The following is a 144,179-nucleotide window of genomic DNA, read 5'->3' as shown; positions in this document are numbered from 1 at the left end:
ATCTGACAAATAATTAACAGGTTAAAGTGCGTTTTGGCGTGCTTGTGTCACATTTTTAGGATATATTGTCGGCCACGGTCAAGTTACACCTATAGTAGTTAAGGTCAAGGCTATCTTTGAATTCCAAGTGCCTGTTTGGTGGTAAAAATATGGAAAAAAAGGAAGAAAAAAACAACAACTGATGCGATTTTCGGATATGACTGGATATTACTAATATTTTTCATCAAATTTCTTCATAACGGCCTCCATAACGGCATCTCTGACAAATGTGTTGCGGAAGAAGACCACATTTCATTGGTTTGACAAATGTTGTAATCTTTTGACAAAAGTAGGCCATACGTACCAGTTCTTCAGCTCCATATTTGAGTCAGTTATTTAAATGTCTGTTGATGCAAGTGATATATTGGTTGTGGAGTATTGATCAAAAAGACAAAAATGGTGTGGAAAATCCAGTGTGCTATTTTCTTTAAAAAATACAGAAGCACCAGATAAATTATTCCACAATCGAGAATGAATGCTTTCTCCGATATTTGCTTTGCAATACTTTGCAGTATATATTAATTCGGCACCTTCTCCGATAATATTATTCAATGATCACAACCCCCTTACTTTAATTAATAAAATGAAAAACAAAAATCAGAAATTGTTAACATGGAGTTTGATGTTGCAGGCATACAACATCGACATTAGGCGTAACATAAAAAATATAATTTAATTACAGATGTTTTTTCACGAGTATATATGTGCAACTTTGCTTTATTTTATGTAATTAAGTTGAGTGTTATTCATAAGTCATCTTCCTATGCAATTTTAATTCTTATTGCATCATGAATATATATTTGACTAATATGTCAAAGAAAGCTTTGTTCTAAAAATCTTTCTTTTCTTTTGACGGGAGGTTTTATGTGTATCAATATCTGTGAATAATATTTGTCCGTGATTGAGGGTTGTGCCTACCTGACTTTTATCATGATTCTATGAAGTAAACAAGATGTTTACTTGAATTTGAGTTCAAGTCATGACCTCTTTTACGGTTAGTGATTTTTTTTCCATAGGAAATCTATTACGTCACAAGTAAAGTGATATTTGTATATAAAGAGGATTTGGTAAACAATTAGTAATTCCTGTTTTATATAGTCTCTGGGAATCTATGATTAGGGTTTGTAGTTTTGTTCCGACATAATTTGAGAGAAATTATTTACTTCAGTTATTCATTGGAATTACAAAGTTTTCATTGACTTGTTGGACTAAAGCATTGCTTTAGGATTGTTGAGAATTCTTTCAAAGACATTCTGCATCATTATGGTACATCAGGGCATTAAGGACCGTTGGAATTCTTTACTTTTGTATTTGTAATAGAATTTAAGATTATTTTGAAATTTGTTTCACAATGCTGTGTCTTTTTAATTTTCACTTTGTATTCTAGGTTTAAAAAAATATTTGCTGAATTTTACCTATATGGTTGGTTTCACTTCTTTTATGTTACATATATTAAGACCATCGAGTCGTAACACTTTGTTATGTGAATGATTCATGTATGCCTTTCCCATTGAGCACACTCTTTAGTTGTTTCTCCTTTGACTTCGCAAGAAGAAAGAATGGAATACTTTTCGTTTGTTTTCCACGCAGTCTGTTGTCATCATGGAGGTAGGCCTTTGCACTGTGAAAATGTATATACGGACTTGATACTTCATCTTTGTGTTGCATGCCCTTCTATATCGAGTGTCTGAAATTCTTTAGAAGATTTTCTAACTGATAAGTTTCCACTAAGCCTGCATTTTACGTTTAATGAATGCACTAAATGAGCTGCATCTTGAATATGTTCTCAGTTTACGAGAAGGTCTAATTCTCCAAGTTATTGGTGCAGTATGCAGCATACTTGGTCACGTAATGTGCACGTATGCGCTACACTATAAATGGAGATTTTGAAACTTAAACTTCAGCAGATCATGCAAAATTTAATGACGCATATAATGTAAGCATTCTGAAGTCTTATATTCCATTTTATAGCATATGTGTACTGTGTCTGTGTCCTTATAGTCCTAGTCTATTTTTCATCTACACTGATGTATGCCCAAAATTATTATATCGCTTTTGCCACCTAGTATTGGCTTTCTCACAAGACGCTAGGCGATATAGTTTGTATATATCTTACACTATTTCTATATACCATTTTTATTTTGTTAAAACCTACGAAACTTTTATCATTGTCATCAAGTGATTTATTTTACCAAATTGTTGCATTGTAACACGCAGGGTGTCTCACAATCAAGCGAATCAAACATCGCCTCTATTTCCAATGACCTCAAGACAATAGTCTTTGTCAAACGAAGGGTTCTTAAACGCAGAAATACAATTGTTCTCTAATCAAATAATAACCATACACTCACGAAACCCTCATTTCGCACCTGAATGTTTTTTCTTTCTTCACATTTGTATGACATATCAGAAAGTCTTTCCAAGCCGTAGATCAGTATTTCAATCATGGACCGATAACTTAATACAAAGAATTATTCATATCTCAAATTACTAAACACTTATAGGTTAGATTATCTAAATAATTCCTTCTGTTAAGAAAATAGGTTCCAATTTAGGATACTAATCAGTGTACCGTAAATAAATATCTTGAAAAACGTACATTATTACACCTGTTCTAGTAATTAACAAATTGCTCCTTTCAGAAATATCTTGACTTTGCATAATCAAACCAATAATCACTAACGGATGCGCTCTACAGATATTATGTACTTCTGAGAGATTGACACGTGTAAGGTGAATGTATTTTCATTTGCAACATGCACAATGGAGAGATTGTCGTCATACATCTAAGTGGCTGAAACTTCTTTGAATATTGTGCATGTGAAAATTGTTCATGATCTAAGCACACAGCTAACCAATATGGTTGCTCCCATGTGCTCGCAATTATTAAAATATGGAAAAGGACTTTTGCTACACAAGACAATATAGCTTCTGAACTTGTGATGAATCGATTACAAAATATATAGTAAGGTACAAAATTATCAGCTCTCTGTTTTTACAATTTACCTCTGAAGTCCAGAAAGTGTCAATGAACATGCGGAGCTAGCATTTTTTGTACAGGTACACATCTGAAGTAAGGCTTTATAATCTATAGCTCAAATTACACCAATCAATCATACACCAAACTAAAGGGAATACAAATTTCTCTTAACAATGTCTAAGATATACAATGTCTTTTTTAAATAGCCAGTTTAACGAGTGAGGAATATATGGAAAATTCATTTTCTTTAAAAATCGAACCTTATGTAAAATACAACACTGTACAGTGCCACCTAAACTCAAACAAGGCTATCGACGGAGACGGAAAAATACAAATAGCACGTTCCTAGTTTTTGTTTTACAGTATCAAGCAATCTTCTGATGATAAGGTCAAATCGGAACTGAGAATGTCTCACCAAAATTTACCTAATGTTGCCTAACATAATGGTAAGCTATTTCATTGATGAGAGACACATTGAAATAAAATTTGTACGAGTAAAACACAGTCCATGTTGTTATACATGGATGTAAATACAAATTAATTGAAAAAAAGTACCGAGTATGGCACATTATACTCCCGAACCTTATTTAATACTCACCAAAATAGATAGGTTTATTCCTTGCACCAAATGCAATCTATTCACATAGTTTGGTCGAGAAATATAATGTAGAACTAATGTTTTTATGTGGAAAAATTCTCTTCTTTCAAAGTGTCCTTGATCTCGCACTCGACAGAGTACTTCCTTACTCCAAGTGAAAGTTATTCACAAAATTTGGTAAATGCAAATAGTTGAGAACTCAATTTCTTGTCTGGAAACAAACTTAGAAGCACGTGGACAGACGGACATAATGTGGACAGACGGAGATAATGACATAATACTCTCTGTTTTATGGTAGCCATATAAAAAGGAGAAAAGTCTATATTCCGGTCGTGTTGTCTGTGGTTCCTCTGAACATTTTCGTATCTTGCAGAGGGTTAAATTTTCAAAGAAAAGCCACCCCAACAGCCCTACGCCACTACCATTACATGTTATGACGGTCGCTTCAGGTAGGAAAACTGAACATCTTGACCATAGCGAGAGTCTAGCTTTAAACTTGTATACGTGTCCTAATAGGGTTTTCGTGTTCATTTCGACATATCTTTAAGGATGTTAAAGGTCAAGGTCTTTGGGGGCAACATGACATAATGGTAGGACCTATTTTGTACTAAAGCATATTTAACAAATCACTATACTGATTCACAAATACACCAGAAGAATCTGTTTATACTAAGTTGTTCACATATTTAACTACCTTTTTACATGGAAATGAACAATTACATGGATAGCATGTCAAGCACTAACATTACTCTAGGGAGGCATGGACATTGTAGAAAATTTCTCAACGAAACATTTCCCAAATAAAGCTAAATCATAAAAATGTACTGTGTAAATATTATGTCTTGGACGAAGAATAACTACCATCAAAACGTGGAAAATTGTATACCTTTTATTACATAAAGAAACAAGAATGTACAGAGTAAGGTGGGAAAAGGCCAATAATTAAAACTAAAACTACGCCAAAAGTGCCCTCAAAGTTCAACTCCATCATTTCCTATTTTGCACACAGTTATATGGAAAAGCTAATTATGACCTTTGAACTATGGTACAATATGTTATTTACGGAAGAATCGGGGAATGCTAATATACTGGTGCACATCAGTTTCATGTAAGCAATCAATACGTTCCAGATGCTTCAGGTATTTAGGTGTGTCAAATATTTTAGAAGAAGATGAGTTCATCCGAGAAAATTTCTTCAAAATTCGTCCAGATAAATTCAAATTCAGGAACTTAAATCTCCATATGAATTCAGGTATATAAAAATTCGTTTGCCAAAACAGGGACTATGAAAATACACAGAATTTCTAATTTTTGCTTGAAACATTTGCATAAATGTCACAACTTGATTTTAAACAAGTACAGAATAAGTTTGGCTTAAAAACATGATAAAATCACCAGCACAATGACAGAGAATTATATTTCTTATCATGAAAAATGTCCCAATTTATGGCTATTTTAACCGCAGAAAGATTGTCAATCAAGCAAAACGACATACGTGTTAGAAAGTGAAATTTTGACAAAACTGGGGGGTGTTTAAACATATGAAATGTTTTATTTCACTGAAGACCCCACACTGGGTACGTTAGTACAAATGAATGTATAATAATATGAACAATTAACTCTGTACAATGAATGGGCTAGTAGAGGCAATGGACTAGTAGAGGCAACATCAATCTTTTACAAACATTTGCCCATCAGATTAGTAAACAAGTATCCGTGTGCTCGTGAAGCGTTCAAAGTTAATAGTGTTTGGTTTACTGAGCAGATACATGTGAATCTCTCTCTCTCTCTCTCTCAAAAAGTACAATTAAACATATAGTGAAACCTATCACCCAGTTCTTGTCTGTCAGAGAGAAGGCAAAGCCTACATCTGACACATCAATACCGTAAAATTTACGAACTTCTATGATTACTAAAACAAAAACGACAAAATTATACTACCAGGTCTGATCGGAGTATAGTCATACACATTTAAAAAACAAATTCATTTTTTATACATTCTGTAATTGATGCATAATTTAAATTTCATCTTTCCAAGAATATGCAAACTATCCTGAAAAGTTTGGGTGACATTCTTTTGACGTATTTTAATTTCTATCTATATATCTGTTAATCCGATAATTCCATTAGGTTACAATCATTTAGAATTTACATAGCAAATAAAAATACCTCTACAACACAACTTGTACAGGATATCATACAGAATGCATGATGTTGTCGTTTTTGTTGTTGTTGTTGCCAAAGCCAATCATTCTAGTTTTAATATAGATGCTGACTGAAACTCTTCCTTATACACCATAGGCAAGGTTATTAGGTTGAAATGGTCTTACACTGAAAATAACTGTACAAACGACATGGGAAATGCCGCAATGGTATCACGTCTTTTAAAAGTTTCAGAAATCTGTTCCATCAAGGAAGTATCGCAAACGCACAGCATCAGAAAAATATAACTGTAGCTGTGTTGGTACGATGAGTTTTATCGTCTGTCTTAGAACAAAGTACTTAGCTTTCCTGGCTTGCTGAATAAGACTGGTTCTCACTTTATTATGTGTACCTTTACTTTAGAAAGCAAAATCCAGATGTTAAACATCAGGTACGAGTTCAAACATTTCACCATTGTAGGTCAAATGTAAAACGTTGTTCCTTCTTGGCGTGGAATTTACTAGCATTTACATTAAGTTTCCAGGTTTGACAATACAAATACATATAATTTAAAGAGTGGATTTGGCATATATTACTGTATTATCAATGATATACGTGTATTACTGTACTATCAGTTATATGCATATATTATTGTATTATCAATGATCTGCGTGTATTACTGTACTATCAGTTATATGCATATATTACTGTATTATCAATGATCTGCGTGCATTACTGTACTATCAGTTATATGCATATATTACTGTATTATCAATGATCTGCGTGTATTACTGTACTATCAGTTATATGCATATATTACTGTATTATCAATGATCTGCGTGTATTACTGTACTATCAGTTATATGCATATATTACTGTATCGTCTATAATATGCATTTGTGTCTCGTTAATTATATGCATGTATTACTGTCTCATCAATAATTTTACTCATATTACTGTAATAATACGCCTATATATGAATATCATCAATAATGTGCATACATTACTGTATCATCAACAATATGCATGTATCATTGTCTCATCAATAATATGCATGTATTACTGTCTCATCAATAATATGCATGTACTACTGTCTCATCAATAATATGCATATATTACTGTATCATCAATGGTACGTATTACTGTATCGTCAATAATGTGCATTTATTAATATATCATCAATTATGTGCATACATTACTGTATCATCAAAAATATGCATCTATTACTGTACCATCGATAATATGCATGTTACTGTATCATCAAAAATATGCATCTATTACTGTACCATCGATAATATGCATGTTACTTTATCATCAAAAATATGCATATATTACCATATCATCAATAATATGTACATATTACTGTATCATCAATACTATACATGTTACTGTATCATCAAAAATATGCATATATTACCATATCATCAATGATATGCACATATTACTGTATCATCAATACTATACATGTTACTGTATCATCAATCCTATACATGTGTTACTGTATCATAAACACTATACATGTGTTACTGTCTCATCAATAATATGCATGTACTACTGTCTCATCAATAATATGCATGTATCACTGTCTCATCAATAATATGCATGTATTACTGTCTCATCAATAATATGCATGTACTACTGTCTCATCAATAATATGCATGTATTACTGTCTCATCAATAATATGCATGTATTACTGTCTCATCAATAATATGCATGTACTACTGTCTCATCAATAATATGCATGTACTACTGTCTCATCAATAATATGCATGTATCACTGTCTCATCAATAATATGCATGTACTACTGTCTCATCAATAATATGCATGTATCACTGTCTCATCAATAATATGCATGCATTACTGTCTCATCAATAATATGCATGTATCACTGTCTCATCAATAATATGCATGTATCACTGTCTCATCAATAATATGCATGTATTACTGTCTCATCAATAATATGCATGTACTACTGTCTCATCAATAATATGCATGTACTACTGTCTCATCAATAATATGCATGTACTACTGTCTCATCAATAATATGCATGTATCATTGTCTCATCAATAATATGCATGTACCTTTGTCTCATCAATAATATGCATGTATCACTGTCTCATCAATAATATGCATATACTACTGTCTCATCAATAATATGCATATATTACAATATCATCAATGGTACGTATTACTGTATCGTCAATAATGTGCATTTATTAATATATCATCAATTATGTGCATACATTACTGTATCATAAAAAATATGCATCTATTACTGTACCATCGATAATATGCATGTTACTGTAGCATCAAAAATATGCATCTATTACTGCACCATCGATAATATGCATGTTACTTTATCATCAAAAATATGCATATATTACCATATCATCAATAATATGCACATATTACTGTATCATCAATACTATACATGTTACTGTATCATCAAAAATATGCATATATTACCATATCATCAATGATATGCACATATTACTGTATCATCAATACTATACATGTTACTGTATCATCAATCCTATACATGTGTTACTGTATCATAAACACTATACATGTGTTACTGTCTCATCAATAATATGCATGTACTACTGTCTCATCAATAATATGCATGTATCACTGTCTCATCAATAATATGCATGTATTACTGTCTCATCAATAATATGCATGTACTACTGTCTCATCAATAATATGCATGTATTACTGTCTCATCAATAATATGCATGTATTACTGTCTCATCAATAATATGCATGTACTACTGTCTCATCAATAATATGCATGTACTACTGTCTCATCAATAATATGCATGTATCATTGTCTCATCAATAATATGCATGTACCTTTGTCTCATCAATAATATGCATGTATCACTGTCTCATCAATAATATGCATATACTACTGTCTCATCAATAATATGCATATATTACAATATCATCAATGGTACGTATTACTGTATCGTCAATAATGTGCATTTATTAATATATCATCAATTATGTGCATACATTACTGTATCATAAAAAATATGCATCTATTACTGTACCATCGATAATATGCATGTTACTGTAGCATCAAAAATATGCATCTATTACTGCACCATCGATAATATGCATGTTACTGTATCATCAAAAATATGCATATATTACCATATCATCAATAATATGCACATATTACTGTATCATCAATACTATACATGTTACTGTATCATCAATCCTATACATGTGTTACTGTATCATAAACACTATACATGTGTTACTGTATCATCAATAATATGCACATACTGTATCATCAATACTATACATGTGTTACTGTATCATCAATAATATGCACATACTGTATCATCAATACTATACACGTGTTACTGTATCATCAATAATATGCACATACTGTATCATCAATACTATACACGTGTTACTGTATCATCAATAATATGCACATACTGTATCATCAATACTATACATGTGTTTTTGTATCATCAATAATATGTTAGTGTTACTGTATCATAAATAATATACATGTATTAGTGTAGCAGCAATAATTTGTATGTATACAAATATCATGAGCATACAGCAAGAAGTACACTTTGTTATAGACTTCAAGGTCTGAATTATCTAATAAAATGTGAGCTAAATCATAAACATTAGTCAAACCTTCATATTAGATAAATGGCTTCCTATGCTAATTATGTTACCTGTTCAACACTAACTTGTTCTTGATTTCATACAGGCATGTCAAGTCTACATGCAAAAAGATCAAAGGGAAAATTAACTATAAATTCTTAAACCAATGAAAATCCGTCTTCAAAATCTTATACTTTTTGCCAGGGACAATAATTAGATATTCTTGCAGTGTATTCCTATTTTAAGGCCACTGGTACCAATACTTATACAAAATGGATCAGCCCCTGGTTATACCATTCCTAAAATATTACAATGTCCTCCAAACTCTCCACAGGAAACAACATAGTAGTCATAATTAATTTTAAAATTCCTCTCAAATTATAACTGAATGCAACTAAAATCTTTGATTATACATTCCGAAAGACTGGTATGAAGATAGGAATGAATAATAGTGGTTATCAGAACCTTATATAAAAACTTAAGACACAATAAGACAACCAGGATGTGGGTCATCGATTCGCTTCCAAAACTTTCTAAGGTCAAATTGCCATGTCAACATGTTTACAAATAATGTCTTAAAGTACAATCCACAACCATGGACAAAAGTTAGCTATCTAAACATAAAATGACCATTAGCTTAAACTGCAACATACAGTCATGAATAAAAGTTAAGCACAGTATATATATATATATATATATATATATATATATATATATATATATATATACACGACAAAATGGATCTGATCAAACAAAAGAGTATTTTGAAAGTAAAAACTAATGAAGTACAATGTAACGAAACACAAAAAAAAAAAAATGAAATTTCTATCAGTTCCAGTAAGCAACGAATATATATCCTGATTCCTATACAGACGAAAAGCATGGTCTATCCTACACTGAAGCAATCAGTCTTCAAACTGTATGGTCCGCAATATCGGGGCTATTCAGGGTAAATAGTCACATCAGTGCATGTAATCTCGTCCTCATAAGTAGTTAGAGCGAAGCTGACTAAAAGTTCCCTTCATTCGACCTCAACTACGCCACCCCCATTCTCATGCCACTGAAAATTCTCTTTTTTATTCAAAGAGCTACGTGCAACCGTTTAAACATAACGTTTTCACGCTTACTGATCAACTTTTGTGTCAACTGAATAGTTCTCTGTGCAGTAATATCTCAATCCGACCAAATATTCACACATACATTAGAATTAGAAGAAGTGTGCGTAATTTCATACATTTGTAGGTCTATACCCACAACAATTTATGCTTAATGATTTAGACTGATTATTACTGTATGGAAACAATACTATTTAATAGTTCACCCGGTACAAGTAAGAATTATAAACTCTCACTCTTTTTCAAAACTATCTTCGATGTTACCATCTTTTGCAAAACTAAAGTTAAATAGCAATTTTGCTGAATCAAAGTAAGAAATATTTAATATTTTTTTAAAGTTTATCGGGTATTTATTTTGCATTTTTATATAGCCACTGAAAGCAATTGTTTTGAACATTTTTAAATGTTAACCTCTCTCCACTCACTTCTTTCTACTTCACACAACTTCGCCTTGTTCTGGCGAGAGAGTTCACTTTGCCGTGATATTGGAGACCAGCGTGGAGCATAAATTTACTGCCATACAAGTTACAGGAAATTAATTTGGACATTGTGATGCATGAAGGATTAAAAGCGATAATGGCAGGATTATTCAAAGACCTTTCAAACATATGTATAAGATAAATGGAAACCGACTGAAAAAACTAATTCAACAAATGTGCATTTACAAATGAAATACAAATATAAGACACATCAAAATCAGTTACAATCATTAGCTACACAAGCTGTATAATAGAAAAGATGAAGAAACAAAATGTTCACCAAAATAAAATACACGAAAGTTACATGTATGAGAAATGTATTTTAAGTGAACAGAATGTTAATGTGCATGGAGATAATGTTTCATACTGAATCAACGTTACTGCAATACTCAGAATACAATACTCAGAATACAATAAGAAACACGAATGTCATACAAGTACAAAAGACGTCCCGGCGCCCAAAAAGAATCGTGTCAAAGCTAGAAGGTCGTGCCTTGTCTCTTCCAGTTTACAATGCGACTTAACGTGATTACGTCCCTTACATCTGTTGCACGCGTGCGTGTTGCGAGGTGTAACTCTCTGATTTTCTATTGTTCCAGTTCTGATACTCTTTTATTTTTCATCAAAATATTTTGGAATGCTTTGTCAGGTACAACTGCGCCATCTTGGGACAAGCGAACCAGAGCGTTTCCGAGAATGTTTTCTATACAGTTAGATGGTTAAAATTACGTCCTGGTTATACTTTGCAGGAGCGTCATAGGGCTTCTCCTGCATCTGCAATGGCGGTTATTGTAGTATTTCTCGTGTGCTTTTCCGATTATTTGTGTAAAGGTCCAGTCGATTAAATTGACTATGGTGATAGAAGCCAATGAGAGAGATATCGCACACAAGAGTAACCCGTAAGTGACTCTGTCTATTATAAGCATAACAGCCTTTAGAGAAGAACACTTAACTTAGCCTAGCATAAATAACATTTTTCTTTCGCCAATCAAGTAATATAAAGGCACTGGTCCCTTTATATTAATTTGTTTATTATTAACATATTTAGAATTCTTCATATCATATGGTAGGTCGCACGTAAGTTTAATTATCGACGGTAAAAAGGACTTGATTGTATATTGTAGAGACAGGCACTTCAAAATTAGAGCTATTTATATCGCCATTCATAAGTCTGCTGGGTAAATATTTACATAAATTTTACGCATACATCAAACGACTTGTTACCAAAACAGTAGTTATCGAGAAGAAAAAAAAAATCATACCATTGGACAACATGAAAAGAAGCGTTTTGTCAAAAACAATTCAAAAGGAAGTACATGAATATCTTCTCTATAATGAAATATATAAAAAGGCTCAAACAGCCTTCGTTTCTTCGCCCATGCAGCCTCTTATGCAGAGGAACTGAGAAAATAAATTCCAAAAAATGTCCAAGAGGAAGATAATGATTGATTATCCTTCAAAATTAAGAGTTACATAATAAAGCACCTTCACACGACTGAGCACTTTCATGACATCCATGTATTGTCTTTTTTATTCGCACATGTCGATGTTTATGATGAGTATGCTGTATATTGTATGGATGTACATAAATGCTTGCATGTATATATATATATATATATATATATATATATATATATATATATATATATATATATATATATATATATATATGGATGTTGAAGGTGTTTTCTACGAGGTGCGATAGCGAGAACTGCGCAAATTTCTAAAACATCACGCCGTAAATACAGTATGTATGTAGGTATGTAATTATCCTGTACAAGGACAAAACAAAAAAATATAGCCACAATATCCAGAAAAGGGCTACAATAACCATATGACAATAACACTATATGATAGGAGAAGAAAATAAACATGTCAGCGGCGAAGAGGGCGGGGCTACAATTTCTGAATTTAAACGTTGAAAAAGCAATTTAATTAATCATTTTTAAAAAGTATATACATCTTCAAAAAATATTCTAACTGATTATTTAATGAGCGTTATCCCTCTGTAAGTGATGCGTGCCTTGAACAGCAGAATCTAAATGTATGCAATCAGGAGTATATTTCTAAAATGAAAAGATGCTTTAAAATGTAAGATTGTGTTAAAAGATTTTTTTTGATCGTGACATTTTCTAAACAAAACTTGTCCGATGTAAATACCGTGTGTTTAAAGGCCAAAAGTTTATATTAATTCAAGGTTGATAGAATTCGGAAGCACAAGAAATTCTAAAAATGAATTGTTACATTCATTTTACTTATTATTATTATTATTATTATCGACATCGTCTGACAAATTTAGAAAATTAGTAGGTTGCGGCTACCCGGGAAAAAACATTAGTTCGAACTAAAGTTACTAGTCCTAGGAACAGTGCCGGATTATCCTAGTAGCAAAAGTAGCATATGCTACGGGCCCCGCACTTTCAAGGGCCCTATGCTAAATGTTTTCAAGCTATCAATTACCTACATGTGAATAATACTATTACTGAAATGTCAGACATATTTGTCGTATTATCTGGCTGTATAGCAAATGAAAAAATACAGTTACTTTACAACGCAATTTAAACATTTATGCGTTTTAATATTTATGTGGTATTTTTTTAATTTTTGGCCCCTTTATAAAATATATCGACCCCGCACTAGCTTAATCCGGTACTGACTGGGATGGCTTTTAACATTAAACTTGTAGTTTTAAGACTGGCTGCATTTTCTTTGTTATGAATCATGCACAGTTCTTATTTGTGAACTATTTGTTATTTATATTTAAGAAAAAATAGTACATGTCATGATATCATGGAGCAGACCTCTGAACTAGAGTAGAATCTATTTGTATAAATTGATTTCTTTCAATGGAATGTTTAAATAGAAATTGAATCTTGTTAAATGTACTTTTCATCGAAATAAGATTTGTAATAACTAGTTATGTAATTATATTAATATATATGTATAAATGCACATACACGTATGTATGTAGGTATGATTTTTCAAGTTAACTGTCATTTTATTGTTTATAGTCAGTAAAACAGATCCAATGAGCTAATGATTCGCATGATGTAAATCTAATCAAACTCTAAGACACACACACACACACAAAAGAGACTCCCGTATTGAAACAATGATTTTACAGAACGCTGATATATATATATATATATATATATATATATATATATATATATATATATATATATATATATATATATATATATATATATATATATATATCAGCGTTCTGTAAAACCATTGTTTCAATACGGGAGTCTCTTTTTCAAAGCATGTGATGAACTCCGTTTCTTGTAATGTACACGTCTCATTTACGGTAAATATATCCGTTGAGAAAGAAGCACAGAAAATTAGAACAAAGCCAACTTGCTAACACGGTTTTCTCACTCAAAACGGTAAAGCACCATCAAGTTGCCATTTTCCGAAAGAAGAAAAAATCTAAATCTGTTCGGTATGAAACTGCTCTTCACTGGACCACAAATAGCGGCACCTATGTTCGCTGATTGGGGAATATTGATTTCCCGATGCTCCTTGCCGGAAGACGAAATCTGGTGAACAATTAGTGACTTTGCATCAAACAAAAAAACACTGCAGTTCCGTCCTGCTAGAATGCCGGCCGGTGAACCTAACTTTGCATTACTGTATTTGTAAACGTACCTGCCATTCGTATCAACAGCAACTAAGCTATATCCAGTTTCGCAAGAAACAAAAAGTGTATTTGAATAATAGTCGGCATGAATATACAAGCAGGACGTGAAAGGGTGATTGATCACTAACCCAAATGTTGCCAGTTCCCTTATTTCTCGCCCATTAATATCAAGAAGCAAAACTGAATTACCATGTTTGAAAGTAGTCATTGCTATGATATTGTCAACCACCGTCACACCCCAACATTCCAATCGAGTGTGTATGTTGAACCGAGAACGTATCAAATCATCTTCATTTACCTCAAAAAACATTAAGAGCCTTTCCTTTGGCAATGTTACCACAACCTCTGTCGGAGACGTTGCATCTAAATCCCAAGGCTTTCCTTTGAGTTCCTTCGAGACTTTGATTTCTTCGCCTTGGACAAGTTTGAGCTTCCTGTTTTGATTATCCGCCAGGATTAATATATCATCTGGTAACCCGACTACAGCAGATATATGGCAGGGTTCTTTGTCATTCTTGTCCCTCGGATCGAATGTGCCATCCTGCACTGCTTGGGTAATATCAGCGGGCATTTCTTTGTCAGCCGTCAACAACCTAGCAAGATAGTCCCAAATACTTTGGTCCTTGGTAGTGAGAAGTGGGTCTGGCAGAGTGGGACATTTTGGAAACTTTGGTATTGACTTTGAGAATGTTAAAGTTCCCAACTTCTTTAAATTTGTCTTTATATCCCGTAAAACGATATCAGACGAATAGCGAACTGCAACATCTTGTAATTCATTTCTAGCTTCATTTACTGATTGGTGATAATTACGCATGCCTTGCTCAACTTTTCTTAGCATCATCAATATCTGAAAATCCGACTGTTGTGTGGAGGTTTCAATGCTTGCTATGTCTTGGTCAATCATAAGAGAACAATTTGTAAGATTGTCTTGGCGCCGCTGAATCTCTTTGATTTCATTGTTAGTTTGATCCTCTAATTCATCCAGAATTTCCTTTTCTAACTGGTTCCATAACGCCGTGAAGTTCAATCTTTGGTTAAATATTTCTTCCTTTATTTTGTCTTTCTGTTGCACAAGGTCATAGTTAGTTTTCCTCATGTATTCGTTCTGAGATGTTATATGATCTCGAAGTTCTTCAAGATCGACTTTAATTCTGCGGGAATGTTTTGGTAAGTTTAAATATTTTAGGTAGTCTGAGGAGCTGGTCACGTGGCATCGTTGGTGTTTCTGTAGATAACATTTTCCGCAGCAGAATATGCGATGTGATTTGCAGTAAAAAGTCAATGATTCTTCGTGTTTATCGCACTTCTCAGACACCGCATCGTCTTTCTCCTGCATTTGAGCGCACTTCTTAGTAAAGCCATCACATGGCCTCGACTTCTTTGTTTCTTCAATGTCAAGAATTGACTGTATTACCACACTGACTGGGAATGCTGACCCTTTGCCTTGAAACATCTGACGACAAACAGGGCACATGTACTTGTTCTGGGATACTTGGGAAGTACCGATATGTGACTCCAAGCACTTGCCGCAAAACGTGTGAGAGCATGGTAGGGACTTCGGCTTTACAAATCTTTGATAACACAGCGGACAATCCAAGGGATTCGCTGACGCCATTTTAAGCTGCAATACAATATCAATCCATTGTTTACTCTGGTATCAAAAGCTGTTACACGTTAAGTATGTTTGTGGGTAGCCTGATGCTTACTTTCTATTTACTTTGTAAAAAAAAAAGATTAATACAAATTTAATATTAAAACAAAAAAATAGTCATGATCTCGGCCCATAACGTGAGGAGTAATTTGTAACATGCCTTGAGTAAAGCTGACCATTCGTGTATGGGATATTGTTCTGCAAAAATCGCAATACATGTATTTGTAAGAGTAGAGGCAGGAATGAATTAAACTAAATTGATTCAATTTGCTTGCACAATGACACCGTTCATAAAATCATTGTTTGCGTCACATTTGCGTTCAAATCTCAATCGAGGTGGCATGATTCACAAGGTAGTGAATAATTACATCTCCCGAAACAGCTTTCAAGCAAAGAAAGAATCTCTCATGGAGGTCAATTAGAGTGGCTATTTTTCGGAGGCTGAGTGGATATCATCTTGTAATTATATGTCATTATCACTCCGTTATGCTCCTCTTAATGATAAAATGGAAATATTCGAACTCAAAATAAAATTAAATAGTCACATTTTTACAAAATCGCCACGCTTTATTAGACACGAAAAATGCATCGTGAGCTGGCAACTCTCTGACACAGAAGAAAGACCCACCAAAACCAGCAGATGCCAAACACCGGTGGGTGGTGGTGGTCATATTTCGGCATATTGATAAATCCATGTGGCTAATCATTAGATGTAAGTGACTTCTATATACAAACTAGTCTGTTACAGAAATCTCGCTGATTATACACAAAGTTGCGTGTGCTATCCTGCTTTGCAATATCAGCACACACACACACTTATTTTAATATAATATGCCGCTCTTACACCATCTTGTTCCCTGTGTTATCTAGACTGGCTTGTATCATGCATTGAAATACCTGATAACTGGAATAGTTTATTAATTGGCGCGTATGATAACTCATTCCCATGAATATTCAATAAAATGCCTAGGGGTGAATTTAATGTAAACGAATAAAGGAACTGTTTATACCATTAATATAATTATTTGTTACCAGACTGCATCTTTTTAACGCAGTGTTAATTTCTGTTATGTTTGTTGTTGTGCTCCCTTGACTTTATCCTTCTATATTATTTTTAATCAAACCCTAATATGTTTTGAAATACATAATTAGTAAATTCAATGTCGTAATTATCTATTATATTATTTTATATCTTTAAAATTTGGTTCATCAGTTACTGCTTCCTTTTTGACTTTACTCCTTTTTACTGTCTTTTTATATAGCTATTTGCATTAATAATAGTACATGCCCCTGGTGCTACCATTATATCGAGCCATTTTGTACCACCATAGTACCGGAAATAATTATTTGTTGATGTTATATTAAAAAACTAATACCATATTTCCGAACTTATCAGCGCTCTTTTATAAGTCGCATTATTATCAAACAGTACGGTGCGCTAAACTCTATATTAAAAACTGTGACTTGCGTCATTAGCTGAATTATCTGAATATAAAAATCGTTCCATTTCAAAATACTGTTGTCATATGTTATAATTAAACAATATCAATAGTTGTGAAAAATATATTTATAATCAGTCCTGCTTATAATGTGATCATTATACAGTTTATTTACGATTTCAACAATCTCACTATCAATGGATTTGCTTTTATTTCCCACGTTTGCTGCAAGATAATATTCGTACACTCTTTGCTAAACGTTTGGGTCTTCATAATATCGTATATTGCCTCCATTTTTGAAACCTTTGATCTATTTATTTACATATCGGAATGTTTTATTTCTAGTAGCCATTTCACGTAAGATACGCAACTGTTTGATATTGTTTAAAGATCTGTCGCTATATTTTTGTTATATATATATATATATATATATATATATATATATATATATATATATATATATATATATATATATATATATATGTATATATATATATATATATATATATATATATATAACTTTTCCTATTCGCCTTACACAAGATCGCATTAAATATTCATGTAATTTTCTAATGTTACTTGTCGTACTGTTATGTATATTTAATCTGTATTGTGTGCTTGACTTTTGTCCGTAACTGAGGGTAGACGTTTGGGTAACCTGATTTTTCTCATGTCGTTATGTTTGTAAGTTATAAATAAGTTGTTACTGATAGTTGAGTTCAAGGCCTAGCCTTATTTACAAACTTAGAATACTCTGGAAGTAAACTTGTGATCCACATCCTTGGCTTTCTATTGTCTTAAGTTTTCATATAAGATTGTAGAGAACAAAATTATTCATTACCATTTAATCTCAATATATGCAATCATTTTTAGTTTGTTCGATTATAAAATGAGAGGAAACATTTACATGTGTCATTGGAAATACAAAGTGCTCACTGCCGTTTGAACTCAAACACTATTTTGGGTTATTGTGAATTTATTCGAAGACATTCTAGATTATATTACTGTGTTACAACAAGACTGTTCGTACATCAACCTATTCAAAAAGTACTGTTGCATCAGCGCATTAAAGATTGGAATTTATTGGGAACATTATACATTTGTTCTTGTGATATGACTTTTACGAACACTTGAAGTTTAATTCCCATTATTGTAAGTACATTTAAATTTTCGATTTCTATTCGATGGAAATAAAAAAAGAAATTAATTTTACGAAACATAGATTCATAACAGTACTGATTAATATTTATATTATTAAGTCAGGTTAAAACCAAATATTGATATAAAATCATCAAAATCAAATTTTTAACATCAGTCTCAATTCTAATAATCACTCTTTGTTCAAAACTGTCCATATATTATTCATTAAAGAGGATTCAAACAGCGATTTGCATAAATTTGTATCATATAATTGGCAAATCCTGAAGTCAATATCAACACAAGCAGTGTTGACATTTGCATGTGAACACCATCGTTGTTTGTTGTTTTTTTTTTTGCGCACTATAACCAAGATATTGTTGTTACTTCTTGTTTACATATTTTGTGAGGGGTTTAGGAGGAGATATTTTTATTTTCCATCTACAATGTATTTTACAATCGACATATTATTTTATCTACCAAGTCAGCATCATCAATAGCTTCGTAGCTTGTTGTAGTTTTATTCTTACCGATATCCAGTTTACCTGTCACAGGATCGGCTGAATTAATGTACACCATATTTTTGGTTTCAATAATGGTCATATAGGATTTTGTATATGCATTTTTATCGGCATTTAGATGATTCAGATTTGTTTCATTTTGAGTTCTGTTTTCTTACCCATATCTACATCGAAGAAAAACGTGTTGCCGTACTATCTAAGCTTTCAATATAAACCATCTGGTCACCATTTGTTCTTATTAGCAACCCATTAGATGACAGAATAGTAACAGGTCGTTGTTCATCTTCACAGTTTGCATGCTGATAGTTTGGATGCCAATATTGAAAATTTCACTGACAAATGCAATGCAGCTTTTCGTATCAGAACAAAATTGGATTAAACTGAGAATGTCTTAGAAAAAAAAATGCAAATATTAATTTGTAGCTAATAATTAATAATCATCTTAAAAATTAATATTATAATTTAGCTTTATTGATTCACTGTAATTAGAATTATCATAACAAAGCAATTTAAAGCATAACTATTTAATCAAGGAGATACTTTTCCAACCCACGCTGATTGTTCGTTTATATAATTATTTAATACATATGAAAGAAATATTGCATACAGCTAAATGGTCTGTAAAAGAAGAAAGAAATTGTAATAAGTTATATCAAAATATTAATATAAAGAAATTGTAATAAATTATATAAAAATTAGTATAAATAAATTGTCGTAAATTATATCAAAAATTAGTATAAAGAAATTGTCATAAATTATATCAAAAATAGTATAAAGAAATTGTCATAAATTATATCAAACATTAGTATAAAGAAATTGTCATAAATTATATCAAAAATTAGTATAAAGAAATTGTCATTAATTATATCAAAAATAGTATAAAGAAATTGTCATAAATTATATGAAACATTAGTATAAAGAAATTGTCATAAATTATATCAAAAATTAGTATAAAAAATTGTCATAAATTATATCAAAACGTATTATAAATTGTCATAAATTATCTCAACATTTGTATGAAGAAATTATCATCAATTATATCAAAAAATAGTATAAAGAAATTGTCATAAATAATATAAAAAAATTAGTAACAAGAAATTATCATAAATTATATAAAAATTAGTATTATCAAAAATTAGTATAAAGAAATTGTTATAAATTATATAAAAAGAATTAGTATAACGAGTCCACTATGGACCATACAATACCATTATTTTCTAAACGAGTAAAAACAAAAATATATTTTTATTAACCCCAGAAGAGAATAAATCTGAAATTTGTTAATGAAATTAAGATTGAATATAATAATTACTGATTTTGCACACACGTGCGCGATTATGTACTGATTATAAAAGGAAGAACTTTCTTAAAACATTTGAATGAAAGATCTTTAGTTGGCTTTTATTGTTATACCACTAGGTACAGTGGCCTACCAAGGGTAAGTGGCACTCGGGCTTACGATGATGGTCCAAAGGCGTTTTCACACCCCACGACCTCTATATTACTATTAATAACCTCAAGCTAATTTTAAAGAACATATTCAAAAATTTTGTTCTTATTACACGGCAAATGATTCTGAAGTAAAAACAACTGCATTATTAACAGCTTTCGCTATGTTGTTTCTTGTTTCTTAGTTTAAAACAATGTAATTTTAAATTTCATTGCCATCTAATAAACGTTTTTTATGATATTTCTTATTTTATAATCTGATGTATAAATTCTACAACTGTCTACAAAATAATCTATTCACTGAAAATGTTTATGTCCATGGTGAATACCACAACTAAAACAAGCAATATCCACCATCAATAACTAATATAATATTGTTATAACAATGGGAACCAGTATCTTTGTTATCAAACGATTCCACATCCTTTGTGTTATTGTCAGTTTAAATTGTCTTTCAATCAACACGTTCATTGAGCGTTTATGATACTACTTCATATTTTAAACGGCCATATTCTACGAAAATTATATATGAGCCGAAAAGGTGATAAACAAAAAGGCCGCCTAGGCTGTTAAACAGTCGGTTAAATTGGCTAAATTTATGTAAAAAGCCACTAAAAGGGCTTCAAGACTTGTATTTAAGCAAGCAGCTAAGGAAGCTGACCATCTAAACGACAGCAAAAGAGGCTGTGATAACAACCAAAGGGCCTGCGAAGATGTCTAGATGGGCTGCTATGGTAGATAAAGCAAAACAAGTCTTCTGAGGTACATACCTGGTATCTGAGGTACCTAAATTTGAGTTAAAACAAAGAATACATGTTACTCTATTAGTTGGTTATATTGCTTATGCACCTAATTACTGATCAAGAAGTGAAAAAATAATTCTGTATCAAAAATATGATTTGAAGCAGAAAAAGTTTTGGAACAGATGGGAATTGAGGAATATTTTTTTTAAGGCGGCCGTCCTACTTGGAATAAATTAAACTGATGGTAGTTTCCCTTCGGTGGTTTCGTCGTTAGAAGATGGAGTTGAATATTTTATAATCCAAGGATTTAATAAGTTATTGGTAGAATTATGAATATTGATATATGTTTATCAAAATAGGATCCAGTTATAGGGATTGGCTATATTCCACTACCCAAAGAATTGAAATTCAAATTGGATGTATCAATACTAACTATGAAGATGCCAGTGAAAGAAAATAAAATTAAACTTATTTCCTTATACGAAAAACGCATTGGTAAATTAAATGTCGCTGATATTAAATTTCCTGTTCCACTAAACATATTTATAAATTTAAAAACGTAAATAATGAAATGTTTATTAATGTTTTTGGTTGGAAAATGGATTGCGTCCATTAAAAATTTCTAATCAGAAAATGGAAAAGATCTTTATGTGTTGTTTACAAATATTCCAAGGTAACACAGAAATAACAACAAACTAAACATAGATGTTGTACATTTTTAGTAGTAAAGAACATGTTTTATAATATCTTACTAATTGCGAAGGAAGTGGATGAAAATTACTACGTACTATTATATTACATAACAAAGGAAAAATATTTGGTTCAAAATTATAAAAGTAGATGAAAATACCATTTTGCAAAATACGTTGATTTTGAAAGATGAATAAAAAAAATTAAAATTAAAAAAGGTGATGATGTTCTCCTGAACAACCCTCATAGTTTTTTGTGTAGCTTGTTCTTGAATGTTATTGTACATTAATGAACAGAGTTTTATTTCGTGCAGATACTGATGTTCAAAATTCCTTAGTAGATTAAAAGATGAAATGAAAACAATTAGGTCTGTTTTCACAAATCCGACAGCTTGAAAATTACAGATGATTATAAATATAATTTTTACAAATCAACTGTTCTGTTAGATTTTGTGATAGAACATTAGGTGATGATGATAAGATCGTTTTCTTGCTACTGGTAAATATGGTGGAGGTGCCTATGTAGCATGTAATCGAAAACTTATATCCACATATAAGACAACTGCATTTCTTGATTTAAAAGGGGCATTTAACGGTGTCTGGTATTAGAGCTAACCCTGAACAACTAAGACACATTCAACACGGCTGTTATTAGCACAGCCAGCGATATCATCGGCAAATATCATCAAACAAGGAAACACTGGGTCATAATATATGTTCTTGAACTATGTAACAAAAGAAGAGAACTGAACAAGGAAAAGGAGATTACAAAGGAGCTAGAGAATACAAAGGAAAAGCATGAAAAAGACATAGGAGTCCGTGATAGCAAGACAATACTGTTAAATCGAAGATCAGAAACGACAGCAAAATGGCATATCAGCTGAATTCTCAAACAACAGAAAGCCACCACCATCCAAGGAATATCAGGAAAATACCCCATAGAAGATCAAGAGATTCTCAAGCGATGGACAGAATACTGCTAAGAATTGTACAGTTATAAGACCAAAGGATTGTACAGTTATAAGACCAAAGGAGATCCAGCAGTATTAAATTGCCCCATACAGAAGAAATTTATGGCAACGACGTTCTTCGTGAGGAAGTAGAAACTGTAGCTAGGTCACTAAAGAAAGTAAAGTTAGCTGGCATTGAAAACATACTCGCAGAGCTCATTCAAGCAGGAGGAGAAGAGATTGTCACATTCCTGATATGAATTTGCAACAAGATATGGCAGACAGGAGACTGGCCCACAACATGGACCCACTCTTTGGTTATTGTTCTCCCCAAGAAATCAAACCTAGAGCTAAGCCAAAATCCTAAGCCATCAGTTTCATCAGCCGCCCAAGCAAAGTCATGCTGAAGATAATTCTCAACAGACTAAAGTCTCCAGTAGAGAAAACTATTGTTGAAGAGCAGACAGGTTTCCGAGCAGGAATGAACACCGCAGAACAAATTTTTAATCTCAGACTCCTTTGCGAGAAATACCTTCAGCATCAGCAAAATCTATACCATTTCTTTATAGATTTCAAGAAGGCCTTGATAGGGTATGGCATGCAGAATTATGGGCAAATATGAAGAAGTACAACATCAGCTAGGACCTGGTGAGGGTTGTTGAACATCTCTATGACAAAACCATCAGTTGTGTCCACATCAATGACTGCAGAGGCGATTGGTTCCGAACAAAAGCTGAAATCAGACAGGGATACATACTGTCACATACACTCTTCAACATTTTCCTGGAAAGGATCATGGAGGATGCCTTGCAAGACCACGTGGGAACTGTCAGCATCGGAGGAAGAACGAAGATGATATTGAAAAAGATGAAAAGGAACTGGCTGACTTGGTTGAGCTCACTGACACAACCTCCACAGCATACTGTATTGAGGTTATCGCCGAAAAAACAAACTGATGACAAACAATACCAAAGGCATCAGTGCAGAAATATAAGTCAGTGGACAGAAGATGGAAACAGTCACAAGTTTCGCAAGATCTTGGGCATCTCTACACTGACCATGTAACCAACAAAGAGGTCCGCAAACAGGGTCTAAAGATCACCTGGAATGGCAAAAACAATTTTGCAAGGTACAGTGCGAGGGTGCAGAATAAGAGGCAGACGGAAAAATAGCTGGGAAGACAACATTAAAGAGTGGACAGGTATGGGTTTGGAGAGTCCCAAAGGGCAACAGAGAACAGGGAAATACGAAAAGGATTAACTGTGAAGTCATCTGTTGTTTCCCAACGACCTCTTGGGTTGCGGGATTGATGATGATGATGACGATGATGATGATTAGAGCATCAAATGGAAAAATTAATATGCATACAGAGTACCATGGAAAAATATATGACATTAAAACTGGTCAGCTAATATTTATTTTTTCTTTACAATTACTTCATAGTCGTTGGAATAAATTAGCCCCCAGTCTTACCAAGAACACTTTAAAAATAATGCTAATTATACTGATAATGATAAACTTAAAATGTTAATTAGAAAGAGCTTTTGTACATATGATTATGTGGATATTTTTGAAAAATCTTCAGAAACTAAATTTTAAAAAATTACTCGTTTCTATTAACTAGAAAGAAGTTCTCTCCATATATATATGTTGAGAGGTTTTAAAACATGTAACGAAGATAAACCACCAGAAAAACGATTCGTTTAATTCATTATTAAGTAAATCGGGAATATCAGACGAAGATTATGAACATGCACATACAGTTTTGGAAGCATGAAAACTAAAGAACTTCGGTGAATATCGTGATCTATATCTAAAACATGATTTGTTACTCACTGATTTCTTTAAAAATTTAAAAAATATGACGATCAAATATTACGGGTCAGATTCAGCTACATATTACAGTAATACTAATACATCACGGGATGCATCACACCAAAAAAAAAAAAAAAAAAACATCGGCTAAATTAGAACTATGAACAGATATTGATATGCATTGGTTTAGAAAGAAATGATTAAGAGGCAACATTTGAATGGTATAAAAAAAAACGCATGCTAAAGCTAATAATCCTATGACCAGTGACTGTGATACAAATCAATCAAATAGTTGGATGGTATATATGAATCCTACCAATCCGCATGACTGGGCAATGATACAAGCTTTTTGAATGTAAGCGAATTTCAATGATATAGTTACGGACTCGTATTTCATACGACTCTAAAAAGGTTTATATCTTGGAAATTGATTTAGATTACACTGAAAATAAAGAGGAACATAAATGTGATCCATTTTGCACCCGAATCTTTAGAAGTTAAAAAAAAATGGTTAAGTAACTATCAGGTCAAATCATCTCTAGATTTTGATAGTACATTTACTGATTGTGATAAATTAGTAATTAGTAAGAGTAAAGGTAAATTCATACCAGTTACTATATACCAGTCTTGGTATGAAAGTAAAAAAGGTGCATAGGGTACTAGAGCTGAATCAACACAAATGGATGACTAATCTGAGGTCATAATCTAAAAATGATTTTCAAAAATTTGTTTAAGGTTCATAAATATTTCTGTGTTCGAAAACCATATGGACAGTTTACGTAAACACTCTAATATTCAGCTAGTCAGGCCTACTGAAATTGATAGAATAAAAAAACCTTGTGACAGACCCTTAAAATATCTATCCACAAAATCTATATAATTACAAATATACAAAATATATAACAGTAATAAGATATACAAAATATGTTCTAATTTGTTATCGAATCTATTATAAATATGTTAATATATTTATAAAGTAGATAAACTACTTTAATGTTTATTTATTATATATACTAAATTTTTTTTTTTGGATAAATTCCCTAAAATATAAAACATGATAATTTTAAAATCTTACATATCTTAATTGAAAAAAATCCCCAGATTCATAAATTTAAATATTAGAAAAATATCTTAAATCACCAAAATTCAAAATAATTTTTTTATATATGTAAAAAGTAAAGTAACAATAACTTTTCTTTGTAATCTTCAAAATTAAAACAAAAATTTAAAAATTGAAAACAAAATTACAATTTTAATTTTTATTTTTCAAAATTACAATTAAAATATATTAACAAAAGCAAAACCAAAATTAAAAATATAAATAACGTTCATTTTAAAATCACCAAAATTCACATGTTAAATTTTCAAAACCAAAAGTTCAAATTATTTTTTCCAAAAATTCAGACTATTTATATACAAATGCAGTAATTCTAAAATCTCCAGAATTCCAATATAACAAAACTGGCAAGATTAGAAACAATACCCCTAAAATGCTACAATATACCATTTATTACGCACTAAAATGCAAAAATATATCACTCTTACACCTCTAAAGCGCTAACATAATATTTTTCTATTCTCTCCGAAACGCGAAAACATTATTCTTTACCCTCTAATACACGAAAATATATAATTCTTTACCGTATTCAAGTCGAAAATATGTATTTCTTGAGCCCATAGAACGCAAAAATATTGCGTTAAATTTTAAATAGCCAGAAAGCCGCTTTTATCACTACTTCTACATACACATGTATATTTGCAGTTACAGCAATCTATATGTATTCTAATCTCGGTCTATTCATCCAAAGTCCTATTTTTTCTCATCTATGCACCTATCTACATGTACGTTTTCGATAAATTTAATTACTGACTTACGTCTTTCATGTGCAAGACAAAGAGAGATATAAAAAAGGAATTTCTGTTTATTTATAAAATAAATGTAGCACAATTTCAAAATCACATTCCTTATTTTTACTTCACCTTATATTCTAATATTTGTTGTGGTCTTATCTTGTCATGGGGTCTCAGTGCTCCCACATGCACAAGTTCAATTTTCAGTCAGCTTTCCTCAGGCAAGCTGACCTTCATGAAATTTATCCAGCTTTATAAGTATTCGCACACCCTCCCGTTTGTTTGTAAACTCCATCCCCAACGATATTAAAAACGAAAAGCATCAAGGATATAAAAATATGCACAAAACTTAGTCATTTCATCTACTGATTTATCATTTCTCAGAAGACTGTTGACATGGGGTCCCTAACTCTGTCAAATTATTAGCGTTTCAAAGCGAACGCAAGCTTCGACGTAAACAAGCAGACAGACAGCTTGCTGTCCCTTTTCTGACTTCTAGAATATTCCATGTCAGAAACACTGTGTCGTCTGCGTGTAATATTTTCAATATCAAGTTATAATATTTCTAAAACAAGCTGAACAAATAAATAGAATGAATTCTTGTATACGTAAGTTCCAAGCGACGTAACTCCAAAATTTACGGAATTATTGAGATTGTCAAAGACGATGAACTACATCATATAAAATGGCCCTTGAAAATATGGCCACCGTGTTCGTAAGGAAACTCCCGTTTGGTTCGAAACGCCAACAAGCTGACATTGTTTGGAACCCCCTAGCGTCAGTCAGGTTAGAACTTTTAAATCAATGAAGGAAATAAGTTCTGTGCAGTTTTTTTATATCATTCATACATTCTGTTTTTCAAATCGGTAAGGGGGTAGGGGCAGTAACAAACAAACGGGATGGTGTGAAAATAATATAGCACATGTGTATTGTCCACCCGTTTCAGTACAAGCAGACATGTACAAACTCTAACTTGAATGTGAAAGTATTAGAAAAATATAATTCAAGGAACTTTTAGGCTGCCTTCAGCACCTTTGTGCCCCCTCCCCCTGGTCTTTAAAACCTTCCATTCATTAATTTATTAGGAGTCCCTCTATCTCTCGCGCGCGCACGAGCGCGCGTAGCCTGCGGGAGGTGTCATAAATGTAACAGTTTAGGAATTGTCTGAATAGGTTGTCAAATATTTGCAATAATACATACATACATACATACATACATACATTTGTGTGATTTAGATTTTTAACGTAGCCTTAACAACTTTAGTCATATCGCTACGATGTTTGCAGTGTGGCAGTTTAAAGTGATGTCCAGCATTGGGGCATCAGGCTGCAGAGATGTAGTTTATGTCCAACCCGGTCACATCATCCTGACACCAGGTCGACCAGTCCTAACACTAACCTTTTAATGCTGAGCGCCAAGTGAAGGAGCTGGTAGTACCATTTTTATGTATTTGGTATGACTCAGCGGGACTTAGAACTCGCGACCTCCCGCATCCAAGGCTGACGTTCCACACACACACACACATATACACACACACCAATCTGATTAAAGTCAGTTCTCCGATGTCCTACGTCAAGATCTGACGAAGACCGCTGAATGGTCATGTTCTGGTGACCTTTGGATTAGCCAATGGAAATGCAGCTTTCAAAAATCCGAAAGTAAATGAAATCGTTCGGTACACATTCATGCTCTACATCTACAGTGCTCTGTCTCCAGGGAGCCCCGCGCTTCAGGTCTGAGGTCGTACTTATGAGTTTGTCAAGCTATATTCTCCAGTAAATTGGAAACGCTGATACAGGCCGCATGTAATGCACGCAAAGTTGCGAAGTCAAAGGCATTCTCTTCATGTTTATATGTCATTAAAAAAAAAAAAACGTTGTCCACAAACAGGAATTTTTTTTATGAATAATGAAAAAACTAAATTCGTGCGCCAGAGCTCGACAGTTGATCTAGTCTAGACATAATCAGTGTTTGCAGTAGCATACCAATCGAGATACCGATACTCTGGCCCCGCGCAGTCATGGTCGGCCCTAGGCCCCGCGTACTCCTAACACCTACTCTGGCGGCAGGTGTCAGATCATCATGTATAACAGAGGCGATCTGATTTTAATCAGATTGACAAACATACATACATACATACATACATACATACATACAACCTATTGTCATTAATTTATGCAGTGAACCCGTAATCAAACGGTTCCAGTTCAATATCCACCCAGGCCAACCCGGGTCGGCTGCCTAGATGTGTCCTTGGAAAAAGCATTTAATTTCCATTTCCACAGCATGACATAGCTTATAATGTATTAAGGATCGTCTCGCCAATATAAACCGGAAAAGCACAACTGTTTAACAGAGAATGCAGCACCTTTATAACCTTTCCTTCCTCTGCGTTGGTTTCATAGCCTATAATGTATTAAAGATTGTCTCGCCAATATAAACCGCAAAAGCACAACTGTTTAACAGGGAATACCTTACCTGAGAATGCAGCAGCTTTATAACCTTTCCTTCCTCTGCGTTGGTTTTTCTTGTCAAGAAACTAAATCAACAACTCCTGTATTTGTATTCTCCTCAGATTATTGTTTTAATATGTCGTAGTCGAGTACATATGTTGCAAGAAAAAAACAAAACAATATTGTCATTATCGCGACTGTATCTCTTTCCGCCGCCCTTATGTACCAGTGAAACATAGTGAAAGTAGTTGTGAATACAGTTCTCAATGGCGGCGAATAACATCCGAGACTTCATTATCGACTTGACTCAAAAGGCCGAGGATGTAATTGCAAATCTATATATAGCATTACATAAAACATTCAATGACCGAGCCAGTGTACTACGGATTTTTCTACAGTGGCAGGATAGTCCTAGGATTTTTATTTTACATACATACATACACGAAAGGTTAGATGTATGGGTTGATAAATGAAAGTTTGATACCCTGCAGTAATATTTGGAATCGTTTGAATTTAAATTATGTGTACCACCAGATCAATTTTATGTCAACATTTTGGTATATTATATTCAGTGGACTTAAACGAGACTCGAATAAATATAATACTAAATAAGGCTTCACCTTTCTTGATCTTTAACCACTCCGGTGGCCTAGTGGTTAGAGCGTCCGCCTCGGATGCGGGAGGTCGTGGGTTCGATCCCCGGCCGAGTCATACCAAAGACTTACAAAAATGGTACTCACAGTTGCCTCGCTTGGCGCTCAGCATTAAGAGGTTAGTGTTAGGACTGGTCGGCCTGGTGTCAGGATAATGTGACTGGGTGGGACATCATGCTACATGTTTGCGGCATGATGCCCCAGTGCTAGACATCACTATAAACTGCCACAATGCAGACATCGTAGCGATATAACTGAAAAATTGTTAAAGCTACGTTAAAAATCCAAATCACATCACAACACTTCTTGATCTGTATTGATTTACTTTGAGATTTTGTTTGAAATGAAATTAGATGTAATAATAAACAACTGCAAAAGAACATAGTTCTTTATTTACCCCCACCCCAGTGTGTTTATATCCGTATTAGGCGGATATGTTGTCATAGGTTTTAACCGTCACTGCTTCCCTTATAACACCATTTCCATGTACATCAACTGAGTGAGTGAGAGTGATCATGTTTTACATGATGTTTGAGAATGATGGACAATAATAAGGAAGGATTTAGATTCCAGATACACTACCCGGGAGGCGGGGTTAGAGGCAACCTTTGTATAGGCAATATGGACTCGTCCTTATAACCTGAACTCCACCTATACTGGTTGATTGAGGGTGATCAGATATAGTATACTGTTTCAGGAAGATTAGAAGATGATAAAATAAAAAAGGTCAAGGCTCCCAAATACAGTTGTTGCGGTTGGTGTTTGGAGTCGCTGTGGAGGTGTTACATATACAGTTGTGGATATATGTGATGACATCCGTCTCTTGTTTTGCACGCATATAAGCAAGTAGGTCATGTGTGGTGCAACAACATGAATTGGAATGAAGTATTACTGGAGAAACGGACACACTTGACGTGTTTCGTATTACCTTTTGTGTTCGGTTAGGGTACACAATATCACTCGTGTCACGTGCCGACAGGGGCGCGCGCAAACTTTTTTTTGTTGGGGGATTATATGAAAAGTTTCAATGACGTGAACCCTTCCTTAGCGCATTTTCATCTTAATCCCTCTTTGATATTTTCTAGTTTGGGACCTCCAATAGAAAGAAACGTTAGCAGGAAATTCGTTGAGCCGTTTTCTAGAAATTGGTATATAAATATGCGAGAGCTATAAGAAAGCTCGCAAGGAGATAACCTCTATAGTTTACACATGGCACAACCCCTCCTAGAAGTAATTTGACATGGACCCACCCTTCAAATTGTATCTCAATCGATATTTATGACCACAAAAAAAGTCTTGACGATATTAGTAGAAATGAATCAGAGAAATGGGAGTGCGCTTACAGGTACCGGCTATGTATATGAGGTGGATAGTGGACCGATTTCGTCGAAAATATGCATCAATTGAACCTCTACTTACTATTTTGATTTCAACCTTTATTTGACAGTTTCTAATTGGGAACGGCTCCAACAGTAGGAAATGTTTACCGTAAATTTGTTGAGCCGATTGCGAGAAATAGGGGCTCAATATATGAAAACCATAACAAAGCCCGTAATGCGATAACCGCTTCTTATAAAATTTTATTTTAACCCGTTTGACACGCCCTAGATAGAGACATGTCCCAATAATAGCAAAAGTTTTGAGGGAAAAAATGTGGATGGCCGATTTTGAGAAAAAAGCGGCTAAATATGTGGGTTCAGGTCACAATTATTTTTCGTATATGGTCTGTTAATTTACTTCTCAGTACTTAACCTTCCACTGTGTCCAATCATAATAAATCATGTGTTGACCTAAACTACCTTAAAATATGATTTCAAAGTGAAGTTCTTTTCATAGTTTATCCGTCATTTCATTTGAGAGGGTGAACTGTAAACAATGTACCGTGCAATGGGTCAGATATTTCAGTTCCGGATCCACATCAACGCCTCGTTTACTCACTGTGTACTGTCGCCAAACTACATGGAGACAAATACTCCATAATGCTAATATTTTTAAGAATAAACAATTAAATTTAAATCGATACCGAATCTAATTCTTGTTTCACCATCAAAATGAGAGGAAAAAAATACTCAGCAAACGGAATTAATAACTGTGGCCTGATTCAAGGGGATTAGTAAAGGGTATGACACGGGACGTTAGGGGAATAACTTTTACATACATATTCAAAGAGAGAATTTAAAAAACCAGGGGTATGTGTTATTTGTATTTACGTCTCGATTTATTACATTGTAAGATGTTAATGTGGTTTCGCTGCTTATAGAGGGGACTCCGTGTTGAGAACCAATTTCTCAAACCGAGTAATTGACCGCAAATAGACGTCGTAACATACATTATTCGCGAGAGTTTATGGGTCCGTTTCGTAAAATGGACCCTCTTTAATCTCTTAACATAAGAAATTCTCTGGATATTTTATGTACACGTGTTTAGTTATTTGAGATAGGATTAATTCTTCGTGTTAGGTGTTTGGCTGGTGTTTTTTGGTGCATGATTTGAAGTACTAACACTTTGCTTTGAAAAACTTACTAATAAGTCAAGCAAATGTGAAACAACAACAACAGAGAAAAAAAACATACAAGTGTGAAATTAGAGTTTTCTGATATGATGAGAATTAGGTGAAGTAGATCTATTTACATACTTTAAGAAGTCTTCAGTTGTTAACGTCTGTTGCCTTCAAATCCTTGAAATAGGGGAAACGATCTTACGTGTAGCTGATATGAAAACCACTAAAATGTGGATAAGTTTTATCATGATTTTGTACTTACCGAACCCTTAGTTAAAGGATTTTGATTTCAACAACTCTTTGAAAGTTTCTAGTTAGGGATCTGTTCCAACGATAGGAAATGTTACAAGAAAGTTCGTAGAATAGATTTCCAGAAATAGGGAGCTCAGAATATGATAGGTATAACAAAGCCAACAAGGAGATAATCTCTAAAGTCCCTGTGTGAACCCGACAGTTCATCCCTAAAACGATGTTGACATGAATCGTTCTTTGAGTCTTTGCACTTTAGGATTTAGGGGACTGTTAAATATGGGTCGGACGTATAAACAATCATGCTTGCTATTCTTGTTCTCAATTATTTTGTATTTATTTCCGCATTTAACAGCAAAGACTCATGCTTTGATCATGTAATATGCATTCATTTGTTGATTCGTTGTTTCATGTATCAAATGTTTAGAGATACACAATGCACTGCAAGTACTAATGTTTTCTTCATTGTATCGCTCATTCAATACATTCTTCCTTTTTAAAAGCAAGTACAGTTATTGTAAAAACATTAATTAGTTTCGAAAACGTAATCTATTGTGGTGTTATTAATAAGTCATTCATAAATTCTTTTTGCAAATTGCATTGGAGACGAAAGCTTCTTTTTTTGTTGAAAGAAGTAAGATACATTTTTTTTTTTTTTTTTTTTGTCCTTTATCTTGGGATTCGACAGCAGAGCCTGAATCATACGCATAGAACAGAACACCAGAGTAAGCTCCATACGGGCACTCAAACGATTCTTAATGCGGAGGAAAGCACTGAAATCATGCAGGGAAAATTATTCAATGCAAAACTGACTAAATGAAAACAAAGATAACAGACAAAAAAATAATCCTCTCTAATAAAACAAATTTCTAAGCAAACATAGCTATACCGGATGGTTCGTGCTCGTAGTGGTTGGTAGCAGCAAAGAGGGTGAACAGACCACTTTTAGGGGAAGTCCAGTTGTGAAAATAACCCCTCCTACGAAAATGACACAAGCGTCAATAACACTAAACCGAGGCCTGTAATCGAGTTAGCGCATTTTTGTTATTTTTTTCTCTTGACGCTTGTGTGTCCAATTTTTATGCGTCATCGTTTTTCGACCCGAGACACTCACTGTTGGTCGTCACCCTCTCTGCTGCTGTGTGTGTAAAAAAAAGAAGCGGTCATGTGGCGTAATTAAATCATTATTATATAAATAACAATGAGCGATTCTACGCTAACCATGGAATCTCGCACAGCTAAACTAGCTCGACAGCGACTATATGCAATTAAGAAATATATTCCAGTCCATGATTATCAAGAAACAACTAAAAGCGCATCATGAGTCTCAGGTGGAATTTACAAAAGGTACATAACAGTTATTTAAACCAATTGTCGAACCAACCAAGAAAATTGTTACAGCAACTGAGGTTGCACAAAAAGCTCTTGAGACATTGCCTGTTAATATTGTTGGCCGTCTTCGAGCAACTCAACGTCTACCCGGGCAACCCTCTCAACCACAACCTGAAGATGAGCCATCGCCGCTGCCAAAAGTTAGAACTAACATTATAAATAAATTTACGCCGTAAGGTATTGCCGCTATCAAGAGACCAGACCAATTACTTGCTATTGCCGCGTATGGATATCGTGGTATAGATTCGTATGTAAAACCCGAATATGTTAGAACTCTGAGATCTGCCAATTTGGGTTAGTGATGTATATCGCATCGCTGCATATATTTCGCAGATCAAAGCTGAGGAAGATTTTAATCAGTTTACCATTTTATACCAGTAAGTAGGTGAGTATATGTTCAATCGTTCAGAACAAGGCAAGAAAGGGAACGAAAACACGAAGAAATGAAGCATGAACTTGAAAAGGCAGAAGAAAAAAGGAAATAATTCTTAAGAGCATAGACGAAAAAAAGCAGGCAAAGCCTCAAGAGAGGAGGAATAAGGAGCATCTGGAAGTGGTATAGCTACTCGAGGAAGTGGCCTTATTACCTCATACCCAAAAAATGTCATTGCTGATGTTGATCGACACAAATTCTGATTGGCGGAAGACGAGCCGGCAATAATTCCTCAGAAATCATTAATGATGCAGCCGCTATTCGTCAGAGATTATTCACAGACGATATCATGCAGATTAATGTTTATCGGTCCGTCATTGATGAAATTGTTGATGATTACCGCAGTGATTGATGCAGTTAGATACAATGACTAGAATTATATGATCATACATAATGCTCAACGTGGACTTGTAATGGTCAGGGTAATACATTCAGGATTAAAATATATAAAGCGATCTACGGAGATGGACTCGGCGATGTTGTTTAGGGTCTATTCAGAAGGATAGACCCCTAACAATACAGATTTAATGGCAACTAGGAATGAAAGCTATTGACGTTGTTCGTGATAAAGTGATGCCAGCAAACGTCAGTAAAATGATAAATCAAACTGCAAATGAACGGTTGAAAGAATTAGCTGATGAAAAAGCTCGGAATATAATAGAAAGTCTAGTAGCGGGAAGTGGTCTTCATGTTAGACGAAAGCAAATATAATAAGATTTTCAAGTGTGTATCTGATCAAGCATTTGACGTGGACGCACTAGTCCTTAAGGATGACTAGGTACGTGATTATCAATATTATTCATATGATGCGCGTGTACCCGACTCACGTGAAAGAATAGAATTACATGTTAAGGTTACAAGTAGATATTTCCTGCCCGATGAGGCATTCATTTAGATCGAAGGAACACTTTTGAAAACAGATAATACAGCATACGGAATTGGTGATCGAGTTGGTTTTGCTAATAATGGCGTCATGGCGTTATTTAATAGTGCCACATACATGATTAACGGAAAGAATATTGAATTATGTCTCGAAAATGTTGACGTTGCTATGACGATAATTGGCCTTGCAAGATACAGCGATGATTGCTCGAGGCTAGCTGGTCCATCAATGATGTTCGCAAGGATACCAGTGATCAGCCCAAGAGCAAAAACGTGAGACTGAATGCAGCTGAAACTGAGGTTTGTCGATGAATGAAAATTTCAATATAGGATTTGCATCACGTCGATTAATGTTAAACGGTGATGAAGAAATTTCGTGTGTAATTTCACAATCACATATCTTTGGATTCTGCAGACATGTTAGAAAAGTTATATTTTGCACTAAACACGCCGTGGTACTTGTGAGAAAAGACATCGACAATAATGCAATATGGCGTGCTGTTGCGGTTGGTGTAGGTAAAGTAATACGAACAAAACTTTCTTTTTGGATGCTAATAATGACACCATCGCTGAATGAAGAAGAACGGTTGCTCTATTTCATGGACTCAGGTGGTAAATCAACGTTGTCATGGTTGACGATGACCACAGACAGTATTCAAAGTAATGTTGCTGGTTATTCACATGGCAGATAGAATCACAGCAAGGGGTGTCAGGACCACGACATATATTCATCGCGTTTCACGAAAATGCCAGAGTAGATTCGTAGGAGCGAAATCCAATGGCGTTTGACACGCTTGGGGTGAGTGAAGTTTCTCTGAAAATAAACATACACCAAGAACCGTCTGAAGAAGTGTTGCTGAATTTTGATAATAATTATGTTGCATGTGCTTATCATCGGTTGATGACATTAATGGGGCATGATCAGAATGTTGATTCTGGATTGCAGATGTATTTCACAACGTTATATCCGATCTATTATTTCTCACTGGAACACTTGAATTTGTTCAGACAATCAGCCGTTGATATACACTTCCGAGCTCGTGCAGCGCGACTGTCCGCTGGTGGTTATAAAGCAATTACTATTATACTCTCAGACAGAACAATGCTGCTTGAAGGTGTTGGTGGGCGAATGAGAGTCATTGATGCCCCAGTGGAAAACATGTAAATGGATCACGAATGATCCATTGCAAAGTAACCGGATACGATCAGTAATTACATTGCTCATAATATTATAATGTTATATCATCATGGTAATGTTAATCTGACTTCTGGTCAGATTAAAAAGCTACAGTCAGCATAAAAAAGAATTCTAAAAAAAAATTATTGCTGAAATCAGCAGCGTTGCAATGCCCAAATAAACTATCACTGACAGAACGTCAACTCAAGCACGTCAATGACGCCAAAGCGATCGTTGACCGGTATTAGCTTTGATCTTTTTGCGGATGCCATTAAAGCCATAGCCAAGACGGGTGGTATGTTTCCACTTCTTGAAGCTATAACAGCGTTGATAGCCGCTGCAGCCCCAGCTGTTGCAAAAGTGGCTGCACTTGGTACTGTTTGAACTACCGCTGCGATGGCATTAAAGAAAGTTACAGGGCACGGAATAAAGACTTCCTAACAAAGGACGCGGTCTAAGACTGCTCGTTACACTATACGCAAACCGTTTCGAGCTTCCCATGTCCAATTTTGATTTACCTGATGTTGCTAAGAAGTTAAACATAAAAACCTTTGTAGGTGTTTTTATGCGTGATCAATTACCAAAATAACCAGACCGTGTTGAAACTGTTATCCTTAATCTCGATGGAAGTTCTGGTCTTACCGCTCATGGTAGAGATGCTCACTGGGTTACGTATACGGCTGATACACGTGGAGTTGATTATTGTGATTCGTACGATAGAAGTTTTACAATATAGTGGCCAACCTGGTATTCAATATTACTAACAATTACAAGTGGTCGTTTTAAACAGTTTAATGGTTTATAATGGTTGCAAGCCAATAACTCAGTGGTATTTGCGTATAAAAATAAGTCTGTTGGAAGACCAGACTGGAATGTTGTGAGCATTCCTACGGGTAATTATACAATCGAACAGATCATCAATGAGTTTCAGCGCAAAACCAAATCTATCAAAGGAAAAGAATCGAAGAGCACTATCAAGGTTCATGAGTCAACGTTATCAGCCGCGTTAAAAATATCAATGCCTGATTACAGCGTCGATATATATCAGTCGTCGATCTGAACTGTGTTAGGATGACCAGAGATAGCACCAGTTCATCAACAAGGACCACCGCGCCGTCAACGATCTGATTATGTCTTAGACAATAGAGCGCATTGGGGAAAAACTCCAGATTACTAAAAGAGATCTTAGCTGTTGAGACACACACACACACACACACACACACACACACACACACACACACCATTATTGATGGTAAATTCACTGTTTCAGGAGTTAATATCACTCCGGACGGCAAAGCTCTCCCCGTTGAAATAAGATGGGAACGTATTATCACCGGGATGCCACATACCGAATATGATATCAGAGTATTATTCGGTGAAATTAAACGCAAGCACAAACGAATGAGCGACGAACTACGCCAGTTATTCACCCAATATGTAAACGAGTATCCCCTCCCCGTATTTCACACGTGATCGATTTTTGAGGGAAGAAATCATTAAGCAAATATACTGCCTGAACCACGTTGCATCGGGACTTCGAGACTGCTATACAAATTATTATGAAGGTGGTGATTGGAGGCAGCGGTAAATCTACTGCGCATGATGGCGCTAGACACTCACATAAACAATTTTTCCTCAACAAATATTCGATCATAGAAGCAGATCCAATAACGTTTAAACTTCCCGGATTTAACGTCGACGAGCTGAGGAAAAACGTCAGCAACATAATCGATGAATTCTATCCCCAAATCGTTGATACATGGAAAGTAATATCGCCTCCTCTAATTATTTTTAAACATAACAATGATCCAGACGGGGTGGTCGTCATGCATCACCAGGTGTTGTCAACATCGCATCAGCGATCACAGTCAATATGGTGTGTGCTATTGATGTCAGCTATCAGGTAGATCTTAAAGGATCTAAACATGCACAGCCTGGAATTGCATCCCAATGATATATTCTATACACATTTACTCCCTCAGTTCCAACTGGATATTTAATTGTGTTAGTACACGTTAATCCGGTTTGTCTGCGATGTCATAATCCGCTGTTGTCACATATACGTTTTAGACTTACTGACTAGCGCGGACACCTTCTTGATTTAAGAGAGTAATCTTTGATGTTAAGTTTGCATGTGAGATTGTGAGTCCATCATATACCTCCCCTTGTCTCTAATTTTATCAGTGTTTCACATTGATGTTTTGCACAGTAAATATATATATATATATATATATATATATATATATATATATATATATATATATATATATATATATATATATATATATATATATATATATATATATATATATAGTGCTATCCCCCTTGACAGAGTCAATAATAAATGAAACACGCGCTATTATTAGATGGTCATATCCCCCTTTGTTTCAGCAGAGTATCGGTGTTACAACTTTCACTTTCACAATCCGATTGTTTACACTCATACATATTTTTTCCAATTGTCTTTCATGCGCACCCACAAACTATTTTGTTTTATATTCTTGAGACAGCTCTGATCTAATGTTATCTATAGCCTGTGCGAGTGAAACGAATTGCTTAATTTGTGTATCATAAAATACACAAGCTAGCGATTGTGTCACTGCTTGTTGGAATAATTTAATAAACCTACAGTCGCATGCTAGTGTGTATCTTCCTTCAAATTTTCGTCCTTGTAATGTTTCAAAATCATTAGTGATTTTGTTTCAGGATCAAGTTGATCAAAATGTTGTATACCCCTACATCCGGCGGAGGTAAACTCATGTACTTTTTGGATCACAGAATAAATCGCATTACTATTTTCGGAATTCATTATATAATAAAAATTTGTTTAAAATAAGTGATTAATGTGGTAGCACAAAAATGGCAGTATTTCCTGAGAGTATATACTTTATTTATATGCTGACATCTGATGGTACTCGTATATTATTTTATGTCCAACAGGCATCTGTAATGATCGGTACTATTTCTTCGATCTTATAGAGGATATGTGAATGGTACACATGTAGACATATGAAAATCAGGCGTTTACAAATACATCATAGTAAAATAACTCACGTTTTGATTTCCTTTCCCGGGAATATATACGAAGGCCATCACACACCGATATTCAGATAATCAAAACGATATATTCACGCTTCCATACATTTGACCGACTGAGCGATTTTTAATCTATGCTATACGAGAAGCGTGGCCCTGGTGTAAAACACCAGGAGTATCCGAAGCTGGCTTCGGAAGCCAGTTCTTAGTAGTACTGTTTAGCCCTGCATATTTATCTCCCTTGACTGCTTGAAGTCTAATACACGAAATATCACGTTTAGCTAAAATGTTAGTAATTGTGTTGTGAAATATAGAAACTTTATTTAATGTTTATTCATCTTTGAAAATGCTGAGTTGGTTACATTATTTGCACATGGCTTACCGAACGCCGTCAAACATCAAAATAGCTTCCAGCCTCATTCATTGATGAAAATATTATTTCTTCGCCTTTCTGTGTATTTACAGATTTAAATGGTCTTGGATGTTCATTATTTTTCCAGAATTTCCCATTGCAGAAATCAGACTCTGTGTAATAGCCTGAAGATTATTCAAAGAATTATCAAAATTTTAACCTTAATGTGATCAGTCACAAAACCATATTCGATCAGGCCATTGTAACGTTCATACACAAATCTAAGAATGTGATAATATTTATTTCCCAGCACAGAACATAAGATAACCAGCATTAGTAACATAACCGATTAGTCTTTTGAGTCGGCAGTTTCTAATCACACCAGCACGCGATGCCTCACAATTCTTGATGATAGGATGCGTTACAAATTCATCGCCGCTATTTTCATGCGCCATTTATAGTATATATCATTTGTGTAAATTATAATTTTATTACTACAAAAATATGGGATTGCTATCTCCTGACTACTCAGCTAGCATACATAGATCCCGAAAATCTATTGAGATAGTCTCCAGCATCTTTTATTGAAGATTCATGGCCGTCATTGTTTTATCACATTACAGTTTTAAAGCTATATATTATCTACCTCCACACGTTGTGCACAATTGCGTTTCCCTCTGACTCTCCTGTTGCACTTCAAACACGGCTTTGGTCCTAGACTCGCTCGTCGCACACTATGAAGGCGGTATCCACAGAAATCCGTTACACAAGCCTTATTACAAAGAGTTGTATATCTAATCATCAACCATTTACAACTATTCTTTGCTCGAATCATTGTATATTCTAACTAAAGTTTAATATAAATATATATTTGCCTTAATTATATGATAGAGGAGTTTACAAGATTATCTGCAATCAAGCCCTCTCAAGCTAGATTCGATCTTGACAGAATAACCCCTGATTTGTCGAGGTGAGCTCTGCTTGATGTTGATCCTGATTCGAGGAATCAGAATCTAATCAATTGTATCCGTGAAGCCAAGAGAGAGTTTCGCAGCGATGGCGAGGCTTATGTGTAGTTAACATTCAGAATTATGCAAGACGATAACCCCCATATTGATGCTACAATGAATGACCAGCGAGCAAGGACAATCATTAATTATCTAGACGAACAAAGATACATTTTTAGAATAAAATTTATCGCTGTTCTACCACTAGCGGCAGACCCGATGATGTTGATGACGTAGCCTGGGTTATCCATGGCACACGTGATCCTGATCAAGAATTACGCTGCACTGGGGGTCTTGTCATATTAAGTCCGAACCAGGAATTCTGACGGGTTACGACAAATCATATTATGAGCGAGCATACCCTGTGACGGCAGTTGTTTATGCGATATATCCGCTGGATGATAAGCCTAGCATTGATGATTTTCGTCAGATAAGAATTTCGATCGCAAGCAATCATCTGAATTGTGTTGCTGAAAGAATCACAGAACATTTTACAAAAGCGTTACTGGGGAATGGTCGAACAGATCTGAGACGCAAAAATAAATAATGAATGTGATGAGCGCGTTAGAGAAAATGGAGCCACGATATCACTGACGTTGCTGAATTGGAAGAAAGAAAAAAAACCTTTCAAATAAGGGCGAAGACACTAACCGGCGAGAATTTGTACGAACCAAAATATAAATCAAAGGGAGCTTCGATAGAGATCTTTGATCATAACTCACGCATGGACGTCAGAACTAACATTATTTCCATGAACTCGAACTTTTAAAATTCATGACGATGATATGTTCAATTTTATCAGAGATTCCGAGTATAGATATTATAATCAGTTTATACGGCGCAATGGCCTAATAGCGATCTTTATCGCACTGAATCTCTTCATTCAGAGATGACAGAGATAACAGAGACTGTGTTGAAGTATACGAACTATACTGATGTTATTAAACGATTACTCAGTAATTGTTTCACCGTTCTGTCAGTTGCTGCTCACTTTGTACATGAGGAAAATTCATAGAGGCCAACACAGTTGGAATTTCTTGAAAATATACAACGCAGTTGTGTCGAATACGGACAGGGCGGATTGTGGAATACTAAATACGATTGTGGAGATGTTATCTCAGTTGATATGGCTGCATGTTACCCCGGAAGCTTTCTAGGAATGGACGCATGTGCTAAGTATTTTAAAAGATTTGGACATACAACACACGAGATGACTCGGATTTCGATAAATGGACCCTTGCCAGATTTCGACTTAACTGGATACGCATTCATTGAGCCATTTGAGTTTGCATCCTCACCGATAGCATCGGAGTGCCTCCATCGGGTTGTCGCTGTTTGGTTTGTTCGTCATATCAATAAATCCGGAGCAGATGAATGTGCAAAACGTGGTTGGGCTCCAATAGTGTTATTGCGATACATGCTTGATGCAAAGATAATGATATCGTTGACCGTGAGTGAAGCAATAATATCGTATCACCCACAAAAATAAGTCTGGCTACCAAAACCTCCTAATGCTAGTAATAAGGTTTCAGTACCTGGAAGCGAGAGCTTGGCCTTATACAGTGTCAGGGATGACCATAAAGAAGTTGCACTTGCAAAACAGCTGAGCAAAAAAATAATTTGGAAATTTACACAATCTTAATCATTTAAAATCGTCAATGTTAGCTTATGTAGAATTATTATCGATGATAAACAGATTTCCTAAGGAACCTGTTAGAGTCGCCACAGCTTCATTTTCTATCCGTAAATACATTGCAAGATTGCTAAAAGAATTACAAATCGGCCTTGATGCACCATGCGGCGAGTGGAGAGTGAAAAAAGAAAAGATACTTGTTCTGAATCTATTTTATTATAAACCTGTTGAGATATACTATAGTCAAATGTCACAAACATCATCAGCATCATCGGTATATGATACTGCGGCCAGACATAAACCCGTTAATCTCAACGGTTCGGTTAAAACAACACGTGCGATTGAATTATTTCGGAATCTTGACATGATTGAACTAACTCCGACTCACCGACTCTCCAGAGAGATGAAATAAACAGGGGCTAAGTCTCATACTTACCATAGTTTCTTTCCATGGAAGGGATATGCGTGGACACCTGAATGAATGGGTGAGGAAATATGTTCCTACAACCATTATCTTGGATAATATTTGCACGGTATCCGTGGACGTGTTAAAATATTTCTTGATTGGTTATTGTCTCGGAATACTGCTGTTGTCATGTGCGGCGATCATGGCCAACCACCACTTTTTGCGGTTTATCGCCACATAGCTGGCTGAAAGAATTTGTAGATTATTATGAGGAGATATTTGATGATCACCGGGCACTTGATTCGATGCTGAGAGTGTTTAAGAAGTTAATCAGACTGCAGCGAGATAAGATTTAATGTGAGATATTGCGTAAGGTAATTACTGAAACAACAAACGACGATTTTTGGAATTTGTGGATGCCTGCTGATTTGATAGTTACGAGTCGGAAGATAGTTCGTGATTCACTTCAGCAACGATTATTTCTGTTATGTAAAGAAAAGTTTTCAGATCTACTTGTGCCATTGTATTATCACCGCGCAGATAAACGTAAATAAAATATTGAGGTTGAGATTCCTGTGGCCAGTGAGAATAAAATACTTGTATTACATGATATTTTGTTTGGTTCCGATTGATGTTCTTGAGAACAACAACATCGTTCTGGACTCTAGGATATGCAATAAAAATTCATTCATCGAGGGACTGACAATCAATGATACCAGTATTTCAATTGTCGATGATCGTATCGAATGGTCGAACCTAGATTATCTGGCACTATATCGAGTGATGTGAATGTCCCAGCTACAGAGGGTTATCATAGACTGTCCAATGAAATATAATCAAACTCAGGAAATCAATGCATCGCTGTTAAACGTTATAATAAGGAAAAAAATTAGCTGGTTATCAGAGATCTGACATACAAAAAATAAACGCGACCTTGATCTTGATATTTAATTTATCATGACACTAAACCAACAACAAAACAATGACCGTGTTTGCTGTAATACAGTAATGTTGTGGCCGTATTCGAATAATAATCCAAGACAATATACCGTGGATAGAAACAGTCTCGGCCACACACGTGAAAGTATGATGTTGACCTGTCTTGGGTGTAATCGACGTCGAGGAGCCAGTGTCTTATTGCTAACGAATCACCCTTCAAAAGATTGAAGGCGGTGGTAATTGTGTATCTTCAGGAATTATTTGTAATTGCTAACGCACAAATCCACGTTGAGGAGCAGTTCAATCTAGTTTGTAGATTGCAGGTATACCCGTGGATCTTACCATGCTGAAAATGTTATGTGTGGTTACACTCCAGACTGGGTCAGTTGCTCTTTTTTTACCCCCTCCCTCAAGCTCCCCCGGCTGATATAAATATCTGACAGACACGTTACCTAGTACTGGTTGTTTTGAGAAAGAGTCATGTTATTGTACTGGAAATGTGTTTCTTCGAGATTGCATTGATGGAGTTCATATAAATTCCACGAATAATTACATTATTTAACGCAGCTATCACGAGATCTCTTATCCGCCTAAATTTTGTTCAGGGACATTTCTTGAGCGCATTGATATCCAAACAATCGCTCAGCAAGTGTTCGATTAAATCAGCGATTGCCTGATTGCGATGAATTTGTGCGTGCTTTCGTCTGATTTTGACGTTATGTTGTTGCATTAGAGATATTACTGCACCATGAAATTCTTTGTCAGGATCAGCCTGTAGCAACTGTGGCCATCGCAGGCCGCCACGTTGATAAATTCGTCGATACCAGATGAAACTTCAGTTGCTGTCTTTGTTGATAGTTGTTTCTTTAAATCTACTTGAAACGTCAACGACAGTCAACGCGTATTTGTATGTGCGCGATTGACGTCTTAATAGTATATGTGGTGAAAACAAAATATCTCCTTGATGAAGTTCATTAGGAGTGCCGACATCAAAGTGTGCGTACTAAATTTGTTTAGGTAGTGGTAGGTAAATTTGCCATATTGCCTGTCGTGCTAAGCAATCTGCAGCAACAGAACGTGCGACACCTCTGCAAGTTTACTAATCGCTGCTCTACCCTTCCAATATCCTCTTGGGCTATAATAAATTGAGTCCATATATTAGTTATCTATGATTAATTATCGGCACCAGCACTGGTTTACCTTTCATCGCAGATCTTATCCAAAAATTACAAGCGATTCTCTCAGAGATTTTTTTTTTTTTTACAGAATTTAGAGTGTCAATCAACTTCACGTCTGTAATATGTCGTTGTTGTAGATCTGGATTTGTATACCCAACGTCATGAACATGGCACACTTGATCAATCGCATTTATTTTGGATACTCTCCAGGTCTTGTTTGATCTTTATCGTGAAGTCGGAGAATCCGTATATAAAACAAAATCTGTTACAATATATTTTATTTCCCCTGATTATGAATCAGGATTGAAATTCAGTCACTAACATGAAGATCTGTGATCTTACATACAGATTCAAATTCAAAACTACATTTCGTAAATCAAGCAAATGTCCGGATTGATCAGTAAATTTGAAATGTATTCTTGATAATAGTGGATTATGACATCGCAAATAGACCCGATTAATACGTTCTTCTACAATCAAATATCCAGAAGGTACTTGGGGTGTAAATGTGTATAAAATATATCCCTGCTGAGCCTGACTAGTTTTTTCAAGATCTATTTGATAGCTGCCATCAATTGCTTCACACAAGATTAACTGCAATAGTTGATGATATATTAACAATTCATGGAGAAATATGACGACCGCCACCGTGCGGATCATTGTTATGCTTGAGAATTGTTACTAGTGGGGCTATTTGTCTCCATGACTCGACAACTTTCGGAAAGTTTTCATCGATGCTATCGTTAACTGATTTTTTTAGTTCATCAGTATTAAATCCTGGAAATATAAGGCTTAACATATCTTCTTCAGCTATTTTATAATGAGTATCAAACAGTTTTCTAATGGTGGTTTCTTTTCATTTTCTACCTGTATCATAAATACTAGCGTTTATTATCTCAACAGTACTTCGATTAAAGTATTCAAGGTCTGTTACAATTTGATTTAAGTGTTGTATTGTTTCAATGATTTGCTTATTTATATCGTTATTAGGATACTCCTGAATAAAATTGTTAAATAATTGTATTAATGTCGTGGACATAGTTTTATGCTCATTTTAAAATTTATTGGAGAAAAGTATAAGATCTCTTTCATAAACAACGTCTTCATTATTATCACGACTAACATCAATTCTTGAGAACGGTGTGATAGGAACTCTTCTGTCATCAGAACAACAAGACCATTTCCAGTTGTTTCTTCTGCTTCTTTCTTAATTTGAGAAGAACTTAATTCCCTCCTTCGCCTAATTAATTCGAATTCAAAATCCTCTTCTTTTTGTTTCCTTTCTCATCCTCCTTAAGTTTCGACTTCATTTCTTTTTCCCTTTGTTTCATTTATGCTTTTGCTTTTTCAAGATGCTGCTTCATTTCTTCTTTTTGTATCGTTTCATAACTGATCGTCTAATACGCTCATCCACTGTCTGGTTAAAAAAATGTTAAAATTATTAACATCTTTCTCAGATCTGATTTGTTGAGTATTAGAGGCGACGCGATATACATCCCTACTCCAATCAGCATTTTGTATGAAGTTTTAACATATTTGGGTTTTACATATTTATCTTTATCATGATATCCAAAAAGCAGCAATAGCAGTTTTTTGATCTGGGTCTTTGATAGTTGCAATACCATCAGACGTGAATTTAGCTGTAATGTTAATTCTGACTCTTGGCAGAGGTTGTGGTTGAACTTCAGGTTATGGTTGAGGGGGTTGCTGGGTGTAGCGGTTGAACTGCTTGAAGACTGACAACAATATCAACAGGTGATGTTTCAAGTGCTTGTTGAGCCGCCTCAGTTGCTGTAATCGTTTTCTTGATTGGTTCGATAGTTGGTTTAAATATTTGTTCTACACTTTCTGCAAATTCCACTTGACAAGATTGTAGTTGCAGCTTGACAGAATCACGGACTGGAATATATTTTTTTAATTGCCTCTAATCGCTCTCGAGCTAATTTAGCTGTGCGAGTTTCCATTATTGACATAATAATTATTTAAATACTCACACATTACAGTAGCAGGGAGGGTGCGACCAACAATAAGTGTCCGAAAGGTAAATAAAAAATACGCATACAAATTTAGAAAAACACGAACGACAAAGAAAAAGTAACAAAATAAGCTAACCCAATTAGAGACACTTTCGGTTTTTGGTTAGAGTGCAAAATTCCAATGTATAGATTTCGATGTGCTTGAAGAAAATAAACAAATTTGACAAGTAACCAAAAGTCATATTTATACATAAGAAAACTGGGGGAAAAAAATATTTAGCTAAGTTGTGTAATAAAATGTACACGCTTGAAACAGTGGACCATATTTAAACACTTTTTAAGCTTGTTGAATGCTACGACTGAACATTGTATATATACTTTTGTATATTTTTACGTAACATTTTCCAATTTGATCAGTACCCTATTTTTACTCCCAAAACACAGTTAGTTGGTGTTAAAAGGAATTTCTAAAATCACCTCATTTGAATGTCAAATAAATAAATAAATAACATATGAGATTCTGTTTTAAGTGGGAGGTCGTGTCGGTCTAATTTGCTGGAATCGCTCGGGGACCGCATTTCAATAATAATGAACATAAAAACAGTTAACATGCTAATTCATGCTGCAAAGGATTAAGTTAAAACTAAGACTCACCAAAGCTTATAAAAACATAACCTTAAAATTGATGCTGTCATTACGGAAACAGACGCCATTATAGACTTTATAAATTCAGGCAAGAAAAGGAAAAAAAGGAAATAAAGTGTAAGTAACCGAAAACTGTTCTCAGTCAACTTGTAGTCGTAGAAACTCTGTTAAAAAGTAACAAACACGTATCACCTTAGGCTTACTAGTGACCGAACTTGACTGCGATCGTCGCGCGGAGTTTGAAAGGTACATCAGAGGGGTCCTTTTGGGATTCCACCGCCTAGACAAAATCGGCCATGAATCTGGGGTTAAACGTATTACAGCTGATTCAAGATTTGTCGAATACAGTCAGTAACAATGAGATTCAGAAAGGTTCCATTTCAGTATATACAAATTTTCATCAACTTAGGATGCATTGTGACGGGAATGTGTACGTGTTTGCCACTGGGGTCCGTCACCAACGTTTTCCTGGGACAGTGTATTCTGTACACTAATGCCGTGGTGCGACTTGTAAATAATGATACAGTGATTCTGGATTCGGTTCAAACAGCATGGTCGGATGTAAAACGATGTCATTTTACCACTTTTGCTCCAGTTCTTGGCGTGATACATGCCTTCATTTGGTGCTGGTATTATTTTCTGATGAAGGCTGACTTCAAGGGAGAAAAGTAAGTAAACTTTGGAATTTTCAGTTGAACAGGGACAGTAAAGGCTAAATCTTATTTATGGAATAGAACTTAAGCTTACACTAAAGGTGTTAATGGAAATGTATGCTCTCATTTAATAAAAAAAATGAAAACAAGCATGAAGGTAGTATGTTGTGAATATTATATAAAATAGCGAGGTTTAAACAAAATTATCCTGACAGACGACCGTTAGGCCTATATCCGCGTACGAATTGTTACCATGGTGATATCTCTTGAACGGAAACGAATTTTGACTTATTTTGCATAATTTTAAAATACCTATAAAAAAAATGATCTTAAAACTTGAGCATAACAAGTAACTATTCGCGTCCGTTCGTCTTATAATACTAGCGATGTCATAGCACATCATGACAATTGGTAGGCCTACGCGGTGAGAACTGGCCCTCCACAAGTAGGCTGTGAATCTCCGTTTGTTTGTACCCCCTACCGATTTCAGTGACCAAAATGGCACTAATACTGGCATACCCAGCACCTTTCATGCTTAACGGACTTTCCATACTAACACGGCACCATATTGCATACACTCTAGGCAAGTTTATTTCCATCAAACATAATGACGTAGTTCATCCTATTTGGTAACTGCCGGATAATTCCATAAATTACCATAACATTGAAAGTTTGGAATTATATCACTTTGCAAACATGAACATAGAAATTAAACCGCTTGTTAAATCCACGTGAAAGCAAATTTGTTGTTGTCATTCATTTTCTTTGCTTGACTATACATTGTAAATATCGGAAGCAGACGACATATGTGTACATCTTTAGTTGAGCATGACACCCCTATATTGAAAATGGACTTGTCCAGAAACTGGCAGTGGGGTTCCGAGCATGTCAGTGCGTCATAAAGAAAACTTCTGTTAAGCACGAAACGTGCAGTATTTTTAACATTGAGAAACTAGAATGTTTTCCATACAGTTCGCGTGGTGGAAAATTTCAATCTGGTTCTGAAATACTGAGATGTTTCAATAGATATGATTACATTCATATTTAACAAACAAAACAAAGAAGAGCAATACCTCTGGGTAGTTATGCCATCACGGATGAGAAACTACTAGACAAGGATCGTAAAATTATGAAGAAAATTACAACTCCTAATCAAGTGCTAAGGCACTTTCAAGTTAAAACTTAAACACAAAAGCCATGTTTTCCATCACGTACTCGTTATGGAAGATTTCAGTCCTCTTTAATACACTAAGGTACAACAATATACAAGTAATTGGATAACAATATGCTAAGGCATATAGAATAGCTACATTACAAACAACCAAAAATATGACTAGATAAGCAAAGAAACTATGATTTGATCTAGATAGAGCTGTCCATACAAAAAAAGGGAGACATAAAGCAACACGAACACACAAAGCACATCGCAGTGGACAAAACGGACTCTGGCAGTGCTCAAAGTAAAACAACGGGGTAAGGGAAGGAACACTAACCTACGACTTAAATAGTCCCTAGGAAAGTTAGTACTCCCCTAGGTTCCAAGTGAGGAAGGATAGAAACCAGGCCCACTGCCAGCCCAGGCAAAAGGAAGGGAGCATAACCACCCAAACTTCTAAGGGATAAAATAACTTTAAAAAATTGACGAACAAAACACAAAGCCACCCTGACAAAATTATATTTTTATTATTATTCTTGGAGACAAATAACACTTATAACACATTAGTGGGTGGACAGGGAAACCCATAGCACATAACACTTTTAGAAAAACAGGGTGTCACTTCAAAGCCTTAACCAACTATATATGTTGGGATGAGATTATGAGGTGTCAACAAAGAGTACAGTGTTAGGGCCAGTCTACGCACAGTCAGGTTAGAAATCATAAATCAATGAATGAATTGACTAAGTTCCTTGCACTTTTTATCACATTAAAGTTTTCCATTATTTAAATTGGTTGCGGGGAGGTCTACAAACAAACAGGGAGGTATAGTCAGATTTAGAGTACAGATAATACACCCTTCAAAATCATAAGGCCAGAAAAGCAGACAATCATCTGCCAGTTTTATGTGGAGGGTGATGTTCAACAAGACACGATGAGGTAAAATCAACTTATACATAACTAGTATACAGTAAAGATGAACAGAATTTCAGAAAACCAAGTTTGCATATTTTTTTATAGAGTCATAGAGTCAGCGGTATTGAGGTACTGAAGCATTTACTTGTACCTTTCTGAGGTATATTCCTTCCACAGTGACACCTATCATCTCATTTAATTAAAAACACTAGTTATGTAGAAAAGCATGCATATCAAATTACATTGTTACCTTCCCTCTTACTCTACTTAGCTTGCTTTCGATCAGAGAACCCTATGTTGGGAAGATTTTGTGTTGCGTTATTTGTTTTGATGCACTTCACATATGTCTGCTTCTGCTTGTGACATCGTTGTACATCAATAACACACAGAAAACTCAAGTTTTCAGGAAAAATTACATAAAGACATTGACTTTAGTATTCATAAAGCTAGTCTTATAGCAATCATAATTTTGATTTCGAGAGATTTTCTCATGAAAGCAAAAATAATTTGATTAAATTGGGAAAAATCATATTCATTTGGTATTATAATAAAATTGTTAATAAAAAAATAGATTTAGAGTATGACCTATTATTTATAAAGTTAATTGGCAGCATGAATATGCAGAACCTCAGTTTCCATAGCAACTACAGAAGCGCCTGACTTAGTATTTCACATGCAGGAGCTTTCAAATCACAGTTAAATATAGTAATCAGCTACAAGTAAGACCTAATGTTATTCAGTTTAAAAATGTAATCTCTCTCTCTCTCTCTGTCTCTTTCTCTCTCTCTCACACACACGCACATCGCAAGACAGATCTATCCAACTGTATATTGGCAATATTATCTGATGCCTTCATAACTATTGCACTTGATAACACCCACCATGGAATACCAGTTAATCTTAGAACACAGCCTAGTAACGGGGCACCAGAATTTAGAACATGCGAAAGATGAGAAGGTTCCAGTAACACGATAAAAAGAAGTGAAGTAGTTTTAGATATGCAATGACATGCAGTGTACAGTCAAGATTTCATGCAGGGAATCAATGAACATATTATTTTCAGAGTCTGTTGATAATCATCATCATCATCACATTGTATAAATAGGTCAAGGTATCTCAATGACCAGGTTCAGTGAAGTGATTAAGCTTTGTTAAGTTTTTACTATAGACAACACCATTTTGCTTTTTAACAAAATGGAAAATCTGAGCCAAGACTGCAAGCATTCATCAAGAAAGACAACACACTTACTTCAATAATTTGTTGGCTTAATGTATTTGTTCTTTATATCTTTCAGGCATGATGATTATCTTTTGGTACCCACAATACATACAAATGGAGTCATGTTTTTCATCCTGTTGGTTGCCAGTAGCATGATTGGTTCTGGCATGGACATATGGTGTAATAGCGTGGAGAAGGATGGACAGTTGGGGTAATCTCTCTTTCACACACACAATTTCACAGAGATAGCTGGATAATTGTGTCTTTTCTGTCATTTAATTGATCACTCAACACATATTTGATATGCTTTCTACAAGTAACATCATTGCTGTTACATGTATCATGATAGCAGTTGTTACCTAAATTCTTCCAATGGACTGTATAACAGTGAATTTTGGGGCTAACATTATACATCAATACTCAGAAGAGGTGCTGTTGGAATGTAGCAGCTTAGGTGGAATCACTAAATATAATGGTTTCCAGATACACTATAACTGTTACTGACCAGCACCATTGTGCTTCAGTTTGCTTGAATGAAAGAACATCCGAATTTGGCGAAACCAGTAAGCTTCTCAAAGATGTGTCTTACCTCGAGAGATAAATATAGAGAAAAACAATATCTTGGCTCTGGCTCAGAGAGAAATAGTTACTAATGTACCTAGGTTAATAAATATTGATTCTGATGTGAGATTCATTGCTTTTATGAGTATTGCACCAGATAAGAAACAAATACTAACACAAAAAGTAATGATATTCTTAGATTTTTACTGTTCTGGAATGTTCAGAAACATCTAGAAAAAATAGTTTGTTTTTCAATGTCTGAAAGAGATAGGATACATATATTTGACTCCAGCATACCTCCAGAGCCCAAGTACAGACTGTACCTTGCCTGTGTCCACTGGTAGTAGAGCACATTCTTGAGGAATGCTTCAACTTTCAACCCGTGAAATACAATTTTTTATATATATGTGATCTCAATCGCAGTGATTTCCCCAGAAATTATAGCACCGGGATAAGCAAACATCATGATATACAAGAGGAGTACATGTATTTAGATAGCATTTTTTTTTTCCCTAAGGTATGACATGATTTAATAAAATATTCATATGTAAATTTAAGTAAATGATATCCAAAATTTCTTCACTTCCCCCATAACTTTTGATTAAATTTAAAGTCTTTTAGGCAAGGTACTTTTGTACTAATTGTCTTACGGTAATTCAGCACACTCTGCAGCAACCTGTTCCTTAAAACAATCTTGAGCTGTTCATTGTAGAAAATGACCTGTCACAGTCAGGGTTAAAAAAGGGAACATAAATTGATTAATGGATGTACAAAAAGATTCCATGTCAGTCATTTGGGAAAAAATTCTTAAAGATTTAAGACAGTGATGTGTTTTCAAATTATTATCACAGTATCACTAAGATAATATATATTTCTATTCATCAGGAACAATATATCATTGTATTTGTCATTTGTCATTGTTTTTTTTAATTCACTGAATCAATGTCAGGGAATCCAAATATTGTTTTAAAAAATGTATTTTTTCCCCAGTGTCTTTCTTAATGACATTTGCTCCATGATGTGCATAAAGAGCATCCTTATATTGTGCTAATCCACTTTCACATGTTAACACATTAACCCCTGGAGGTTTTTGTCGTTTTCTTCTGAAATTCAAGTAGGAAACACATTTTGAAAGCTGTTTCTGAATACATCCTAATAGATCAACTTCCAGGTGATCTTCCAATAACATAAATGCCTAGTTGTGTTAGAAACATCGTTTTTCATTGGCTATTTGTCTGGTGCATGAGCAGAAGGGTAAAAGTTGGAGTTTTTTTTTTTTGTGTGCTTAACAGACCCATTATTTTGGTATCGAGACCACTCTTTATTCCAAATGCCAATCTTATCCTACTTTTTGCAAAGGTTCATCTGTCTATTTGCAGTTCATATCATTCTGCTTTAGATCTGAGACCAAAAAGTCTAAAATCAGGACACAAAATCGGATTCCAACCACAGGTGAATTTTGGGTGGAAAAAAAATCAGGTCCAAAAAATTAGGTTTTTCCCTCTGTATTTTGTGGTGCAACTAGAAATTCCAGATTATTTGGTATCATTGTAGAGCTACATATGTCTACCTTTCTATAATACCACCCACTTTAGTGTATCTTACATGACCTTGACGCTACAGAACTTGGCACTAGGCTACTACCTCCTGCCATTTAAGCTCATCACCAGGGGTTAATGTGTTCAAATTATGTCATCTCATGAAAGTGGAAGTCAAGATGTGAACCCATCTTACTAAACAACATATCATCAGTTAAATTAGCATGCAAAATATTCCAGTTATTGTTTGAAAAATATTTAAAATATAAATGAAAAAATAATCCAGCACTTTTATTTACAGGTTTTCAAAACAAGTAAAATTGGAAGATAAAATTGCTCCTTTTGTTACTTGGATAGAGTGAAAAAAATGACAAATTAAGTTTAGGTCTACTGACTAACTTTTTTGCAATTTAAATATAAAAAGGTAATCACGAATAAAATGCAACTTTCCTCCTTGTCACATTTTCCAGAATATAATAAGAATGACAAACGTCTCAACAATAGCTACTGCCGCTACTATATAAAAACAATAATATTATATTCCAGTAGTGCCCAAGGAATTTCACTCACCATCTTCAGTCTTATCTGTTAATATTTAAGGAGATCTGAACCAAAATTTAGCATTATGGAAAACTTAACCAGCTGATTGAGCAAATTCCACCCAAAGACAAAGTCTTCCATTCAGTGTTGAGCCCAATCCATCATTTCTTAAGCTCATTTTTGGTGAACTAATGCTATCTGAATCAGAAATCACCACAGGTGACACCAGTCTCTCTGATCATCATAACCAGGTCAACATGTAAGGAAACTTTATTGATGATGACATACCACCAGCCAAAATCTTAGACCTTTTGAGGGAATGTGGTTTTTATAACCAATTTTGACCCTTCATTTGAAGGATTTAATATTGTTTACAATTTTATTTTTATATATACCTTTTGAAGAATTTTAACATATTTACTTTTATATTTTAGTACCACTACATGTATATATACTCACTTATAAATCAAGTCCAACTGCATGCTGCTGAGACTCAGATCTGCTGTTGCATAATGAATCGGCAGATATAGGTGTATGCAGTTGTTAGGAGTAATCAGTAGAACAAACGACATACATCCTGATCTGCTGGCACATTATGTGATGGCAGATTATGTGATGGCAGATGAGAGTCTCTCTAGTTTGCATTTGGACTTGATTTATAAGCAAGAATAAACAATACATGTTTATTTTTGTTCAAAAAGCTTGCATCTCTTAACAGTTTAATTGTTACATTTTTATAACTTAACTTTTAATCAGCACCTTGTAGCCAGTATTATGCTGACATGCCCTTAAACCCTACTCACATATTAAGAAACATTAGGACTTCTGTTGCTTAAAGTTTCCTTAAATTTTGGCATGTCTTCCAGTTTATCTTTACTCAGAGTTGTCTTTTGGTAGCACAACATGACCCCTTATTGGAAGGAACATGGGTGTAAAAATTGCCATCTGGCCTGGAAATAAAAAACAAACAAACAAACTGTGTTAGCCAGTTACAAAGGACTTTACAATAAAAACAAAATGTAACCTCATTGAAATATGAGATATTGGTCAGTGTTCACCTTTTCACATGAGGTATAATACTTCTCAAGGCCCATCCTTTCGCAGTGTCATGATTCAGGTCTAATAGTATGATAATGGAGTTATTGTCATAAGCCGAATGCACATATTGAACCTAAGCCAGTAAAACAGGTAATAATGCCCTTCTTTTCTTGTAATGAGTGGTACTAATACAAGCATGTTTTAATAGATTTGGATGAACTGTGCTTGAGATTAAACTCAAGTTATAAAAGCATAAAAATAGGTCAGTGACCTACATTTGAAATGAGGGTGTAGTTACTCATCAAGATGCATGTCCTCGCCAAGTTTTATGATACCAGGTGTAATGGTATGCATATGGATGCCAGCAGCACCATGAGCCTTAGCAAACACGTGCCTATTTGGATTATTTAGGTGGGGTCCCCTGGATTTATGTGCTGGGTCTCTTGTGAGCACAGCATTTTGACATAAACTTCTAAAACATTTTATATGATATTGAATTGAGCTGGGTACCACAAAAAGTTTTGTACTGCAGTATTTCTGAACATACCATGCTGCAAATATATTTAGGGACCATCAAGATAATGTTCTGGTACATGGGCCTGACGCTTCTCTTTAAAAACATTTTCACTTGTCAGTAGCTGGAAAAATTTGCTCTGATTTAAAGTAAAAGACCACTGTATTATATCCATTATATTATTTAATTTTTTTAAATCTTGAGATAAAAGAAAAGAAAATACTTCAGCTCAAACAAAAATCGCAGTACCCCCCCCCCCCTGCAAAACTTAAATGGCAAGCACTTTATAGCAGATGATACTTCTGTGTGTATGTTAATTAATTGTTGTATAACTCGTAATCTAAAAACTAACTAAAGTAGGATATTGTGCTGACATTAGAAAGCGGGTTGATAAAAAAGGAAGTGTTGACAATGTGACCAACAATTTAAAATTTACAATGTTGATTTGCAGGGAAACTTTGGTTGAGATGCCAACCCCAGGGCAAGATATTTATTAGAGAGAGCCAGTAAGCATCCAGTAAATATGAAACATGCTTACTCAAGAAACGAGAAGATATTTAGTACACTTCATATATTACTTAAAAATGCAAACAAAAATAATTGCCCTTCTCAAAATTTTAGGATGAGTGTTACAAAGGAATGCATATTGTTATCACATTGACATATGACTTTTAAAGATTTTAAATTTTCCATTACTGGTAAGTTGCATTTGTTCCGAATATCTTTCACAACATTCTTTTTGGCCACCCTGTTGGCATATGTGACTTGTATCAAACATGGGATTAAAGGATAATAAATATAACTTTTAATTTTCAGAATTGTGAAAAATATACTCTTTTGAAAAGAATTTTTTTTTTTTTTTTTAAACTATTTATATTTATAGCTTATCAATCGATTCCAAAGCTACTGATCTACTGGTACAGGGAAAAAGTACTTTAGTACATATGACCAGGAAAACAATGCTGCAGTAAACCTCTAATAATTATCCCCATTAGAATCAATTCACCCTGCACCAGAATGTATACAAATTCCTTTTAAAAAACCTGGCAGTTTTTATCCTCTTTGACCAAGAATTGAAAACCACTGGCCCAAGTCAACATTGCAAGTGACAGTTTTTCAAACTGAAAAAAGTTTCCACTCATTCTCCCAATCAGAAGGTGCTAATTCACATGTGAGCATTGTTTCTCTTTAATGAAAATGATGTGCCCAGAATATTGTCAACTTTGTTCATTGAAAGTCTATCCTTTTTACTATCACTGCAAGACATGGCCAATTATATGAAACTGTTGAATGCCCCTAGTACTTATAAGCAAGCAAATTGTAAAGAATTAAAGAATATCCTGTGTTTTCATGCTGAATACTTAATTAATTGAAGGCAAATAGCAACTGGTGGTTTGATGTAAATGAAAGTAATATGAATTTTAAGATTGTCAGAAATGATTGAAATGAAACTAATGACAGTGATACATGTAATTGGGACTTCTCATCATGAGATATCAGTGCTGGGACTGACCATGGGAATTTATCATGAGCATCTGATACCAGTACCAGGGAGTGACAATGGGGGGACTTTCCCACAGCATCTGATGCCAGTATTGGGGACAATGGGGACTTTCCCTAAGCATCTGATATCAGTAGCATGGAGTGATAATGGGGACTTCTCCTCAGTATCTGATACCAGTACAGGGAAAGGATAGTTCAGACATTCAGACATAAAGAATGTAAAGGAAAATGTAATAATCACACTGTTTCTATCTTTAATAAAAGTTTGGCTTAAAATGACCAAAATGAAATGAAAGATTTTATTTTGTTAACAGCTCAGCAACACTGAAGAAAAACTATGATAGAGCTATTATTTTAATTCTGATATACATGTAGCTGTGATGTAGAAATTATTATGCTGAACATGTAATAATAACTGAATACTAATTTATTATCAGGGAGAAATGTCAGTATGAATTCACTGTAGTAATTTGATTTTTTGTAAATGTTCATTATTATGGTGATTTAATAAGCAAGGAATAAGTACATAATAAGATAATAGGCAGAGACCCCAAAAGTGCAAGACGCTTGACTCAGAGAGACTTAGTGCTCCTTTCTTGGAAAGCTAGAGAAAGCACTGCTTGGTATTGATAAGGCCTAGATTGAGCTTTACTGTCAGCATTCATCATTGACATTTGGTGGAAATATAACCCCTAATTCATGAGCCTACCCACCTTCATTTCTACACAGCTTCTCCTTTATGACTGGATTTCAACCAAATGTGGTAGAACAGGTTAATTGTCGGTGTTAAACATTATTAGTAAGTGAAAGCTAGTCCTAGGTTGGCAGGTTTATTTACTTAGATTTCTGAAAAATAAATAAATTTTAATTTGATTTCGGCCATATTTGGTGTTTAGCTTCATATTGATGAAACATAATTCAGTTGTCAGTTCCCTCTGTCATTAGCAGAGTTATGGCTCCTGATTATCAGACCCACCCACTTTAATTTCGATACATGGATGACTTCCTTGTTGAATTTAAAACTAAAGTTTAGTAGTCAACTGGATAGGAATAAGACCTTACTTGAATTTGAATGCAGTGCTGCTTACGTACATGTACAGCATGCAACATGATCATTCAGCAGAGTTATGGCCCCTTATTTTTTAATTCATCAACTTTCCTTTCTCTGCAAAACACTCCATTGGTATACAATTTTGTGTTCATGACACTTTGGTTTAGTTTCATTTTCCAGTATTTGATCTGCATCATCATGGTAATAGCTATAGAGTTGCTCCCCTGATTGTTGGAATTGCCCACTTTTGTTTTGGTGCAATGATTCCCATAACTATTATTGGATTTAAAGAAAATTTATGTGCAAGTCTGTATTGATATATCTTAAATGGAAATCAGTTATCAGCTTCCAGTATAATTATTTCAAGGAGTTGTGGCTGCTACATGTTTGAGGCTCAATTTTGTATGCAACTTTACATTGAAAAGAACTCACCTGGATCTCGGTGTCACAAAGAAATAGATTATTTCTCTGATTGTCATCGTCCTACATCATGAGAAGTGTCTTCCTTTTCAAATGTGCCTGATTTACTATATCACCATTGTCACCTATCCCTTCCCTCCATGAAACTATACTCCTCTTCCAGTAAAAAGTGAGGGACATCATTTTCTCAAATCTGCTGGATAATGCTAAATTTAATGAAACCAAGATGCTGTTTATTTTTTATTTTCTTTGTGAGGCTGAACCTCACCTAGATGATCTCAAGCTCCTCAACAATATGTTTTGTATGTATCATCCATCAATACCGGCTCAAATGTTTATACATGTGATACTAAGCACACTGTACCAGATTGTGAGGGGGCCCTGAGTGGCCGAGTGGTCTAAAGCGCTCTCCGTTACAGATCACTGCCATCTCATCTCTGTCTGCGTGGGTTCGAGTCTCGGATTCGGCTAATGTGGTTATGTGAGAAAGCTTGCCAGTAGCTTCTCGTGGGTCGGTGGTTCTTTCCAGGGTTTTCCAGGTTCTTCCTCCACCATTAATACTGGCCTATCTTGTGCTGAAAAATGGCGTTAAACCCTACAACAACAACAACAACCAGATTGTGAGATTTGACAAAATAGTCTCCTGAGGTTTAAGCTCATTCTGTGTGAGTTAATGTTTTTTTCTCAGATGTGCACTGGTGTGAAGTACAAACAGATTTTCGTTTGGGTACACATGGGTTGCCACAGATTGGTGGAGCATCAAACTTGTAATCATAGGATCATGGGTTCAGTAATTCACACAGGCCAGCTTGGGTCAGCTGCCTCACTGTATCCATATGAAAAGCACTTAACTATCATTTCTTCAGTGTGATACGTATATGCAATATTGTCTTATACGGGTCATTAAAGCCCATGAAAACAAAAAAAATGTTACTTTTCCCATTATGTTATTAAGTTATAGACTGCATTTAATATGTATACAGTAATTACTGTTATGATAATTATTAGTCAGTTCAGGTTTACTCAGTCATGCAGCTTATTATTAAAACACTTGCAAGGTATGGTTCAAAATATCACTAGGATAATAAAAAAATCTTTATATAAGAAATTTAAAATTCTTTGAAAAATTGATGTCAGGAAGTGGGACTGTGAATTGGTCCAAATGTCTGAGAATTTTCCTCAAATTCACAGAATTCACAGGTACATGTATATGCTGCATGATATTCCTTGAATTCCAAGATCAGCATATCATGTCCATTCATACTAAATTTTAAATGATGTCATAAATGTTAATTTTAGAGAAAGTGAATCTAACAGAAAAGAAAACTATATTATTAGTCATAATATTCCTTCCGTCTGACTCACCATTCCTTGCGTAATTAGGATTAAAAACTTGGCTACATTACATACTAATTACATTCTTCTAGAGTGTGAAGTTCTATGTGACTCACTGTTATGCGTTGGGGGTGGGATGTTCCGAATATTTATTTGAATTACTGAGGAATTCCCACCCTGGCTCGTTTTTGTAGGAAGTGAAATTAGTGATAGAGAGAGGTAAAGCTCCGATTCTTCCAGTCCTCTTCCCCTTTTGTCTTCTCTTCTCCTCCTCCTTTCCTTTCTCTCTTTCTCCTTCAACAAGGCTTGTTCCCTGCCTACTTCTATTCTCTATTTCTCCTTGTGGCGTTCTCCGCCTACTTCTATCCTGTCTCTCTGAGACTCGGGACTTGACTACTCTGTCCCCAAAAGCTTCCTATGAAAAACACAAGGACGTTAGCATTTGTGTTAGCCTTCTTGCTCACACTAAATCAACAATCAATCATCAGATCAAGGTTATCTACATCTTTGGTCATGCATTTGTACACATCGAAAAACACACACATTCTTATAGAAACAATGTTGCAATAAGAGCGGTATCCTACTTATCCTACAGAAATCACTAAATTGCGTCACATCAATATATATATATATATATATATATATATATATATATATATATATATATATATATATATATATATATATATATATATATTCTTAATCTCATTATTCTCAACAATATCACAATAATCTGACGCATTTCTGTACTTTACACTTCCACAAGTGTACACAAATATTCAGATATCCATATAATTTAAATTTACACACTGCAGCCATTTTACAAGCTACCATTTAATTCACAATGGCAAAATCTAGAATATCACATAAATAAATATACTAGTTTACTACAAAGAAACTAAATAGCGAAATACAATATTAATTCTGACGAGCGAGCAATCTACATAATCATAGCTCATTTCTCAAGTACGCATGTAAATTAAACAATACAAGGGTAATTCTACGTGCTAACGATTCTAGTAAGTAAATATACATACTGCACTTAATTACAATTACAATGCCGTAACATTCTGCAATAATCGAGCAAATAACTCACTGACCTTTACGAAGCTTTCTGTCCTTAGAATGTACTAAGAGTTTTCCCGCCAAATCACGAGTGGCTCCCTCGGAGTGAGTATATTCTGCTTTACCAGTACAACAGCTTACAAATCACTAATTCGTTATCAGTTCAAATGACTGTTAAGTTCTGGTTCGAATTGATGGCCCCACCCTTCCTCAGTTCTGATTGGATATCAATTCTACCCCCAGTCGGTCTAGTTTAACAGATGAGCCTCAGGCCATCTGTCAAAGCGGGGAGATTTACAATAGCGTTGAGGGTCCTTTGTTCTTAGAACAAAGCTTCTAACATCTATATGCGAGTGTTAACACCTAACGGGGGGTTCTTGTACAAACAAAATTGCCGTAACAGTGCAGGGTCGACATACTCATTGCGCTAACCCATTCCTTTGTTCCTGACTTACGTAATCGCGGGCAGGCAAACATGACAATGCCCCCACGCTTGAGAATAAAATTGGGATTTTATTCAACAAATTACTTGAAATGCAAATGCACGTTACTGCGTGTAATAAAATAACAAAATTATAGCGACACTACACACTGACTACGGACACAAATATACATACAACATACGGTTATCTACAAAGCTATCTATGACATTTCAGCGCTCCTACTCATGAAAGCAGCGCCTACGTTCTCGGTTCCTTTCACGTATCTAATCTGCATCTGGTACTGCTGTAAGAACAGCGACCATCGCATCAAGCATCCATTCGACAATTTCGCCTGCGCGAGATAGGCAAGATGTTGGTGGTCAGTTTCCAATATGAACTTGCGTCCATACAAGTACCACTCAAACCATGATATTCCGAACACGATTCCAAGGCATTCCCTCTCCGATACTGAGTAGTTCTTCTCGGTAGCAGACAGTTTCCGACTGCCGTATGTGACAGGAAAATGTGTAACCTTGTGCTCTTGCAGTAGTACTGCTCCAAGTCCCATGTCACATGCGTCAGTACAAAGCACGAACAGGTCTGGTAGACGGACAACCGCGTCGGATGTAAACCTATCCTTTTGCGTTTGGAAAGCGTGCTCACACGAATCAGTCCAAATAACTTTACTTGGGGCTCGTTTCTTGGTTAGGTCAGACAACGGCCCCGCAATCGAACTGAAATTAGCCACATACCTCCAGTAATACCCGACCAATCCCAGGAATGACCTCACCTCAGCTTTTATGGTGGGCTGTGCGGCGTTTTTCAGCTGCTCCACCTACAACTTATCTGGGGACAGCGTGCCTTGGCTCAGGGTATGTCCCAAATAGTCCAATGTCCGGAACCCAAGGTGACATTTGGAAGGGCGAGCTGTCAATGACGCCTGACGTAGCCGCTCAAAAACTTCAGCTAACAGAGTTAGGTGTTCACCCCACGTCTCTGTGGCTAACGAGAGGTCATCCATGAAGTTGTGGACACCCCTATCGCGCAAGGGTTCCAACGGTTTCTGCATCATCCTAGTAAAGATACTGGGCGCATTCTGTACCCTGAACGGCATGACCAACCACTGGTAGGTCCTGTCGGGAGTAGTAAAAGCGAGCTTTGCCCTATCCTCCTCCCTTACTGGAATTTGCCAATAGCCCTTGGACAAATCCAGCTTGGAGAAATATTTCGCTTTCGAGACAGAAGCAAAAATATGTTCCGGGTCAGGTAGCATTTCGACTTGAAATTCTGTCACCTGATTCAGCTTCCAGTAGTCGACACAAAACCGATGGGTGCCATCCTTCTTCTGCACTAGGACTACCAGAGAGCTGTATGGAGAGTTGGCAGGTTCGATTACTCCCAGAACAATCATCTGCTCGATCTCCTCCCTTACGACTTATCGTTTTGCATGGGGCAAGGGGTAGGGTTTCCGCTGGACTGGCTGGTCGTCAACCAGCTTTAACCTGAACTCGACAAGTGACGTTCTCCCGGGGTATTTCCATAAGCACATCGGAATACTTGGCCAGCAACGTCTCAATCTCTTCATGCTGTACCGCAGTCAACATGGGGTCGCACTCCACGTCCGAGGGTGGCTGAGCCCTCGTTAACAGACAGCTCGGAACAGTGTTGGCACCTTCCATGTCGCCTTCGGCATCCTCGGTGACTATTGTGGCTATAACAAAATCGCTGACGGTCTCTATTTCCTGGTATCTCTTAAGGAGATTGGCATGGTACAATTTCTCCTTTGTTGGTAGCCGTATCCGATAGGTTTGACCTCCGACCTTCTCGGTGACTACATATGGACCTCTCCAGGAAACTTGCAACTTGTTGTGTTCTTGGGGCAGCAGCAACAACACCTTGTCCCCTACTTCAAACTGGCGTGGTTTTGCGCGCTTGTTGTAATTCTTCGCCTGACGCGACTTCGCTCGCTTGAGGTTCTCCTGTGCGAGGGAACAAACTTCCTCCATTTTGTTGCGCAAGTCCGCGACGTACTGGTAGGTAGTGTGTACCTCCTCCACAGTGTGATCGTCCGTCCACAGTTGTCTCAGTACGGCGATTGGGCCATGTACGGTCCTCCCGTACAAGAGTTCAAAGGGAGAAAACCCTAAACTGACTTGGGGTACTTCCCGATATGCGAAAAGCATTGCAGGAAAGTATCTATCCCAATCTTTAGGGCGGCCTTCGCACAGCTTCTTGAGCGTGTTCTTCAATGTCCCGTTAAACTGTTCAACCAGCCTGTTACATTGAGGGTGATATGGTGTAGTCATAAGATGTTTAATCGACATCAGTCGGTTTACCTCTTCCATCACGCGACTCATGAATTGTGTCCCTTGGTCGGTCAGGATCTCGTCGGGCACTCCAACTCTTGACCAAATCCCAAACAGCGCTTCCGCGACGGTTTCCGAATCAATATTACGCAGCGCGACAGCCTCCGGATAGGGTGTAGCGTAACACTGGTCAACAGTGAAATCATTACTGACTTGAAAAGGCCCTAATCTGTAGTATTTTGGTGTGCCGAACACGAATATAACCGTGAAAAATTTGTATTGGCTCTCGTTTTGAAGATATTCATATACCTCATTTTCTATGTTTCACTGTGTAAATTTCTCCAGTAGGACTGCAGCAACATCCGGAATAATGATGTAACATTGCATAATACCATCATGCTCACATCATCCACAGTTGATTGCATCATTTTCTGATGCAATGCAATACTAATGCCATGCGGCTGCTGAAGTAAGTTGACGTCAGCAGTGTACTATACATGTGTAGGCCTATTATACTAATGCCAGGCGGCTGCTGAAGCTGACGTAAGCAGTGTACTATATAAAGCCCAATCAGATAGGTTCAGCATTTAAAATATTTTAGACGTTGTGCGAGACAGTTCAAGCTACTGTTACATAAAACTTATTATTTTATCCATTTACGTACAATAAAGAACAGTAATGCCTCGAAAGTGTGTTAATACCGCGGACAATTTTTGCTATATTTGTGGGGAAGTGACATTTGCCAACCAGAAGAAAAGTATCAATTCTCAAGTGAAGAAGGCATATCATCTTTACTTCGGATGCAAGGTTGGTGACCAAGACAAGCCTTGGGCTCCGCATATATGCTGTGCTACATGTACAACACAGCTTTCACAGTGGTTGAATTGCAAAAGGTCATCAATGCCGTTTGCAGTCCCAATGGTGTGGAGAGAGCCAAGCAACCACCTAAATGACTGTTACTTCTGCTTGGTTCCTCCTCTTTCCGGCGGAATAACGAAGCGAAAGAAGTCGAGAATAGTCTACCCAAACATTCCGTCTGCATTGAGACCAGTTCCACATGGTGAGGGACTTCCTATTCCAGAACCTCCAGCAGAATATTCTCTTGATTCATCTGACGAAGACAAAGGTGAGTCGACCTGTTCTTCTCCTGGTCCATCAGCATGCAGTGATCCAGATTTTCACTGTGGTGCATCATCAACCCCACACAGAATAACACAGGAAGAACTAAATGACCTGATTCGTGATTTGGACTTATCAAAGAACAAGGCAGAATTGCTAGGATCAAGACTCCAACAATGGAATCTTCTAGAAGAAGATGTCACAATTACTGCATATCGAAAGCGCCACCAGCAATTGGAGCCTTTCTTCAGAAAGGAAAGTAATCTGATATTCTGTTCCGATATTGAGGGCCTCATGAATGCTTTAAAAATCACTCATGACCCACAAGAATGGAGACTATTTGTGGACTCTTCGAAACTGAGTCTCAAGGCTGTGCTTTTGCACAATGGAAACATTCTTCCATCTATTCCAGTAGCGTATGCTGTCCACATGAAAGAGACATATGATAACTTAAGGCAGCTACTGAATTCCATTGAGTATAACAAGTACAGCTGGCACCTCTGTGGTGATTTGAAGGTAGTTGCCCTTTTAATGGGACTGCAGCAAGGATATACAAAATACATGTGTTTCTTATGCGAGTGGGATAGCCGAGCAAGGGAAATGCACTACATGAGGAAGGAATGGACTCACAGGCAGAATGTAGCCATTGGAGAGAAGAATATCCAACACCCAGCTCTGGTTGAGGCTCAGAAAATCTTGCTACCACCCCTTCACATCAAACTAGGTTTGATGAAGAACTTCGTGAAAGCCATTGACCGGACTTTGCCAGCATTCCGATACCTGCATGAAAAAATTCCCTCGACTCAGCAAAGCAAAGATTAAAGAGGGAGTTTTTGTGGGTCCTCAGATTCGAGAGCTTTTCAAAGATGACCGGTTCAACAACTTGCTGGAAGGTGACGCGAAACAAGCATGGAATGCTTTTCGCCTAGTTTCTACAAACTTCCTCGGAAATGTTAGGGCAGAAAACTATAAGGAACTAGTAGAAGACATGTTGATGAAGTATAAGAAACTTGGCTGCAATATGTCTCTAAAGATTCACTTCCTTCATTCCCATTTGGATTTCTTTCCTAGCAACTGTGGTATTGTTAGTGATGAACACGGCGAACGTTTTCATCAAGATATCGCAACAATGGAACAAAGATACCAGGGAAAATGGTCCACTACAATGCTGGCTGACTACTGCTGGACACTCCTCAGAGATGCTCCCGAACAGCTGTACAAGAGACAGGCGAAGAAATCTAAGATGTAGTCAATGACTTGATTTTTTATAGGTAGGCTATTACAGTTGACCTTTTACTATTGGAATGCATTTCGTTATGTAAACATTAATTTCTTGCAGATTACAAAAAAACTAGAGCCAATTTTGCAATTTGACTGTCATATTCGTGTTCAGCACATAAAAATTGATAAGAATTGACTAATTTTATTTCAGTAACATGACTTTTGTAAAAATTTGTTGTCCAGTGTAATCTACATCCGTTAAGATATACCGATTTCCATGCGACGACGCTGGTTTTATCTGTCCGATCAAGTCCATCATGACGCATCTAAATGGTTCATCAATAAGGGTGTACTCCCCAAGGGAACGGGTCAATGATCCGTTTTCGGTGCCATTCTCTGACACTTGTCACAGGAGAGACAGAACCACTTAACGTCTCCCTGGACCCCTGGCCAGTGGAATTCTTTGACAAGACGGTCACGCGTCTTGGCAATTCCCATGTGTCCACCCATGAGACTCTCGTGTGTGAGTTTCAACACTTCACCTCGCTTCTCCTTTGGCACGACGACTTGCTTAAAGTGTTTGTTACCATTCCTGGTGTGGCGATACAAGATCCCCTTCTTGTATGCGAACTTCACCATGCCATTCGGAGTTTCTTTCTCCGTTCCTGCTGTAGCGTGTTTGTGCAGCTGTGCCAGAGTTGCGTCTTCCTGTTGCAGCTTCCTCAACTCGGCCGGAAGAACGTTACTCACCGGTGTCGATGTAACTTCCATCGGCTTTGCTTTCATCTGTCGACTCTTGGACCTGTTTTCCACAAAACTTACAGGCATTGATGTGCAGGTTTCGGGGTTCGGTTGTGGCAACACATGACGACATCCCAGTATGACGTCATGTGATAATCCAGCCAAGCACGCAGCTTCAATTTTCCCCTTCATGTATGGTAAATCGAGGTCAATGACAGCCACTGGCAATGAGTCACGCGCGCTGTTTGCGTACTGAACTTCGATTACCTCCCCTGTGTAATCCTCGGGCTTCACGTATTTCTTGTCGACAAGGACTGGAGCGCTACACCCAGTGTCATACAAGATGGTGGCACTTTCTCCGTTGACAGTAGCAGACGCAAGGTTTGATGGGTTACAGCTTGCCTTTGGCTCGCGCTCCTTCCTAGCAACGGCATTCACCTGGGTCTGCCTGCCCTTGGGACAGTCCCTGGCAATATGCTCTGGGTGCTTGCAGTTGTAACACGTCAGCGGCCCTCGCCGACCTGCAAGTCCCGCTTTCGTGGGTGAGGCCTGTCCAGGTCTATGGTTGGCATCCTTGCCTGCAGATCCCCCTCCGACCCTCCCGTCGCCCTGACGGTTACGGACAGCCGGCTCTACCTCAACCACACGGCATGATTCAGTGGGTCAGGGTCAGTCCACACCCCCGGAAACTCCACTCTTTGAGTGTGCCTGCTTGTATCGCTCCGCCATGCTAGCGATCTCTTTGAGTGTCCGTTGCTCTTGCTCTGCTAGGAAGACTGTCAACTCATGACGGTAAGTACTCAGGACATGTTCCTTGAGTATAACCTCGCGTAGCCCATTGTACAATCATTCGACTTAGGCCATCTTCACCCACTTCTCAAATAACCCTCGAACATGGTTGTGGAATTGAGAGTGGGTCTCCATGGCCTTTTTCGTCGAGTACCGAAAAAGTTTACGGTACGTTTCGGTGGTCAGCCAATAATGGCAAAGAAGGGCCTTCTTGAGCGCATTATAGTCGTCGGCATTGTCTGCAGCTAAGCCATGGTAGACTTCACGAGCTGCACCTTGCAAAAAAACTGAGACATTAATCACCCAATGCTGCGATGGAATTTTATGAGCATCCGTTAGTTTCTCAAATTGCACGAGGAAATCGTCAATGGACTCTTCTTTGTCTTTGAACCGCGGCATACTTATCAGTACCATTCGGTGATCGATAAATGGTCGTATGTTCCCTCCAGGAATCGTTAAGGGGTTGTTCCTATTGGTGTCCATAGCCGCTAGCCTTACCTTCTCCATTTCGAGAGTGTGAGCCAGTCTGGCCAGCTCTTTCTGTGTTTTTCTGTCCGCTGCTATCTTGGCCAGCTCTTGCTCCGCTGTTATCTTAGCCAGCGCCTTCTCCGCTGCTTTTTCTGTCTTCCATTCCTTGATTCTTTCTTCAATAAATGCTGCCAGGCGATCTCCCTCGTATCCAAGATCTTCCAAACCCATGGCACGGTACTCCTTGATCATTTGCCATTCTGTAGCCATATTGTTATACTAATAGGAAGTGATACCTTGTCTCGACCTTACTAACAATGAACAGATATTACAAGTTCCCAGCCAAATACTTACCTGTCGACAGCAACTAATTTCGTTCAGGTAAGATATTTGATCGTAATTAAAGATCTACCAAGCATGCAAATATCAAATATCCCAAACACAAGATGAGAAAATCATAAAAATTCAAAATACACAGGATGGAAAATATCTCACAACTATTTCACACTGTTCACTAATACTCCTAACAAATAAACTTTAGGTCGTAAAATAATATTCATGTCTAATTCAAAACCCGGACGAAGCACCCACTGTGAAGTTCTATGTGACTCACTGTTATGCGTTGGGGTGGGATGTTCCCAATATTTATTTGAATTACTGAGGAATTCCCACCCTAGCTCGTTTTTGTAGGAAGTGAAATTAGTGGTAGAGAGAGGTAAAGCTCCGATTCTTCCTGTCCTCTTCCCCTTTTGTCTTCTTTTCTCCTCCTCCTTTCCTTTCTCTCTTTCTCCTTCAACGAGGCTTGTTCCCCACCTACTTCTATTCTCTATTTCTCCTTGTGGCGTTCTCTGCCTACTTCTATCCTGTCTCTCTGAGACTCGGGACTTGACTACTCTGTCCCCAAAAGCTTCCTATAAAAAACACAAGGACGTTAGCATTTGTGTTAGCCATCTCGCTCACACTAAATCAACAATCAATCAATCATCAGATCAAGGTTATCTACATCTTTGGTCACGCATTCATGCACATCGAAAAACACACATGTTCTTATAGAAACAACATTGCAATAAGAGCGGTATCCTACTTATCCTACAGAAATCACTAAATTGCATCACATCAATATATATATATATATATATATATATATATATATATATATATATATATATATATATATATATTCTTAATCTCATTATTCTCAACAATATCACAATAATCTGACGCATTTCTGTACTTTACACTCCCACAAGTGTACACAAATATTCAAATATCCATATTATTTAAATTTACACACTGCAGCCATTTTACAAGCTACCATTTAATTCACAATGGCAAAATCTAGAATATCACATGAATAAATATACTAGTTTACTACGAAGTAACTAAATACAATATTAATTCTGACGAGCGAGCAATCTACATAATCATAGCTCATTTCTCAAGTATGCGTGTAAATTAAACAATACAAGGGTAATTCTACATGCTAACGATTCTAGTAAGTAAATATACATACTGCACTTAATTACAATTACAATGCCGTAACATTCTGCAACAATCGAGCAAATAACTCGCTGACCTTTACGAAGCTTTCTGTCCTTAGAATGTACTAAGAGTTTTCCCGCCAAATCACGAGTGGCTCCCTCGGAGTGAGTATATTCTGCTTTACCAGTACAACGGCTTACAAATCACTAATTTGTTATCAGTTCAGATGACTGTTAAGTTCTGGTTCGAATTGATGGCCCCACCCTTCCTCAGTTCTGATTGGATATCAATTCTACCCCCAGTTGGTCCAGCTTAACAGATGAGCCTCAGGCCATCTGTCAAAGCAGGGAGATTTACAATAGCGTTGAGGGTCCTTTGTTCTTAGAACAAAGCTTCTAACATCTATATGCGAGTGTTAACACCTAACGGGGGGGGGGGGGGGCCTTGTACAAACAAAATCGCCGTAACAGTGCAGGGTCAACATGCTCATTGCGCTAACCCATTCCTTTGTTCCTGACTTACGTAATCACGGGCAGGCAAATGTGACATAGAGTGATGTATTTTATATGGATGTCCTTGATCACTAATGATTGAATTATATAGTTTTGAATCAGAGACAATATCTCTTGGGTATAAAAAATACTTATCAGGTACAGACAGTATGCCGTTTGGTAAACACTTGTTAGTTACAGACAGTATCCCTTGGGTATCACATATTTGTCAGGTACAGACAGTATCCCATGGGTATCACATACTGGTCAGTTATGGACAGCATCTGTTGGGTATAACAAATACTTGACAAGAACTGATGTCATCACTTAGGTACAGCAAATACTTGTCAAGTACTGACATCATCCATTGGGTATAACTATACTAGGTGCCATGTATAACCTATCATGTGCTGAATAAATGGCATTAAACCCATAAAAGCTTTTGATTTGGTCTTAGTGGTGAAATCTTTAAATTCCATTTTCTTTTTTCTGGCAGGTACACTTGTGCAGAAAGTCAAAAGCTACCATGGAAAATAGTGCCTAGTGCAAGAGGACCAGAAATACATAACTTTTACTCATTGCTGTTGACTGCCAAGGTAACATTTTGTGATGTGGAAACATCAACAGTAAAATCTTTTAAGCTATCTTAAAACAAAAATCAGCTTTAATGGTTAGTTGGAAGATGAAGCTTTGATGAACTATGAATATATACATGTACCTCCTTGAATTGCCTTGAAAAATGAAGACATCAGTTCAGTAAATTTGTGTTTTTTCTTTTAATTTAAACAGCGATTGTAAATTTAAATTTTAAGTAACATAGCCTTACATTTCCTTCATCCTTCAAATCATCATAGACTGTCTCTTTTAATTTATTTAAATACTAAATTCACTCATGATTACTGCTGTTTTAATGCGCTTTGCTTGTTTATATTTTGGATTACATGCCATGTGTTGTGGCCAGTTGTATCTATGCTTTATGCTGCAATTGTATGTCTTACTAATAATGTTTAAGATTTTTTTATTATCATGTCATGTTGATATAAAACTCATTGGAACTTATGTTGAATTTGTTGTTTTAAATAATGCCAAAAAAAATAAATCTTAATTTATCTTACAAAGTTTTATTTAAATCAACAGCTAAATAACAAATAATAGCACATCTAGTAACATCAGTAATATAGCTATAATAAAATAGTGGGAGTAAAGTTCATTGCCAAAAGATACAGTATGACTGAGACCCTGTCTTTTTTGGATAGGATTCTAATCCACAACCAACAAATTGTAAATGCTGCATTACATTACTGGATATATTATCTAAGCCATATCCAATTGCAAAGTGCCATCACAGATTTTATGTCTATGCACTTTGTTAGGACTAATCAATAGAACAAATAATATTGACTCAAATCTACTAGCATGTGATGCAATGGTAGTTCTGGGTCTATATTGTTTTGCATGTTGCATCTGACTTATAAGTGAGTAGATATGTTATGTCAGAACATCCTGTCATAAGTATAATTGTTGCCAGTCATATAAAATCCCTCTGAATTTTAGGCAATCTTATAGGTTTACTCTGATGTTAATTTCACAAATAAAATTAATCTGTCATGCAAAATTTCCTGCTCAGAAGTTTTTTTATTAGTATTATGAGTGAATGATTAACTGAAAATATGTAAATATAAGTTATGACCTAATGACAATACCTTGAAAGTGTTTTCTTTTCAAGTTTAAAATTAAATAAATTGCTGATTAAGAAACAATGATCATTTGAGTTATTGATGTGTGCATGCACTGTATTATTTGTAGATTACCCATGTCTGGTTATATCAGAAATATACAACTCATTTGTACTTCATATCAGTTAACATGAAAGAACATGGGGAGAAAATGTTTAGAAAATTGCCCACAGGCTAGATACCAAGATGAGATTACCTATGTTAGGTGTAACAGTGTTCAGTTGGAAAAACATTTATCTTTTCTTCCTTTCATTTTTTGAATTTAAATAAATTCTGTTGCTGAAATTAGTACCAAAAGAAACATACAATATTTTACTCCATTCTGATGTATTTTCATGCATGTCAACTCTTGTGCCGAAAGAAAAAAAACTCCCAAGGTGTGGGGTTATTTCATGCCTACCTCCTGATATCATATCTCTCAATTTTGTTCAGAGAACTCCCAATTATTACATTATGCCTTCTAATTTTCAGTTTCGGAAACAAATTCTATAAAAATAGCTATATCCTATGTAATCCACAGAAACTAATTTCTGTTTTATCACCTGTGTATATTGTTGTGATGTAATTACAAAGCACATTTATCATATGACAAACTTTATGACAAATTTTTAAGTAAAAAAGATTTAATTAAGTTATGTTTACTCATAAAGTTAAGACAATTTTCATGGCATTCTTTCATATGATGGTTAAATGTAAAACAGTTAATCATTATTTGGTATGGGTAATATGAAGTATGTATTAACACATCAACTCCTGGAGGTTTTTGTCATTTTCGCCTGAAAATCGAGTAGGAAACACATTTTGAAAGCTATTTCTGAATAGATCTGAAAACACCAAATCCCAGGTGATCTTTCAATAACATACTGCCAAGTTGTATTAGAAGCATCATTTTCATTGGCTATTTGGCTCGCGCATGAGCAGAAGGGTAAAAGTTGGAGTCCTTTTTTATTTTTTTTATTTTTTGCTAAACAAAGCCATTATTTTTGTATCGAGACCACTCTTTATTCCAAATGCCCATCTTATCCTACTTTTTGCAAAAGTTCATCTGTTTGTTTGCAGTTCATTCTGGTTTGCCTTAGATATGAGACCAGAAAGTCTAAAATCTGGACACAAAATCAGATTCCGACCACGGGTGAATTTTGGGTTGAACAAAATCGGGTCCCAAAAATGAGGTGTTTTATATCTGTATTTTGTAGTGCAGCTAGTTATTCCAGATTATCTGGTATCATTGTAGAGCTACATCTGTCTACCTTTCTATAATACCACCCACTTTAGTGTATCAGGCTTGACCATGACATTACAGAGCTCGGCAGTAGGCTACTATCTCCTGCCATGTTAACTTGTCGCTAGGGGTTAATGTGTTAGCAAGGATTTTAATTTTATTTTACAAATCATCAAGGAATGGCTAAGTCTGTAATTTATGTACACTGTCGATCCACAAGTGATTAAATATGCAAGGAATATTCAAATTTGGTGACATCATAAAAATGCACCGTTTAACTAGGATTGTTATTAAAAAAATTACATATCGTCAGGGAATGGCTAAATTTGTAATTTATGTGTAATGCCAATCCACAAGTGATTATATATGCAAGGAATATTCAAATTTGGTGACGTTATCAAAATGCACCGTTTAACACATTAACCCCTGGAGGTTTTTGTCATTTTTGCCTGAAAATCGAGTAGGAAACACATTTTGAAAGCTATCTCTGAATAGATCCGAAAACACACAATCCCAGGTGATCTTTCAATAACATACTGCCTAGTTGTGGTAGAAACATTGTTTTTCATTGGCTATTTGGCTCGCGCCATTATTTTTGTATCAGGACCACTCTTTATTCCAAATGCCCATCGTATCCTACTTGGGTAGAAAAAAATCGACAAATTTTGTTTAAAAACCCAAACAATTTACTCAAGTGCACTCAAACATGTTTTGCCATTAAAAGGAGATATAATCTCTATTTTCATATAGCAATCATCGCCGTGACATCATTGGGCATGGTCACATGGGGGCATTTCCAGTCTGGTAGGCAGAAAGACTATAGATGTTGTCATAAGAAATATGTCTTTCCTTCTGTAATATCATTTGATCTGACTCGTCTTACATATTTTGGTTTAAAGATGATAACACTGATTCTGAAAATTACAGTGATGTTTATTTTGGAGTCATCTGTGTTTTTATGTCAGATTCAGGTTTTTTTTATACTTAAGATGTAATTGATACTTTTGGATCCTAAATAACTGTCATGTATAATTGAATAAATATATGTTATTATAAGGAGATTTTAATGCCAGAACTTGTAACATTATTATTTCTTTTTAAAAAGATGAGTTTGTTAGCAAACATTGTTTTTTGTGCAGAATACATTAATTTTTCATCCATGATATAGCATAAATTCTTGATAAGTATAAACTGCCTAAGAAACAAGTAACACTAAATCAGGAAATTAAAACCATTGTGAAAATACTGATAGACATGTAAAAATAATGATCGTATTATATTAATTGGAATATGTAGTGATGATGCAGGAGTTGGTTCTACATATTTCTGAAATATCAGCCTTGGACTATCTTGTTGTTTTCAGATATGCTGTGAAATAAGGTAAAAAATTTGCATATATGAACTTCAGTAATTTTTCACAGTTGGTCACTCCTTGTATATTTTTATTTTCTACCACAAAACTAAGCATTTTGACCTGTTGACAGTAATACATTGTCATAAAAGCTGAGATGGCAAGAAAATAAGGAGGAATCGATTAAAAAATATTGATACCGGTAAACTAGAATAGATATTAAAGAAGACTTGGGATGCACATAATAGTATATAATTCATGTATCAGAATGACATTAACAGTCTATATTCAGCAGTCTCAATATTTAATGGCACTGCTTCAGAATGTTTTGTAATAAATAATAGCAATCCTATTTGTAACAGTAATGATAATGATAATAATCCTTTTTAAAAAACCTAAAATGATAGCTTTGGAACTAAATACCAAAAGGCCCACAGAAAATATCGCCATACAAGAAATATACATGCTAATAACTAAACAAATGAATAGGACAATTTTGTCTATCTCGATTTGGGTTATTCCATACAGATAGTCCTTTATAATCTTTAATGCTACTTAATATTTGCATATACATGTAGTAAGCACATGCTTATTTTGGCAATACATTTGCTTCAGGCCCCCCCCCCAAAAAAATATTTGTGTGTTCCCAGCTCGCCGACCATCCCTGTGTTTTGTTGCTGACCCGATCACTTACAATAAAAACAATGAAATAAAAAACAAACAGAATTGTTTTGTACATCTAATTGATCCAGTTTTGCATAATTACTAGGAAATACTTATTTTTTTATTCCTCATATGAGGGTTCATCTCCTTCTTTCCTGGCTCTGCTAACCAGTGCCCTGCACACGCTCAGTTGTGACATGCGGATTCTCTGATAATCCCTATGTTAATGATGCAATATAGGAGCAATTTGGTTTACAAAATATATACCATCAGTGAACTTTTTTAGTCTTCTAAATATGTCTGCTTCATACAGTGTACTGGGAACCTGATTTGCAAAAACAATAAGGAATGAGTGGTGTCTGGTAGATTTAGTACAATTTCAGTTGCCTATACTGGTCAAGTGGCATTTGAGAAAAGATTTATAACGGTCAATGCTTTTCAGATTTTACAAGTTTACAATAAAATACCAGTAAAAGAATATTGTTAAATACACACAATCTGCCATTTGGATTATTAATGTAAAATATTAGTTTCATTACAATTTTAAATAGTGACTGCCTACCTCACAAGGAAAATTCAGTAAAGACATAAAATTTAGTAGAGATACCATTTTAGCATAATTCAGCAATTATCAGTTTGCTATCTTGACTGATACAATAAGGTCTCCTTATGCCAGCTTATATCATTTGTAAATAGAAGACTACAATTTAACATATTATCAAGTATGGCACAAATTTCTCCCTTACCTTTTACTCCTGTTTTTCTTTTTATGTTCAAACTTACTATATGGAATTTACAGACAAAATTGTTCATAAAGTTAGCTTGAACTATTTGTGTAAGAACCAAGGGTTGTTTTAAGAGATTTACTGGAAAATAACTCTCTCTCTCTCTCTCTCTCTCTCTCTCTCTCTCTCTCTCTCTCTCTCTCTCTCTATATATATATATATATATATATATATATATATATATATATATATATATATATATATAATAATAATAATTAGGACTTTGTATAGCGCCTAATCTTTAGAAGCTCTAAGCGATTTACAACATTAGACAACACCTATAAGATAAAAAGCATATATAATGATATGATTACAAACACAAACACCATGAAATTAGAAAACATAGAAAAAACATGCTGAGAATATTTAAGGTAGGAAACATTATTAGATCTTTAAATTTGTTCTTGCAGTCGAAATAAGTGAGTTTTTAAGGCACTCTTGAATGTGATCACTGTGTCTTTGTATCTACGTTCAGTGGTCAATTCATTCCACGTTGCTGGGCCCTGGTATGCAAAAGAATGCTGTCCATGTAACTTTGTTTTCATAGTGGGAATAATGAGTACATGATTGTCAGAAGAGGAGTGTAAGTATCTTGCTGGTGTGTACACATGGGTGAGGTCGGATAGGTATGTTGGACTAGAGTTCAGTGAAATGTAGCACAGAGAGCAAATTTTGTGTTTGATTCTGGATCGAATGGATAACCAGTGTAGGGTACAGAGCAGTGGGGAGGTGTGCTCTGATCGTGGTACTCTAAGTATGATCCGAGCAGCTGTGTTTTGAACTTTTTGAAATTTTTGGAGTAGTTATTGAGATGAACCAGACAGAATTGAGTTACAGTAGTCCAGTCTTGAAAGTACTAATGAACACACAAGTGTCTTAGTTGCATCAACTGAAAGATATTTGCATATGGAGCTGATGTGTCTCAGCTCAAGATATGCAGCCTTGCATATGTTCATGACATTTTGGTGCAATTCGAGAGTACTGTCCAGAGTAACACATAGGTTTCATGCTGATTGTGTGATTTAATGTTGGTGTTGCTGATATTTATTGTTTGAGGTAAAGGATGTGAATGAGAAAGTCTTTGTGTTGTAATCAGAATGGCCTCAGTTATATATATATATATATATATATATATATATATATAGATAGTATGCAAAAAGAGATATATATATATAGTATGCAAAAAGAGAGAAAGAACATAAACTTGTCAGTCTATATTACATCTATGTAGCTTATTCTCACTAGGTTCCTATAAATAAACTGATTTTTTTGGCTCATAACTACACAGTTTAGGTTGTTTCACTCTTTTATTGCAATGTGTAAAAAATAGGCACAAATATATGGTGATCAATATGTTAAATATACCATACCCCTTCACCATAGCTCAACCCCATGATTCAAATAAAATCTGAATAAGTAATTTGAAACAAACATGAGTACAATGATTGGTCAATATGCAATTCATCTGACAATGGTTATAATATGTACTAAGTCCACTGCAAATGTAGCTGCATATGCAGAATTCTAATGCATTGCACAGTGTTGATCAGAAAGGGCAATAATTCTTACAAAAATAACAGGAGCACAGAGGTTTCTCTGTGTGTATATCTTTACATTATTATAATATGTATCAAGTTTCACAGCAATCTGTAAGAAAACTGCAAGACAAGATGCAGCCAAAAGATTCTATCGTGCACATCTTACAGCTGCAAGATATAATATGCTACAACACTAAAACATTTGCAACAGCACAGTAATTTTGTTGATCTGTGCATATTCTTTAGACTGGTTGCACTCACAAGATTTTGTCATACACTACGTCAGGTTTCATATAAAAGGATAATAATTGACAGAAATCACAGGAGCCCAGTGATTTGTTGGTATATCATAACATTTCTCAAGTTTCATGGCAGTCCACTGATATTGTAAGACTAGATGCATTCACGAGATTGTTTCATACACTGCATTAATTTGAAAGTAAAAAGGGCTCTAACTCTTATAAACATTATTGGAAAAGAATGATTTGTTGATGTGCACTTCTCAGGTGATGACCATAAATTTACTCCATTTTATGTCAGTCCATAAAAAAAACCTGGGGAACTAGTTGTTGTTGACTTGTCTCACAGTTTCCCTTGGATTTCCTGAAAGCGGTAGGTACTATAAGGCCTCTTTTTGGCCCAAAATTCACAAATTTTCAAAAACATTGTTGATCTGATAATACCAGAGCAAAAAGATCTAGTAAAATTTGAAAAACTTAAAAGTGCAATTGATTTTTCAAAATTATTTGATATGATGCACATTGTCATAATGTCAGACTTGGCTATAAAATAGCCATTTTGTGCTCATATTGGAGCTCTTTTTAAAAAAAAATATCAAGGTGGTCCACATGTGGTCACAAATTCATATTTTTAGAGAATATAAAGGTATGCATCAATAACCTTTTTCTAGAATATCATTTTGGTTCTTGTATGTGGACCTTGTGAAAAATGACAAAATTTAAGTGCATCAGCATTCATTTGTACCATGCATCTCTACAGTGGTCAAGTATTAACTATATCTAAACTGATGTTTCTGCAACATTAAATGCATACATTAAGGTTGACATATATCAAAATGACTATATTAGAGTCCACTGCAACATGTATACATGGGGTATAGTGAAACACTGAAATATGTATTTTAGTTTGTTTATATGTTCACCATAAAGAGCTAATTTCACCCTATTTCTGCATCTTCAAAAGAGATCACAAACTACCAAGACAATTGAAAACACATTTTATATTTTGACAGAAGATGCTATTTAATATTTTAACTTATTCTCATTTGTGCTACTCCATAAAAATAAGACAAATAAAACAAACCATATTATTAGCTCAGCCCTTATGTCCCTCACCATATGGGCCATTCGTTTCAAGCAAAGAGTATCACAAAATGCCTTTTTTCTCCTCTTTTAAAAAAAAGAAGTTAGTAATGTTCAAATGTTGCCTGGCATTTTTTAAATAATTTTTATAATAATTTGCCTGTCATGATTTTAATGAATCAGAGGTAAAGTGCAGCATGGCTGTTTCCAACTATCACTAAATCATCAGCAGTTTAAGTCTCCATAAAAACATACTTTTTTCGGTTCATATTTATATGTATAAATAAGTTTTCTTTTATTGTTTCCTTCAGTGAGTTAAGTTTGTTCCTTTTGCAATATTTTTTCTTTTTGTCTTTTCTTTCTTGCATCATCTGTCCAATGATTTAAATTAGAAAACTAACACTGAAAGCAATTTTTTAAAATACTGCTATTTCAGCTGGTTGCTTACAGTTGTCATTATCAAGCCATTTATTATTTATCATTCCACTGTTTCCTGATTCTGATTCTTTTGCTCGTGACCATTCTTGTGTGTGTGTATGTGTATCAGAGAGAGAGAGAGAGAGAGACAGAGGAGGAAATGCAATAAATATGGCTGTATCAAGAAAAAGAAATTGGAGGGGAGGGAGATTTTTGTTGTCCATCTTTCACATCTCTGTTGGTGTTCAGTTGCTGAATTTGAAATAATATGTGTCTTCATTGATCTTGTAACTTAAATTTATACACATGTTGTATATGTGCTTGTGGATTGTCAAAATAGGGCAAGATTGTTGTCCACCATAGCTGCTCCATTTTTTCAAATCCAATTATAATGGACAGTTCGATTGATGTTTCACCAGTGGTAGAAGAGGTTACTTTGAGTAAACAGCCTCTTTTAAAAAGTCTCAATGTTCCTGGACTCTATGTGCATGTGTGTGTGTGTGTGTGTGTGTGTGTGTGTGTGTGTGTGTGTGTGTGTGTGCACATTCAGCCTAATAAAAGCAAGTGTTAATGTATATAAATTCTTCTTATACATTTAACTCCATATTAATACACATATAAAACATTCTGGACACTTTTTACACTATAAATTTTACTGCTTTTCCTGTTCAGTTGTTTATTTTAACATTAATATAAAAGCGGTGTACATCTATTCAAGGTTTAGTTCTCTGTTTACATGCTTACAAGAAGACAAATGTTATCATGTCACCTTGAAATTCAGTGCCATATGACCTAGCTTATTTGCAGTACAAGAGTTCAGGAATAAAACTTCATTAACTTTTATTTATAATGCACCATCCTTAATTTCCAGCTCACTGAATATAACATTTACAAAATTCAGGAAAAATAAATGCAATAATATGGTACAGTTTTCTGCAAAAATGAAATATAGAGCCATTTCCTGACTATATTAACCATTGAATATATAGGAGCTTATGGGATAAATACCATTTATCAAATAAATGACAAGATGATGTTGTGTTATAATTGAGTATGCCACAGTAATGATGTCCGTGACAAGATCATGGGTAAAGGGAGCAGTGTGCACTGGAATAAATACATTTGAATTAATCCGTCTTACTTTAATTTTTATTTTTTCATACCATCCATTGTGCAGACCCATTTGATCAATAATAAGTAACTGTTCACTCATTGTCTTGACAATAAATGTATGAAAACTGCTATCCTTGGTTAGTGAAGTAATTAAATCATGCAATGCTGTATGGTTTACTGCTGTTATACTCTCTCTTTTACTGTCATAAATTTATAGAAATATATCACAAGATCAGTCATCATCATAAAGAATATTTTTTTTCAAATTATACACAACTTAGCTTTTCACCTGAATGTGCATAATCAAAACAGTTTTTGTTGCTGACATTTTGAATAGTTTAATTTCTTCTCTATACACAGTATCAACATTCAGCAATTATTAATGTATAAAATGTATTCACTACATTTTTTGTGAAAAATGTGATGAAGAAATACATAACTTGTCTTTTCTGGGGGGTGATACTGGCAAGAACACAACTGAAAGTCAGCACTAAACATATACATGTATGAAGCATTGTAAATGAAAATGAAAATAGGTGTCAGAGGTAATCAACCAAACCTAATGGAAATATATACATCAGTTAGACAATGTTTCAAACAAAAATCGTTTTATAAAGTTTTATAACTCTTATCATTCACTGTTATGCACATTGTTTTCAATTCATAATTTAGGATATATCATTTATAGCAGTAAGCATGATATGAGATTTTTAACCTATATATCAGTGATCCACAAATATAGGTTAAACAACTGAAAAGAAAACCATGGGCAATTTAATGATTTATTTCCTTTATTAAAAGCGGTCCATAAAAAAAAATAAACCAGAGAGAGGACATATTTTGTCTATATGAGTTTCATCTTAATCTGAGTATGAACCAAAAAATGACTCGTACCGTACCAGTCCTACTCTGTGTATTTCATGATCATTTGAAGATAACCAAAAAAAGTACAGTTTATCTAAGAAAATATGACTATTTTTTTAAAGAGTTTACCCTTGTTTATCATTATCTTTGTTTCATATTCCTAGTAGAGATACCTAAACTTGCACAGCACCATATAGCCAAATTGTGCCGATGTGCTGTTAGACCCTATGCATACATGTATACTTAGATGCTTACTGGGTTACTGGAGTAAGAGTTATCTACCAAATGTTGTATTGGTGGATATTTTTTGTCATGGTTTTGAAGTATATTATTATTACTGCTATTATTGTTGTTTTTGTTGTTATCTTCAGATAACAAGCTGGTTGATGACGCTGACCACCCTGGCCCAGAGTATCCTAGCAAGTCTGAAGTTGTACAGAATAGCCATGGTCAAGCCTAAAAAGTCTGCCAGAATCACAAGTCCACATTGCTTACAGGCAGAGGAGTCTTACATAGGACCACATAGCCATTGTGACCATGATGAGTTTGATTCGATCTCCTTACATGATGAAAAGGAAGAAGAAAACAGAGAAGAGGAAGAAGAGTTTTATAATTCTAGGAGTAGGACAGTGTGTTTTAAACTCCAATAAAATTTATTCTTGTTAGATATATCAAATAGGTCACCAAGTTTCACCATTATCCACATAATTTGACTTATTGTCTTGTTGCTGTTTTTGTCAGGGTATCATAATCAGGCTTTGTCATCATATATGTCACAGGGGAGAAATAGCTGTAGAGAATGATGTTGAAGAAGTTGAAAGGTCAAGCTCACAGGGAGCAATTCTTTGAATTTTAGGTGGGTGGTCTGTGTTAAAGTTCTGAATCTAACAGTACTGTTTTTTATATACATGAATGAACATCAGAGTAATGATGTTTACCGTAGGATATAAATATGCATAATTATGTAAATGCAAACTGGTGTGGAGGTCAAAAATCAGGGGCACAGTGGTCCATTTCATATTTTTGAGGGTGTGTGGGGATGGGGAAGAAACTTAAATGAAGAGTCCATCAATAGGTAATAAGAGTTTTCACAAGGTTCTCCAGTGGGCATGGGGCATTCTTAGGGATGATGGATCCATGCATCAAAGGTCAAAGTATTAGGATGAATTATTTGGGTTTTGCAGGTAAATTGTTAAGATCTGTTTGATGGATGCCATGTCCTAAGTTTCCATGCATTTATTGTTGTCAAATTTGTCATATAGCCTCAATTGTGCTGAGGTGCCATAAAACACTACTACATACACAAAGATGGATGAATAGTGGTTAAAAGATCAGAGGTCAAGGTCACAGGGATTTTATTGTAATGTATTATTAAGATTGCAGAGACATCATTGCTGGCAAGACAAATTTTACAGGTGTTTTTTCCCTAAATTTTTTAATGCAGTATTAAGGTTTTGCAATAGTTGCTGTAGTTTTAGCTTAATTCTGAAGTGCTGCTCATGCTAGAATTTTTGATATTTGCAGAATGGATGTGTATTAATGTTTTCGTAATTAACCCTGGAAATGTTTACTGTTGTGCTTGGTTTATAATTACTTTTTTAGCTTTAAGTGCAACTTTTAACATGGCTTTGACTGTTATCTTGTCACACAGTCCTGTGCCTAGCAATTATTTTGTCAGTTAGCTATTTTATGAACTTTTTTTAAAATAACTACTGAAGAGACTTTAAAAAATGTTGGCAGAAAACATCCTGGAATGATCTTTCATATTCATGCAAATGATGCTGACGTGCCATCATATATAGCTGCCATTACTAAAGTTTTATGCCAGTAGCTTCTCGTGGGTCGGTGGTTCTTTCCGGGGTTTTCCCGGGTTCTTCCTCCACCATTAATACTGGCCGCCATGTATAGCCTATCGTGTGCTGAAAAATGGCGTTAAACCCTACAACAACAACAACAACAACTAAAGTTTTAAAAGCTTTTAGACGACTTATCAATAACTGTTTGGTAGAATGGACCAACTTTGAAAGAAATCACCATGATAGGACGGCGTTTCAAATGTCATCAAATAGGGTTGCCATTACTATAACAGAAATCTATTTAAATGACATCTCAACAATTGTTCAACAGAATTTGACTAAATTTGATAAAATGTATTGCAAGATGAAAGGTTTTCAAGTTCATGCAAATGTTGCCAATCTGTCATCAAATATGGTTACTTCATGAAAGATTTCAAATTTGTAAAAACTTGTCTGCCTTTAAAAGTAGAAAAGTGCTTAAACGGATTCTCAAAACTGCTAAGCAGAATTTAACCAAATTTGATGATGAAGCAATCACTGGCAGCAGTGTACTTCAGATGTTTCAGTGTACAGCAGCTAGAAGATTTTTCTGGGGAAAATAATAAAGCCATATGTTCCAGAGTGAATATAAACCACATTGTCCTTGTTATTGTTTTCATTACAAGAAATGTAACTGTCTTTTAAACCTTTTTTAAGAAAGTGTTTTAAAAAAACGATCTTGGCTTTGTGGTCACTGCTTAACTGTTTAGGAGTTGTAAAATTTTAATCTAGTTATGACATCTTTATTATTAGTAATTTTGAAAGAGATAAAGCAATTTTTTAGTTCGTTCCCAGGACTTGTTTTAACTGTTGTCTATTACTTAGTTAAATTAATGTACATCTCATTAGGAATACATGTGCCACTCAGAATCTAATTATACCTATGCAGTTTTATACAGTTCATTTAGAATGCAAATATGTTAGTTTTAGGATAATTTCTCAAGTTCTTTGCCAAGTCAGCACTTTTAAGTCAAAGTTGTTCCTAATAGCTCACATATCCCCAGCAATTATGGTTCAGTGATTTCCAGTACTGTTTGGTCAACAATCCCAGGGAATTACCACAAAGGAGGGGACTAAGTGTTGCAAACAGAGAGTCCCTTGTGCACAGCACTCCTTAAAATTTTCCACTTTCAGACCAGACTTATGTCAAATGATCTACCACCATGACCAGCTTTCAAGCAAGGTTGCCATGCATCACAACAGTTAGAAGGTATTTTGACTTCCAAGGTTTGTGATGCCAAGTGGGGAATTGGTACTGTAAGAAGTGCACTGGTTCTGTCTCCCTCACTATAACTGCAGTTGCAGACTCTCATCTTTCTCTTGCTGAAGGAAAAGATTACTCAGTGTCCACCATTAAGGGCTATAGAGCAGCCATCTCTGTGACTCTTATGTTCTCTTTGGGGTCCACTAGCAGTAGAACATCCTACTGACAACCTCCCCATTGACAGCTTATCCTGAGCCATCAGCCTCACACAGGTGGCAAATTCAGCAATGCAGTAATAGCAGATAATGTATAACTGCTATGAAAATCATGTTTTCGGGAGGCGAGTGTGTGTACCGTGAACTTACCGAAAATTTGTAATACTAACCTACTTTTGCACAGTTCACTTCTCTCTGCCATCTGATTTGTTCTTCAGTCTCATTCCAAATCAAAGAAGAATAACAGTATTTTAATTGTTGGAAGTGGACTATGGTATAGAACTGGATGATATTTGTGTTTTATCTTGACCATTAATTACTGATTAGAGGAGAGAATAATGTCCTTCGACTGGGAACTAGTGCCAGGAAAAGATATAGCAGTGCAATAGCAGTTAAGTAAAATCAGAGAGAGAGAGCATGTGTGTATCTGTATCCAAGAGTAAGACCCTCATCTGCCTTTACATATTACACCAGCACATCAGGGTCTGTATTGTTTATCTGACTGATTATTCCTAATAAACTGCATAGACCTAGATCTAACAGTGCATCAAGCAGTTGAATGGGGCGTACATGTGAGTATATATGGCAGATGCTTGGTGTCTGAAATCTGTATGTTAGTAAGGAAGTCAAATATAACAAGAGCCTGAAAGTTTCATGTGTCTGACTCAAACTTTAGAATGTCAGACAGAAGGGTTTGAGAATATTGGGCCTGGTATTGAAATCTCAGTTAAAAAATATTGTAACATTTTACATTGAAGTTAGCAATGAGGTATAACAGACATAAAAAAGGATGATAAAAGTTAATGGTATTGATGATGAATTGAAATGAACTCTTTAAATAGGTTAACTGACAATAAATCTTGTATAAAACATTGATGAAGAATGCATGGGTAATACTCCATCATCATAGCAGTTTCAATATGAAGAATTACAAACAGATTTTCATGTAAACTGTTTTAGGCATTACATAAAAATCATATTATTTAATAGCCAGTAACTGTTTTAACAGAAATTATGTTAATGCTCTATCTGTTGCTATTGTAGTACTTTTCCTTGAGGGGGGGAGAGATTTAGATTTTTAACGTAGCTTTAACAATTTTCCAGTCATATTGCTACGATGCCTGCAGTGTGGCAGTTTAAAGTGAAGCCTAGAACTGGGGCATCATGCCCCAGACATGTAGCATGATGTCCCACCCAGTCACATTATCCTGACACCAGGCCGACCAGTCCTAACACTAACCTCTTAATGCTGAGCATCTGGTGAGGCAGCTGTTAGTGATATTTTTAGAAGTCTTTGGTATGACTCAGTCAGGGTTTGAACCCATGACCTCCCGCATCTGGGGTGGATGCTCCAACCACTAGGCCACCAGAGAGGTCTTTTTCAGGAGGAAAATACCTGACTGAATGACATAAAAAATTCCATCCTCCCATTAGGGAACTAAAATCTTCCAAAACATTGGATTAGTCCTTGGAGAATCCCACCCATTTGAGTATGTGTGAAGTCCCTCATCATTTAATTTTCAGTCGCTTTGTTGTAATATTGAACATCATTTATATAAAGAAAGTTAATCTCCACTTCATTGGTCATCGAGCAGATTATTGTCTTGTGTGTTATATTCTTTTTTAATGTTAAAATTACACCCTAATCAATATTATCATTGTTCAGTTAAGCTCTCTTGAGAGGCTTTTAAGACATTTGTTCTGTACACATGGTGTACATCTTAGCAATTTATTTCCTCTTCTAATGGTGTTAGTATTTCAAAATGGTTGTTTTATTAGTATACAGATAACATTTTCTAAGTACCGGAGGGTATATAATTTATTTTAATTTCCCTTTCCGTGCATTTCTGATTTCTTTTCTTCACCTTACCTATATCTTGATTTGTGGCATATTTGTCTGTGGTAAGCAGGTTACACGCCATTTCTTGAATTCATCTATCATGCTTGGTTATCAAATGTGGGTTATTTTTCATTTTAGTTCTGGATATCCTTATAAAAAAAATTTGTATTAGCTATTGCAACATAACTAGTTTTTTAAACTTATTTATTTAGCAGTCCCTTGCTGTTTTTAAGCCTGGTTGACTTATTCATTGCTTTTTCTGTCTTAAAAGCTTTGTGTTGCTTCCTTTCTAACATTTAATTTCAGTGAAACACCAGTGTAAGGTGTCTTTTTGCTAGTAAATTATGTTAACATAGGCTTAGTCCATGATTACCTTGGTGTACAGTAACTTAGAAGTTGTTTGTATATCAAATCTTCTTTCAGCATCTTTATTTCAGGAATGATGTCTCAGCAAGGTATAGGTAAGTGTGGCCACAAGAAATCACCCGGGGCACACCCCATCTTGTTTAACCTGTTCGCACTGTAAGGGGACAGATGTCTGTTCCTTTTGTAGCATCTGGTTTTATGAAATATGAGGTTTCATAAAGAGTTGACAAACCTACCAAGCGAGGAAGAAGTATGTTTGTCCCTCAGATCTCAGAGAATGAAATCCCGTATTGCCTTGGAGACTCCTAAAATTAGTGAAGCCCCCTTCCTAGTGAACGTATAAACTGGTTGAGAGTGAGTCATGCCCTTCTGAGAGAATGAGCAACACTATCACCATTCCATGAGGGCAGAGAGGTTGGGTCTAAAAAAAGGAAAAGGAGTAAATCTTCCTCACCAAAATGCTCTAAGAGGGCAGAGAATCACACTAAACTACCAGCATAAGCCATTGGTTTAAACATTAACTATTAACGCTGCAGGAGGAATTTCTCCTCCTGGCAAGTCACCCCCTAAGCCCCGACACTGGGTCATGTAGTTCTTCCTCCCAGAAGAGAGTGCAGGATGAAGATGTCCTTTCTGTCCCTGGTGAAGCCAACTAGTTTGACACAGAGGAGGCCCATGTAGCACCATTTCATTTTGGATTCCCAAACCTTTATCAACCTTCAGTTAAGCAGGCATAGGAGGAGGAATCGTGGTTGTTTCAGAAAGTGTTGAATGAGGTTTACCACTTCTTGTCTAAAAATCTATGTCCCTAACCTTCCAGTTCTGGTTACTCCAAAAAATTTCCAGTTTGGAGAAACTTTATGGAACAAACTCTTAACCAGATCTCTCATTTCTTCCTGACTTAGTTATGATCAAGGAGCTTTGACATAGGTTTAGCAAGGGCCAAGCTTTTGATAGACAATGTAGGGGGTGGCATGTTCTTCCCTTTACGTCATGACCATTGTATTTGATCATTAGTAATTTCCCATTCTCAGAGCATAAATGTCTTCAGAATTTGAAATTTTCGGCAATATCACTGCCTTCATTAGTGACTAATAATGACAATGAATTATCCTGAGCAAGTAAGCAACCCTTGGTATCTTCTTCTTGCTAAAAGTTTCATATTCCTTCCTGGCCCACTAAAACTCCCACTTTGGATGCTGACACAGCTCAAGTGGGTATTTCTACAGGGGCCTTCCAGTCAAAACACTGGAATCATTAAAAGAAAAGAATGAGTCATAGTGACCATAGCCTCATATGCTGACCTCATTTCAGCAACCTCATTCAGCTTGCTTGAAGGAGGAATCACTGTCATCAGTGGATTAGAAGCAGTAGCAAAAACTTGTTGGCATGCATTGATATTGTTCTTGGCACTCTCTTTTTCCACTGGGATGTGGCACTGGGTACTTTTAAGGTCATACTAGAGCACAGTTAGAACTGTCAGAGGGTGCTTTCCTGGAGGCTGCTTTTCTTCACAACATCAGTATTTAAAATGTATTTATTTGTTGATCTTTTAAACACCTCTATAAGAACTTCATTGTTTAGTTAGTTGTTTTAATTGTTTGTGTTATTTGAATATTTTCTGCATATAAAGTTGAAACTGAATGTTACCTGAAAATCTATATTTAAAGTTAAAAAAATACTATTTAAATAAAACTTGTTTATAAAAAAAATGTTTTCTGTATCTGTTTACCATTTTAAACACAAAGAAATAATATTTCCATTTGATATAAGAGAACTGCCTGGTAAAATTTATCCCTGACTTGACATAAGTAACTAGCAAGATCCCCCCCACCACCACCAGTCTGTTGTTCAGTTAGAAATGCCTCCACGTCATACCAGGAAGCAGGCAGGACCTTCAATAAGAATTAAAGTTGGAGGGTAAGTTGCCAAAATAGGCTGGAAGTTTCATTTGGGGAACCTCCATGTCCATGGTAATGTCAGAAAAAACTTCAGATAATCTAAATATTTTCATGAATTAACTATCATGCCGATTACAACCATCATCAAATTTTAAATTATGTAACGGTAATCCATGTATGTTGATATGTATTGCAATTTTTTCATTTTTTCTTATAAATGTTTATTATCCTGATGAAAAACGTCAGTTTATATTGCCTTTTTGCAACCATTTTAGGGGCCCTGAGTGGCCGAGTGGTCTAACACGCTCTCCATTACGGATCACTGCCATCTCACCTCTGTCTGCATGGGTTTGAGTCTCGGATTCAGCCAATGTGGGTATGTGAGAAAGCTTGCCAGTAGCTTATTGTAGGTCGGTGGTTCTTTCCGGGGTTTTCTCGGGTTCTTCCTCCACCATTAATACTGGCCGCCATGTATAGCCTATCGTGTGCTGAAAAATGGCGTTAAACCCTACAACAACAACAACAGCAACCATTTTATTGCTCATTGATGTCACAGTCCACCAAACGCTTGCACAATTGTGCAGTGTGCATTGAAGACCAAAAAAAGTGCCACATGGAAAATGAAGACTGGTGTAGACATACTTAACTATTCTGTAAATTTGACTTGTCCAAAAATTTGGCTGTTTATTTTATCTAGTTTCGGGGGTAAATCACCCAGCTCCTGGCTGATAAGGAAAGTGTAGTAGCACAAAATACATTAAATGCCTTCAAATAATGCACCATACATGAAATAACATGAATAACAAATGTTTCCAGCACTTTAATATGGTAATACTAGCAACTGCCAAACTCTCTTTAATCAAACTTTTCAATGATACTTCAAAATTTTCAACAACTGCAATTATCAACTTTTTATCAATAATTTTCTGTCAGTACATTTATACGATTCAACATAGTCATTGCAAGAAATATATTTTTCTTAAAATCTTTTCACTTAACATTTAAAATGTGTCAAGAAATGTTCATATTTAGAAAATACTGGTGTGCTTCAGATATGCTGTTAGTTTTTAAGCCTGGATACTACACTGCATCATTAATAAATTTCTGCCAGTTATTTCACCTTAGTAAAACAGAAATTATTTTTCTTGTGCATCTCCGACATATATGGTTTGGTTGGACTAACACCACTTGTTATGTTGCTATGTTATATTTGTCTACAGTGTAAATTATAAATAATTGATTATAATTCCTAATTTTTATTATTTTGTTATATTTTAAAACTTATAATTTTGAAATTTATGCATCTCATATTCTAAATATAATTTTGGATCTCGTTTCTGCTGCATGGGGAAGAAGACATAATTCCAAACCTGTGATTTCAATAGTCCTGATAACAGGTTAATTCTCTTGCTCTACTATTACAAGAAATCTTGGTCAGTAAGATGCTTCGTGTTGAAATTTCTTCCAATTCTGTTGATTTTTTTATATATTATGAAAATAATTGTTTTGAGGTTTCTTTAATATTTTTTTATCATCCATATTTGATGGTATATTTGCATCGTGCTTTGTTTCAGAGTTGGAAAATTTTGTTAATCAGTTTTTAAGCTCTCATGGTCATAGACCAGAAGATCTTATAGGAAAATTTGTTGTCCATTTTCAAATGTCTGGTCTGTTAGCACTGGTTTATTATTGTCACTCCTAAACTACCTGGAGGATTGCCTTGAATCTTTACTCATTTATTCCATGGTTGGTCACAATTAAAAAGGGTGCTGTGCTGACATCTAATATGGCCACCACAGTGGCCATTTTTTAAATTTTTTTATAATTTACACCTGAATGGATGGTCATATCAACATGGGGTTTCCAATTAAAAACTTCTGTCTAGTTGTCCCTATTTTAAATGTTGATATAATGTTTAATGTGGTTTGCCATGCCCATATTTGATGGTGGTTTTGATTCACTCTATCAAACTTGAAAGACTTTCAGGCCAGGATGCCTTGGTCAAAGTCTCTTGAACTTGCAGACTTATTTCCAGGTGAGCTAAATGCAGTTGATTTAAACCAGCAAAATTGGTTTATTTATCTAATAATATTTAAAATGTCAATGAATTCCTTTATACTGTAACAGTGAACAAGTTCACCGTTAAAAAAAATTGATCAAATTGCAAAACTCATTTTAGAATCCACCTGATTCATATCCATGACATTAGGTGTTCATTTTCATAAAATTCAATTTAATTGCTTAGTTTGACTTTGTCACTTTTACAATGTCTGTGGATGCAATACCATGTGGTTTGTGACAGGTGTGAAGACCATACAATTTTGCCAATGCAAAGATGGAATGCCTATGGTACAAAGTACAGATGAACAAGTCAAATCATTCACTGGAAAGTACCTTTGATATAATACCAGAATCCCTTTGACTTGCGGTTGTAGTGTTCTCACAAGAATTTGTTAGTGGAGTATCTTGTCCCAACCATTCTGTAAATATCACTAGCAAACCTCAATTTTCTGTCACTTTCAGCTCTTTTGGACGTAAGGCTAAGTGAACTTATGGTATGGTCTTGCTTACAATGCATGTTGTGCATCCATCCAAATCAGCTTTTTAAAACTCCTTTTAAAAATCTATCGACAAAATTTCATCCATATTTGGCAGAAAGCATTCTGGTATACAGAACTTTCAAGCTTATACAAATTATGCCAATTTGCCATTAAACAAATCTCAAAAACTGCTCAATATAACACATTTAAACCAAATTTGACAGAAGATATCTTGGCATAAAGGATTTGCATATTTGTACAAATGATGTCAATCCACCATAAAATATTTCTGCCATTGCTAAAAAAAAGTAAAACCTTTAAATGACAAAAAAAAAAATCCTAAAAACCAGTCAACAGAATTTGACTAAATTTGACAGGAAGTAACCTTGCATAAAGGGCTTAAAAGTTTTTAGTAATGATGCCAATCTGCTACCAAAAATGGCCATTATTAATTCACAAAACCATTTAACAGAATTAAACCAACTTCTACAGAAAGCACCCAGGCCTGGCGTGAATCACTTTCAGTGTTTTTACAAGTGTTGTCTGATCTGGCATCAAATGTGGCTGCATTACTTAAAATAGAAAAGCATTTAAAAAATTATTTTTTAAAAACCCCTTTAAACAGATTTTGACCAAGTTTTCAGAAAACATCAAGAGCAGACAAATGATGCTGATGTGCAGTGAAATATGGATGATGATACAAAAAATTGAGACACCTATAAACAATTGTTTTCATAATGTATGTAATCCATAGCACTGGAAATTTTGTTAGAAAAGTATCCTACTGGCCCAGGTTCTGTTAGTGTGATATTACTTGATCCTCTAATGTTCTACTTGCAGTTAAGGTAGAAGTAAAAAAAAGGGAATGCTATATTTGTGAAACTTTTATACTGGGTTAGTGTTAGCATTGCTGCTTTCCAACATTCAGATCCTGTTTTCTATTATTGCAAGAGTAATGGGATTAACACAGAGTTCTCAATAAAAGTTTAATACTAGTACTCATGCCACTGCATAGCTTTGATTCTGAAAATATGATAAAAAAAATGAAAACAAATTGAATAAAAAATTTTAACATACAAAATTGAATCAACAACTTCATTGGTACATGGGTCATGAGGTATATATTTTATTCAGAACACTTGATTATAAATTGAAACCTGTTTATAATGAACTGAGATTTACCACATTTTCAAATAAAGTAAATAATCTGCCCAAAAAATAGCTTTAATGTATACATTCATTTACGTTTTTTAAGAATTCATAATATGTGTAAATACAATTTTACTGTTCCTGGAGTTTCTTGCAGTGGGATTCCACTTTATGTGTTCATCAGATTCAATAAATTTTGTGGATGATAACATTGTTTCAAATAATAAAGGTCTGGGTACAATCCGATGTATGTGACTTAAAAGTTATATCAGCTGTCTCTTTTGTGTTCTGTAAACCTTCAAAACAGTAGATCTCTTCTGAAAAATTATGCTGAACATGGAAATCTTGTTGAACAACTTCTTCAGGAAGCATTTACTTTTGCTATAGCTTGATCCCCTCGTATTCTCATGGCCAGTTGTAGGTCCTTCCTCATAATTGTCACTCTCTTTGCATGGATGGTGCACAGGTTTGTGTCATGGAAAAGTTCCACTAGGTAACTCTCTGCTGCCTCCTAGTTGAGAAAATAAGTACATTTTTAATAGTCAATACATTTAAATTTATGTTTAAACTTCATTCTATGTTGATTCTACAAGTTATCACAACTACTCATTACAGTTATGAGTATGGCCTTGTAGGTGTAGGAGACTAAAAAAATCCAAATGAAAATGCTGACCTTGGGTGGACAGTACTGTAATTTCCTTGCACATGGTGGAACATGGGACCAAATAGAGGACCAGAGGTGCAAGGCAATTGAGTTAGCACTATGCATCCAGATTCAGTGAGAGACAATAGTACATGATCAGCAAGTCAGATTCTGACACTGATTCAGCCAATCAAACTTATAGTATTTAAATCAACAAATGTCAGAATTTTATTTGCTTTTTGGAGATCTGAGTGGAAGGTGACACTTTCATGAATTTCACTTGAACTGACTAAAATTATGTTTGACTGCTTTTCAGCTAACATCAGTACATTGAAACTTTGTCCAAATGCTTTGTACCCATCTCAATAATTTCATTTTTGTCTGTAATAAAGAATCTTCCAGATGAGTGCCTCCAAATTCTCATTCAACATGATTTGCAGACTCAGATTAGGTTATTCTGCAAAAATTGTCAAAATGTCTTGTTTTCTGATTATGGTAGCTAGCCACGGTAGCTCTGTTTAAAGAGCATTGAACATGTAATCAAAGAGTCACAGGTATGATACCCACTCTGTCAACCACCTCAGTGTGTCCTTGGGATAGGTACTTCCATTTTCTCAGCAGCCAGTAATGTATTAAAAGTACTGTTAAAACCAAAGCAAACCCCACAAAAAAAAACATACTTTACATTTCATTGGCCATTTTTATTAAAAAACAGGTAGCATGAGTTGCTGACATGCAAATTTTGTCTGATATTTTTCTGTCAGCTTGCAACAAACAAAAGTTCTTAATGAAAATGGGTTTTAAGAAATCAGCAACATACAGAGTTTAGCTTTGTCATTAAAAAAGCTATTAATTTATGTCTAGAGCTAAATCACACATAGGCACACATGAAGATGTTTTCCCTTGAAATTTTCATATTTATTTAAATTTTTGCCAAAATCTATTCTTGTCACTACGCTATAATCAATTGTGTGTATGTATGTGATATCTCCGGTATAATATCAGCAAAACCTTGGGAAAATGTTGCAAGATATGCCATCACTTTGAAGATTCAATATTTTACAAGTAGTTGAAACATCTTTATTCTCTGTATTGTTTAATTTCCTTTGCATATCACTTGCATAGTTATATTCAGTCTTCTTAGGCATATTATACCAAGTCATATGCATCAGTTATATCATTCTCTTTGCCAAATGTGAGATTTTAACACTTCAGTAAAATCTGTCTATCAAGGACACTCAAGAAACCATATAAATTTTTCCTATATTGTTACAAAGATGCTTGCCAAAGCAAGTTTCAGTATAATGAACCCATCATCCTGAAAACTGCTTAATTTTAAAGGAAACATTAATAAACCCCCCTTTTCTTAAAATGTGTGGTACCTTATGTGTTTTTACAGGTATATTTCAATGTATTACATAATTCACTGATATTGTTTCCCTAAGAATATACTTGACACTTGGAAACTTCTTTTGTTTACAAATAAATCCCTTAGTTAACATAATAATAAAATTTGTCTAATGAATCTGCCAGGTCAAATGATACTTTAGAGTATATGCACTGTCAGGGATTTTTCTTGGGTGATTGAGAATGGAGTCTGGGCCAGTTGTGATATGAAAAAAAAAATGTTTTGTTTGTTAAGAAAGAAATGAATTGCTGATAACTGTGAATTTTGTATCACTGAAATATTTTATATTCAAATTGCAGCCTATTTGTGGCCTCTGAGGACCCATACAAAATCCCTATATGTATGCAAAGAATGTTTCTTCCATTGTCCACGATGCTGGAAGACTACAGATAATTCAAGTATAAATCCTCTTTATGGAAAAATCTACTGGTTATAAATATTTCCATTGTTTAAATTTTAAATTTGATGATCAGTGTAACAATGAAATGGTATTTATAGATTTCACCAAATGGTAGGTATGGTTATCATCAATGGTTGTATTTTGACCCAATGTCATAAATTTACAATTCTTGAGAGAATACATCTTTCAATGGCATCATGACTACAACATATGTTTACACTTGTCAACACTAAACATGTGGGATGTATATATCTATCTGAAGTGAAACTCAGTCTTAACATTAGAACTAAAGTTATAATTTATAAGAAGAGGGGTAAAAAGTGAGATGAATTTATTTAATATTCTACAGGTAATAATATATACAGAATATTTGGAAGTTATAATTAAAGTATCCCAGAAAACTGATTATAATTCAACATCAAAAAGGCCAGAAACAATCATTCTGCTGAAGCAAAAAGTATCTTCAATAAACGTTAAGCCTATGTTGATTGTGAAGTGGGGCTAATTAAAGACTAATACAATCTTAGAATCTTTATACATGTATTAAAAGAATATATATGATAAAATTTCCCAAAGATACAACAAACACCTGCTAATATAAATAAGCACAGCCATAATTTAGCTGCCTATGATGGAGTTGGACTTTCTCCCCTAGGCATACATATATATTTTAGTGGTGATAACATGTTGGTTTCATATGATGTTACTACCATTTCCTTCTTTGGCACATGTGCTATAGGCAAATTTTAGACAACAAAATTAATTCTAAGTCAATTAAATCAGTTAAAAACTGTTTAATAAGTTTGAAGTTTAGGTATGTTTGGGTAATGAAACTATCCTTAGTGTAAATTTTCTAATAAAAACTTTCAAGGATAAACTGGATTATCAGTAAAAAGTCATGGAGGAGATGCAATATATCCATTTTCAGTAAGGTAAGAGATTTTTTTCACTGAAATAAAACAAGAATTAGGTTTGAAAATTAACTATATATATTGCTAGGAAATTCAAAACCTTTTAATGTGAGTGCAACTTGCCTTATTGAAATCTGGCAACATAAAATACTTCATATCCCTTCAGAATTTAGATCTTACTTTATATGTCATGATTTAGTTGAAGACGAAAAGCATTTTCTTCTGAAATGCACCATTTTTAGTCAGCTTTGATAATAATTACTGCAGAAACAGAATTTTGTGCATTCTGTTACTCATTATACCCATTATTGATGACATTTGTTTGCTTTAATTACTCTACCATTTTGACAGGAAATACACACGTTAGTAAAGTTTCTATATAATGCATTTCATTTCCATGACAACACTACAACTAGATTAAATGGTTACTGTTTGTTAAAATTAGTTGCACATAATTTCGTAAAAGATATGAAGTAACATAGATACAACATAATTATTATTCTCAATTAATGTTGCTTCTGTAGTCATTTACACTATACTTATTCTTCCAAAACATTCTAGTACATGTGTGTGTGTGTGATGCTTCTCACATGCCATTAACAATTTGGTCAATCTGGTATGCAGGGTGTGTGTACTAATGCCTATCTCATCATAATTATTATTCTAAATTAATGTTGCTTCTGTTGTCATTTGCACTATACATGTACTTAGATATTCTTCCAAAAAATTATAATACATATGTGTGTTTGTGTGTGTGTGATGCTTCTCATCTGCTATTAACAGTTTGGTCAATCTGGTATGCAGGGTATGTGTACTAATGCCTATCTCATCATAATTATTATTCTAAATTAATGTTGCTTCTTTTGTTATTTGCACTATACTTATTCTTCAAAAAAAATTATAACAAAGTGTATGTGTTTGATGCTTCTTGTCTGCTATTAACAGTTTGGTCAATCTGGTATGCAGGGTGTGTGTACTGATGCCTAGCTCATCAATTTGTCATACCTAAATGTTCTTACTGTACTTGTCCTTTTTATCTTTGTATGTGTTTATCTATGTTCTGTTGCCCTGTCTTGTATGATTTTGAAGGCAATACAATTATCTGCACTGATGTACATGGGCAGAAATATCTGCAGACAACCCTGTCATTAAAAGTTGTGAATTAAACAAAGAAACACATCATGATAATAACTCCACCTGACTAATTCTTTTCCCCCAATCATTTTGTCTTAAAAAAACCTTACTAACTATTCTTACTGGACATATCAGCTTATCTGCTAAAAGTGACATGCAGTCAACTACTTAGCATGTAAAATTTTTTTTTGTCATACTGGACATCAGTAATACTGGAATAATGTAACGCAGTTATAAAATTTTATTTTTTCCTCTTTTCACAGAGAGTAGATCTTTGTTGCAATCTGTTTACCAGAAAAACATTTTCACCATATTTTTCATGGTTTTCTTATTTCTATCAAAGCATTACTCTGTACTTAATGGAAAATTAGCAACTGTACATGAAGAGTAATTTTTAGCTCAAATAGTCACAGACTAAGAGCTTATAGGATGACCTGTTGACCATCATGCATCCATTAGTACAAGTTTGTTATTGCTACTTCTACATACCCCTAACCCCATTTATAATTTATACTTTATGAATCAATACAGAAAAATCATTTTGCATAAATATATTCTACTCTCTACAATTATATGTGGTGTTAAAATACACCTACAAATAGTGTCAGGCCCTTCAAACGTCTTTTTTTTTGTTTCATTTCCTAATTAACTGAGTCTTTATATTTTATTATATATTTTTACTACTTGCTTTTCTTTATTTGTAGACAGAAATAAGAAATTAAATATATAACCTTTCCCCTCTAACAAATAATTTATGAAAAATGCCATTCAGTATTGTAGCTCAAAAATGCATTTTCCAGAGTTAGATGTTCCGTATCCAAACTACATTTATTTATGAAAAATGGTTCAAAACCTATATTTAATATTTTTTACTTATAAGTATAATATCATTATTTTTACAGATTTTATTATTATAGCATTGACAGGTAAATTCTCAAAATGGATATATGATAAAGCAAATATCTTTAAACAGTGATATACAATAAAACAAATAATATCTTTAAACAATGCTTAATTAGATTTCTTTCTACAATTTTCACACAAAATTTAAGATGTCAATGTGATATTAATCATGTTGCGCTGCCATATATTGTTGTTGCAGATCAGACATGCATCTGTGCACAGGGGCTCATATTGTTGCTTACAATTTAACTGTCAAACATTACTATAAAATAATACTATATGTATGGCTGATAGTTAAATTGTAAGCATTGATATGAGCCCCTGTGCATGTGTAAATGGTCCTGGTAACAAAACGACATGGTGTAACATGCAAATCTAAAAAGAGGGCTTTCTTAGTTGCAAACACATGTATAGTAGGGTATATGAGAAAATATTTTATTGGGAAGCTTGATTTTAAAAAAATCTGAAATAAAATCAGATAAAAATTTGAATGGAATACTTTTTTTAATGTGAGCTTAGGTTTTATTTGTGACATAGATAATTCTTGATAAGCATCGTTGTCAGTTTGGCAGACACAGAAAAATAGTTCTCGTACAAAAGCGTAACCTTTAAAGACAAAAATATGCCTTTGATGATGTGAACCTGTAAAACGCCAAGGGCTTCCGACTGGAACCGAATCCAATCTACTCCAAATTTCTCCGTTGCGATGTCACGCACCAGACGCTGAAAAGGTAGCTTGTTGATTATTAGATTTGTTGTCTTTTGAAACTTTCTAATTTCATTCAGAGCTCGAGACCCAGGTTGCCACCTATGTGGCTTTTTTATGCCACCCGTATGGCCTTTCGACTTCAGAATCGATTTTATCCTCTCTCTTTGGAGCTTGTCTCTTGCACGTTTTGTAGCCAACACGTGACGGACGTACACAGCGCCAGAAGTCATCCAACATCTGTTGTTTCTGTACGTTTGTTCGGCCATTGTTTCCCTAATCTTTAGATATGATTATTGTATTGCTTAAGTAATTCGGTTGAAATACAAGGGATATCCCAACTTAAGAAGGCATCGTCTGCTGCATCCGGAAGCACGTGCACATGTAAACAAAATTTGCAATCGGAACACCTCGTAGACTGTATAAAGATGCCATAAACTGATCCCCCATCGTGTGTGTGTGTGTTTGTGCGCGCCGTATCCATGATATTCCACGAGATATATACAAATTTGATTACAAGGAAACGAGGTTTGCCTAGATGAATGAAATGAAATGGTATATAAAATATACAGTGTACATAATATACATATATTTTATTTATTTCACATACAGATATATGGGTAGCCGTCACCGCCAAAATTACATTAATCAAATGATGTGGCATGAAATAAAATAATTTAACCCAGCATATCAAACGAAAATCCAGATTCCAAATGATGTGGTGGCACATGACATGATTTAACGAACAAAATCGAATGATGAATTTAGATTCCAAATGACGTAGTATTAGATGAAATGATGTAGTATGAAATTAAATGATTTAACCCAACAAATGGAATGATATTCCAAATGATGTGGTGTGATATGAAATGATGTAGCATGAAACGAAATGACTGAACCCCCAAAAATTAAATAATGAATTCAGATTCAAAATGAGGTGCTACTAAATGACATGACTTGGCATGAAATTAAATGATTTAAAGAACAAAACAAAATGATGAAATCTGCTTCCAAATGACGTGGTATTAAATAAAATGATGTAGTCTAAAATAAAATTATTTAAATCAACAAATGAAATCATGAATTTAAATTCCAAATGATCTGGTATTAAAAAAATGAAGTTTTATTAATTGAATTTACGTAGCACAAAATCAAATGATTTAAACCAATAAATGAAATATTTAGATTCCAAGTGACGTGATATTAAATAAAATGATCTTAAAAAGAAAATGGAATGATGAAATCAGTTTCCAAATGACATGGTATTAGGTAAAATTACGTAGTCTAAAATGAAATTATTTAATCCAACAAATGAAATGATGAATTTAGATTCCAAATGATTTGGTATTGAATAAATGGTCTGATGAACCGAATGGAATAATGCACTCAGATTCCAAATGACGTGGTACTAAATGAAATGTATGGAAAGTAAACGGTCTGGCTGGGAACAGCGCTACATTGTAAAGCATCTAGCGTAAATCCAAAACATATACGGGTGGCGCTGTTATCCATGATGTATGGTGTCAGCACACTCACATTTATAATCTACAGAAGTATTTCAGAAACGGTTGAGATTTTTGCAGCCGAAACTTGGACAGAGAAGGTGTTTCCGTTCCTATGATATAAGCAAGAACTATATTTTCCAATCAGCATCAAGTGATTTGATCCAAATGAACGAATGTGCATGTGTTCTTTAACATTTCTTTAAATCATTTCACGTGACACCACATCATTTGGAATCTGGATTTATCATGTCATTTGCTGTGTTAAATCATTTGGTTAATATAATTTTGGCGCTGACGGCTACCCATACTTGCATTTAAAACGCAGTTAAGATTGATTACACTGCAGGTGATAATGACTGAAAAAATTGTTAAAGCTTCGTTCAAAGTCACACACACACACACACACAGAGTCATTATTATGATTTAGTTAAAATAGCTACCGACCAAACTATTTGTTCTGTCCTCGTTTTCTAACTTACCTCTTTCAGTTGGTTCATGTGACTACATTTTGCTATTTCGGTAGTTCCCGAATTACGTCATCAGCCGCCAAATTTCTGGTCAGCAGGCAGATTTACCGTTGACTTTGTATGGTGTTTGGAAGTTGAAATAAATTCATTGATTCTCAATATACTTGTATGAAAATTACATACATAAACAGAACACAAATCAAGCTTTCTGTTAGAATCCATATTATGATTTATAAGTTGACTTTGCTTCAATTTGCCTTGTTAAAAAAGGTAATCTTTTGGTGATCGCATATAGGAGAAACTGTCCAGGTAAAATAAGCAGAATATCGTCTGCTAGTGACCTTATCGGGAAGCAAGCTACGTTTCATGTTTATGAGTACAGTATCTTAAATCAGCAAAGCCAAAGTACGTTATTCCTGTACATCATACATTGGGGGTGGGGTGGAGGTCTGTACTTGTCAAGAACAGAATGATTTTGTCCGTAGCAGATACAAATTGGCAAGGTTAATATTGCCCACGTAGTCGCTGTATTTTTAACAAATAATGAATGAATAAACGGATGAAAGAACAAATGAACGAACAACCTATAAAAAACGATTGTTTTTAAAATCAGTCGGGAGGAGGTTTCGAATAAATTATGGATTACCACAACCATCACTACAACCAAGACAAAGATCTAACAAAAACATCACATGGTGACTCAGTATATTTAGTACGTTTCTAAAACAACCATAGGATTAACAAAATCAATCTTTCATTCATTTTAAATTATTCAATAAACGTTACAAAATTGCTGAAATTAAAAGTTCTCATTGGATGTTTTATTTTAATTTTTGGATCGTTTTCAGTGGTTTGAATCTCTTGGTTGTGGTGATGGCTGTGGATTACGCTTTAAGAGAACTTTTCAAAGGGAGTAAGTAAGCTTGGAAAGATACAATTAACGAAGGAAAGATAGCTGTACAGCAGGAAAGTCAAGATGTACTAGAAAACATCTGCTGTGTGAAGTTTTTTTTTTAATTCAAAAGCAAACAACAATAAATGGCCTGATGTTTTACCAAAATTAATTTATTGACAGACAAGCATAGATCACAGATCAATAGACACAGACCCCGTTTGCAGCGTGCAAAGAAGGAAACAGTTTTAAAAGATACTGATCAGTATCAGCGATTTAAAAAAAATGAATGTCACATTTGGAACTACTAAATTAATAATTGACGAATATTTGCTAAAATATACCTTCATAATCTTAGAGAGGTAATATTAAAAAGTAGGAAATAATATCAGGTAATCCGTTTACAAACTGGAGATGGGCGGTATGCTTTACGAACAAGTTATCTGTCTGCGATAGATACGAAGAATCAACAAGTGGAAAACACCCCCACCCAAATCCCTTTACACACAAGCTCAGTTTTTGATGTTACCAGAAATGTTACGTTAATACATCCTTTTAAACAAAAAGAAGTAGATAAAATATTTAATCATTTTGAAGAAACAAAAGTTAATAAGTTTAAACGGCCAAGGGAACATTAGACTAGATTATTACAAAGTGTACATATTGGCATAGCTCGTGGAGTCTTTACTTTATTTTGTGCACAAAGTGCTTATTATCATGCGGTTAAGGAATTCATCTTGAAGGGTTATGAATTGGTACTTGAAGCATATCAACAGAGGTTTATAAACTGTAGAAAAGAAACTGGACAGATCCAAGTCGAATTTGCTATAGAAAAAGAACAATTATTTGATAGGTAATGCTCAGCCAAGACGTTTGGTCAAGTCTACAATAACCTCAGACAACTCATATTTATTGAAGAGCACAAGAATGGCATGCACACTGACGTCAAGACCTACCTTGATGAGGAAACGGTAGAAACTTTAGAAAATGCTGCTCGTACAGCTGACGATTATTCCTTGACTCACAAAGTTTCTTTTGTCAGTAAGTCTTCCATTCAGCAGTATAATGGTAAAAAGACATTTCAATCTCATACGAGCACTTTCAAATCTCAAAGAGGCACAACTTTTAGGAATCAGGTTTCTGATAAGACCTATGAGAAATCCTTATCTCATCCTCCGTGCACCCATTGCAAAAAAAGGGCTCGTTATTTCTGATTGCAACAGATTAAAAAATGAGCAACAGAATCAAGACATACCTATTCCAAATGTTTTAATTTTAAGAGATCGAGGCCATAGTCATGCATTTAGAGCAATACAGTTTGTTTTTATGATGGAGAATTATGAACCATTCATGTCGAAGGGTTCTGTATCACTTATGGGTGATTCTGCCAATTATATTCCTATTACGATTCTAAGAGACACGTGAGCTTCTCGGAGTCTTTTATTATCGGGTATTTTGCCTTTTTATGATAAGTATTCTTCTAATGAAGTGCTTTAATTAAAGGAGTAGAATGCGGCTTTGTTAATGTCATCGTGTAAATTTGGCATCAGACAGTCTCGGGTTCCGTCACAATCGGAATAGTGACGTATTTACCAATCGAGGGTGTTCATTTATTCATTTATTTCTAGGAAGTGACCTACCTGGAGATAAGGCTGTGGTTAATTCACTTAACCGACAAGCCTTCTTTGGATCTGAAAGCATATCTTATTGAAAATGAAATCCTTGACTTATACCCAGCTTGTGGAATTACTAGAGCTATGGCGAATAAAGCTTTATAGAATGCCGTTGATCAGGAAATTACTTCTTTTTCTAACACGTGTATTGGTCAGGCTTTTGATGAAGTCAATTTTGTTCCTGATATAGATCAGTTAAGAGGTCCTTATCACAGCGATCCTCTTTTTACTACGCATTCTCTTTATTCGAATCAGGGTGACAAACGACAATCACTGATTGTCGAAAAGGAACAAGATCCCGAAATCGCCTGCTTGCTTCAGATGGCTATTATCAAAATTAAAGCTTCACAAATACATTTTTTTTTTTTTTTTGTTAAAATTGGGAACATTATGAGAAAGCGGAGACCACCTGAGAAACACGCTGATGGTGAGTGGTCAGTGAGATATCAAATTGTTCTTCCTAATTCGTAGGGACAGGAAATTATTAGTCTTGGATTGTAGAGGTACGCAAAAGTCTGGGTTGACTGCAAAAGCTCCCCCCGACTGATGTTGAAAACCAGATAAATCGGCCTTTGGAATCAAGTCTATTTGCTAAATTCCGGTGAGTTGTATTTGTAAACAATCTCTACCAACCTTTTGTAATAAGATTGCTATTTTTGTCATTTACTGCAGAACGTCAGCTTTGAGTGGCTGTCTTGGAACGTTTGTAGCGAAAATAGCCTCTGACAATGGCAGGTGTTGGTGGGATATTTGCTGATGTGATGACAAGATTTTCAAAAGGATTCACTGATCGAGTGTGAAAATATAAAGCCGGGTTAAACTTTTAGGGAAATCGTCGACGAAAAAAGAAAGTCCTGTTTACATCTTGACCCTAAAGTTCCCTCACAGGACATTGAATTATATCAGAGACTTACCTTTGCAAGACTAGGAAATTTGAATGACATTTGTCTTTCTTGACATCCAAATCGGCGGATGCAAGAGCTTTGTAAGCGAACGATAACGTACTAGACTGAAGGGCAAATAACGCATACGAAAGAAGCTAACAAAACTCTTCTGTCGATGAATGGAAGGCTGAGTCTTCTCGTGGCATCGTCGGATTAAAAAGGGAATATTGAGCATTTAAGGAGGAAACACGGAAGAGAAGGATGAAAGAGACGATTCTAGCAATACATAAGACGACTGAGCAGGAAACGGAAGTTAAAAGGGACCGTGAAGAAGGATGGGGCCAACCATGTTGGAAGACTGTGATCCAAGCGTTCAAGGATTATGATCGATGGTCCAGATCTGGTATCGAAAGTCCAGGAATGGGTCGTCACGGTAGTCGTTACTGGGTCACAACGGAGCTAGGGCCAGTGATTGACACATTCCAGTGCCGGTCAATACCTCCAAGGGTCCAGTACTGGGTAGCGTGAGAGGATTCGCTAATTTCGGTGTCTATAGTAGTTAAGTGGGACGATATAGGGTCTATGGGAATTAGCATTACAGACCCCCCCCCCGACACTATAGGATCTATGTAAATTTAACATGGAGAAAAACCCTGGGACACTATAGGGTGTAGGGGAATTAGCATTACAGACCTTTCCTGGGACTGTATAGGGTCTATGTAAATTTAACATTAACACCCCCTGGGACTGTATAGGGTCTATGTAAATTTAACATTAACACCCCCTGGGACTGTTTAGGGTCTATGTAAAATTGAAACAGGGAGAGGTCTCTATTTTTTTTAATTAAAAAAAATAGAAAAAATTTTAAAAAAATAAAAAATAAAAATAGGGTAGGCAATGGAAAGTCAATCTCTTTTCGAGACCTATGAGTGGCTCTGAAAAGGGCCTTTGGCTTTTATGTTAATGTATCCATTAACATAAAGGGCACCGCATTGGTCTTCTTCTTGTCCTTAGGCTACGTCTCACTGTAGACCATAAATCAGGACTCTTTTGAGGCATCCTTGTCTTTCTACGTAGATCCTACGTATCCACAGACTGGTGTCATTCCTGTGGACAACTGTCCACTTGGATCGGACATACATGGGTATGTCCGTCCGGAACATCATTGAAGACACAAGCGTAGAAGATTGCACATCGGTCAACATCTTGAGGCGCCGAGAACAGGTGAATCAATTCAGTGAACTGCGCTTATTTATAGGTAGAGGTAGGATTGAAACGGATTGAGTTTGTTGACCAATCCAAACACGCGTTACAAAATTCAGTCAGTCCGCATCCAATCCGAAGAGAGCAGTCTGTGACGTCACGTGGTCTATATAGATTTGCTAGCGCCTGTGTGCAGTCAATCTATGCGACATTGATTCAACATGACGGAAACTCAGAAAACGATCCATTGGGGTGCACCAGCAGTGGAGACCGCCCAGGGGAACCCGGACTTACTTTCAGAAGAGGTAAATTGGGATTTTGTGGATTTTCTTACTTCGCAAGAATTTGTTTCGGAATCTTCGTCACCTTCATTACCGCAAGTGGAGAATTTTAGACAGAGACAGAAAGAAGAATTGGAGAAATTTATACAACGACAAAAGGAAGCGGAACAAGCTTTTCTCCTACAGCAACAGCAGCAAGAAGAAGAGGTAAGAAAAAAACAAGAAGAAGAAGAAGAAGCAGCAAAGAAACAAGAGGGTGAAAATCAAACGGTCACGGTACTGTTGGACATTTTAGCGGAGTTAAGAAGTCTGAAACAAATGTATCAGACTTCTTTATTACGACCGAAGAGAATACGACCTTCCCGAGCTAAACACGTCAACCCTGTGACGAAGCCTACCGTACAACCCTTAGTGATTTCAACCAAATCATCATCATCAGAAGTAGGCCTCGGCCGTGGCAAAGGCTTAAGGCAGTTAAAGTTGATTGCTTAAACTCACCCCTACACCAAAACCAAAGGCCCTTTCCAGGGCCACCCACATTCCTCGAAAAGAGATAAACTTTCAATTGCCAATAACTCAAGGAAAAAAAACAAAAACAAAAAAAAACAAAACATTTTACCCCTATAGTACGTGTCTGTGTATGAGTGCGTGAGTGTACGTTCTTATTTTAAAATCAAAACCCAAAGACACTTACCTTATATAATTAATTCATTCTTTTATCAATAGTTACAATCCAATTCACAATTCACAACATAGCACTTCAAAAAGTTCATACACTTCTTCTGTTTCTTTGTTTATTCTCTGTTTTTTAAATTTCTTCACCGTCACAGTCTTTTCCTCCTCCTCTTCCTCCTCACTTTCTTCCCTTCTTCTTTTCTTCTCCTGTTTCTTTTTCTTCACCTGTCTGCTATCTTCCTCCTCTTCTTCCTCTGAAGAATCCCTCTCTTCTTTTGACTCCTCTTGTTTCTTTTTGGGGCAATCTGGAGACCAATGTCCTTTTTCTTGACAATAATAACAAGTATCTTGACTTTTGTCTTTTCTAGCCCCTGTTTTTCTTTTTTGACGGTCTGGACACTCTAAAGACCAATGCCCTTTCTTCTGACAGATATAGCAAGTATCTTGACTTTTATCTCGAGAGGAAGGAGAATAGTCCGTCGGCTGGTCTGAAGAAAATTTTCTAATGACCCCTCGCAAAGCTCTGATGAAACGTTCGATTTGGCTAGTCTCTTCCATCGTTGTGCTCGGTTAGAGAGTGAAATGAATAGTGAAAGGACAAGACACACACCCTTTTAAATACGCTGGTCTGCCATGACTATAAATTAGTCTATGGTGTTTAAACTTGAGTCATTTGACGTTTTACACTCAAGATGAAACGATCCAATTCGTTTGAGAAGAAAGAAGAAGAAAGTAAGAGGCAAAAAAGTGATCTATCGCCTCGTACCAGAGCTGAAGTCTTGGCACAAATTCATGCCAGGGATTTTGAAGAGGACATGAGTGAACCAGAATTTGAACCCTCTAAACAAAGTTCACCACCCTTAGTCAACCCTGAAAAATACTATTCCATTCGAGAGATCCAAAAGCGCTGCTCTAGAAAATTTAGAACCACGGCTTACAAATACATGGTGAAGTTTAAAGATTTCAAGTCCGAAGTACCGTTAGAGAAAGCAGAAGGGTTCATCACCGGGGTGTGGGATTCTTTGCTCACCACAGTCAAGCGACAATGTCAACCCAAAGAAGACGATCGCTTGAGACTCTCCATACAACACGACGGTTTGAAATCCCCTGTTTGGATCGAGTTTAGCAGACCTGCAGAACTAACCGCTTCCAAAGTCATGGACAAGATTCAACACGTGCAACAATCTAATGACAAGTTTGACATCACCGATGGAAAAGCCACACTGGACATGACCCACGTCTCTCCTCCTTAAGGGACCGGACAACGCAATAAGGTCTTATTGGTGAACGACCTTCGCAGCATTAAGCGTACCCTCGTCCAAATTCACAATTCTCATGACCAGATGTGTTTAGCCCGAGCCATCGTGGTGGGACGAACCTATGCCAACAAAAACGACACGACAGAATGGAAAAGAGCCTGGGAGAACATTCGACAATCGGACCTAGCCAAACAACGAAGTGAAGCAGAACTCCTGTTACAACAAGCTGGCCTATCCAAAGACACACCCTGCGGCATTCCTGAGATGCAAAAATTGCAAGATGCCCTAGCTCCACGCTACACCTTGAAAGTGCACCCTCAAGAAGTGCGCGGACCTCTGTTGTTTCGAGGCCAAGACTTTAAGGACGGAAAATACATTCATGTCTATTATCACGATGAACATTTCGATACCATTACCGGTATCACTGCATTCCTGGGATACGGTTATTACTGTGAGAAATGTGACTATGGCTATAACAATCGAGACCAAGACAAACATTGCGGATCGAAATGCTCAGGATGTCTGGCCTCTCCACCCTGTCTGAACGAAGGGCAAAAACCAGTGCATTGTCCAGCTTGTCTGCGCACGTTTGTCAGCCCTGCCTGTTACCAACAACATCTGAAGACGCAAGGTTCACAGCAGAAATGTGCTTGTCAACTCCTGAGATTGTGCAGTACGTGTGGACAAGGCATACGTACCAATAATACCAAGGCACAAGTATGTTCAGGAAAGAAAAAATGTCACATTTGTCACCACATCGTGGACTTGGAACACCAATGCTACGTGCAAAAATACCAACCCCCACCAGAGAAAGAGGATGGTCACAAGAAGAAAGGCAATTTCATCTTTTTCGATTTCGAATGCATGCAAGAGACCGGCATTCACATTCCTAATTTCTGCGTGGCTCATCGAGCGTGCGAGATGTGCATTCAGGAACCTATCTTCAGTCATTGCCCTCACTGCAGCAAGATTCCCGGAGGGCGTGAAAAAATCTTTCGGAGACCGAACACGCTAGCCGATTTTGCACAATGGGTCTTAGACCCCATCGACAAGACGTGGAGCCAAGAGGACATCGAACGTTACGGAGATTGTCTTCGTCATGCCACAGTGATGGCTCACAATTTCTCCGGATACGATGGACAGTTTCTTCTCAGATACTATACGGAACAAGGCACCGAACGTCCTAAAGTGACTTTGAACGGAGCCAAAATCATTTTCATGCAAGTGGGACAAGTAAAGTTTAAAGGTTCGATGAGCTATTTGGCCATGCCTTTGAGTCGAATGCCTAAAACGTTTGGAATGACAGAAATGGCTAAAGGGTACTTTCCACACTTTTTCAATACGGAAGCCAATCAACACGCCGTTCTACCCCATTTGCCTGAGGCTCACTATTACGACCCCGACAACATTCGTACCGAACAACGAGAAGCTTTCTACGCTTGGTACCAAGCTCACGCCTCGGACCCTTTCGACTTTCAGGAAGAAATGTTAAAGTATTGTCGTTCCGACGTGGACATTTTACGACGTTGCTGTGGAAAATTTCGAGAACTGTTCATGAAACACGGAGGGGTCGATCCTTTGAAAGAAGCTTGCACCATTGCCAAAGCGTGTTCCTTAGTGTACAGACAACGTTTCATGCCTGAAAACACCGTGGCTGTCATCAGCCCTCAATCGACCAACTATGTCAAACGTCAATACTCGGTCAAAGCCCTACGTTGGTTACATTACTTGTGCGACAAGGAAGACAAATGGATTCAGCATGCCCGCAACGGAGGGGGCGAAAAGACCATCGGAACGTATTCGGTAGATGGCTGGGACTTAGAAAACCCCAAGATCGTGTACGAGTTTAACGGTTGCTTATTTCACGGATGTCCCGTCTATTACCCTGATCGTAGCACTAAAAATCAGTTTTTACAACGAGCCATGGAAGACTTGTACCAGGACACTTGTCAGCGACGCCTAAAGTTAGAACAGGAAGGATACCAAGTGGTGGAAATGTGGGAACACGAGTACGATCACCGTTTGAAAACCGATCCCGAGTTTAAACGCCTCGTGGAAAGTTACCAGTTCATGGACCCGCTGAACCCGAGGGATAGTTTGTACGGAGGAAGGACCAATGCCACCTGTTTGCTGTACCAAGTCGACGAAGAGAAAGGAGAAGAAATCAAATACTTGGACGTGTGTTCGCTGTATCCCTACGTGTGCAAATATTGTCGCTTTTCTGCAGGGCACCCACAATTGTTCACGAAACACATCGACCTGAAAAAGATTCGACAATACGAAGGCTTGATCAAGTGCAAAGTTTTGCCTCCCACGGACTTGTACCATCCCGTCTTACCTCACCATTGCCAAGGCAAACTGATGTTTCGTTTGTGCCGTACTTGTGCCGAAACGTGCAACCAAGACCAACCTTGTCAGCACACCCAGGAAGAACGGGCCTTGACGGGAACCTGGGTCAGCGTAGAATTGTTCAAAGCTCTGGACATGGGATACCAGCTGTTAGAAGTGTACGAAATTTGCCACTTTCCCAAGATACAAAAATATCACAAGGGTGACCCCACGCAGAAAGGCATTTTCGCCGACTACGTGGATGCCTTTTTGAAACTGAAACAAGAAGCCAGTGGCTATCCGTCCTGGTGTCACACTCCCGAAGACCAAAAGACATTCAAAGAGAAGTACTGGGCACAAGAAGGCATCTCTTTAGACCACATCGAGATAAACGAAGGCAGGCGATCGTTTGCCAAAGTGATGTTAAATTGCTTGTGGGGTAAAATGGCACAACGTCCGTGTTTACCCAAGACGGAATATTTGACAGAACCTTCCCGCTACTTTCAGATGATTCACGACAAAACCAAATTCATGAAACACGTGGACGTCGTTAGCGAGGATTTGATCTTGGTCAATTACGAAGAAGATCTGGACTTTGTACAAGACGACCCTTTTGGAAATGTCATCATTGCGGCTTATGTGACAGCCCATGCTCGCTTAAAATTGTACGAAGCTTTAGAACTGTTAGGGGAACGTGTCCTGTACTTTCACACGGACAGTTGCATTTACATCCATCACCCGAGTCAACAGCACCCTGACATCGAAGGAGACCGTTTAGAGCCTGGACAGACGAGCATCCCGACGACAAGATTCTAAGTTTCGTCAGTGGCGGTCCAAAAAATTACGGCTACGAATACCGGGACCCACAAGGAGAAGTGCACACGAAGTGTAAAGTGAAAGGATTGGCTCTGAATTATCGTACCAGTTGTGTGGTCAACTTTGGGGTATTGAAAGAAGCCTTGCAATCTGGAGAGGATAAACACTTTAAAGTGACCACCTATCAACCCAACAAGATTGTACGTTTACCCACTCACCACATCGTCAGTCGACCCTTGGAAAAAGTCTATCAAATCGTGTACCAGAAGCGAGTGCGACTTCCCAATCATTTCACCTTACCTTATGGACACGTCGGTATTGGTCTGTATATAAAAAGGAACCCTAGGCAAGATCGATAGTTCATTGTGACTACCAAGACCAATCGAACAAGATGAATACTTTCAGAGAAACACAAAACAAGTTTCGAAAGGCACAATTCAAGTATGGGGCTTCTGAAGTGGAATGCGATTGTGAGCCTTGCGGTGGGAACGATGCTGTACGCTGTGACCTTAGCGATGCCGTAAAGCATCATGGGAACTTTGTTCTCACTACCCCTATCATGGAAAGTGATGCTGTGCGTGTCAAACCTGAGGGATGCGAAAGTGATGCCACTCGTCCTCTTGGACATTTTACTGGGTTTCGTTTTAAAGGGGAATGTCGACCTTCACGTCTACCTCCTTACGGATGTCATCCAGCCCTGAGCAAACTCCTGTCCATGTCACCCAACCCTCATCGAAACGAACCTGTGAAAGACGAATATTCGTTTCCTGTGCGTTTGTCGGAATACTGCGACTTTGAAAATCGTCTTCAATCGTTCAAAGGAAAATGGCCTAAGTATCTGGGAGGACCGACCCCCGAAGAATTAGCCAGAGCCGGATTGTTCTACTTGGGCGAAGGAGATAAAGTCAAGTGCTTCAGTTGCGGTGTGTCACTTCACCACTGGGAACCACAAGATTCGGCCTACGTAGAACATGCTCGATGGTCACCGAATTGTCATTACTTACCCTTAGTGGGACCGAGACATTGAAGTAACTTACCATAATCTGTTTATGGATACTTTACAAGAGAACATTCGCACTTTGCCTGTGGAGTTGAGAGAAAGGATTTACCGAGAGCTGGTCAAAATACAAGTCAAACGTAAAGAACAACTGCATCCGTTACGTCACCGGTGTTTGAACCACTGGTACCTGAATGCTATACAAGGACTGATTCAGTTGAAAGTGTTCCATTGGACAGACATTGATCAACGATCCCCTAGTTTTAAAAAGGATTGGTTTGCTATTGATGATTCTATCTACTACATTGTGAACTTACTGCATCGAATTCCAGAGGAAGAGTTAACGAATTACCAACATCTTGTACACAATGTCAACTTAGTGAAAGAGGAAACTTCTGAACGAATTGTAATGTGTAAATTAGTAACTAAACGATTTAAATTCGACACTGAAATAAAACCATGTCTGTGCAAACGGTACATTTCTTGTGTCAGACAAAAGAGGATTTAGTATGACCTATTCATGGATACTTTGCTAGAGAACATTCGTGCTTTGCCTGTGGAGTTGAGAGAACGCATTTACCGAGAACTGATCAAAATACAAGTGAAACGCAAACGCAAAGTTATTCATCCGTTTTTAAATTATGCTCTGTTCCAAAGTATAAGAAGACTGATTATGAGTGGATATTACATCAGCCACAAAGGTAAACGAGGCTATTGGCCACCACCCAAGGATTCCAAAAACAGTGTATATACTTACGGATACTTTACAAGAGAACATTTTGGGCTTGCCTGTGGAGTTGAGAGAACGCATTTACCGAGAGCTGCTCAAAATACAAGTCAAACATAAAGAACAGTTGCATCCGTTACGTCACCGATCTTTAACCACTGGTACCTGAATGGTATAAAAGAACTGATTCGTCAGAAATTGTTTCAGTGGTCAGACATTGTTCAAAATTTTGAGGTCGCCAATGATCGACATGTTCATAATTTTGGTTACTTCGAGATTCACCTAGTGCAACGCATTGAGGAAGACAAGTTAAAGGATTACAAACATATTTTACGTGGAATCTACTTAGCGGAAGAGGAAACTCCTAAACGAACTCTGACGTTTCGGTTACAGTATGCAAGATTTAGATTCCCTACTGGAGGACGAAGTTGTCTGGCTAGAGAGTACGTGTATTGCATCAAAAAAAAAAGAGAATATAAAAACAGGCTGCCATGCCACGACTTATGTCACATGTAATTGAACAGATTCCGTGGAAGGAACTCAATGACCATATTCAAACCGTGGATCATTACCATCGATTATTACAAGAACTATATCCATTCAATTTGGGTCGACAAGTGGTGTGTGTCTTAGTGACTTGTTTTCTGGGATTTCGTTTACCAGTCGATTCCTTGTGGACTCTTTACGATCAGTACTTACCACCTCAATGGCCTTAAATGGTCACGAAAGACTCCTTTTGCTTAAAGCTTTGCGTTTTCATCTGGATACTTCTCGACCTCTACGGGAAAAAAAGATTCGTCAACTTTTAGCTACCGAAGACGTGTATGACGATGTGTGTGTAGCTTGTGACTTACACCCCCATTGGACAGATGTCCGTGACTGGAAAAAAAGGGGGTTTTGAGGCTTGGACCCAGGAAGTGGCCCAGTATGCACGAGAGTTGTTCAAGGAAAAAGTTACTTTTCAACCTGTGTTAGTGACGGTGCCAGAAGAACCCGTCACCCAGGACAGGACTGTTGTGGACATGCCTGAAAGACCCTTTCGGGAGGACACTTGTGTGACCTTACCCCCTATAGAACTGGTCAGAACATTACCCAAAACATGTTGTACAGACACTTGTGTTTATTCCACGTTGATGGTTATCATGTGCCTTTTATCGTTGTACTGCCTTTGGTTTTTATGTATTTTTGTCTTTCGTGTTCATGTTTAAAACATTCAATAAACGTGTCCTGAAAAAAGTATATAAACTCTCGTCTTGTTTGTTTTCGTGTCACAAGTGACATTCCTGACACTATGGCTACCTCTGCTGTCTCTGCTCCATCTTCCTCCACTGTCAAAGTCATCGACGAACACTTAGATCGTGCCAGTTGGGAGGCTTTGTATCTTCGCCATCCTTTTAACATGCTCATTGACGGACCTAGCGGTTCAGGCAAAACCGAATTCGTCAAACGTTTGATCGAACATAAACATCATTTGATCGATCGGCCACCTCAACGCATCGTGTGGTGTTACAAAGAGTGGCAATCGGCGTACAGCCTCTTGCGAGAAAGTCAAGGCGATTCCATCGTGTTTGTGGAAGGCATTCCTAAAGATGACGACGGCATCGTCTCTGACTCCCGTCAAACCCATTTGGTCATTTTCGACGACATGTTAGGAGAAGACGAAGAAGAAATTAAACTGTGGTTCACGCGCAAAGGGCATCATCGTTATGCCAGTGTCGTTTACATCACCCAAAATTTGTTTCAACAAAGTAAAGCCCATCGCACCATCAGTCTCAATGCGCATTACGTGGTCTTGTTTAAAAGCCCTCGAGATAAATCGCAAGTGCAAGTCTTAGCCAAACAGTTAGGAACGCCTTGGCTGACTCAGGCGTACGACGATGCCACCCAAACACCACACGCCAATTTACTCGTCGATTTGAAACCTACGACCCCCGATGATTTGCGATTTCGTACCCACTTGTTTCACCACTGGTGCCAAGACGGAGGGCCTGTCCTGTACACGTCTCCGTCCTCTACTTAATTTCATTCCACAAAAAAAATCTATAAAAACCTCAGACACTTTTCGTCTGTCTCACACAGTTTGAACATGACGTCCCTTCAGTCGCATCTTCCCGTCAAATTGATTCGTGCCTTGTATGGCATCAGTCGAGAAAAAAATCCACAAACACGAGCTCGTGTCTTAGAAGCTAGTCTCAAAGAAGTCTTACGATGGTGACAGCACGTCAATTGCTACAAGGGATCATTCAGATTCCTCATCAAACCAAACGCTTTTTTGATCGAAACAAAGTCTCTTTGACCCAACTGGCCTATCCCCGCATCGACACTCAAACCAAAAATCAAATCATTTTGAAACCTGGAGGGAGCGGTACTCTAGGAGGGGTCATCATTCGCTCTCTCTTAAGATGGGATCCTAATGCTCCCAAAGTTCTCCCCAAGAAAAAAGTCAAACGAAGTTCCAAGAAGAAGAAAAAGACCAGGTCCCCAAGGAGAACTTCTCCAGTGGCGGGACCGTCCTCTTACCAGACACCACCCCGGAAAAAGAAAAGAAGCCCCCAGAAAAAGAAACAGAGAAAAAGTCCCCAGAAAAAGAAAAGTCCACAGAAGAAAACTGGTCGCAAGAGAGGCACTTCGGCCAGGACACAACCTTACACTCGCAAACCACGACCTGCCACGGCAGTGACTGCGTCTCCGGCATCCTCACGTTTGTCCACTTCTCCGTTGATGACACCAGGAACTGAAGAGTACTTGGAAACGTTGATCACACCAAGAACTTCTCCGTTGATGACCCCCAAAAGAACTTCCCCAGTGGCAGGACCTTCCAATTTAGCGGCAGTGGCTGCTGCTCACAAAGTACCTTCTCCCAAAATCAAAGTCCATGAAAGATCGGGCATGTTACAAAGTTTACTGGATTTGTCCAAGCAAGAACTGGCTCGATTTAGTCCGTTGCGTACCCCTGCACGACGTGTCATGCCTGTCCTCAGACTGATACGACGTAAAGACAATCAGTGGCGACACGTTCCAGTATAAAAAAGGCCTGTGACCAAGTCGGGGTATCAGTGAACTTGTAAAAGATGTCACCTCCAAGAAGCCACAAAAGAAAGAGACAAAGGCAGACGCGTCATCCGACAAAGCGCTTAGCCAAGCATCGACATTACCCTAAGAAAAGACAGTCGTTCCAAGAAAAAGAGGCGTCAACAAAGGGGAGGATTCCTTGGCGATTTTGGGAAAAACATTGTCACCTTTATGACAAAGCGATAGTCCCATAAAAAGATAAAAGGGTGTGCGTTAAGTCATCGACGTTAGTGTCTGTTCGGTGAATGTCCCGGAACCCACAAGCAAAAATGTCACCCTCCAGAAAACCCCAAGGAAAGAAAAGGAAAGGACTGCCACCACGTTTAACCAAATATGGGGACATGTTATCTGTCCTGTCCAAAGCTTCTCCACCCCTACGAAAAAAACTCAATCAAACGGCCTCCAAAGAGGTCATCGATACCGTGTGCGAATGCTGTTTGAACGTTTTGAAAGGCACGATCCCTTTGTCCAAACACCAGAAACAATGCTTAGGCAAACATCGTCACGTTCTTCGGAAAATGGTTCAAAAGAAAATTCCCATTCGTCAAAAAAAGAAGATGTTGGTCTAACGTGGAGGCATTTTACCCCTCTTGTTAGGTCCATTTCTGAAAGGAGTCTTGGGAACCATGTTGGGAGGACTGGTGGGAGCAAGGTAAAAAGGCCCTCTGAAGTCCCAAGATCTCAGAATTGAACCCTGACAACCCCATGGAAGGACGAAAACTAGCTTTAGTGCCTTACTAACGATGGATGGAATACCATCGTTGGCAGGAACAACGCACCCCGCATTTACCTCCCAATCCCAATTTGAGCGAGATGTCTCAGTTACAACACGAATTGCAGTCCTTGATGGATCGCCAAGATTTGTCCGAAACAGAAAAATCGCAAAAGTACGGTCAACTCTTGCAACGACTGCAACTCTTTCACCAAAAAGCCTCAGACGAAACAGCTCTTCCCACTCTGAAAGATTTTAAGACCTTGATGAAAAGTTCAGCACCATCACCAGTACCACCACTACTACCAGTGACCAAGACAGAAAAAGTAGAAGAAGAATAAGAAGGGTTTCAAACTCCACCAGAAAAAGTACGCAAGTTAACAACACCACCTACCTCCAGAATTGGATGGATTAAAAAGATGATGACCACCCCTTCTTCATCACAAGAGAAAAAGAAAGTGAAGACAGAAGTGAAGACAGAAGTGAAACAAGAACCGATATCCCCCGCTCAGACATCCTCCTCTTCAACACCTATTGCCGGTCGCACACGCAAAGCATTGCAATCCAAGAAAGTACCCCAAGAGAAAAAGAGTAGCATCCTCCAAGAGTGGGTGCCTTATTAATACACCAACCAACAAATGGAAAAAGTCTTAGCTAGCATTTACTACGATCCCTCCCATCCTGTAGGTTACGCAGGAGTTCAAAAATTGTATCGTGCTGCCAAAACTCGACTGAAAAGTCTCCGTTTACCTCAAGTGCAACGATGGTTACAAGAACAAGCTACCTACACTTTACACAAACCCATTCGACGCAAGTTTTCCAGAAGTCGCACCCGAGTGGAAGGCATCGATCATCAATGGCAAGCCGATTTAGCCGATGTCTCTCATTTGGCCAGCTACAATCGTGGCTACAAATATTTGTTTTGTGTCATCGACGTCTTTTCCAAATTTTCCTGGGTCGTGCCCTTGAATTCCAAATCGAGCAGCAAGTTAGTGCGAGCCCTGCAACGGGTGTTGATACAAAGTGGTCGTCACCCTCTTCGATGGCAAACGGACAAAGGTACCGAATTTCTGAACCAAGCTTTCCAAAAAGAATTAAAGAACCGTGACATTCATTTTTTTACCACCGAGAATCCTGAAACCAAAGCCAGCATCGTGGAACGTTTTCAACGCACTTTGAAAGAACGCATGTGGAAATATTTTACGCATCACCACACTCTGAAGTACATCGACATCTTACCGCACCTGGTGCAAGCGTACAACCAATCTTACCATCGAAGCATTGGACGTGCCCAGCAAGAAGTGACTCCCGAGAAAGAAGTGTTGGTGTTTGAGAGCCTGTTTGGTACGTCCCCGACGAGGGCTGTCCCCAAGAAAAGTGGAATGTTGGCCGTAGGAGATTGGGTGCGCATTGGCAAAACCAAACGCACTTTCGACAAAGGTTACTTAACTAACTGGACGACCGCATTGTTTCGTGTCACTGGACGAATGCATGGCCGTCATCCTGCCGTCTATAAATTGGAAGACATGAAAGGAGAAGTGCTCAAAGGAACGTTTTATTTGCCCGAGTTACAACGTGTCACCAAAAAAGAAGACGACGTGTACGACATCGAAAGCATTTTCGACCGCAGAACCCGTAAAGTAGGCAAACGACGTGTCAAAGAAGTCAAAGTACGTTGGAAAGGATATCCACCCAGTTTTGATTCTTGGATCGACGCTTCGCAAGTCATCGACTATAAAAAGAAGTGACCATCATGCCCTTTCACACAGACGCAGCTACTACGGCTACCAATCCTTCACCCAGTTCTTCTCTACAAGATTTGCAAAAACAACCCTTGTGGGTGTGGTGCGGAGAACGTGTGCCTAAAACGCAAATCGTCTTTTTCTGCCAAATCTTCGTGGTGTATTGTGTCATCGGGGCAGCCATTGCCAATTTGAGTTTGCAACAAGGAGACAAACAATTGTGGACCATTTTATTGAGCAGTTGTATCGGTTACCTGCTTCCCAATCCCTCCCTGAAATTCTCCTCGAACGGGAAACACGGGAACCTTGTGTCCAGTGCCAGTGCCAGTCACCACTCCAATAACAACAACAACGACCCCATTTTAGGCGGAGACACGCCTCTGACGTCCAGTAACCCCTCGGACAGCCACAGAACTCTGGAATTATGAGTCACCAAAACCAATTTTACTTAAACTTACCCAGTGACAGTTCCATGGAGGTGTTTCCCAACAACACGTTGTGCTGTTACACGGCCAAATTACCTCAGGCCATCCCATTAGATCACGAAGCCCATTGGGAAGTGGCTTTAGTAGAAATCATTCACCCGATCCAAGTCCTCAATGTCCTTCCCAATCTAAATTTTTTTGATGTGGAAGTTCATGACGAACCATTGCAACAGTACCTGGATACCTATGGCAAATATGACAAGAAAACCCCTGGCACAAAAAATCAAAAGTACACCACCTCTCACTTGTTCATTCCTCCAGGCTATTATTTTAGTGGTCAACATTTGGTCAGCACCATAGCCTCCAGGTTTAATGTCGTGTTTCTAAAAGCTTTGGAAAGTGTCAAAAAAAGTGTCACCATGGAATACCACAAAGCAGCTCGTCGCTTCTTGATGAAATTTGACGGGAGTAAAATCCTGTTCATTTTATTTTGTCCTGAATTGTTTGACATGCTGGGCGGAGACATGGACATGAGAATGGCCATGATCAAGAAAAAGGAATTACCAATCATTTACGACAACGAGTCTCTTAGCAAGTTATTTCGTGCCCCGGTAGAACTGAACCAAGGACTGAATTTGATGTTCGTGTATTCTGATGTGGTGGAGTACAACGTGGTGGGACACACCTCTGTGCCGTTACTGCGTGTCATTCCTTTCAAAGTGGATTCTGCCACGAACGCTGACGAGGAAGGTGGAAACACTTATCACGTCCACCGCGAATTTGCACATCCTCACTATTTGCCTGTCAGCAAGTCGTATTTGGACACGGTCAACATTGCTATAAAAGGAGATCTGGGACAAAATATTCCATTCACTAAAGGAAAAGTCACGGTGAAACTCCATTTTCGAAAACGGTCCTCTCACGACTCGTAAGTCATGTATCCAGTGTGCCGAGGGGTTGCTCGACAGGGAGGACACGGTTTAGGAGATATGTTAAAATCGGCCTTTCGTTCGGTGGCCCCGGTGTTGAAACCGATGGTGACACGCGGATTGCACGCCTTGAAAGATGCGGCACTGACGCAAGGCAAAGAATTTCTCCAAAATGTCATCATCGACAAACAAAACCCTAACGAAGCCTTCATGAGGGCAGGCAAAAATGTCTTGCTGCAAACGGGCAAAGACCCTTTGGGCCGACGAGAAACACCTATAAATGCCCTGAACGCTACCGAGTCAGGCATTCAGCAAGGACAAGGCAGAAAGAGACGACGAAGAAAACACCCTTTCACCAGACTTCACACTTCTAAAGCTAGAAAGGCAAAGAAAAGAAGAACCGTTCGAGACTTAGATGTTTTCGATTACTGAGACACAGAACAAAATGATGCACCGAGAATCTTGCGCTTGTTCCAAGTCGGAACTGGATCTGTTTGCCATGCCCCCCACCATGATGACGATGCAATAATCCCAGTGGGTGGAATTTCATCCCGTCTCCTCATTGACCGATTCCGCTCCCATCGAGTTTGAAATCAAAGGACAGCCCGAAGATTACATCGATCTGAATAGCAGTTACCTATAACTTGAAAGTGAAAGTGATCGAACCACCGAACGCCATCCTAGACAATGATGATGCAGTAGCTCCCGTCAACAATTTCATGCATTCCTTGTTTAGCGAAGTGGACTTGTACTTGAGTAACAAACTGGTCAGCAGCAGCATGGATACTTACCCTTATCGAGCGTACCTGGAAAATCTCTTGACGTACGGAAAAGAAGCCAAGAACACTCATCTGGATGCTTGCGTGGTGTGGAAACCTGACAAAGCGACTAAATTCAACGGCCTTACACTTGCTGGGGATGCTTCAAATACAACGGGATTTGTAGAATGACGAACGAAAATTCATCTAAGTCGTAGTTTAGAACTGATGGATCGCTTTCATCTAGACATGTGGTTACAAGAAAAGTATTTGCTGAACGGGGTGGATATCCGCTTGAGACTGAATCGCAGCAGTGCCGCATTCTATTTGATGGCTGCTGATGGTTCCACTTACAAAACCATCATCCAAGAAGCCAGACTCTACGTGCGTCGTGTGGAAGTGTTACCTAAAGTGGGAAACGACGTCAGTCAGACGTTGAGCAGAACGACCGCCAAGTATCCGATACGTCGCGTGGAAGTGAAAACCTTCACCATTCCCAAGGGACAGCGATCCATGATCGAAGATCGTCTGTTCCAAGGACAGTTACCCAAGCGTTTGATTGTTGGTATCGTCAAGAATTCAGCCTTCAACGGAGCCTACCATGAAAATCCTTTCAACTTTCATCATTACAATGTGTCCAAGATTGAAGTCAGTCGCGATGGAAAGACCTTGTGTACCCGACCCTTTGAGCCTAACTTTGGTGACAGGAATTATTTGAGATCGTACTTGTCGCTGTACAAAGCCACCGGACAGTTAGGAACCAACACCAGTCACGGTATTACGTACGAGAATTATGCAGGTGTCTATGCTTTGTGGGCTTTCGATTTCACTCCAGACCAAGGCAGCGACGAGGGACATTTCCACCCTATAAAATCCGGCCAAATTCGTGTGGAAATTCAGTTTGCGAGTCCACTGGATGCAGGGAACACAGTGAACGTCATCCTGTATGCAGAATTTGATAATACGATAGAAATCAACAGTTTGAGAGAAGTCATTCTAGATTATTAGAAGCTATGGAAGACTGTTATCCCTCTTTACCTAACGGAGAAACTTTAGACATGGAATGTGAGGAGACTGTGGAAGAAGAAGAATCCCAAGACGAAGAAGTGATCATGATGAAGTCAAGATGGCCAGAACAAGAAGCCCATTTAGTCTCCTGTTTTGCTACATTCCTGACAGATGTAATGAAAGAATTGATCAAGGAAGAGTGCTATGGATGTCACAACGATCATCCCAGTCAAATTCAACACGACAAATGTCTGATGTTGAGCCAAGAAGAAAAATTGGACGAATATCTGGACAAAGCTTGGGGTGTCATCGAGATAGAATTCGTGTTGAACGAGTGGTATAAAGGCTTGGATAAACATTCTTCTCCTCCATTAACGTCTCTGGAGCGCCGTTGCATCGAATCTCTCTTTGACCAGAATAAGAAGTCGGAGCCAGACGCCTTTTACTTGTCAGACATTTTCAAGCAAAAGGTCAGGATCGAATTGATGACTTATCATTGCCTGTGAAGAATAAAACCACACAAATCAATGGATACCTGGGAACTTTATTATCTTTTGAACCACAGTTCGTACACGGCTTCTTGGAATCCTGTCGTCTGTGCTAAAGATGAACTCCCTCATCGCAAACCTCAAGACCATCAAGTTTATGTGATCAACACGGACGACAGTCATCTCCCAGGAACCCACTGGGTAGCCGTCTACTTTCCTCAAGAAGGATGTGTGGAATATTTCGATTCGTATGGATTGCCTCCTTTGGAAGACGATATCATTGACTTTATGAGAAGAAATGCTCAGGCCACCCGATTCAATAATGTGAAATTACAAGGCACAGATTCCTTGGTGTGTGGACAATATTGTGTGTATTTTCTGCATCATCACAGCCTGGGCTATTCCTTAGAACATTTAGTGACTCATTTTGATCCTCGTTCTTCTTCTAGAAACGATGTGAAAGTAGATCGATGGTTTTGTGACCATTATGCTTATCTTTTGTCTCAAGCTAGGAAACGTAGTGTCCATCAATGGCCTAATGACTTCCAACAGTGGAAATCACAATTTCATTCACAACGTTGTCAGCCCTGTTTAAAGTAGAGTGTTAATTGAAAAAAATGTTTCTGATTTGAAAAAAATGTTTGATGTTATATTGTTGGATTATGTTAAAAATGTTAGAGTTGTTGGTTAGTGTTAAGTGATTTTTGAATAAAAAATGTTGTGTTTTGAAAAAAAAAATGCCTTTGTCTTTTGTTTGGCTATAAGAATGTTGATTCATGCTCTTTGACTTCTCTCTATCTCTCTCATGACACTCATTGATCGTTCCGGCTCGAAAACCGTGGAGGGATGTTTTCCTTCACGTCCGCGCTTTGACTTTAAGAACCGGGGCAGTTTCCAGTCAAACCATCCATTGTCGACTAATCCTCCTACGAAGATGTGCTCCAAACTAGCTAAGCTAAACGAAGCCTACGTGAATTTGCATAGGGTCAGACACAGTCTGATACCGAAAGCTGAAGAGATAGAGAATGTGAGAATGTTAAAAGTCACTGAAGACCTGATAGAAGAGCTCTTCAGAGAAGAAGTGAACAGGGAGAAAGAAGAATGGACAGAGAAGTACAGACTTCAGAGACAGCAGCAGCAGCAACAGCAGCAGCAGCAGCAGGAACCTGAACCTGACAGAGGCTTTGTCGATTGTCGTATCGACACCAAAGAGTTCTTCTTCTCTTTCCGAAGAAGCAGACCTATCGTCAGAAAGTCTATCCTCAGAGGACGTCGCATTCTTAGAAACTAAAAGATTGCCATAGCAAACAAAAAAAACCCCAGCCCTTTTCAGGGCTACCCCAAACTCTAGAAAAGAAATAACAATCGATTTGCCAATGTGTGTAGGTAGAGTAGTGTGAATATAAACACTGACTCTTTTTTATAGTGTGAGTTTATGTGTTTGTGTATATGATTGTGTGTTTGTAAGTGCTCAAGTAGGTTTGTGTGGATAGTAGATTATGATCATGTTTTTTTTTGACGTGCGTAGAGAGTAGATTTGGGGTTTGATTGGATTTCTTTGCGTATGTGAATAGTATATTCAAGTGATTAATGAAAATTTTTAAATTAGTAATGGATAGTAAAAAAGTGAGTGTTTCTTTTAGGTCCGCGCGTTGTTTGGTCATGATCTAGGTAATATAAATTTTGTTTTAGGGATGTTTTCCATCACGTCCGCGCTTTTACTATAAATTGAAAATCACTGGGCAGTCTAGCTACCCTGTTCATTCGTTGACAAGACAATGGATACCAGAATTGTGAAACTGCTAGAACTCCAGATGCACCTGGAATATGCCAGGCGCATAGTAAATGAACTGGCCGCGGAGGCCATGGTAGAAGAGGCAAGGATAAAGAAAGAAGAGGAGGAGAAAAGACAAAAGGAAGAGGAGGAAAAGAAAATAGGAGAGAGGATGGCTTACAAGATACTAGAGACAGAGGATTGGGGTGATGAAGCTAATCATCCTCCCTCTGCGCTCCCAGTCAAACGAGTCAACTGGAAAGATTGGAGTAGAAGATGTGTGTGTGGTGCCAGGCCAGGAAGGTGCCAGCATTAACCAGGTGTCCTGGAGTTCAAAAACAAACAGCCCTTTTCAGGGCTACCCAAACCTTTAGAAAAGAAATAGTAATCAATTTGCCAATGTGTGTGTATGTAGAGTAGTGTGAATATAAACACTGACTCTTTTTATTTGTGTGAGTGTGTGTTTTTTATGTGTGTGTGTTTGTAAGCGCTCACGTAGGTTAGTGTGGATAGTAGATTATTGGGCTATGTAAGAGCTTAAGTTGGTTAGTGTGAATAGTAGATTAGGGTTTCATTTTAATGCTTTGCGTGTGTGGATAGTAGATTTGGGGATTGTTTATTGCTGTTTCACGTAAGTGAATAGTAGATCATATGAAATGAGAAAAGTAGGGGATGTTTTCCTTCACGTCCGCGCGTTTTAAGTGATAATCGAGGTAATATCAATTTTATGTTTTAGGGGAATGTTTTCCTTCACGTCCGCGCTTTCACTATAAGAACCCACAACGTTCGTCATTCACACCATTCTGCAAAGAATAAAAAAGAAGATGGCTTCGAACCAGCTTGATAAAATGAAAACATTGCAAGACGTCCTGGACAATTTGGGTATGATGGAGCAAATGTTAGTGAGGTTAAACGTGGATCACTATTCTTATAGCCCCCATCGACTGAAGATGGAGATTAACAACTTAACAAAAGTAAAGGAAATGATAAGTGCTGTGATGAAAGAAATAAAGGAGGAGAAGGAGGATGAAGAGGAAAGGATAAGGATAAGAGCATGGAATGAAAAAATTGAAAAAGAAGAAGAAAATGAGAAGAGGAAGAAAGAAGAGCAGGAGAAGAAGAAAGAAGAGAAAAAGAAGGAAGAAAAGAAAGAAAAGAAGAGAAAGAGTGTAGGACAGAAAATAAGAAGCTGGTGGAGAAATAGAAGAAATTAAAAGAAGAAACCCAAAGGCCCTTTTCATGGCCACTCATAGGTCTCGAAAAGAGATTGACTTTCCATTGCCTACCCTATTTTTATTTTTTATTTTTTTTAATTTTTTTTCTATTTTTTTTAATAAAAAAAAAATAGAGACCCCTCCCTGTTTCAATTTTACATAGACCCTATACAGTCCCAGGGGGTGTTAATGTTAAATTTACATAGACCCTATACAGTCCCAGGGGGTGTTAATGTTAAATTTACATAGACCCTATACAGTCCCAGGAAAGGTCTGTAATGCTAATTCCCCTAGACCCTATAGTGTTCCAGGGTTTTTCTCCATGTTAAATTTACATAGACCCTATAGTGTCCCGGGGGTGGTGGTCTGTAATGCTAATTCCCATAGACCCTATATCGTCCCACTTAACTACTGTCGATTATTCAATACATCTGAGTCAGGTCATGGGATAGAATAGGTACATACGAATGTCGAGCGCTATCTGTGTCTTAAAGCCAGACTGAGTGTATCTGGAAACAGACCACCGTATCTGGTCCCAGAAATCGAAGACGTGTCAGAGCTGTTTCTTCCATAGCGAGTTGATGTCCGGTGCCGAGATCTGGTACTAGTTATCTCGATAAAGGTCACCGTAGCCAGTACCATAGTATGCATACATTGTCGGCACATCAACCACTGTTCCTGATTTTCGATGAGAGTGACGACAGCGCTGGCGCTGTGTGAGAAACTGAAAGCGTGCTTACCGTCACGAGTTGAAATATTAATTGACGAATTTGGCACCAATACTTTTTTAATCAAAGATAAATAAATTTCAGCTACGCATCATCTCTGCAAGGAAGCGACGTTTTAGTACATCTGTTTCTAAAGCCAAAAGACATAGAGAACTTCTTTGCCAGATTGAGAAGCTGGATTTGCAACATATTTGATGTATTAATAATGTATTATTACCAAGTAATGCAGCTGAAGGTAAAATAGGCAGACTCGGACGAGAAACTAGACTGAAAGCACGTCAGTTTTTAAACACAGTAGTTTCCATGTGTTTACTTAACCGTTGTCGAAAGTCTGACGTAGTACAAGTCTGGCTGACACCAGGTCATGAGGTGCGATACTGACTATTGAGGAATATATCACCAATTCCAGTAACAGGACGTACGATCGGAGAAAGGTTGTCCAGGACTGGTCCAAGTGAGCCGTCGTACCGTATCGGTATTGGCATGATTTGAAGTGAACCATGGCAAACTGGCGACAGTATCTCAACAGTCGTGCTGAGGGGATGGATGCTGCAGTGCAAAAATTGTCATTCCTTTTTCTTGATCGGCAATTTAATCTTAAGTAAATGTGCAATCAAATTTTAGCTCCTTCGGCGACGTGTGCGGCAACGCGAAAAGCATTATTATAATTTGAAGACCACTTCCTGGTTCGTTCTTCAGCGCGCGACAGCTGTTTGGTAGTAAACGTTGCCCACCTGACCTTTGTCCCTTAATCTCAGATTCTGCATTTATTGTCTTCATTGACAACCCATCGTACAATGCAGTTTGAATGATAATCTTTGGCCAGATTAAATCTTATTTTAATGTTCCACATCTGATTCTGTCCACTGTTAACTGTAAATACAGAAAAAGCTTACAATGCCATACAAAGGAATAAAGTCCGTGAAGGGTCCCAAAAAAAAAACGCCATAAATTATAGAGAACATTACATAAATGATCTCAATGTAGTGAATAGAGGATTTTATTTATTTCGAATAAAGCGTAACAGGTTGAGTACTGAGGTGTATTTTCTCTCTGTGTCTGAGTCATTTTGCTGTTTTTGTTGGTTGGCTTGAGCATGTATATTTCTCTCATTTTGTTTCTTTTTCTTATGTTTTGAGCACATCTTGCATTTTCAGTATGAGGGAGATGGAATTTAAATGTATCAATTGATACATTTAACACGTGAGACAGAACTCCCATCACGACAGTGGGTGTCAGTGGAGTAAGAAGGATGAGTAGAACTTCCATCACGCTAGTGGGTGAAGTTGTGAGGGTGAGCTACCATAACGATAGTGTGTATGGGGAGTAGTAGTAGTAGTAGTAGTAGTAGTAGTAGTTGTTGTTGTTGTTGTTGTGGGGTTTAACGCCATTTTTCATCACACAATAGGCTATACACGGCGGCCAGTATCAATGGTGGAGGAAGAACCCGGGAAAACACTGAAAGGAACCACCGACCCACGAGAACCTATTGGCCAGCTTTCTCACATACCCACATTGGCTGAATCTGAGACTTGAACCCACGCAGAAAGAGGTTATATGGAGTAGTAAGGATGAGCGCGATGGTGGATAACCTAACGTAGATAGTGACTGAAAGATCTGGGAAAAGATTTTAAAATTTTAAATTCACATGTGAGCTAGAACTTAAATTCATTGTTAACTTACACAAAACATTGTAGGGAAATTATAGTGCTTACTCTACTGAGCTTTGTTCCTTTGCCGCAAGAATTGATCGAACCGTATACTTATGTCTGGCATGTAATATATACTGTACTAAAGAATATTTTTAGGCGAATATTATATTGAAGGGCATTCTGTGGTGTGATTAATGTAGGTAGGAGGATTGACCAAAGGCATGCTAACCAAACGTGTTGCAAATTAATGAATACAAGCACTGAACAAATAGAATATAGTTGGTAGATATAAATTATCATATCGTTCAGTACTTTGAACTGAACCCTTCTAAGTGCCACAATAACAAACAACCAGTCACCAATCACTTTTTTGCTGCCGTTATTTTAATTTTTTTAAATATATAAATCACGTGATGATAAAGTGAGCAACGTTCTTCTTTCCATCATACAAAAGAGCAAGCAGACAGACTTATGCAGATATGGGAGGAAATAAAATCTATTACACTCAAATTTCATGTTCAGATTCAACGAGTATATTTCTCTTGGCTAGTGTTTAGCAGAAGGAATGTTGTCTCCTAGCTTTAAAAATACTGTGATGATTTCGATACTGAATATCCACCTATTATTCTAACGCTTCCTATATTCCTGGGTAGAAATTAACTTAATTTGGTTGTTTACTTTCCTTTATATGTAACCAAGTGCAAGAAACGTATTATTTTGGCGGGGGACGGGGTGCGGTTGGGGGTGGAGATAGTAACAATAAATCGGAGAAAGGTCTGAAACAAAAAAAAGATTTCCGTGCTTCAATTCTTCTTCTAGAGAGTTTGACGTAGTACAGCGGCAAACTCCATTTTAATTCAAGTCATATATGTATAAATTTGTTAAAATCACATACGCTATATGCTGGGATAGACGCCATCAAACATCGCAGTGTAGATCTTGATCTGCCGTAGCCAAGTACAATGACAGTCAGGGTTACGCTTTTGTCTCTACATCATTATCGCTAACCTCTCGATCTGCACGGTGCTATAGCGGACTAGGGTTTAGGGATAGCAGGAACTCTGATAGATGAGATGGTAGATTTGGTCCTACATATTTTCAGTAGAATGTGAATTATATTTAAGAAATTGTAGAAAGATAAAAACAAAGATCTTCAAAACAGAAATCCTCAGTGTCTAATGTTCTAAGCAATACTGTCTCATATTTGATGACACTCTTAATGTTTAATGTTCTAAGTTGTACTATCTCGCATTTTATAACATCCTCAGTGTGTAATGTATCAAGCTGTAATATCTCATATTGATTACATCCCACCCCACTCTATACATCAGTATTGCTGCCAGGCCCGGCCCGGATGTGCGGGGCCAAAGGCAGCAAGCGATGAGCGCGGGGCCACAAGCAAACAAATTGCAGTGTGAGTTATTGCAGGGCCCAAGGCGGTTGCCTCGTTCTCCTTACCCTTGGGCAGGGCCTGATTGTTGTGATCACTCTTGCTATTATTGACTCATTGGAACTATTTTAACACTAAAGTATAATTGCTAACAAGCTCTGAAGGTACTCCAATTACAGCACATTTGCACAGAGAGAGAGAGAGAGAGAGAGAGAGAGAGAGAGAGAGAGAGAATGCTGTGTGTTTAATCATGGTTTATGTCCTTTCAAAGAAGTGGAATCATTAAAATTCGAACTTTAAAGCCGGAATTGAATATTAATCCGTTTTGTTTTTCGTTGTTGTTTTAAGTGACGTAGACCTTGGCACTCTAGTGGTACATGAATAAGTAATACCATAAAACTCAATCCACGAAACGAGGAGACACCTGACGAACCGTTACATTACTTATTTCTATTGTCATTGTTGAAAAACACAATGCAGTAGACAGATAGTGCACAACTGACTTCCTAGTTGCTTTCAAGACAGAAAATAACGCAACACAGATTTAATAATAATTTAAGGTAAGTTTGTTTACAAAGTAGTAATTACACCAAATATTTTATTTTTATTTCAATATACAATTTGACGACCGTATATGTTTGTGAATAGTATTGGTTTTGTTATTACTTACTTACATGCAAGGTTAAGAGAAAAAAATATTCAATGTAGAATGTATATGAAGGTTATAGCGTTCGACTATGAACGCTGTTCAAAACGCATCATGAGATGAAGAACACACATTTTGTCGTGCCCGCGTTAGTCTTTCGCGTTACATAATTATGACCAATTTTTTTTTGTTTTGACCGCAACAACAACTTTTGTGTATTGTTGTGTTAAAGATTTTGAAAGTCGTATATCAGGCATCATGGCGCTTTTGTCGATCGACAAAAACCTCTTTACTCTCTTATCACCCGTGGCCGGCTCTGCATCATAGTCGCAAGGTTTGGGAGATAATCCTCAACACTCGTTAAGAGTACCCATGTCCGCCAGTGCGGAGATTCTCTCACAAACTTAGTAAGTTCCAGTATTTTGCCTAGATAGAAGAATCCGTTTTAAAAAACAGTGAAACTATTATATATTGCAAACATATGCCAAGACCGAATCTTTCCGAAGTTCGATAACAAGAGGTAGATACATGGTCCATAGTTAGAATGTCGAGCCAAGAATACACTATGTTCTGGCATGGAAGATCTGTGACTCTCTGTATGTTCGCGAAACCGTTGATTTCAGAAAGCGAATGAAAAATCACAAAAAGTTGATTTCAGAAAACGGATGAATAATCACAAAAGCCATATTCACAACAAAATCAATGCGAAAATCGCCAATCACAACAAATTGACTGGACATTCAGTCGAGTCCTCAAGATGCTTCCGATTTAATCAAACCTGGGTGGACCGATATAGAACGCACACCTAAGGAAAGATAATGGATACCATAGATGAAAATTCATGGGGAGTTCGGCCTAAATGAGAAGAAAAAAAAAACATCCCCTTGCGGTCGTAAACAATTAAGGCCAGTGATCAGTTTCAGCCCTACGCCAATATTATTCCTATTATTATTATTGTAACGTCACCCTCTTGGTAAGAGGGGTGGTTAATTGGATTTAGCTGCGTTATATAGAGGATGACCTCCCTCGATGTTACAGCCCAGTGGGAGTGGAAAGATAGAATATCAACAGAGAACTGAGCAAGACTATTGGGAAGAAATATTGCAATACGAGCCCCATTAGACAAGAAAAATAACTAATTTAATCAAAACAAATTAATAGCGGCATTTCCAATTCAGCCTAAGTTATGTCAACAGAATTTAATAGCAGTGTCTAATTTGGATTTATTTTTTATAATAACGAGTGGTGAAAAGAGCGCAATGTCCACGACTAGTTGCATCACCTTCCTCCAATGACCATGTATCAACTCTGGAATATCCTAAGCAGCGTGCAACGTTGCCCTCTTAGTAAGAGGGGTGGTTAATTGGATTTGGCTGGCATTATATAGTGGATGACCTCCCTCGATATTATAGCCCAGCCTGAGTGAAAGAAGAATAGAATTTCAACAGAGAACTGAGCGAGAATACTAGGAAGAAATAAAGCAATACGAGCCCCCTTTGGCAAGAAAATAACAAATTTAACAGAACAAATTAATAACGGCAATTCCAATTCAAGTTAGATCATGTCAATAGAATTTCACAGGAGTGTCCAATTTGGATTTATTTCATCATCATAACGAGAGGTGAAAAGAGCGCAATGTTCACGATTGATTGGCATCACTTTCCTCCATTGACTGTATATCAACGTCCTCCTAGTTCATGTATTTTCTGGTCCTTTATTCTGACCTCGTCTTTATTTTTCCTCGGACTTCTGTCTTCATTCTGCCCCGTCCCGCTCTCCCAGAAAGCTGTTCCTTAATGGACAAAATTACCCCTACATTTCTGTATACCGGACTCTCTAGACGTGTTTAAAATTCCCTCACGTTGCTCAGTGCATGTTGGCTATCGACACACTTCGTAAATTCTGACTTAGTACGGTAGGACATTCACCTTGTTTTCAGCGGCAGGTCTTAAATTATCACGCGAGCGTCTATCGAATATTATCGATTTCTTTTACATATGCTACTACATGTTCGATTACTATTGCATGCAATTCACAAATTGTAACTCACAGCAATCCTTAACCTACAGGATTATTCAAACATTACAAAATCAGATATAATTAGGTAAGTATCGTTAACTCACGATAATCTGTATCGTCCTAACAAACAAAGGAACTTATTTCATATAACCCTATGAATCCTACACATATAAACATTTGGATCGCGTGCAATCAATTCTACCAATGAACTAATAACTGTAAAATTAAAAGGTAAATTGCTTAACAATTCTAGCATCAACACTTTCCATGTAATTGAATAAAAATAAATTGCATAACAACTCTAGCATCAACACATTTCGATGAAATTGAGTAAAATAAATTGCATAACAACTCTAGCATCAACACATTTCCATGAAATTGAATAAACGAAACATAATATGGAACCTTGTCATAACAAACACATTTGCATCAAGCAAACAATCAAATAATAGAATATTAAATGAAATTAAAATTGAGTATCTTATTGTTGTTCTCTTTCAGAACTTGTGCGTCCTAACACTAAAACCTGTATTTTTACAAGACGGCCACCTGGTCCCTTTCTTGTTTAACGAGGAAAGCACTATTCTCTTTAGGCTTCTACGGAGTCAGACCACTTTTCCTCTTTCAGGAAATTTCAGACTAAATAATTTCGACTAAGGTCGTTACTTTAAATTCTGATTGCTTCTAAAATGTACTTCTTAATTTATTCTGTCCAGTCGTAGGCAGCGGTCCCTAATTTTTCCCAAAGAAATAAGTCCTTTCATCAGATTTAGACAGCTCAGAATCTGTGAACGACGGCGCGTAACAATTTCTCTTTAAAAAAAAAATGATAAGTTGACATACGTTCCTACAAAGCGGTTAGGGTTGGTATAGCTCAGATGTTTACTTTCTAAGGGCCGTGTTAAGATACCCCGGTCAATTTCACTGAGTTGGAATGCTGCCCCTTTGAAGTTTACACTGACATGGGAGGAAATGAACGAAGAAAGGTCGAAGTGACTCTTCACAAAGACTTTTCTGGCCTAATGCGATAGAATTTTAATGCTCAATGCATTCAACTTTGAAGTTCACTGCAATTGAAAATTCGACACTTCACATAAGCCCCTCTTTAAGAGTAAAATCAGGGATTTTGCTCTCCGAATTTTGAAGCTGTATTTCCAGTTATTGTTTACATGTCCTGAAGTTACCCCTTCACCTAAAAATCAGTTAGTCTACTCAGGCAATCTACTCCTACATTGGCGCTTCCCTTAATGTAACGCAATTGAACTTGGTATTGCTGGAGAAATAATGACCATCTCATTAAACGTCCATTTGTCAATTTAGCTTGGGCCAAATAAGCAAGTGGTTGGTGGTCAGTTTCCAGATTAAACTTTCGCCCATACAGATAGCGCTGAAATTTAGAGATCCCAAAGATAATCGCTAGGCATTCCCTTTCGGTAACAGAATAATTACGCTCTACTGGCGACATCTTCCTGCTACCATAAGCAGCCGGAAATAAGTTCCCACTATGTTCCTGAAGTACAACTGCACCAAGACCCCCGTCAGAAGCGTCGGTACATAAGACAAAGTCCTTTGTCACGTCCGGTAGTCTCACTATGGCGTCTGACGTCAACCTATCCTTCAACGACTGAAATGTTCTCTCACAAGCGTCTGTCTAAATAACCTTCGTCAGAGCCTTCTTACTTGTCAAGTCAGTCAACTGAATAACAATAGCGCTGATCTTTGTGACATACTTACGATTATAACCTGCAAGTCCTAAAAAAGATTGCACTTCTGTCTTCGTAGTTTGACGTGCGGCGTTCTGAAGTTGGTCGACTTTAGTACTGTCTGGTGTTAATGTACCTTCATGAGTGAAAATACTGGGTGCATTCTGGACCCCGAAAAGCATGACTACCCATTAGTATATCCCATCTGGTGTTGCAAATGCATGTTTTGGACGGCCTTCCCTACGAACAGGAATTTGCCAATATCCCTTTCACAAGTCTATTTTAGAGACATATTTGGCTTTGGTTACTCCGGCAAATATGAACTCAGGATCTGGGGTGTTTTCGGGCATGTTTCTTTGCCGGTACACGAAGGATCACGCTTTGGCAATGGTTCAAGTCTCTTTCAACGGATTGATCTCTGTGTTTCATCAACAATTCTCGAAATTTTTCACAGTATTGCCTTAAAATGTCTACGTCGGAACGACAATAGTTTAACATTTCTTCCTGAAAGTCGAAAGGGTCCGAGGCGTGAGTCTGGTACCAAGCGTAGAAAGCTTCTCGTTGTTCGGTACGCATGATGTCGGGGTCGAAGTAGTGAGCTTCAGGCAAATGGAGTAGAACGGTGTGTTGATTGGCTTCGGTATTGAAAAATTGAGGAAAATAGCATTGGGCCATTTCTGTTATTCCAAACGTTTTGGGCATTCGATCCAAGAAACCATCACAGAATATTACAAAAACTCTCTCAAGAGCACATTTTTGACAAATAAGCAAACTCGTATACCTAGGATAATCTTTAATGTACATCTGACAGAATATTTGACACTGAATTTTGCCACAGAAAATCTATACTATAACTTGAGTGCTGTTACAAAAATCCATCTTTAATGATAAAGACATTGAAATTTATTAAGTATTGTCAATTCTGATGACTTCGATAGCAAAGAAATCTAACTGTAACTTAAAAGAAATGTGTTTACTGGTGAAGTACTGTGTTCTGACACCTTGTGTTAGCAGTGCCGGATCACCAAATAGGCAGAGTGGAAACCGGCCTATAGGCCCCATGCCTTGTTGGGGCCCCGTGACAACGGATCAAAATAATATTGATAAAACGTATTAGGAGATAATTTGCGGAGGAGGGGGGCATTTTGACTGCCTAAGGGCCTCCACAGGGTTTAATCTGACACTGTGTGATAGACTGAAATAAGCGTGACATTTTCTCAGTATGAATATCAAAGGTTGTTTTTCAGGCCAGTATTTCATTATGAGCAAGTATCCTTTACACTGAGGTGAAATATTTATATCAAAGTGTGTACTAATGTAGTTATATGTTATTTTATGAGTATTTAATTTTTTTGTTTTCAAGATCCATGGCGTCCACAGAGTCTTCTGTTGCTAGGTTTGACGAATGCCCAGTTTGTCTTAAAACCATAAAAAATCCAAGGTCACTACCTTGTGGCCACACTCTTTGTGAAGACTGTCTAGAATTCCTGTTGGAGAATGGAAAAATTTCTGAAGAATCTCTGAAAGACCAATTATTTTCCTGTCCTAAATGTGAAAAGAAACTCACGAGTCAAGTTATTCATCCAACCGGTCAGCAACAAAACAATAATACGTATGGAGCTCCTGAAAATGCTAGCGCCTTGGGGGATGAAATAATTGATGAGACAGGACAAGATCAGAAGACTGGAATATGCTCAAAACACAGGCAGGTTTTCGACTCATTCTGCAAGGAACACGACGTATTCTGCTGCGGGAAATGCAAACAACATCGTCATAAAAAGTGTCGTGGTGTTCAGAAAATCGGCGACTATCTTAGAGCTCTAAATATAAATAAAAAAGAAAAGATAGTACAAGAAAATCTTCTCCTTTTCAAAAGTCACCTCAAGTATCTTGGTTCATATTTGATGAAAAGCGTAGAAGATCTTAATGATCGAAAATGTGAACTTATAGACGAAGTTAAATCACTGACTTCTGAACTTCGTTCTTTGCTAAAAGCACTGGAAAAGGACATCATTGAGAAGATAGATGGAGAAATCAAAGAAAAACTAAGAGAGATCGAAAAGCACAAAGAAGAGAACGAGACTGTTGTGGATGCTATCGAGATTGACCTTAAGCATATGCAGATTCTTGAAAATGTATCTCAGTTCGAGAGATTGGTGGCTTTACAAATCATAGAGCAAAACCTTCAGGAATACGCTCAGACGGCGATTAGTGAACATAGTTCTATTATCGATCAGAGAATTTCTTTCCTTAAAGATCAGGTACTGTGGGATTTTGAGGCGAACATTAAGCAGTTGGGGACACTTGTGTCTCATTCCTTCACACCTGAGCTGACAAAATGCCCAATGCTTCCGAGTCTTCTTCTTCAGAAGGCACGCAAGGATGGCAAAGGCTCGGTATCTAAGAAGCTGTTTGGGAACCATGACGATAAACCTCTTTTTAAACATAATTATTCTGCTGTGAAAGTTGGAGAAATAGATCCAAATTCATCCAGTGATAATTCGCCAAGCCTTATCTCAGCTGCGGTCTGTGTATCAGAAAACAGAGTTATTCTAGCCGATAGAGGAAACAAGAAACTGAAGGTGTTCAAGGATTCAAGGCTTAGCTCCACGAAAGAGCTACCATGCGAACCATGGGATATGGATGGTGTTTTAGAGACCCGTATAGTGGTCACCCTTCCTGAAAATCATACTCTTCTGTTCTTCGAGGTTGACGAAGTGGGGCTGGTTACTATTCAGGTGTCTATTACCACTCGACTTGAATGCTGGGGTATAGCAAAAGTTGGGAATATGCTAGCCGTGACAACGAATAAAAGTGGACATTCTATTCTCTTGCTAGATAAAAGAGGTAATGAGATTCGGGAAATAAAGACAGCCGGTATAATGCGCAGACAACTCTCTTATCCAGTCAGAGTCACTTCCTCAATGGAAGGTGGTATATTGTACATATGTTGTCAATCAGAGAACAGTCTGGTTGCCCTGGACATTAATGGCAAGAAGATCTTCACTTACAATTACAAACATTTGCAAAGTCCAGTGGGGGCAGTCGTTCAGAGAACAGGAGATTTGTTTTTTCTTGACGCCAAACCTACAGTGGTTCATCACCTGTCCAGAAAAGGAGCGTACAGTGAGGTACTGAACCTATTCCTTGGGGAAGATGACGTAATCGGAGGACTATTTAAATACTTCCCCAGGGATAAGGTTGCTTTTTATCTCACGTCGAAGAGACATAATTCATTGATAATATATCATCTGGAATAGTTTTCGGAGAACAGTTTCACTCACCAGTATTTGAGGGATACCTTGACTCAAGTGTTTGAGCTACATGCGTTTGAGTGTCAACGGGGGAAGGGGCCGCACGATTCACCCAAAACCTGCCCCAAACCACCCAAATCCAACACAAACATTAAGAAAATCTAATGAAACTTACCCTAAACAACAAGAAAACATCGGAAAGAGTACTATCTTGGTGAAACAGGCGACAAATTATGCAGCATTTAGTATTTACATCGGATGGAAATGACAAAAGAGAGACAACTGTTACTGGATTCATCCACCCAGCTGGTTATCAAGTCAAAAACGGACCAGTCAGTACGTTCAAGTATAAACGGCCTCGTTGTGAAGTAAATAATAGACCATCAGTGTGCTATACATATTAACGAGGATGACAACAATAACATATGTACGAATTACAAATATGTTTCCATGTATTTAATATTGACTTTATTAATCTCTTTTGAGTTGTAGTTAGTTTTATAGCTGATGTTATGATAAGAAATTTATCAGTTGTGCCTTAACACTTGAGACGTCAAGTTGTTTTATGTGATGTCCAGTTTGGGCCGGGTCTTTTTAAATTAAAATATATATTTTCTTCAAATTATTGAATTTAAAAATGATTATTTTCCCTGGAAATACATAAGTGCTCTGTTAATTTTTGGACAAGGCATTCCTTGAAAATTAAACAGAATTCAAAAACTGGAATAATATTTTCTGTGATTCAACAAGAGAATGTTGATACATCAGTACAACGCTATTACAGACGTCTTCGCCTTCCATCTTGGATTCCAACTTTGATTCACTTAGAACTTTTCATTGATAGGTCTTGTATTTTTTAATTCTTGGATTATTTTTGAACTTAATTTGCAATACCGTACGTTCCTTTTCTTATTTTTCACTTAGTATTTTAGGGAAATAAATTATTTGTTTAATTTTATAAAGCTTGTTGTCTTCACTTTTTTATGTTACTTATTTTAGAGCATAGACTCGTAACCCATCGTGGGTGGTCCATTATTTACTTCACAATGTGACCGTATTTACTTGGAACGTATTGACTTTCGTTTTGGCGATGAATATGGTAACATTTGTCTCCCTTGTTTCAATGTTCTGATGTGATGTAATTTGGATTTTTAAAGTAACTGGAACAATTTTTCAGTCATATCGCTACGATGTCTGCAATGTGGCAGTTTATAGTGATGTCTAGCACTGGGGCATCAGGCCCACCAGTCCTAACACTAACCTCTTAATGCTGAGCGCCAAGCGAGGCAGCTGTTAGTACCATTTTTGTAAGTCTTTGGTATGACTCGGCCATGGATCGAACCCACGACCTACCGCATCCGAGGCGGACGCTCTAACCACTAGGCCACCGGAGCGGTTTTTTAAATGTAAAATAAATAAACGCAGCATTTTTTGTCGTCTGTATCTACATAATACCACTGTTTCCAATGTTTTCTTGTGATTTTGAATATGCTTCGTTTAATTTACATCATGTTTGTAGTGGATTTGGGCGGTTTGGGAAAAATCGTGCGGCTTGGGGTGGGGTAAGGGGGCTAAGTGCATAACAAATTTTCAAAATTGAAATTTTTTATTTGGTGAATTTATACTCTCTATTGAATAAAATTGATTATTCTTTTTGTGGATAATTATTAGTGGTTTTAACAACCTATTATAATGAAAAATGCATAATTTATGGATTTGTAGTACTTACGAATAAAAACATGACCTATTTTCTTCATGCGAATACTTAGTAAATGAGCTTTATAGAGGATACACTGGCTCGTTACTCTCTATATTTAAAATTTATTTATTTCATTTTGTCCATGAAACTTAACCTCAGTTTCAAAGCTATTAAACTGTACCTTTCTGTAATTTAGAATAATGTTCAACTTTCAGGACCACCTTAACGTTGTAATTCCTCGACTAGCTTGATAACTTTGACAGATTTACTCCAAGTATTACAAATGTCAGAAATATTAGTTGAATTATAATGTGTTTTAGCTTCATCTGTTTACATGTATTTAATTTTTTTCTCTATTTTATGTTTATTCTGCATAATATTAATTTGAGTTCTGTCCTAAATTGCAATTTTTTATATATAAAAGTTTGCCATACAGTCTTCTATGTAAACAATTGAATCAAACCACAGGAGTCTGTTTTATTAATAAAGTACGGCGAAATCTCTGACAACATGAAATCACCTTATCGGTAATATAATGAATAATGAACATTTATATTACCGATAAGGTGATTTCATATTGTCAGAGATTTCACCGTACTTTATTGATAAAACGTCAGACTCCTGTGCTCAAATTGATCTTATAACAGGCTTCATGTGTGTACAAAATCCTGATGGTGCATGCCTAGCCCTTTCAACTGTCGATAATCTGCATCTTTGCTAGCCAAGGTTCCGATATGATACCCCTGTTAGGTATGTGAATTTCAATGGATGCAGCGCCACATTCATTCAAAATTAAGTGGTTCAAATTTGAACACTGTTCCTTGTAAATGATTGAGACAATGGAAGCACACAATTTGAATGGACTGTTAAATAAGCAATTTTCCACTGCCGGTCAGTGTTTGTATAAATACTTTTAACTTAAATACATCTATAATGACTTCTCTCTGGTATGTAGTCATACTGTCAATGATAAACTTACAAAGTATCCTTTGACTCCACCATTTCTGGCCTATTTACAATGCACTGCTGTTACACGCTATTGGTTAGTTGGCATTTCATACTAGGGAAGGCAACTCATGAAATTCAATAGATGTCGCTATGATTAGCACTAAATGATATGTTCGATCTGCCAAGATGTAGATAGAAACCTTGGCTAGCGAAGATACATAGTCTAATATATTAGGATTTTGTTTGTAGTTATCTATCGGAACAACCATTCTCTCCAAATTATGAATAAATGTAGTTACTTTGCTCACAACATCCTTATGTCTATTCATTGTCATTCAGGAGTTATATTCAGTCTTGTATATTATTACGCCCTTTCCTTTCCTTATATCTAACCTTGGAGTGTTACTTGCTTCTTTGCAATACATTTCCACATTTAGTCTCGTATTCAAATTATTAAGTCGTCACGCTGCTGTGTAATTACCAAAATGCTGAAAAGTTTCCCCTATCCTTTTCATTATATTCTTAAAAGTAGCTAAATGCAGTGGCGTCGCTAGGGTTGGTGTCAGCCAGTGCGGTAACTCATAGTGTCACCCCCATGGACCCGCTTTTCTGCACAAAGGTTCAACATTTTTATAGAAGTCATTTTGGTGTCACCCCTCTGAGCAGATGCAAGGGAAGGATTTGCAGAAGTAACTCAGGAATTATTTAAACCAGTAACTGAAACCACAGAAAAAGTTCTTTTAGGTGATGTAAAAGATCTTGAGGTGAGAAAACACGGTATCCTTCCTGTGTTGAAAAAAATTGAAGAACAAACCAGACTGCAACCTGCTGCTGCACCCGCTGTACATGTCGTACCTTCACCTAGAGCTAGAAAACCTGCAGTTGGTAAACTTAAGGTAGGATTTAAACCCAAACACAAAGCTGCTGGGTATCAAGAAGCAGGTGATGGAACAATAGTACTCAAACCAGAACAACAACGTCAGGTAAATCTTTTACTGGACAGATTTAATGATGAGGGTAAGCAAATGATAAAAGAATTACCCTGGGGGAGTGAGGGAGAAGTAGCTGAGCCGGTGTTCTTACTTATCGCTCCTTTAAAAATAGATTTAACTATTTACATGGGGGGGGGGGGAGAATTAGAACTCGAAATGATTGGGCAATATTAATATATAAAATAAAACGAAACATTCCTCGTAATTATGCAGGTGATCCTGTTTATCCAACTTTTATGGAGAATATGATAGGTGAAGCACATGATGTGGTGCGACAAATAGAAGAAGAACAACCAGATGAAGAGGAACTAAGAGAACAAAGAGAACAAGAAGAACTAGAAAGAAGACAGAAAATAGAAAAAAGTAAGAAAGAAACTACACCATCAACTCCGCAAACATATCCTGTTCCAATATATCACGTGGATACTCAACAACAATCACAAATAGAAGCTGATAGTATATTTAACTCAAATGCTATTCGTGACATTCGAAGCAATAAAGAAAAAGCTTATGAAATTGCAGTTCATGGACAAAAAAATAGTTCTTTTTACATGAAGAAACCTGAACATGTAACATCCTTCGAATGGCGCAGGCAAGTATATTCTATACTTAATAATAAAAAACTTACTGATGTTGATCTTGGTAGTCCAGATTTTCGAAATTTTATCACCGAGGTAAATAATCGCATAAAAGAAAGTGTAATGAAAATGCCACGACCAAGTCCGAGTTCTTCATCTATTAGAAGTGGTCCTTCTGCTATTAACTCTTTTCCTCCCATCACTGACTCTATATATTTTCCTTTTTGGTGAATATACGATGCCGACGTCGGCATTGGATAGTTATAAAGATTTACTTGATGATGCAGTTATCCGGAGAATTCAAAGTAGTAAAGAAAACGCGATTACAATTGCTTCTCGTTATAAAATGAGAAACGAGTACATAAAACCAAAACATTATGATAAATTTATACAAAAGGATACATGGCCATTAATAGTATATGCTGCACATAAAAACAAAGAACCCGATTCTTCTGATCCAGAATATAAAGATTTTTATGAAAAAGCAATAGGAACAGAAAAAAGAGAAGAATTTTGACGACCTTCTACCGGTAGTGGATATAATTCTACCTGCCCCGATAGCGTCGTTAATGATATATCTCGATTAGAAGTTCTTACTGGGGGAAAACGAGCCGGAAATAATTCACACGAGATAATTAATGAAGCAACCGACATCTGCCGAAGATTGTTTCAGAGAAAAGTTATCGATGTATCTATTTATCGAGATCTTATTGATGAACTCGTCGATGATTATCACAGCGATTAAATAATCAGATTATAAATAAAATGATCGCACACAAAAATCATCAGAGACCGATACGGGTTCGTGTTGTAAACTCGCGGTTACCTGTATATAAATTCAAATACGGATCAGGGTTAGGTGAACTATTCACTCGAATAGCTCCTAAGATTGGTCCGTTAGCCAAGCAGTTATCGATAGTAGTATATGGGGATCTTATAGGGTCAATGGGACTTATCATTACAAATACCCTTGGGAACATATAGGGTCTATGTAAATTTAACATGGAGAAAAATCGTGGGAACATATAGGGTCTATGGGAATTAACATGGCCAAAAACCTATGGGACTGTATAGGGTCTATGTATATTTAACATGGCCAAAAACCCTTGGGACTGTATAGGGTCTATGTAAAATTGAAACAGGGAGGGTCTCTATTTTTTTTTAAAAAAAAATAAAAAATAAAATAAAAAAAGGGGTAGGCAATTCAAAGACTATCTCTTTTCGAGAAATATGGCTGGCCCTGAAAAGGGCCTTTGGGTTTTCTTCTTCTTCTTCTAATTTCTTCTTTTCCTCCACCAAGTTCTTATTTTATCTCCTACACTCTTCTTCTCTTTCTTTTTTTTCTTCTCCTCCTCTTCTTTCTTCTTCTCTTCCTCCTCTTCTTTCTTCCTCTTTTCATTTTCTTCTTCTTTTTCAATTTTTTCGTTCCAATTGCGTATTCTTATTCTTTCCTCTTCATCCTCCTTCTCCTCCTTGATCTCTTTCATGACACCACTAATCTTGTCCTTTGCTTTCCTTAAGTTATTAATTTCCATCTTCACACGATGGGGACTATAGGAATAATGGTCTTCAACCAGTCTTAATAGCATCTGTTCCATTATTCCTAAGTTGTCTAAAACGTCTTGCAAGGTTTGTATTTTGTCGATTTGGTTTGACGCCATCTTCTTTTTATTCTTTGCAGAATGGTTTGAACAACGAACACTGTGGGTTATTATAGTGAAAGCGCGGACGTGATGGAAAACACCCCCCTAAAAAACATAAAATGGATCTTACCTAGATCATGACCCAACAACGCGCGAACGTGAAGGAAAACATCCCCACTTTTCTCATTTCATATAATATAACCCAAACTATACTCTCCACATACGCTAAGAAACAATAAAGAAACCCATAATCTACTATTCACACAAACTTACTTTATTAGTTACTAACACAAACACACAATCAGATACACTTCCACTATTAATAAAGAGTTAGTGTTTATTTTCACACTACTCTACCTACACACATTGGCAAATCGATCGTTATTTCTTTTCTAGAGTATTGGGTAGCCCTGAAAAGGGCTGTTTTGTTTGGAACTTCATGGACACCTGGTTAATGGTGGCACCTTCCAGGCCTGGCGCCACATACACATCTTATCCCCCAGTTACTTTTTACCTTTTGGGGGGAGAGAGCAGAGACAGGATATGTCGCTTCAGAATCCCAATTTTCGCTCTCTGGGATTTTGAAATTTCTTCTCTCCTTTTCCTCCTCCTCTTCTTTGTTTCTTCTTTCCTCTTTATATCTTCTTTCTTCTTCTTCTTTATATCTTCTCTCCTCCTCTTCTTTGTTTCTTCTTTCCTCCTCTCTTATCCTTCCCTCCTCGACAATGGCTTCCGCGGCCAGTTCATTTAATATGCGCCTGGCATATTCCAGATGCACATGAAGCTCCAACAGTTTCTCAAGTCTCGTGTTCATTTTTTGGTGTTGATCAATCAACAAGGGTAGCTGGACTGCCGAACGAGTTTCAATTTATACTGAAAGCGCGGACGTGAAGGAAAACATCCCCCTAATAACATAAAATTCATCTTACCTAGATCGTGACCAAAATCAACATCAACGCGCGGACCTAAAAGAAACACTCACTCACTTTTTTATGCTACCCATCACTATTTTAAAATTTTTTATAAATCACTTCAATAGACTATTTACATACTCAAAGCAATCCAATCTAACTCTAAATATACACCTCTAACAGCCAAAAAAACAAACATCATTTTTAATCTACTACCCACACCAACTTACTTGAGCTCTTACAAACACAAACACACCAACACATACCCTCACATTTTTAAAAAGAGTTAGTGTTTATTTTCACACTACTCTACCTACACACACATTGGCAAATCGATCGTTACTTCTTTTCTAGAGTATTGGGTAGCCCTGAAAAGGGCTGTTTTTTTGTTTGCTATGGCATTCTTTTTTAGTTTCTAAGAATGCGATGTCCTCTGAGGATAGACTTTCTGGCGATAGGTCTGCTTCTTCGGAAAGAGAAGAAGAACTCTTTGGTGTCGATACGGCAATCGACAAAGCCTCTGTCAGGTTCAGGTTGCTGCTGCTGTTGTTGTTGTTGTTGCTGCTGTTGCTGCTGTTTTTGAAGTCTGTACTTCTCTGTCCATTCTTCTTTCTCCCTGTTCACTTCTTCTCTGAAGAGCTCTTCTATCAGGTCTTCAGTGATTTTTAACATTCTCACATTCTCTATTTCTTCTGGCTTCGGTATCAGACTGTGTCTGACCCTATGCAAATTCACGTAGGCTTCGTTGAGCTTAGCTAGTTTGGAGCACATCTTCGTAGGAGGATGAGTCGACAATGGATGGTTAGACTGGAAACAACCCGGTTCTTAAAGTGAAAGCGCGGACGTGAAGGAAAACATCCCCCACACGGTTTTTGATTCGCAACGTTCAGTGATTGTCATGAGAGGGATAGTAAGAAATGAAAGAGCATCAATTCAACATTCTTATAGCTAAACAAAAGACAAAAGCATTTTTTCAAAACACAACATTTTTTATTCAAAAATCACTTAACACTAAACAACAACTCTAACATTTTTAACAATAATCCAACACTATAACATCAAACAATTTTTTCAAATCACAAACATTTTTTTCTCAATGGACAATCTACTTTAAACAGGGCTGACAACGTTGTGAATGAAATTGTGATTTCCACTGTTGGAAATCATTAGGCCATTGATGGACACTACGTTTCCTAGCTTGAGACAAAAGATAAGCATAATGGTCACAAAACCATCGATCTACTTTCACATCGTTTCTAGCAGAAGAACGAGGATCAAAATGAGTCACTAAATGTTCTAAGGAATAGCCCAGGCTGCGATGATGCAGAAAATACACACAGTACTGTCCACACACCAAGGAATCTGTGCCTTGTAATTTCACGTTATTGAATCGGGTAGTCTGAGCATTTCTTCTCATAAAGTCGATGATATCGTCTTCCAAAGGGGGCAATCCGTACGAATCGAAATATTCCACACATCCTTCTTGAGGAAAGTAAACGGCTACCCAGTGGGTTCCTGGGAGATGACTGTCGTCCGTGTTGATCACGTAAGCTTGATGGTCTTTAGGTTTGCGATGAGGGAGTTCATCTTTAGCACAGACGACAGGATTCCAAGAAGCCGTATACGAACTGTGGTTCAAAAGGTAATAAAGTTCCCAGGTATCCATTGATTTGTGTGTTTTTTTTC

The 144,179-nt window shown here is 36.8% G+C and overlaps 4 protein-coding genes across 6 annotated transcripts; 2 read left to right on the top strand and 2 right to left on the bottom strand.

Moving 5' to 3' along the window:
- Window positions 1-14,213: 14,213 nt before the first annotated feature.
- Window positions 14,214-29,666, bottom strand: LOC149804656 (uncharacterized). 2 transcript variants are annotated; one of them, XM_089933018.1, is made up of 2 exons: window positions 29,356-29,666; window positions 14,214-16,253 (listed from the first exon to the last, which is right to left on the bottom strand). In XM_089933018.1, the coding sequence occupies exon 2, from the start codon at window positions 16,245-16,247 to the stop codon at window positions 14,367-14,369; it is 1,881 nt and encodes a 626-aa protein (XP_089789144.1). In that variant the 5' UTR covers window positions 16,248-16,253; window positions 29,356-29,666; the 3' UTR covers window positions 14,214-14,366. The 2 variants fall into 2 exon arrangements, with proteins under 2 accessions (XP_089789144.1, XP_089789151.1); XM_089933025.1 differs by lacking the exon at window positions 29,356-29,666 and adding an exon at window positions 25,635-25,662.
- An 18,384-nt stretch (window positions 29,667-48,050) lies between these two features.
- Window positions 48,051-83,717, top strand: LOC149804655 (transmembrane protein 179-like). The gene is made up of 4 exons (XM_089933003.1): window positions 48,051-48,456; window positions 51,808-51,942; window positions 70,832-70,931; window positions 81,718-83,717. Exons 1-4 carry the CDS (start codon window positions 48,146-48,148, stop codon window positions 81,994-81,996), a joined length of 825 nt encoding a protein of 274 aa, XP_089789129.1. The 5' UTR covers window positions 48,051-48,145; the 3' UTR covers window positions 81,997-83,717.
- An 8,632-nt stretch (window positions 83,718-92,349) lies between these two features.
- LOC149804654 (uncharacterized) lies at window positions 92,350-100,599 on the bottom strand. Of its 2 annotated transcripts, none has more exons than XM_089942906.1 (2): window positions 100,486-100,599; window positions 92,350-92,907 (listed from the first exon to the last, which is right to left on the bottom strand). In XM_089942906.1, exons 1-2 carry the CDS (start codon window positions 100,501-100,503, stop codon window positions 92,758-92,760), a joined length of 168 nt encoding a protein of 55 aa, XP_089799032.1. In that variant the 5' UTR covers window positions 100,504-100,599; the 3' UTR covers window positions 92,350-92,757. The 2 variants fall into 2 exon arrangements, with proteins under 2 accessions (XP_089799032.1, XP_089799030.1); XM_089942904.1 differs by lacking the exon at window positions 100,486-100,599 and adding an exon at window positions 98,438-98,859.
- A 27,974-nt stretch (window positions 100,600-128,573) lies between these two features.
- On the top strand, window positions 128,574-138,679 carry LOC149804653 (uncharacterized). Its single transcript, XM_089942903.1, has 2 exons — window positions 128,574-128,660; window positions 133,832-138,679. The coding sequence occupies exon 2, from the start codon at window positions 133,836-133,838 to the stop codon at window positions 135,726-135,728; it is 1,893 nt and encodes a 630-aa protein (XP_089799029.1). The 5' UTR covers window positions 128,574-128,660; window positions 133,832-133,835; the 3' UTR covers window positions 135,729-138,679.
- The last annotated feature ends 5,500 nt before the right edge of the window (window positions 138,680-144,179 follow it).

This window comes from Sinohyriopsis cumingii, chromosome 2 (assembly GCF_028554795.1).
Source record: "Sinohyriopsis cumingii isolate HCF-2022 chromosome 2, ASM2855479v2, whole genome shotgun sequence".
NCBI lineage: Eukaryota > Metazoa > Mollusca > Bivalvia > Unionida > Unionidae > Sinohyriopsis > Sinohyriopsis cumingii.
Note: the sequence above shows the minus strand (reverse complement) of the source record. Positions and strands in the feature narration are given on the sequence as shown.

Excerpts from the sequence above, each read along its gene's own strand:
- LOC149804654 (XM_089942904.1), bottom strand. The coding sequence starts at position 98,770 with ATGGCCGAACAAACGTACAGAAACAACAGATGTTGGATGACTTCTGGC. Across the intron at positions 92,908-98,437 it reads AAGCCCTTGGCGTTTTACAG|GAGGCAGCAGAGAGTTACCT; the intron begins GTTCACATCATC and ends TTTCTCAACTAG.
- LOC149804656 (XM_089933018.1), bottom strand. The coding sequence starts at position 16,247 with ATGGCGTCAGCGAATCCCTTGGATTGTCCGCTGTGTTATCAAAGATTT.
- LOC149804655 (XM_089933003.1), top strand. The coding sequence starts at position 48,146 with ATGAGATTCAGAAAGGTTCCATTTCAGTATATACAAATTTTCATCAAC. Across the intron at positions 48,457-51,807 it reads GCTGACTTCAAGGGAGAAAA|GCATGATGATTATCTTTTGG; the intron begins GTAAGTAAACTT and ends TATATCTTTCAG. Across the intron at positions 51,943-70,831 it reads GAGAAGGATGGACAGTTGGG|GTACACTTGTGCAGAAAGTC; the intron begins GTAATCTCTCTT and ends TTTTTCTGGCAG.
- LOC149804653 (XM_089942903.1), top strand. The coding sequence starts at position 133,836 with ATGGCGTCCACAGAGTCTTCTGTTGCTAGGTTTGACGAATGCCCAGTT.